The 144,179-nt window shown below is 44.0% G+C and overlaps 1 protein-coding gene and 1 long non-coding RNA gene across 5 annotated transcripts in view; both read right to left on the reverse strand.

The window, feature by feature from the left end:
- Window positions 1-38,843: 38,843 nt before the first annotated feature.
- Window positions 38,844-76,343, reverse strand: LOC146031900 (uncharacterized). Its single transcript, XR_014457357.1, has 3 exons — window positions 76,111-76,343; window positions 44,497-44,627; window positions 38,844-39,022 (listed from the first exon to the last, which is right to left on the reverse strand). It is a non-coding gene; the product is annotated as an uncharacterized LOC146031900 (long non-coding RNA).
- A 47,222-nt stretch (window positions 76,344-123,565) lies between these two features.
- Window positions 123,566-144,179, reverse strand: part of IPO11 (importin 11) — a 376,178-nt gene continuing 355,564 nt past the window's right edge. For all 4 annotated transcript variants that reach the window (XM_083153175.1, XM_083153179.1, XM_083153188.1 and 1 more), the window contains exon 30: window positions 123,566-123,801. In XM_083153175.1, coding sequence (XP_083009301.1) covers window positions 123,637-123,801 — 165 coding nt within the window. In that variant the 3' untranslated portion in view covers window positions 123,566-123,636. The remainder of the gene's footprint in view (window positions 123,802-144,179) is intronic.

The following is a 144,179-nucleotide window of genomic DNA, read 5'->3' on the forward strand; positions in this document are numbered from 1 at the left end:
GGGTCAATTGAGACATTTAACATTGTTCCCTATGGGAAATCGCGGGCATCGCGTCGGTCGCATCGCACCCGGTTTTTTAGTGCATTCAATGCCCGCGATGGGCACCGTGATAAGTAAAGAGTACCCTTATTTTATTACCAAATATTAGGCAAAATGTAATAGGGTACGATTTTTGGGACTGGTTCAAAATTGCATCAAATCACACGTCACATTTGCGGTTTCTTTTTTCCCAAAAAATCAGAAATGTAATAAGGTGCGAGACCAAGTCAAAATTCACAAGTGATTTCTGATATTTTTGGTAACAGAAATGTGCGTTTTTTTAAGACGTGCAGTTTTCAGTAATGAGAATGTGCGATTTTTTTTTGCACATATGAGTGTGTAGATTTGTGCTAATAAATTTTTTTAAATTGTAAAAAATGGCGTAGGGTCCCCCCTCCCGAGCAAAACCATTGAGCTGGTCCTAGTTCCCCAAATATGGATAAAAACAAATGTGGTTACCCCCGTATTTAAAAAACCTGCACTGGGCTCTTGGACCAGTCCTGGTTCCAACAATACGGGGGACCAAAAACATAGGAGTCCCAGAAGGCCTCCCCCGCATGCTGGGACTTGGCGATCTACAAGTCCCAGCATGTGGGTCATTCATGACTTGTAGTTCATCTGTAAATAGAATGTTACAATAAATACACAGACACATAAAACAGTACAGCTTTATTATTGCCCCTTTTACGCCACACATTCAAAAAATACACATTCTTAAATTTTTCCTGTTATTTCAGTCAGGGCCGGCGCTACCCACTCAGCAGCTCCTGCAATGCAGGGAGGCGCAATGCTGAAAAGGCGCTGTCTGCCTCCCTGCTCTGCTCAAGCTGCCTCAGCCCTCACGGTCACTGCCTCCTGCACACCGCCCACAGCGCCTGTCTGACAGCGAGCGGGCGGCAGTATAAAGAGCTGCACCCTGAACCATGAGTGCACACAGCGTGCATGCCGCCCGCAGCGCCTGTCTGACAGCTGGCGGCAGTATATGGCTGAGAAGCTCTCTGCACCGCGCACACATTATTCTCCTCATGCGACCTGCCCCCTTTTCCTCACGGACACTTGCGCTGAGGCATGTAGCGCTGTCTGTGAATGCCTGGATGAGATGTCATGTCCGGATCCGCCCCCTACCCATTGCTCCCTGCTCCTGTCAGCTGTCAATCAAATAACAAACAGGCAGCAGCGCTGCCCTTCCTTCCCTCTTCTCAGTGTGCTGTACCAGTGCCACTGCCAGTCCTCAACACTCCGCTCCCTCTATCTCCTCCCATCTTCTTCCATCTCCTCCTTCTCTCCCCTCCTTTCCCCCCCAGTCACGAGAGGGGTGTAATGTCATCCTCAGCGTCCTGCCTACGCAGATAGAAGAGGAGGGAGTGCACAAGAGTTAAACAGCAAAAGAACAGTGAGTCTTTTATTATACATGTTTATAACAAATTTTTTAATAATTCTAGATTTTTTTTATATTAATTTACACACTTTTTAACCCCTTACCGACGCAGCCTGTTTTTGCCTTCATGACAGAGCCCTTTTTTTCAAATCTGACATGTATCACTTAAGTGGGGATAACTTTTTTTTGCTTTTACTTATCCCAGTGATTTTGAGATTGTTTTCTCGTGACACATTGTACTTCAAGTTAGTGGTAAATTTTGGTCGATACAGTCTGTGTTTTTTTGTGAAAAATACCAAAATGTCGTAAAAAAATTGAAAATTTAGCAATTTGCAAAATGTTAAATTTTCTGCTTGTGAGACAAATAATCATACCACTCAAAATAGTTAATAACTAACATAGACCATATGTATACTTTATGTTTCCATCATTATTTCAACCTCCTTTTAATTTTTTTGGACACTAGGAGGCTTAAAATATGAATAGCAAATTCTCAAATTTTCAAGAAAATTTCAAACACTGATTTTTTTAGGGACCAGTTCAGTTCTGATGTGACTTTGAGGGACTTGTATGTGAGACACCCCCATAAATGATGCCATTTCAAAAACTGCACCCCTCACAGTATTCAAAACAGCATTTTGGAAGTTTGTTAACCCTTTAGGTGTTTCACAGGAATTAAAACAAAGTGTAGGTGAAATTTCAAAATTTCATTTTTTTTGCAGATTTTCAATTTTAATACATTTTTCTAAGGAACACAGTAGATTTTACTAGAGAAATGTGACTAAAAATTGATTCCCCCAATTCTTTTGTTTTCATAAATATCCTATATGTGGCCCTAGTGTGCACGTTGACCAAACCACAGGCTTCATAATAGAAGGAGCACCTACTTGATTTTGGAGCCTCCTTTTTATGAGATTATTTTTTAGGCACCATGTAGGTTTCTAGGCACCATAAGATGCTAAAAGTTAGGAACCCCCCCACAAGTGACCCCATTTTGCAAACTACACCCCTCAAGGAATTCATCTAGGGGTATAGTGTACATTTCAAACCCCCAGGGGTTTCACCAATTTTGGTACAACTGGGCTGTGAAAATGAAAAATTACATTTTTTTACACAAAAATGCAGTTCTGGCTCAAAATTTTTCATTTTCACAAGGAATGAAGGAGACAAAGCACCCCAAAATCTGTGCCGCAATTTCTCCCGAGTACGGCAATGCCTCATATGTGACCAAAAAATACCATTTGGGTGCATGGCAGGACTCAGAAGGGAAGGAGTGATATTTGGATTTTGCAGCACACATTCTGGTGGAATGAATGGTGGGTGCTATGTCGCATTAGCAAGACCCCCGAAGCACCAATACAGTGGAACCCCCCCACAAGTGACCCCATTTTGCAAACTACACCCCTCAGGGAATTCATCTAGGGGTATAGTGTACATTTCAAACCCCCAGGGGTTTCACCAATTGTGGTACAACTGGGCTGTGAAAATGAAAAATTAAATTTTTTACACAAAAATGCAGTTCTGGCTCAAAATTTTTCATTTTCACAAGGAATGAAGGAGACAAAGCACCCCAAAATCTGTGCCCCAATTTCTCCCGAGTACGGCAATGCCTCATATGTGACCAAAAAATACCATTTGGGTGCATGGCAGGACTCAGAAGGGAAGGAGTGATATTTGGATTTTGCAGCACAGATTCTGGTGGAATGAATGGTGGGTGCTATGTCGCATTAGCAAGACCCCCGAAGCACCAATACAGTGGAACTCCCCACAAGTGACCCCATTTTGCAAACTACACCCCTCAGGGAATTCATCTAGGGGTATAGTGTACATTTCAAACCCCCAGGGGTTTCACCAATTTTGGTACAACTGGGCTGTGAAAATGAAAAATTACATTTTTTTACACAAAAATGCAGTTCTGGCTCAAAATTTTTCATTTTCACAAGGAATGAAGGAGACAAAGCACCCCAAAATCTGTGCCCCAATTTCTCACGAGTACGGCAATGCCTCATATGTGACCAAAAAATACCATTTGGGTGCATGGCAGGACTCAGAAGGGAAGGAGTGATATTTGGATTTTGCAGCACAGATTCTGGTGGAATGAATGGTGGGTGCTATGTCGCATTAGCAAGACCCCCGAAGCACCATTACAGTGGAACCCCCCACAAGTGACCCCATTTTGCAAACTACACCCCTCAGGGAATTCATCTAGGGGTATAGTGTACATTTCAAACCCCCAGGGGTTTCACCAATTTTGGTACAACTGGGCTGTGAAAATGAAAAATTACATTTTTTTACACAAAAATGCAGTTCTGGCTCAAAATTTTTCATTTTCACAAGGAATGAAGGAGGCAAAGCACCCCAAAATCTGTGCCCCAATTTCTCCCGAGTATGGCAATGCCTCATATGTGACCAAAAAATGGCAGGACTCAGAAGGGAAGGAGTGATATTTGGATTTTGCAGCACAGATTCTGGTGGAATGAAAGGTGGGTGCTATGTCGCATTAGCAAGACCCCCGAAGCACCAATACAGTGGAACCCCCCACAAGTGACCCCATTTTGCAAACTACACCCCTCAGGGAATTCATCTAGGGGTATAGTGTACATTTCAAATCCCCAGGGGTTTCACCAATTTTGGTACAACTGGGCTGTGAAAATGAAAAATTAAATTTTTTTATACAAAAATGCAGTTCTGGCTCAAAATTTTTCATTTTTACAAGGAATGAAGGAGACAAAGCACCCCAAAATCTGTGCCGCAATTTCTCCCGAGTACGGCAATGCCTCATATGTGACCAAAAAATACCATTTGGGTGCATGGCAGGACTCAGAAGGGAAGGAGTGATATTTGGATTTTGCAGCACACATTCTGGTGGAATGAATGGTGGGTGCTATGTCACATTAGCAAGACCCCCGAAGCACGGTGAAATGATGAACCTAATAATCCATAGATGTGTGGTATATTTTAAAGCACTCCTTCATACATAGGCCGGGTTTGTCGGGGCAAGTTTCACAGTGGAAAATAGTTTGCTTTCGTATTCCCTTTTTATAGCAAACTTTGCACCTTTTTTGTGTCCTGCCCTTTTTTCCAGTGGAGGGGATTTCGTTAGGAAAATGCTGCCCTGATACAATACGGGGGCCAGTACTAGAAGTACTGGGGCCAGTACTAGAAGTACTGGGGCCCTCTGCCTGCTGGTTCCCAAATATTAGGCCCTTTATGACTTCCTCTTGAAAGTGCATAAATGTCCCCGTCTGGCTGGTAGAACGGAATAGTACGTAAGCGTTATACAGTGCCATCTGGATGATATACACGGCCAGCTTCTTATACCATATTTTTGTTTTCCGCAGGGCACTGTACGGCTTCAGTACCTGATCTGAAAGATCCACTCCGCCCATGTACTTATTGTAATCAAGGATACAAATAGGTTTTGAGGTGTGGGTACTGGTACCTCGTACAGGGACGGAGGTGGTACTGTCTCCGTGAATTGTTGTCAGTATAAGGACATCCCTCTTGTCCTTATATTTGACCAACAACATATTTTCGGTGCATATTCCCCTGCTTTCACCCTTTCTCAGTAATTGGGCAACGTGCGTTTTTGGGAGGCCTCTTTGGTTCTTGCGCACAGTACCGCAAGCTGCTGTACCTCTTGAACCAAGGGCCTTAAACAGGGGGATGCTGGTGTAAAAGTTATCCACATAGAGGTGATAACCCTTATCCAGGAAGGGGTGCACTAAATCCCAGACAATCTTTCCACTAACACCTACGAGGGAGGGGGGACATTCTTGTGTCCTTCCCTTCATATACCCTAAACCTGTGGGTGTACCCTGAGGTACTTTCGCACAGCTTATACATTTTTTATGCCATACCTTGCCCTCTTATTGGGAAGGTACTGGCGGAATTTAACCCTTCCTTTAAAATGTATAAGTGACTCGTCTACACAAATGAATTTTTGGGGGATGTACATCTCAGCAAATTTGGCGCTGAAATGATCAATGACCGGCCTGACTTTGAATAGCCGGTCAAAGTTGGGATCATCTCTGGGTAGGCACTGTGCATTATCGTTGTAATGCAACAATTTAAGGATCGTCTCAAAACGAGTCCGGGTCATGGCCATACGATGAAGTGGGGTGCTGTACAGAACATCTGTACTCCAATATTGCCTAATTTCTGGCTTTTTAACTATGCCCATATGTAACACCAGACCCCAAAACGTCATCATCTCTACTGCATCTACAGGGGTCCACCTAGCAATTGATGACGTGGGGTTTTGGGCAATAAACTGCTGGGCATATAAATTACTTTGGTCCACCATTAAATTTATAAAATCATCAGAGAAAAAGACTTTGAAAAAGTCAATTTCTTTGAGGCCTGTACTATCAAATTGGATTCCTGGGTTGGCCAAAAACTCAGGAACCTGGGGCTCAAAATTGTCTGGTGGTGGGGTCCATACGAGATCAATCATTGGGGGGGGGTCTCAGCTGCTCTACGGGGCGTCTTTGAGGGGGTCCCTCATCACTAGAGGAGGAAGAGGAGCTTAAGACAAATGCCAATTCATCGCTTACTTCACTGGCTGTGTCAGTGTCAGAGGCAAGAAGGGCATATGCCTCCTCCGCTGAAAACAGTCTTTGCGATGATTGGGACATTTTTATTATTTTTAAGTGTAGTGTTTCAACACGTGTATAATGTAGGGGGGGGTACAAACTTTATTTCAACACGGGGGGTATGTAGTGTGTATGTAGTGCTTTAACACGTGTAAGTTAAAAGAAAAAAAAAAAGCTCCTGCGCCAAAAATTGAGCACAGATGTTGGTCAGTAACGTCCGTCACTGATCAGCGCTCAGCGGGCACAGGACACCCACAAAAGCACCGTGGGTGTAAAAACAATTTAAAAAAAAAAAACCACAGCACTCTCCAAAAAAAAATGTAAAAAAATAACTGCTGATGAGTCAAAGGCAACAGAAATTTGATAAAAAAAAAAAAAAATAGATCAACCCTGTGCCAAAAATGCTGATCAGTGATGTACGTCACTGATCAGCGCTCAGCGGCCACAGGACACCCACAAAAGCACCGTGGGTGTAAAAACAATTTAAAAAAAAAACCCCACAGCACTCTCCAAAAAAAAAAAAATTAAAAATAACTGCTGATGAGTCAAAGGCAACAGAAATTTGATCAAAAAAAAAAAATAGATCAACCCTGTGCCAAAAATGCTGATCAGTGATGTACGTCACTGATCAGCGCTCAGCGGCCACAGGACACCCACAAAAGCACCGTGGGTGTAAAAACAATTTAAAAAAAAAAACCCACAGCACTCTCCAAAAAAAAAAAAAACTGCTGATCAGTGATGATTAGCAGTGAGGGGCAGCAGGCACACAGCTGTGGGTGCAACCTGACAGGGTATATATAAAAAAAACAAAACCCTGCACCCCAAAAAAGGTGCTGATCAGTTAGTTTATACTGATCAGCACAAAAGGGGGGCAGCAGGGGGCAGCAGATACAAAATTATATCACACAATATCTATATCTCTGACACAATGACGCTGCAGCAGCAGCAGCACAAGCAGACAGGAAGCAAGAGCAACCAGGAAGCAACCAATAGCCGGCAGCACGGATGCCACCAACGCTGATCAGGTAAGTATAGGGCACAGATGGGCACGGAGACCGCTCTGCACGCTGTTCCTGACCGGAATGGCGGCTGCAGGGCTGTCTCCGTTACCTCATTTGAGGTGTAATGGCTGTGATGGGTCCGTCGGTCCGACGGACCCATCACAGCCTTTGGGGGCAGGTGGGGTGAGGTGGGGTGACCACCAGTGACACCCTTACACCCCGTGGTGATTGGTGCTGTAATTAACAGCACCAATCACCACCGATCCCTGTGTCACCGGCGAACGTTATTCGCCGGTACACAGAAAACGCTGTAATTGGCTGTTCACATTGAACAGCCAATCACAGCGATCGCCGATGGGCGGGGGCATCGCTGCCCCCCCTGGGCAATGAGGGAAGATGTCTGCTGTCAGGGACAGCAGACATCGTCCCTCTGTCACCGCGTCTATAGACGCGGTGACAGTTAAATGGCATGACGTACATTTATGCCATGTGTCGGGAAGTACATCCCGACCATGACGTAAATGTACGTCAAATGTCGGGAAGGGGTTAAATAATGGGTTGGGTTATGGGCCCAAAGGTGGCCATACATGCTGCAATAGCAGCGTGCGATGCGATCTGCGCTCCTGCGGGCATCGCACAGTACAAAAAGTATGTGCTGCACCTACTTTTTGTACTGCTTTCGGATCACATCGCACACACATTGCATGCATGCCGTGCGATGCGATCTAGCCCATAATGTATGCGATTCTCGCAGCGTGTATGGGCACCTTTAGTGCCTGCAGCATTTTGTGGACACAGCACTGAGATGGTGTATGCATACATGTACATGCACCAGAGATCCTCTATAGGATCTCATGTTGCATACACTCCCACAATCGGGCTGCAGCTTATTGCAATGGCAATGTGAAAGGGCGCAAAATGTATGGTTTGCAGGAGGGTGCCGGACACCCTAGCACCGGCCCTGATTTCAGTACTTTTTCAAATGAACTTTTGGAAAATTTGATTCAGAATGTTTTTAAAGAATTGTCGGGGTTGTCTGGATGTGTCCACATACATTTCTCTAAGAATTTTTTGTTGTTGATTGGAACAGGATTATGGGGTGGGAGCACCAAAATATGACCTTTTGGAAAATGACCTACTGTATTACTAAGGGCAACCTTGTTGGGCACCCACTGTGCACAAACTTTACCATAACCATGCTTGTTGTGGATAATGTGATGCACAGTTCCCTTTCTTATCGACAGTGCAGCAACAATTTCATGTGTGGTATTCTGATGAATGAGATCCTCCACAGCCAAAATCATGGCAGGGTTGGTGACAATGTGCGCCTGCCCAGGCCTTGGTAAGTCCATACACAATAACCCACTGCGATTAGATACAATGCTGCTACAGCAATAGTCTCCTTTTCATTTGCTCACACCTTATATATTCGTCACACTCCAGTTGCTCCAAATAAATCAGGCGCTTTCTGGTCTAAAAGTCGCATCCAAGTTGCATATTGAGCATAAAAGTCACAAACCATTACATTGTTTTCCGCAAAAAAGACGGACATTCTAAGGTCTAAATCGGGGCGACTTTTCTGGAGCCACAAAAATCGTCTCTCACTACATTCCAGGCTAGGTTGTTTTTCCACTGTATTTTTACAATCAGCCCAAGCACAAAGAGCCCGGAGCTGGTTCTGTTCAGGAGGGGGGACTCCACGTCATTTACATTTTTAATTGTTTCTTTTACTTTGACATACTTTTACATCCATGCGTGCTTCATTTTCAGTAGTGTTTGGCTGCCGGCAAACTCGACAACTTCACCTTCGGAAAATATGAATCCTGCCAGCTTAGTAAATAAGCTGCTTTTTCACACAAAACACACCCTCAGTTTTATCCTGAGAAAAACAAGTGTGCGGTATCATATTCCCTAGGCAGGTAAGGAACATCAATGTCTGCAAACCTACTGTACAATCATCAATATGTTCTGATTTTGTAAGATTATAGTCATTATAAAAAAAAAATTCAAATCAAGCAACAAGTCATGAATAAAATGAATCAGCCTAGGCACTACACTGTAAAAGGAATTTGCAGGGTTATTTATAACTACTAACACAATGTTACAAATACAAATAATTTTATATATATATATATATATATATATTTATATATATATATATATATTGAGGTGAGGACCGGCACTCCTGTGTCCATATATTTCAGATGCCGGGTGCCTTCAAGCGGGGTTAGATATTGGGGTAGGTATTGCGGCACTATCGGTCTTGCTCCAATAAACACACTTAGAACGTGCTTAATTCAACGTTTCGGTCTTTATTTTATAAGACCTTCATCAGGAATAAAAATACCATATACCAACACCATTTATATATCTTCACAAACTAACAAAAAATCATGTCTATCAGCTGAGGCCTCCTACTTCCGGTAGTGTCATGACCTGTTCAAAGAAACGCCCTAATGCTGACGTATACAATCCGGAGTGAGACTCACACAAAAACAGAAAAAGGAAAAAAAAGGAAAAAAAACCAACAGAGGAAAGTGCGGTGACCATCACCATGGTAACCTTGTTTAACAAGCACAAGCGCGGACAACTGCAGCTGTAATATTAAGAAATAATAAAATATATTATAAAAATGATGAGCGTTCCATTATAGAGACATATAACTAGCATCTAGGATCAGTAAGATAATACCGTATCACATTTATGCTTGGCTATGCAGAAAAAACATTTAAACCATGGATATACTGAGATCTAAGGAATGTTGCTACGTGACAGATGTAATTTATGAAACAATCAGGCAGATGTATTAAGCCTGGCGAAGAGATAAACTGGAGATAAAGTGGAGAAAAAGTGGAAGGAGTTAACGCACCAGCCAATCAGCAGTGTTTGAAATATGACAGTTGGAAGTTGATTGGCTGGTGCGTTATCTCCTACCACTTTTTCTCCACTTTATCTCCAGTTTATCTCTTCGCCAGGTTTAATACATCTGCCCCATAGTTACATGCATTATCACCTGTTACATTAATAGCATATTATTCGCCATACCACTGGATTCAAAGAAAACTTGTAAAGGACATATATTCATTCAGCCCGTGCAGCTGTACCGTATTCAACTCTGATATCCATTTAGTTTCAAGCCGCAGCAGTTGTTGATCTCTATCCCCACCCCTGATATTTGGGGGTACGTGGTCAATTATTTTATACTTAAGTTGGGCCAGGCAATGACCCATACTTTTAAAATGTTTGGCAACCGGTTGATCTATTTGTTTTCCTGACAGTATTAGTCTAATTGCGCTTCTGTGCTGTCCCATCCTTTCTTTGAAGTGGCAACTTGTTTTCCCCACATAAAGTTTAGAGCATGGGCATTTTATATAGTAGACTACGTACTGGGTGCTGCAAGTGAGTAAATGTTTAATCTTAATTTTTTTACCACTGTGGGGATGAAAAAAGTGATCGCCTGTTTCCATGTGAGCGCACGTAGCACAGCCCAAACATTTGTAAACTCCTGGTTTACGGGAGAGGAATCCTGTCTCTGACTTTTTATTAAAGCCAGATATGTCTGTATGCACAATTTGGTCTTTAATATTCCTGCCTCTGCGAAAGCACGGCATTAAGGATTTATTTTTAAGAGATGTAAGGTGCTGATCCCTTTGGATTATAGGCCAGAGTTGTTTGGCTGTTTTGATTAAAGAATTGCTGGCTGTGTTGAACGTGTTGACAAAAATGACCGAACTGTCTATTTAAGAGTCTTTGTTATTGCTGATTGTAGGGGGAGGTCGCTTGGGCTGTTCATGGGCTTTTTCTATAGATGCCATTAAAGCTCTATTCTTCTAACCCCTACTGAGAAATTTTTTCCTCATTGTGTCCATCTGCTGTTCTTCATCTAAGTGTTCACTACAAATTCTACGGACCCTGAGAAATTGGGAAAAAGGTAAACCTTTTATTAGGGCCGGGGGGTGAAAACTGGATGCTGCTAACAAAGTGTTGCAGTCTTTAGGCTTCGTGTATAACGAGGTGCTGACACTGTTGCCTTTTTTGGTAATCGACACATCCAAAAAATGCACTGTTTCTGCTTGTACCTCGTATGTAAATTTTATATTGGAATCTAATTAATTCACATTAGTCATCATCTGATCAAATTCCATCTTAGTCCCCAACCAAATAATGAAAATATCATCAATAAAGCGCATGTAGAAGTGTAACTTGCTGGCATAGTCTGGATTTTCAAAAAACATGTTTTTTTCCACTTCAAACATAAAAGAGTTGGCGTAGGCCGGCGCCACGCAACTGCCTATCGCGCAGCCTTGTTGCTGCTTAAAAAAACATACTATCAAACAGAAAATAATTTCTATCCAACGCCAACTCTAATAATGCCAAGAAAAAGGGATATGTGGACCAGTTTATAAGACATCGTTAGTAATCAATTAACATACAGATTGTAAGCCTCTTGCCAGAGGAATGTTGGTATATAAGCTTACCACGTCAGCCGTACAGAGGAATGCATTCTCAGGCAGGTCACCAAGTGAATAGAGTTTGTCCAAAACAGTATTAGTGTCCTTTAAATAGGTGTCTTTACTTTGGACAACAGGTTGAAGGAAATAGTCCAAGTATTTTGCAACCTCATAGAAGATCGAATCCCTTGCTGACACAATAGGTCTACCCGGAGGGTCGACACTATTCTTGTGTAGTTTGGGGATTGTGTAAAACACTGGGATCACAGGGTTCTTTTTCAGCAAGGCGTCAGCGATCTCACTTGTAATCCATTGATGGCTCACCCCTTGTATTAATAGATTTGATAATTCTGCGAGGTAAGCTTCCGTGGGATCTTTATGGAGCCTTTGGTAGATCTCGCTGAAGAAGAACCCTGTGATCCCAGTGTTTTACACAATCCCCAAACTACACAAGAATAGTGTCGACCCTCCGGGTAGACCTATTGTGTCAGCAAGGGATTCGATCTTCTATGAGGTTGCAAAATACTTGGACTATTTCCTTCAACCTGTTGTCCAAAGTAAAGACACCTATTTAAAGGACACTAATACTTTTTTGGACAAACTCTATTCACTTGGTGACCTGCCTGAGAATGCATTCCTCTGTACGGCTGACGTGGTAAGCTTATATAACAACATTCCTCTGGCAAGAGGCTTACAATCTGAATGTAAATTGATTACTAACAATGTCTTATATACTGGTCCACATATCCCCTTTTTCTTGGCATTATTAGAGTTGGCGTTGGATAGAAATTATTTTCTGTTTGATAGTATGTTTTTTAAGCAGCAACAAGGCTGCGCGATGGGCAGTTGCGTGGCGCCGGCCTACGCCAACTCTTTTATGTTTGAAGTGGAAAAAAGGTACTTGTTTCCTAGCACGGCCACAACGATCATAATCGCGGTCATCGGGGGTTAAATCGGGGCCATCGCGGCCGTTAAAAAATCGGGTGTGATGGGCCAGACGCGAAGCCCGCGATTTCCCCATAGAGAACAATGTTAAATGCCTCAATTTACCCGCGATGACCACGATTTCCCATAGGAAACAATGTGAAATGGCTCAATTTAGCCAAATTATCATAGGAACAATAGTAAATGGGCCAAAAACACCCCATAACATTGAAATGTCCCCCCAAAAGTAGTTGACGCCACCCCGCCATCAACGTGAACCCGAAGCGTGGCGAGCGCAGCGAGCCCGCGAGGGGCCGCGGCACGCGTCCTCCGACCTTTTTATGCCCTACTATCCACTAGGGCGTGGAGTGAGAATAGAATAGTGTGGCGAGCGCAGCGAGCCACCGAGCCCGAAGCGTGGCGAGCCCCGCGTGGGGACGCGGATACCTTCACAGTTATACGCGTCCCCTCGCGGGCTTCCCAGGTGTCCATGGCGACGCGGACACCTGGGAAGCCCGCGAAGGGACGCGTTTACCTGTGAAGGTATCCGCGGCCCCTCGCGGGGCACGCTGCGCTCGCCACGCTTCGGGCTCGGTGGCTCGCTGCGCTCGCCACACTATTCTATTCTCACTCCACGCCCTAGTGGATAGTAGGGCATGAAAAGGTCGGAGGACGCGTACCGCCGCCCCTCGCGGGCTCGCTGCGCTCGCCACGCTTCGGGTTCACGTTGATGGCGGGGTGGCGTCAACTACTTTTGGGGGGACATTTCAATGTTCAGGGGTGTTTTTGGCCCATTTACTATAGTTCCTATGCTGATTTGGGTAAATTGATCCATTTAACATTGTTTCCTATGGTAAATCGTGGTCATCGCGGGTAAATTGAGGCATTTAACATTGTTCCCTATGGGGAAATCGGGGGCATCGCGTCTGGACCATTTAAGCATTTTTAGGTGCACACGACGCGACCGACCCGATTTTTCACTGTTTTCAATGCATTTCAATGGAAAAATCGGGGGCATCGCGTCGGTTGCGTCGCAGGCCACTCAAATTACCCCCGATGGCCAAGATTTGTGGCCGTGCTAGGAAACAAGTACCGGAAAAAAACATGTTTTTTGAAAATCCAGACTATGCCAGCAAGTTACACTTCTACACGCGCTTTATTGATGATATTTTCATTATTTGGTTGGGGACTAAGATGGAATTTGATCAGATGATGACTAATGTGAATTAATTAGATTCCAATATAAAATTTACATACGAGGTACAAGCAGAAACAGTGCATTTTTTGGATGTGTCGATTACCAAAAAAGGCAACAGTGTCAGCACCTCGTTATACACGAAGCCTACAGACTGCAACACTTTGTTAGCAGCATCCAGTTTTCACCCCCCGGCCCTAATAAAAGGTTTACCTTATTCCCAATTTCTCACGGTCCGTAGAATTTGTAGTGAAAAATTAGATGAAGAACAGCAGATGGACACGATGAGGAAAAATTTCTCAGTAGGGGTTACAAGAATAGAGCTTTAATGGCATCTATAGAAAAAGTCTGTGAACAGCCCAAGCGACCTCCCCCTACAATCAGCAATAACAAAGACTCTTAAATAGACAGTTCCGTAATTTTTGTCAACACGTTCAACACAGCCAGCAATTCTTTGATCAAAACAGCCAAACAACTCTGGCCTATAATCCAAAGGGATCAGCACCTTACATCTCTTAAAAATAAATCCTTAATGCCGTGCTTTCCCAGAGGCAGGAATATTAAAGACCAAATTGTGCATACAGACATATCTGGCTTTAATAAAAAGTCAGAGACAGGATTCCTCTTCCGTAAACCAGGAGTTTACAAATGTTTGGGCTGTGCTACGTGCGCTCACATGGAAACAGGCGATCACTTTTTTCATCCCCACAGTGGTAAAAAAATTAAGATTAAACATGTACTCACTTGCAGCACCCAGTACGTAGTCTACTATATAAAATGCCCCATCTCTAAACTTTATGTGGGGAAAACAAGTTGCCACTTCAAAGAAAGGATGGGACAGCACAGAAGCGCAATTAGACTAATACTGTCAGGAAAACAAATAGATCAACCGGTTGCCAAACATTTTAAAAGTATGGGTCATAGCCTGGCCCAACTTAAGTATAAAATAATTGACCACGTACCCCCAAATATCAGGGGTGGGGATAGAGATCAACAACTGCTGCGGCTTGAAACTAAATGGATATCAGAGTTGAATACGGTACAGCCGCACGGGCTGAATGAATATATATCCTTTGGGGCTTATAGCTCTCACCCCAGAGGCAGTGCCGGATCATAAAAATGAGAGTTGGGTTTTTATAGGGACCAGATTCGGGTATGATCAGAGATGTAGGTTTACCTCTTCAGGCACAATGGACACACATAGTAAACGCATCCAACTCCATTTCATTGTAACACCAATCAAAATATGGCAATAATTTCACTTCCCCAACAAACTCAGAGAAGTAACCAACAGACCTTGATCATTCCAGCAATTATAGGGAAAAGGCAACAGTGTCACACAGTCTACAATAAATGAGCTTAAAATAGGAAACACTTCTAAACTATCAGGCCGCTGTAGTATTTGTAGTTCACCCCATACTTACCTACCCTCCCAGAATGGCTGAGAGGGTCCTGAAAATCAAGCCTCCCTCCCGGCTCCTGCATCAGCCTTTGCACCCCTACCTCTGCCAGTTAAATACTAGCATTTGCAGCAATAGCAAATTGCATCATTCAGCACCATCCACTCCCAGAAGAGCTGCAAATGATGACATTTACTGGAATGGGGGAGGGGCAAGCCACCGCTCCCCCATTTACTGGAATGGGGGAGGGGCAAGCCACCGCTCTCCCCCCTAGAAAAGCTGCAGAGCTATAAATCTCGTCTACTGCATAGACTGTGCCCTTAACTAAGCTGGTGGACCATACTTGCCTCCCTCTAGATTCTCTTTTCCAGGCTAGTGTGGTTCACCAGCTTAGTTATGCGCACAGTCTATGCAACAGATAATATTTAAATAAGAATAAGTACAACAAGGAGAGACTACCCCTTAAATAGCTCCTTTCACATTGTGAGTATTGGGGGGGGGGGAAATACAGCAACACTTTTTTTTTTCCAAATGGCGCAGCATCAGGGTTCTCACCAAATGCTGCCGCTGTTCTGCTTCCTATGATCTGTAAACACAACACTGAGCTATGCACACCTCCAAGGTGCAGGGACGCTCTCATCATTGAAGGGCGGAGCCAATATCTACCACTGGGGGTATTTTAGCCAGGGACCCTTTGTCAACTGTGACTCCGCCAGGTTTATCCTTTGGAATTGAGGATTATTGCCAATTCCTTCTGCCTGTGCGGTTGCAGCTACTTCCTATCTTGTAAAATTAGTTTGGACCACATGACCAACAGAAAATACCCCATGGCGGCTGAGCGCTCACACACAACAGTGTGGCCATGGGGTGTAGGGCAGTGGGCCGGAAGATGCGCCCATGGAAATGCCCAGCGTTTCATGGGTGTTCCCATTAAAATGTTGGGTGCTCTCATGGTAATCCCTCAATGACATGGACGTGGGAGGCATGCAGCTGATGTCAGCTGCCCGCCCGCTTCCCACACAGGGCGCCCGCCGATCTGAGACACGACAGAGGTGGTCAAGAACCATCAAATGATTTCTCCCCAACACCCAAGGCTGTGAATGGATGTTTATGCTAAATATCCATTCGCAGCCGTGCGGGGGATCGCGGCGTGCGAGGGGGGGGGGCTGTGCTTGCAGCCTCTGGTGGACTCACAAGGCTGCGAAATTTGCAGCCTTGCAACTCAACCAGAATAACCACCTTAGTCAAATGAGCCACGTATTCAAAGACTGTCATCAGGCCTACAGGTTTGTAAAGTATCCCTTGATGCATCTAACATTAAAATAACAGAGCAATATAGGGCTATCATACACTTACTAGTGTTTGCCAGAAATGTATCATATATACAAAACAATCCTATTATCCAGAATTAAAGATGAGTATAAATTATACAATTTAAAATATAAAATGTAAATAGTAAAGCATATAAATAGCAAAAAAGTATCATGTAAATAATTTAAAAATGTCAGATGAAAATCACTGGCTACATGTTTCCGCAGATCAGATCCACCCTATCAGGCTCATGTGGCTGACTTACTGTACAACCTTGTATTTCACATAATAAAATGATATGGAAATCGGGAAATTATTTAAGTGACAACTTAATCAACCATGAGAAAAACAAAATCCAAATTTGAAATGGATAATGTTACGAAGATCTACATTAGTATTGTTATCTTCCACCAATTGTGTCTGATAATCAAGACTTGATCAGTTTGGAGTAACTGGGGTGTTTATACCTGCAAGCTAGGTCCTAATGTAGTTTATTATTAAAAATGCAAAAATTTGCAATGCTATATGATAATAGTTCAGTATCGATGTTGGTCTTCTACCTTCCTTAGAGACTGTCAAAATTTGGCATTATTTAAAAAAATAAAAGGTGAGCAACGGGGAACCAGAAGTAATAAGCAGTGAAAAAATGAGACCATCCCCAGTAATGTTTTAGAAAACTCCCAGGCCGTTTTTCGTTCCTTCTGACAGGAACATGACAGTCAGTATTCAATGTTCTGACTGTCGAGCGTTGGAAAGTCCTCAAATCAGCGAAAAAGGACCACGGATTGTCGAAAAATGTCCATGAATTCAACAATCCGTGCCCGTTTCCAACAAACCAGATCGGACATGATTTAAAGTTGGATCTGTTTTGTCGCCTTCAATGCTTTTGGAAACCCCCTGCAAAAATAGCGGCTGGGTTTGACTATCCCCTAAGAAGGCAATCCTAGAAAAATTTAACATTTACCTTTTAAAAAAAAAAAAAAGAACCGTTGTTAATAATTTAACACCTGACTATCATTTTATGTTGTTGTCAGAAATAAAATGATCTTAAAAGGAACAAAGGTTTTTAAACGAGTGAAGCACATCTGTGAGGAATCAGGGTGCTTTTTGAAGTCGGAATTGATAAAACTTGTGTCCAATGACCTGCTCCTTATGGATTTGCTTCAGTACTGCTTTATAGTGACTTATGTGAATCCTTACATATTTTATCCATTTCATGTAAAGTAATATCCAGTAAGTCTGTTATTCACACCTCTACCAGCAAGTCACATTCAATTGCAAATCAAAGACAGTAATCAAGCAATGATAAATCCATCAATGATCCGCTTAGAATTGACAGAGGATTACAATAATCCCTGTGGGCAATAAACACTAAGATGTAGAACTTCTTTTAAAATGACTATAAGTTAACAGGATCCACAGTTTCAAATGAATGCTTTGAATGCCAGATCCAGGCATTTGGGAATATCTATCGGGACAAAAATAGCTGGAGGGTAGCATAAAATGCAAATTCCTATATTAGAGCAGAAATTGTTGTTTTTTATGTATTTTTGGCCTTCTGAAAACTCAGACATCATGTTTGCTGGTGCATTCTACCCAGCCGCTAACTTCAAACCTTCTTTTGAATATGCGCCTCAAGACAAAAATTTAATTATTCCGATTTTTGTGCGTGTTATTTTATGTTGAGGGCAATGGGGGATTCCATATGTTTACATTGTGTTTACGCATTTAATCATAAGTTTTAAACCAAATTAATTGACTAAAGTATTTTGCTTGCAGAAGAGAAATGGCCACTGGCTATGTAATTTACATGAACCCATACAGAGAATACGTGGTTCTAGATTGACATGGTGTTATCAAACTTCATTTCCACATGATGAAAAAATCTTCACTTCATTTAAAAAAAAAAAAAAAACAGTGTTAGTTGGTGCCCTTTTGGTAGCTGTTTTTATTATGTTTATGTTTTTTGATTCAGGTTGGCTTGCAAAGCACATTAGGTTTGCTAATGGACAAAATCATGTACACTGCAGGTGGGGCAGATGTAACGTGCAGAGAGTTAAATTTGTGTGATTTATTTTGTTTCTGTGCAGGGTAAATATTGGCTGCTTTATTTTTACACTGCAATATAGATATCAGTTTCAAATGTACACCCCACCGAAGTCTGGTGGTAGTGACGTTTGTGGACCGGAAGTGGCGCAACAGATTAGGACTAGGATGGCCATAAAAGCAGTTAGCGGTAGAGGCGAGAAACTTCCGCCGGAAGTGGCGTTACTCAGAAGTGCAATGTTGCCCCTGCACTACCACACATGGTGGAGCCGCGGACCAGAGGTAAGAAAGGCGGCAATGTTGCTATGCCAATGGGGGAGACTTTCCTATGTTTTTGTGTATTTATTGGCTATTTGGGCTGTCAATTATGTGTTTACAATTTGATTGGACATTACTGGTATAAATTCAATTAGCGTTAAGCTAGAGACATTCACCAGGAGTGGTCGAAAACACGTTTGGAGCTCTAGTGCATCTGATGGTGGGATCTTGTATGGACCGATTACCAGTCTTCCCTGATTTGGATGTGCATCCCAGGTTCATCACCATTTACGTTTTGTGTACATGAGAACTGAAATTCTGGTTCTGGTTCTCCACCGACATCGGTAATTGGCCATTTTTCTATCATTGTCCCACCTTCATATTTTATGTGCCTTTTCTTATGTTTGTATAAATAAAATGGTATCACACCATATACCATTATTTCATTTTTTACGGTATCGTCCTGAGTAGCCATTAGTCTAATAACAAACAATTGGTGCGATTCTGGTTTAACTCTATTTGTCGATTTACAGAAAAGAGGATACGTGACATAGTCAGAGGAACGTAAGCTATTTGCCTTGCCACTTATTTCTTTCATCACTCCATATAATTTTGTGTGGTTGGAGAAGAGGATTGGGTACTTGTTGCCTAGCACGGCGCCAGCGATAAAAATTGTATCCATTGGGTTCTAAAAAATCGCGTAGATCGCATTGCATGCAACCAAATCGAATGCGATGCGATCGACGCGATTTTTACATTGGAAACATAGAATGGTCCCTGAGACCCGATTTTACATTGGTCCCAATGTTAAATGACCCCCAGACCCCAATTTTCATTGTATCCCCACCCTGATGGGTGAAATGCCCCCCCCCATTGCTAACGCCACCCCATGATGAATGCCAACCCGAAGCGTGGCGAGCGCAGCGAGCCCACGAGGGGCGGCGGTACGCGTCCTCCGACCTTTTCATACCCCCACTATCCAGATCGCCGTGGAGTTGATTAAATATAGTGTGGCGAGCACAGCGAGCCACCGAGCCCGAAGCGCGGCGAGTGCAGCGAGCCCCGCGAGGGGACGCGCATTACTTCACAGGTATTACACGTCTGCTCGCCACACTTCGGGCATGGTGGCATACAATGGACCCGATTTTACATAGGAATTTAACATTGACATTGACATTGAATACAATGCATTTAATGTTAAATTGCATCGGTCGCATCGCATACCTTAAGTTAAGGCATGCGATGGACGCGATTTTTGAATTGTTGGGAAAAAGGCTAAAAATAGCCCAAAAATCGCCTCGGCCGGGTCCATCGCATACCTTAACTTAAGGTATGCGATGACCCATGACGGGCGCCGTGCTAGGAAACAAGTACAGAGGATTGTCTGCCATCATACAGGGAGGTATCACTCCTGTTCTAACCTTGGGCGCCATTGGAGGGAACATCCAAATTTCTATTTTTTTCTATTGTTAGTGGTGTAGGGTCACCACTCGGGATTTACCCACCTCAGGCTGCCCTGAGCACCATCTGTTTCCTCTCTCCACCTGTGTTTTTAGTGGGTGTGTTAGGGTATAATGCCATGAATTCCGCCGCTTTCTCAGTACTCTGTAACCAGAAGGTGGGGGTATATAGACCGCCAATATCAAAAATGCCAGAGAACCCAACCTGCATTTAATAAACACATACTTTCCCCATTGATCAGTTTAAACTGTATGTCCCTCCATACCAGTAACGAAAAACCTCTTGATGCGGAAGTATGGGTCGAGTGGTATAATTGACCTGCCTTGCATGGGCGACGGACGGGGGTGATGACCGACCGGCGGGTACACACACCGTCGTTCGCACTCCCATACACACTCTACAATTTTTTGCCCAATATCATTCATAAGGGCTAAAATGAACGATATTGGTCATAAAAATCGTAGAGTGTGTATGCACCTTAAGAAGGATTTTGTCAGAAAGAGTGAACTAGAATAAGGCCCAAAATCCCAAATCTTCACTGATCAGCACAATGGGCCCAAATATAGTAGTAGAGGACAATTGGTTCCTTTTAAGCAACGTAAGCATTTCAGTAAATACAGTATGCAAGTGTCTTTGTAATCCTGGCAATGTCTTTACATCCAATTTAGCAGTAGACTTGTAATTCCAGATACAGACAAAGGTGGCACTCTGAGAATCTGATTGGTTGATATGGCCAATATATAATATATATATATATATATATATATATATATATATATATATATATATATATATAGTGAACGTGTTTTTATTTTGGAGTGTCACCGCTTGTGGATCAATATATACCCCTGAGTGTCTGACTTGGAAAATTCAGACTTGAGAAAAGTCAATATAAACATTAAACTGCCACATTAGTGCTTTAAACTATGATCAAAGAGGGTTTGACTTTTGTTTCTGCATCCAACAAACTTCCATAACAGAAATGGCTTCAGGGGCAACATGGAGGCTTTTGTGTAATCACTGCAAAGTAGATGGTGTTTAGAGCACTGTTGGAAAGATTAAAAAGATTTAAGCGTTGATTTATGCTACAGTTGTTAAACTAATGAACAGCACTGAACATGTGCCCCGTGCACCTGATGCAGCTCTGAATGACACAACTGCTTATCTGCATAATTTGCATGGCTAAATATAAAACTTAATAGAGGCACATTTCGTGAGACTCAATGATTACGGTGTGTGGATCTGTACCAAATATCTCCAAGGAAGTGCAAGTCATTTAGTTTTAAGTAGTTTTGTTTCTTTTTAGAGTTTGATAATTGTATATACAGTATAGCTGCAGATAGAGTTGAACACACTAAAGCTGGAAACATATTCGATTTTTTGAAGAGGATCCCGGAGGATCCCGGAGGACCCCTATGCTATGAACTAGAATGTATGATTAGCACTTATTAATAACACAAGTGGTAATTGCTGTACTTCTTGTTTTCCAAGGTTAGCTAACAGGACATTGCCAAACATGCTCTATGGCCCTTATTCTAGTTGACTCGGACGGATGCGTATTTCGGATGGCCAACGAGTGTTCTTAGCCCCGCCTACCGTACGGATCGCTAACACCGTCCGAATGCGATAAGACGCCGAGCGAATGGACCATGAGTGGATGTTTCATGCGAACACCTCTCCCATCTGTGAGAACCTCCCCCATTCTCCGATGGTCACCGACCATCGAATGATGGACCGAGCGGTCAGGCAGCCCCGAGTGCTCCAGATCACTCGGACATTTTTCCGTGTGAAAGCAGGGATATGGGTGGGCAGCTGGCATCCGGCTATGTCAGCTGTCCGCCCCCCACATGTGCGTCACGGCCTGATTACCATACGTACGCCCAGCATTTTCAAGGAAACGCCCATGAAACGCGGGGCGTACGCATATGTTATTGAGCCCAAACAGCCCTTCACTCCCCTCTCCACCCCCTGCTCAGACTTCACGCCATGTTCGGACGTGCGAGACGTTCGTCCATGCGCAGAAACGCCTCTGCACATGCGCAAACACAATACATCGGCCGTCCGACTCAATTAGAATAAGGGCCTATGTACAACACCCGATACATTGTTGTTTCTAGTAACAAAATCATCCTTCAAAATGGCCAGATACCAGCTTATTTTTTTTATTTTATTTAACATCTCCCATTATACCCAGAAAGAGACTCCGACTCTTTTTATAGATTCTATAATTGGAGGTTTGATAATACCCTAATAGAACACAGAGAAATCCAGAAACAGACTAATAGGTATGCAGCTCTAGAACATGTTCATGGGGATATTTTAGCCAGGAGTCCAGTCCCCTGGAGAAATGTATGCAAAAAATAATCTGAAACTAAGACAACATTGTAGAAGAGACACAAGAGGTGGTACCCAGAAAGGCGTTAGATACCCAAGTTTCCCCAGCAGTTTCTAATAAAGACCCTGAAATTGTCACTAAAATTTTTAACTTAAGAAGTTATACACTGACTCCTGATGAAGTCTCTGTCCTACAGAGAAATTCAAAATTCTTCCCTGCCAACTTTCATTAGAGAAATGTTTCACTCTGAAATCTGGGGAAGAGTTTAGCACCTCAGATAGGAATCTTTTTAAGAACCATACACTTTTAATCCTAGCTAACATCAAAGGTTGCTTATTGAAACTTTTCAAAAGGTTATAATCAAAGAAATACACCATGTGAAAGATATCCTCCGTAATCATAAAAATAATTTAAAGAAAGGGAAGCATTAAAATCAATAAGGTCAAATGACCAAATAATTGTAAAACCAGCTGACAAAGGCGGGGGTGTGGTGGTGCTAGATAAGGGGAAAATAAGAGGTCTTACGACAGCTTAAAGATGGCATCACTTAAATTTTAAAGACGGGTAAAGAAATATGTAGAATTGGGCAATATAACAAGCGATACTTCTGATTTTTGTTTTATTAAATGAAGATTAATCGATTCCAGTTATTTACCTACTAACCAAAATTCACAAGAGCATTTCAGATCCACCAGGCTGGCCCATCATAGCCGGCACAAACTCTGTTACCTCTAATCTATCTTTTTTTACTATACAAACAAAATTAGATCAAGTACTCCCACTTGGGATATGAGTGTCCATGTAAATGATGCAATATTTCACAGTGTTCACTCCAATGTTTGTGGTCAGTGTACCTCAAACAAAGCACAAAATAATCGCACTCATAGTATAGAAGATTAGATAAAGTATTCAAGATATTGACCCAAGGCACTGGATATATATTCTGTCAAAGGGTGAGTCACCCTTTCCGTTACATTACTGAACTTTTGTTTGGGAGCACCACCAACCAAACACTGCAAGTAAAAATTACCATTGCAGTTCCCATGTTGGTTTACTCAATGACGACTCTAACTTGAATCCATTGCCAATGCCAACCCCTACTCCCTTCATATCCTATATATACTCTGTGCCAGATATGAGCCTTGACTTAGGACACAAGATATTTCATGTTGAATCCCCCTATATTTCCAACGGCGTTCCGCTATTAAAAATACTTCATAAACCTTGGATAAAGATAAATAGCTCCATATAGTGTAAGTGTTTATTCATTAAAAAAAACGTGAAATTAAAAAAGTATCAAGAGGCGTAGTACTTTAGTGAATTTTTAAATACTAGCTCACTTAATATTAACCTTACTTTCAATCGTAGCAGAAATCAGGTACATTTTTTAGATCTTAATATTTTTATAGAGGATAACACTGTGGAAACCTTCTTTTCACCACCTCTGCCGCAACCCCGCCACCTCGCTGACCCCCCTCTCCCCCTCCCTCCGGCTTACCTTCCTGCAGGTCCTCCTGGACCCCGGAAGGTAAACCCCTCCTCCCCCTAGCAAGGCAGACGGACGTCCTTCCGGCTGCAGGGGGGAGGAGGAGGCACCGGGGATAGCCACGCTGAGCTGTCCTGGCTGCAGGGGAGCAGTAGGTGGCTGGGAGGTGACGGAGACCCCCCGGACACCACAGTACAGGTATCGCGGGGGGCCTCCGTCACCGCACCGCGATGCCAGCCGCATATGTTAGCACATATACGCTGGCATCACGGTGGGGGCGTGGCGAGGGGCGGCGATATCTGTTGATACATTCCACCCCTAGAGAGAGCAATTGATGAAGTAGATTTAATCCCAATAGCAGAACTACTTTGCGATAATATTATGGTTTAGGCCTCAATTTACAATACTAGTCACCACAAATATATTGAATGCATCTTTAGAGAAGATTAGAATCTCCTCATAAGAGACCCCACACTTACAGAAATTTTACCAAAAACTCCATGTTTTTTTTACCGTTGAACACCAAATATTAAGGATAGAATTGTATCTAGTGTTTTTAATGAAAAACTTATGTGAGGAATGGTCCGAAATAAAGGTTTTCATTGTTGATACCCTTTGTGCAGAGCACATACTGTACCACGACTGATAACAGGACCACAATTTTAGAATTGAATAATCAATATTTTAAAATTAATCATTTTTTAACTTGCAACTCATGATTTGCCATTTACATCATTATGTGCACTTGTGAGAAAATATACGTGGGAAAGACCACAAGAGCTTTGAAAACCAATTGGTAGGAACATATCCGAAATAGGGGGACATAGACCCCCCTTCTCACTGCACTTTAAGAATGTCCACGACTGCTTGGTAAAACACATAAAAAGGATTCTGGGGATTCGAACAAGTTAAAGATAATTGGAGGCATAATACTAGGGACATTCATTTAGCACAAAAAAGAGATGACTTAAATTCATTGTATCCAAATGGGTTGAGTACTGAATTTGAGCTCAAGTGGTTCTTATAAATGTTAGGAACCATTAGTATTGTTCAGGTCTGTTTTGTGTTCTGTTCTGTTTGTGTTTGGGCATTTGACAGTTTGGTGGCCTCCGGTGGTCAGGCTGTGCCATTGCAGCTCAAATCTTCTGGAGACTTGATTATTCACTAGGCTGATGAATAATGAGCTCATTATTCCTGCTGGCAGCTTGGCTGGAGATGTCACAGGTGTGCTAATAACCTGAGTCCTTCTTAAGGCATTCTCCCCAGCAATGCAGAGCCGGTGATAGCTTCCTGTTTCCTGGTTTGCAATTTCCTGGTCTGGATTGTCTTGTCCTGCTGCAGTCTGGGTCCAGTCATCCCGTGCCTTATGCAGGATTCTTCCTGGGACGTGCTGCTGCTACCTTTCCTGTGTGAGCCTGCTGACTCTCAAGCATCTGGGAACCACTACCTTCCATCTTATGCCCGGTGTCGTGAGTAGTCTTAGGCTACGGTTAGGTTGCACTGTGGTGCATGTCAGTTGCCCAAGAGGAGTTTGGCCATATTTCCTCCAGTTTATTTATATGGGGTTGTTCCCCTTTAAGATGTGCTAGGAACAACCTGTCTGTGTGCGACGAGGTCGCCTGGTGTTTGGTTGCGAAAGGGTCGCTTGACTGTTGTTTTGGTTGCGACGGAGTCGCTGTATTTTCATTATTATTTTCCATACTTGTGTCACTTCAGGGACTTGTACTTCTGCATTATCCTCTTTAGTCGGGGTTATTAGTTTAGTCAGATTGTCCTCTTGGACCTACTGTATCCCTGGCGATCGTCGTGGGCTTGTCACCACCTAACACCTGGCTGCACCGGAGCTTGGGCGGGCCTAACTCGCCCTTTCAGCCGTGGCGGGTACAGGCAAAGCCTAGCATCTCGTAGTCCACGAACACCTGTCAAGGAGGGCCAATAGAGGGAGGTTAGAGGCATCACCACCATACAGTCTGGGAGACGTTCAGTTACTGCCGTGATCGTAAAAATAAACAGTTCTTATGCTCTTTCTTTTAAACTATATATTCAAGTATTAATTTTGCACGTATTTTTATATATCTATATGTATTTTATTGTATGTATTTTTTAGTGTGATAGTCAATCTATTTATATATGTTTTTAGTAATATACTCATAAATGGTTCTTATTGTTATAGATATTTAATATTGTAGGGATATGTGCATTATGGTCAGGTTCATATTTGCACTGACATCCCCTTGCATGTCCCGCTGGTGGAGAAATCATTTGATTGTCGTTGACCACCAAATGATTTCTTCAGGCCATGCAAATATAAGTCAGTGGAGATTGACTTATATTTGCGGCCAGTCCGCCAAAGACAGGGCAGGCGGTATACGTCATGTGATGTCAGTCTCCCGCCCCCCGGCACTCCTCATCCTGCCAGAAAATCCATGGGAACGTCAGTGTTTTCATAGGGATGCGCATGAATTGCTGGGCTTGTCATTGACGTCTCCCAGGCACAACACCCCACGCCCCCTGACTATGTTAGTCGCTGAGTCCTTCGCCCAGGGACCCTACACATGCGCATAAAACATTATGTGCATGCGCAGAAAGAAAACATCACTCCCCCGTGCGAACACGCTGTGTGAACTAGAATGACCCCTTTAATCGCCAACCAAGGCTTAGTAAATAGATCCATATTCTGTGTGAAAATATAAATGAACACAGAATTAAATTAACAGTTGTTCGCAGATTAGTTGATATGCTCCTTAAATCAACCTTACACATCATATATTCAGTCAGTTTTTACAGCACCTTATTGTTGTCGACCCCATTTAGAAGACGATTTGTCACCATCTGCATCCTCAAATGCGTATGTGTTGTTATAATATTGTCCCAACACGTAATTCGTGAAAGTGAACTGCCACTTTGTATCATCACTTTACTGCCCATACTGGGGTACCGATCAGCGCCCCCTGGGGGGACTTGTAGGCTGTAACATCTGCCTTTTTGTTCCTGTCTTCTGACTTTCCCTGCTGTATGGGTATTTTAGTTTTTGTTTTGTCATTCTTTATTTTTCGGTGAGAAGGAACAGTAGGTCACCACTTTGTGTGCAAATTTGGTTACGTTAATTAATGTTATGATTTTGGATCACCCTCGTTGACTTGTTTGGATGATGGACCACCCTGACGGGGGGCAATATCATTACCAAGCTGGGTGTATAGTCATGTTAGAGGGTTGAGTGGGTGCCTTTTGTTGGTAGCTGTTGAGATTTATTGGTTTGTGTGCACCCTGGGTAATAACAGTTGGAATTGAAGGTTGCTAGTTCTTTGGCACATGGTTAGAAGGGGATAAGTATAGTCACCGTATTTTAATTTAATTAAGAAGATTGAAATACTCTTCATATGCCTCAGTTAAATGTATGTCTCTGAGTCTTTAATTACATTATCATTTTATTATTCATGTGTTAATTATATGGTGTTTGAGTAGAACACCCCTCAGATGATTGAAGGTTTATACGTTTCTAATGTAGTTTCCAGCACATGAGAGATGATTGGCTAATAGTCACTTCTCTCTCAGCGAATCATCAGATGAATTCTATGGCAGTGGCTCATAAGTTCAGGGCTAGTTATACTTTTGGGCGGAACCCCACACATAATTTTTCTACATTTTAACCATTTCTATGTACACATTACACATAGCTTCACTTACAGGTCTATTGGGGCAATATGACTCAACTCTCACATGACCAAACATGATTGCATAGACCTGGGGTAGCCAACTCCAGTCCTTGAGAGCCACCAACAGTTAATATTTTGCAGGTCTCCTCACAGAATCACTAATTAGCTCCACCAGTAGATCTTTTAAAATGTGTTAGTAAGTAAGAGTGCACCTTTGCAGCAGTTAGGTTGTCTGGAAAATGTGAACTGTTGGTAGCTCTCGAGGACTGGAGTTGGCTACCACTGACATAGACCATAAAATGATACGATTCAGTAAAAAATAACTCTTAATAATTCCTAGAAAAACTCCCACATTACAAAATGATGTCCAGCATGTTCCACCTCAGCCAAACACAATTCTTAGTAAGTGTATCCAAGCGTTAGACAAACTGATACACCCCAGGTTTGCCGCACTAGTCAGCAGCAGCAACAAGCCACGCCCCATTGCTAAAACAAAGGTTTTGCATATATTGTACATAAGGGCTAATTCAGTAAGCCCCGCAGAATCCTGAAAATTGCGACTGCAGTCTTAGTAATGACAGGGGCGGCCATTGTCCATTTCGGGGATAGCGACACTCGGTTTAGGGGTGCAGCATGGACAACGCAGGTGTGTCTGGACCGTTGGGATGGAGGTGGTGGCTGCATGACATCACACACAGCTGCTCTGTCCCGAAAAATGGACAGCCTATGCCTGGCTCCGCTGTATCACAGGGAGGGACCCAGTGTGTGGGGAGGTCTTTCCCTTGATCTGGGCAAAATTTTGCTAAATTACAATTCATGCAGAATCAGACCTAGTACGGGAGCAGAGCAGCTTTGGGGACATTGGACCAAGCATCATGTAACAGAAATAGTACTCTGACTGAATGCATGTCCTATTCCAGTAATAAATGGAAAGTGAATGGGTAAAGGGCATTGGAATTAAGAGAGAAAACAACACAACTAATTCAGATGGAACAGCTTTTTATTGCAGTGGACGGTTCACCATAGCACTGAAAGCATTTTGCAATTATCTTGAAATCCCAAGTTAAACACAACTAAGATTATCACAGATCCTTCACAGGATAACATGTATACTTCGTCTAAGCCTTGCTTATGGGGCACTGCAACCAACTGGGCTCCATCTGTGCACTAGCAGGTAGATCAGTCTGCCAGCTAAAAATAATATAAGTGTGATTTCTCTCGCTGTCTAGACCCCAACCTTTTCCATTATGAAAGCCAGGCAAACACATCACATTTGTCCCTGAAAGCAAACACATATATGAATATATTGATAATTCAAGCAAGGGTTTGAATGTTAGCAGGCATGCAGTGAGAGTACGTATACAATGGACCTCACATTGAAAAACCACAGATATATTTCCAAACAAATTATATTAAATTCCCCTAAGTTCTACATAACAGCTAGCCTGAATGGTAAAGGATAAATATGTTATATATAAGCAGAAAATCACTAATCCAGGGTTAGTGATACAAATCAAATAAAGTTTAGATTTACAGGGAAGAAGAGGGTTGCACCTTCTCCAGCCAAGTCTCGGTACTCTTGGAAAAGACGTATATAACCAGGAACTAATACGAAGCACACGCTCATGTCTGTAATTCATATCCAACTAGTGATCTCAATAAATATTTAAACCCAACCAAATGATAACTTTTATTTTTTACTTTCAGAAGACTTTCATGGTCGCATCTGATGCGACCTTTTAGAAGCACTGAGGGCCAGATGTATCAATCTTCAAAAAGTGATAAAGTGGAGAGTGATATATAACCAGCTAATCAGGTCCTAACTACCATGTTACAGACTGGAGTTGAAAAATGACAGGTACGAGCTGATTTGCTGGTTGTCTCGCCACACTATATAAAATCAACTCCACGCCGACGTGGATAGTGGGGGTATGAAAAGGTCGGAGGACGCGTACCGACGCCCCTCGCGGGCTCGCTGCGCTCGCCACGCTTCGGGTTGGCATCAATAGTGGGGTGGCGTTAACAATGGAGGGCCATTTCACCCATCAGGGGGGGTTTGCTATTAAAATGGGGGGGTTTGGGGCTTTTTACAATGAAATCAATGTAAACTTGGGTCTCAGGGACCATTTTACATTGATTCCAATGTAAAAATCGCGTCGATCGCATCGCATGCGATTTGGTTGGCATGCGATGCGATCAACGTGATTTTTCCGACCCGATCAATACAATCAAAATCGTGGGCGCCATGCTAGGAAACAAGTACCGCATTCCCTAATGTCAAAACTGTGGCAAGGCATGATGGGACTTGTAGTTTCACAACAGCTGGAGGGCCATAGTTTAAACATGACTGGCCTAGAGATTAGAAATCACCAGCAGTTGGTGTATGTGTCATAGTTGCCTGATGGGTACTTTTAAAGTTTCTGAACATAGGATCATTTCTGTTCAAGAAAAAAAGGGGGAACAATGATGGGTAACTGAAATTAAGCTTAGAAACCAGGATATACAAAAAAGTTGTAAAATGAAGCAATACAGAAATATTTTACTTTAACTCCAACACCCCTGAAGAAGTACCTTTTAGAGGACAAAACGTGTAGGGTTTCTAGTGCCGTATTCAGCCACCGTTGGCGAATTCACTGCTATTGCTCACACTCAGCCTATGGTGTTGGCTTTAAGCATTCACAGCTTTTCTAAAGTGTTGGTAAAAAATATGGAAGCTTTTAACAATGTGCCATTTTATATTTGTAATCCATTTTATCAATGCTAAAAAAATATACTGATTTTCAATTACAAGTGGTCCTTACAAGTGGTCATTGGGTCTTTGTTTCCGTGTTATTTTGCTTGGTGAGGGTATAATTCCAGAATCCAGTGGATTTACAGCTCATCACAAAGGACACCCTTAGAGGCTTAAGAAGAAAAGAAATAACAAATGAGAGAAATCTGATTTACAATTTGAAGCGTATTCAATTTATTTATTTTTTTAAATGATGGATATATTACAGATCCAATACCCTCACGATTCAAATGAGTGAAAATCCATTTTTATTGTTCATTATGACAAGGGTTGTGAAACATCTGTAAACTTGCTGATAGTAAAAACTATTTAGATTTTTATCTAATGTACACTTTTTATTCTCCCAACAAAACATAATTAGCAAATCGGTGAATTTGTGAATCCTTTGGGCTCAGTCACATGTATGCAGTGTCACATCTCTGCAATCCTCTTGGGCATTGCTTGACCCTATTTTCAATGCAGCACGATTGGCTTTTTCATCAATAACATTGATTGACACATCAAATATATGTCCTGTATAAACCCATAAACCCACTGCGGTATAATTATGTGCATTTTTAAATATACGTTTATAAAATGTATACATTAAAGTTTTGGGGTGCTTCTCCGGGACTGATTTTCCAGAGTCCGTATGGTACTGAATTAAACCCTCTGGAGGGCCCCTAGGTAGTCAGAATCTCAGGGCCCACCTCTCAAATGATCTTCTAATACGTTTTTAATTTTACCAACCAACAGTTTACAATCTGGAAACTGATGTGAATCTGATGTCTATGTACTTAATGTTGTGAATGGGTACATTACATTAATACAGTATTTTCTCTAGAGTATTTATGTCAAGTTGTGCTTCTTTGACTTGATTCATTTTACTGTATCTATCATTTGAAAAAAAAAATAGGAAAAAGCTTGATTGTACAAGATCAAATAAAAATTATTTTTGCAGGAAAGCTGAACAGAGAAGGTGCGTCATCTGACTTGTCCGGTAGGGACTACTCCCTAATCTAACATGTTTTAATTATACCCATGGGGCTTGGAATTTACTTGTATCCCGCAGACAATGGTTGATTCTAAAGCCCTATACACACTAGAGAATATATATAAGGACTTTCTGAGCAATATCTTTTACTATAGCCTCTTGTGTATACACCTTGATGTTCTTAACGATGCGCCTCGTTAATGACCCCTCCCATCTGCTGAACATGTGTATGTCAATTTTACTATAAAACCAAACGGGTCATGGTGACATCACTGAACGATATTATTTACTGATATCATTCAATGTGTACACTCAATATCGCCGCCCGGGCCATTATTGTTAGCTATTGGCCAGCAGGGTAGTGTGCTATTGGCGAGCAGGGTAGTGTGTATGGGGCTTAAGGTGAGCACATGCAGAGATCTTTCTGATTGCAGTGATATTTCCTGCATTAAAAAATGTAGCATTGGTTCCAGGGGCGTAGTAACACTCCTTTAAGCATACCTAGTGCCGGCAAGAGGATACCTACTCCTCCGCTGAGCCATCCTTCTGACTGATATTCTAGAAGGTGGTGCACAATGGCAAAGGATTAGGCACAGTGCAACAGTCTCACTGCGCAGCAGTATATTACCAAAGATGGCACTAGGAAGATAGTGCCAGGGAGGAGGAGGGACCCACTTGCCGACACACGGTAATTAATTACACTCTGAGATCAGAGTGGGCAGTGCAGGGCCACCTGGGTCTTCTTACTGGAAATGTCTAGGTGACTATCAGATAAGAGTTACAATATAATTAGAAGTCTGATGTAGGCACGCGTGATGATGACGATGGGGAGCAGCAATACTTTCTAGATGAATTTGTTCAGCTACTTGTTTACTGTCCCTTCCAAAATGTGGCCAACTATTAAGGATAAATATTTGTCCAGCAGTAGTTTCAAATCTGTCAATCAAACCATATGAATACGTTTTCTCACCATCAGATTTCTGGATATACTGTAGTGACTCAACTGTGTCGCACAACTGTAGCGGCAGATGCTGACCCAGCAGCCACACTGTAGGAATCCATTACTGTAGATGATCTGGGAGAGGGGACATTTGTTTCCTGCTGATGGCAAAATGTAGTGAGAGAGCTGAGCTTGTAGAAGTAATCCAATCGACCTTCTGTATCCCATCCTATTTATTACTGGTGCTGACAGCAATGGGAAACTCTGTTACCAGTCACTCAGATTGATTCTGAAACGTGACTGTCTTTAAAGCTATTTCCACAGGTATCTTTTTATTTTCTTACAATATTTGAAAAATATATATTTTTTAAATCCACTAAATTCCATGTGTACCGCAATAGTTTCATTATGTCTGTTTGTCTGCAGGACATTAAATGAATCACTGTTTAATTTAAATGAACATACTGTACATATGTGTTATATTTGAGGATATTGGATAATATACAATCTATATGAGGACCTGGGATGCAAATTTAGGAGCCAACTTTACTACTGTATTTATAAACATTATTACTGCAACCAATTGCATATTGTTGAACCTATGGAAGATAAATTACAATGTTATGGAAAAATACAAAATTGTATCTTTGTATGGGTGTTCACAGACTCAGGGGGTTATTCATATTCATTTTCATCCCCACGAGGGACCAATGGTGTGCATCTGCGCTTGTGCAGACGCATGGTGTATGCACCCACGGCTAACAGTCTGTTTGTCAGGTGCATGCACCCAGGACAGCAGGCAGGAGCAGATAGGGGTGGAGAGGGGCGCGGGGAAGCCCCATTAGCATATACACTGGGCGTTCTCCTGCTAATGAGGTGGTGACGTGGGGGCGGGGGGGGGGGTGGGCAACTGACATCACCGGATGTCAGCTGCCCCCCCATTTCCGTCCCAGCATGCACGCATATGGAAGTGACTTGAAAGTCACTTTTATATGCGTGCACCTTCCACATCTTTCGAAAGATGTGGGTGTTCCCCGCAGCATGCGAATGGATGTTTATATTAAAAATCCATTTGCAGCCCATGCATGGGAAAACATGCTGCGAGGGGCGGCCGGGCAGACCGGCATTCGCCGGCGGGGCTTGGTGGACTCTCAAAGCTGCAAATTCGCATCATCATTGATTGAAAGTTCCTGACCCTGGTGTCGTCTTCTGTGCTTCAGTGCTTTAGGTATGTCACAGCCCCAAATGTGAAAATATGGGTGTCAAAAGCTGCCATGGCTGTGAAAGGCAAGAGAATGGTTTATGTGTGCTTAATGGCCTTTTATAGGCAGCACACTTGAACACAGATGATTGTTGAACTTGTGTCAGATGTAAAATTCAGATAGAAAACGTGTTGAGGACTTCCGGTACCGCCCTGGGATGAAGCGGTAGCAGGAGAGGAGAGCTCCACTGCCAGGCTGCCCAAACCCCCCATCACACGGCATAATAGCCTCCCCACAGACCGCTCGCCACCCCCCGCCATTTCCAGAAGTCCAGCGCTGTATGAAGCGCTATTACAGCGCCATGCCCATCACCGCCAGCAGACAAAATTGAGAAAGACCTCCGGACCCCAGCATCCAAGATGGCGCAGGACGCCAACTCCCGCAATGCAGCTCCACAATCCCCGCAGCAAACAGCCCAGCACAGTGCCCCACCGGTACCTGCCGCTCACCCTACACCAGACTGGGTCCCAAACAGTGAGTACTCTCCCCCCGACCACCCGCTGCCTCCCTCCAGCGAGCCAGTCACATATGGTGACATGGTTGCCGCAATAAGAGCTGCAATAGGCTGCTCAAAGAGCAGACGGCCGATATAAACAGGCAAATTGCTAACCTGCAGCAAAGAGTACTTGTCACTGAACAAACCGTGGGTGCAACATTTGCTGATGTGGCTGATATGAAACAATCTTTACTCTCTGCCCATAAGGACATAAATTACTTGCATAACAAGGAACAAGACCTTGAGAACCGCTCAAGAAGATGTAATCTATGTACTATAGGGCTCCCTGAGACCCTGAAAGGCCAGGAGCTCTTTGACTTCATCAAGCTGACACTCCCTGAACTTTTACAGATAGCAGACAGATGCAATGACCTTATAATAGAAAGGGCTCGCCGCCTGGGATCACTCAGGCCACAGGAGGGCGCCAGACCCAGAGCCGTGATCTTTAAAACCCTAAATTTCCTGCACAAGGAATTAATCTGGTCAGCCTCACGAAAAATACGTGACATTACCAGGCAGGGGCACAAAATCCTGGTATTTCAGGACTTCTCGGCAGAGTTATCCAAATCCCGCAGGGACTTTGCCCCGCTATGCTCTCAGCTAATCCAAAAAAGGGACTTTGCCCCGCTATGCTCTCAGCTAATCCAAAAAAGCATCAAATTTGCCATGTTATATCCGGCCAAACTCTGCATCTTCCAGGGAACGACCTATAAAGACTTCACCTCCCACCAAGATGCCGAAGCATATATGAAAGAAAATGATGCCGATTTCCATCGGGATACCGAATGGGCAGAAGACTGACCTCATCTCCTTCCCCCAGCACCTCTTCCCCCCTCCCTCTACTACTGGAGCCAGCTTTTCCTTTCTACAGATGGAGCCTTACCTTCAGAAGCGAAAGCGGTGACCCAATAACACAGCACACCCCTTCCCTCCCCCCCCCCTCCCCAAGGAACCTTACCCCCCCCCCCCCCTTTGCTACAGCATACTTTGGAGGATTCTCAGAACACTCGGCTCATTGTTTCCTTGGACTCTCCCCCCCCCCACCCCACTTACCCTCCTATTTCTTCAAGATACTGTTAGCCATCTTGGAACTCTGTCTTCATTGCCATCCCTAAGGAACTACGCTGCGATTATCTAAACTTCTTATACATTGGCTATATGTTGCAAGGGGTCACCCTAACAACACGCTAAACCACTCTACCCCACCGCTGGGATATAGTATCCCTACACTAATGAAAACAAGGCTGCCACAGAACTCTCACCCCCCCCTCACCCCCTCCCCACTCCCCTCACCTCACCCTAGCGCTTGTGGCGAGCGCCCTGGTTTACATTATCTCATACTATTAAAGTTTGGGCTCCCTCCTGGCTTAGGAGCGTGCCCTCCAGTTCTAAGTTACACACGCTCAGTGAAGCATGCAAATTTTATACTATTGCACTTGGAAGTCGTATATTGTTGTTTATGTTATTCTCCCCCTTACCCTTCCTCATCCCCCACCCCACCTTTGCGATGATTGCTCATATCAATGTTGTTTTACTTTTTCCTATGCATTTAATGTTCCAGGAATTGTCCCACATTCTAATGCCAATGCTGTTTTACAATGTCTTCTCTATCGGTAGCTGGAACGTGGGGGGTATAAACTCCCCCCAGAAAAGGAAGCGCATTTTGATGTATCTGAACAAGCTTCGACTAGATATCGTGTGCCTGCAGGAAACCCACCTCACCCCGACAGAAACAGCAAAATTACAGATTCTACAATGGCAGATCTTATCCTCAGCTTCTTGCAACTCCAAGTCCCGCGGGGTCGCGATCCTGGGTAAGAGGCAGACACCAATGACCGCTGAAACACTACATGCAGACACCGAAGGCAGATACACACTCTGCCGCATCACTATAGCACAAGCCCAATATCTTATAATTAACGTATATGCGCCAAACACCTACTCTAAGGCATTTTTCCTTACTATAATAAAACTCCTTACACCCTACTTACATTTACCCATAATTTTCTGTGGGGACTTGAACTTAATATCCCACCCCGTCCTTGATAAACAGTCTCAACCCTCCAGAACCCTCCCCAAATTGGGCATGCCAGCCATGGCACAAAAATTACACCTGCTTGACATCTGGCGCCTCTTCAATCCCACAGAACGGGACTATACATGCATCTCTGCAGCCACTGGCAAAATGTCCAGAATAGACTACATCTTAGCATCCACTACTCTATTCCCCAAAATCATTGCAGCTGCAATTGAACCGATAACAATTTCAGATCATGCAGTTATAAGAATTTCCTTTACCACCACTCAGGAGAAGAGCTCCTTTATCTCATGGAGATGCCCGTCCTCCCTAGCTACCTCAGAAACCTTACGAACCATTGTCAGAAACACATGGGATGAATATGCCCTGAATAATAGTGAGACAGCCCTCACCAACCCACCCCTCTTTTGACAGGCCTCAAAGGCCACCATAAGAGGAAGGATAATCTCACATACTTCCAACCAGAGAAAATCCACAGCTAATGAATTCTCCCAAGCCCAATCTAACCTGACCTCCGCCTTTTTACTTTATAAGCGCTCCCCTATTGCGCACAATAAAATGGAATACATGACCGCCAAGGCCTCCTTTGAAGGTCTTTTTACTAAATCTGAGGCTTTCTACACCTTTGCAGCCAATGCAAAATTTTATAAATTTGGTAATAAAACCAGCAGACTGATGTCAAATCTTCTTAAAGGTCACCATGCCCCATCAACCATTCACCCCTTAAGACCCCGACGGCAAAAATAACAAACTCAAATGCCCAAATAGCTGAAACCCTAAATGGATTCTACAAACTGTTATATTCTGCACCCACATCTGATGCCTCTCAGGCTAACGCTTTCTGGGAAAAACATCACCACCCCCCACCTTTCCCCGGTATCAGCAGATACCCTTACCAAGGATTTCTCTCTAGAAGAGGTCCAAACCGCTATAGCAGGACTGAAGCCGGGGAAAGCACCTGGCCCTGACAGCCTAACCCCAGACTATTATAAACTCCTATCATCCCAAATTGCCCCTACACTTGTAGCGACTTATAATTCCATTCTACACAACGACATAGCCCCCCCGTTCTTCAATACGGCCACTATCAAAGTTATTCTGAAACCAGGCCGTGACTTAGCGGACCCAGGCTCCTACCGCCCTATATCCTTACTGGACATAGAGTATAAAATACTTACAAAGATTATAGCTGAGAGACTGAAGACCTTACTTCCATCCCTTGTACATGGAGACCAGACGGGTTTTGTCATGGGGAGAAACCCTGTTACCAATATCCGCAGAGTCCTTTCAGTTCTGCACCAGTCCCGGTTGGCCGTGTTGGGCGCCCCGCTGGTGGTTCTCTCCTTGGACGCGGAGAGGGCGTTCAACATGGTCCACAGTGTTGCACAAATTCTCCTTCCCTTCGAAATTTATTACTCTTCTAAGCACACTTTACACTGGCTCAGCATCTAGGATCCAATGCAATGGAACACTATCAGAACCCTTCCCCATACTTCGAGGAACCAGGCAGGGATGCCCTCTCTCACCCTTATTATTTGCCCTTGCCCTTGAACCCCTGGCCATAGCCTTGCGCCAATCCCCAACTTTCCAAGGCATTCAGATAGGAAAGGTCGACCTCAGAGTCTCTCTATTTGCAGACGATATGCTGCTCTTCCTCACCGCACCTGAATACTCCCTTCCCGAAGCCTTAAAAATAATCGAACAATTTAGCTCCTTCTCAGGATATAAGATAAACATGAACAAATCTGAACTGATGACCCTGAAAGCCCCCCCCCCCCCCCCTTCTTTTCCCGGGCAGGCCTGATCTCCAAAAGATCAAACTGCAACAAGTACAGATTAAATACCTGGGCGTCCAAATCCCAACAAAAATGACCAAAATATACTCCTCTAATTTTGACCCCCTGCTCTCTTCTATATTTAAATCCATGGACACATGGAAAGACCTTTCGTTGTCTTTATTGGGAAGGGCTGAGGTCATAAAATCAATGCTACTACCTAGATTACTATATGTGATGCAGATGCTCCCACTACGATTATTAAACAAGGATATACAAACGCTAAACTCCCACATTGCAAGATTCCTCTGGAATACAAAGAAATCCAAAATAGCACTGCGCAAACTCCAACTACCCAAACCTCTAGGAGGACTGGGCATCCCAGACTTAAAACAGTACTCTAAGGCTCTGCTCTGCCGCTTCGCTCTTGGGTAGCTGGCGGAGCTTAGCAACTACTCAGAATATGAAATAAACTGCGCAATGTTTGCCCCTTACTCCCCCGGAGCTCTCTTACACACCCCTCGCAAACATATTCCACCTCACATCCTACACAATCGACTGTTCACTGACACACATGCGGCGTGGTGGTCTGCCTCGAAGGACCTGGGTCGCGACTCCGAGACCTCCCCCTGGCTACCTATTTGGGGAAACCCAATGTTCACCCCAGGAGTAGACAGCTCTATTCTCCTCAGACTACGCCATAAAGGGCTGAAGATTATCTCACAGGTCTTTGACCCGGGAGGCCACTTATGCTCTATCGCAGATCTCCAATCCAGATTCAACCTACCCAACAACAGCACATTTCCACTGTTCCAGATAAGACACTATGCAAACTCCCTCCCCACACTTATTCCATACTCACCTGCTACACTAGTACTAATGGGACACATATCATCCTTACAAACAGCAACTTTCAAAACCAAACATATCTACAAGCTGTTAGCCTCTCTCCCAGCAGAAAATAATTGGAAACAAATCACATCTAAATGGGTGAATGATTTCCCTTTATTGGCAAATGGCAACTCACTTCAAACATATCATCACAACACTCTACGTATACTCAAATCCTCCATCCTCCAGGAAGTCCACATTAAGATGCTCCATAGAGCATACATATCACAACACCGTATAAGTTTCTTTGTCGAGGAGGAAACAGGTATGTGTCCAAAATGTCGGTTCCATACGGCCTCCTTCATACATAACTTCTGGACCTGCAGGCATGTAAGAAGATTCTGGTTTAAGCTTGTTTACTACATCAACTGCAACTTCAACTTAAAGGTATGTTTGGACCCTCTTCCATTATTATTTGCCAATTTTGAAGCTTGGTCACTCCAACCTGTATCAGCCCACCTGATCCCGATTCTAACACTCACTGTCACTGTTGCAAAAAAGGTGATACTGAACTCGTGGATCTCCTCCCACATCCCCACTATAAATGAGGTCGAAGCTCTGATGTTGAATTACATGTATTATGATAGATATGACACGCTAAGACATTTTGATGCTCCTATCTCCCGTTTTTACTATGTATGGGGCCCATTTATACGTAGTCGAAACCCTGTACTGAAAGATAACATCTGTAAACTCTCTAGATTCCTCTCCAGATACTAGGATAGGGAATGTAAACTCTAATTCCATACAATCATCGCAATCCCCCCCCCCCTCCCACCCCTCCTTCCCTGGTTAATCTAGTTCAGAGATTTTTGTCTGTATTATTAAAACTTGTTAACTTAATATAATATAAAATGATGGTTGCACAAACCTAATTACCCCTATATGATGCGAGGCAGACAGACTGCAAAACCACCTGATAACCTCACGCAGACGGTTAGACACGGAGTAAAGGAACTATGGAGAGAGCTGGGATATCTCCCCCCCCCCTCAGACTTACCTATAAAATACCTACTAGAATTACCCCCCCCCCCCTCTCTCGCCTCCTCCAATCCAGCTCTTCTCTGTCTCCATACCAATGTTCATATGTAAACGGCTGTACACACCACTACGGTGAACCAGATGTGATGTCCATATTGTCCATAACGATGTTTGTTTTGTATCTATATTTCCGCTATATGTTCTAACTTGTATTATAAAGTGCAAACCTGAATAAACATATTTAAAAAAAAAAGAAAACGTGTTGATTCGCAGCCTTGCAAATCAACCACAATAACCCCCTCGGTTTGTACTATTGTCTTGACTTGTTATTGTTTGTCTCATTGGAAATAACGACACCTGCGTATCTGTAAACTGTATATTTTTGTCCATCATACAGCACCTTAATAAAAACTTTTTGAAGAAAAAAAAAACATTATTACTGCATTTTCCAAAGTTTCACAAAATTAAATTCTTGACAGTCAAAGTTGAATACATACAGATGGAGCGGGCATCATCCTTGGCCGGCGCTCGCCAGATCCCTTGCACCGGCGATAGAGACTGGGACGCGCGTGCGTCTCACATGCACGTGCGTCCCAGTATCACGGTGGCTGGGCAGCGTCTTCCTGCCCGTCTCCACTTCAGGGAGCCAAAATAGCGACAGAAAATAGCAAAACTATCTTATAGCAATCCCCTTGCAATTTGACGGACAGGAAGGCGGCATTTGTGGGTGGTTACGGCCATTTTCTGAGTGTCAGGAGAAGGGCAGGCGTGCCCAGGCATTTTAGGGGGGGGGTGTAATGTTAGATCTGGCCTCGACCAGTCTAATTCTGACCTAGAGTTGTGGAAGGGTCAGAGTAAATTGCATATGGATGTGTGAAAGGACAGTAGATATATCGCTCATGGATTTACACAGGGTGGGTTTTAACTCTGTCTGGGCGTCAGCTAACTACTTGCAGTCATCTGCAAATTTGCAGCTGAGCGATCAGGTTAGCAATAGGCCCAAAGTCCGGGACCTCCTGCAGGTACCAGGCTACAGTATTACATTAACCCAATACTGTATCTCTCACCATTATAAGTCCTTTTTTAATATTGAATGTGTTGTATGTCTGTTATTATAGTAAGTTTTTATTGATGTAAATAGCGCGTCACTCAAATGAATAGTATATTATTCTATTCATTATTCTGCTGACTGTAAGTGCAGCAAGTTGTATTGTACAGCGTGTGTGTGTCCTTTATATCCTTAGCCATGATAACTGTGCTGCATTTCGTGATCACTACTCCCTGCCCCAGGGGACCTGGGACAGAGGATAGAGGTAGGCATAGAGTACAGATAAAGTGCTCTTAGCCTCTTAACTGTGTAATAATTTTAATTTTGTTCAAAAGCAGTTTAAAATTGAACATTTATTTAAAATATAAATAACATATGCAATTTAAAAAATAAATAAACATCAGTACAGATGGGCAATAAACAATATAAGACCATCGATGATCTGTCCATGGCAACTATTTTCCTTGAATCTACTTGTCTCTGCAGCTCGGCTGGCCACACGGCAAGTGGTATCCGGATAGCTGATAGACAATAGGTCGACACTATGGACAGAAATCAATGACAAATTACGCTATGTGCAGTGAATCCTGTTTAGCATTTGCTGCACATTCACAAGGTTCTGGAGGGCTGCAGCATTCTCTGCCAGCCCTCCCTGTCACCCTATTCAACTCCGCAAGGGCTCGCTGCCCCTGATGGCGAATTTTAGCCCCAGGGAGCCAGGGGACGGCGGCAAGCAGGGAGATGTAAGCCTCCTTACCTGCCCTATAATTTGTGGGGGAGAAGGTGGGCTCCTGGGGACACAGGCAGGCGGGAGAGCTGGCAGGGGACATGGGTAGGGAGCCGCTTCACTGGTCCCGCTCGTGCATATTTAATGAGCGGGACCAGTGTGAAGTGAATATTTAATGAGCGGCTCCCGGCCCCCTGCTGGCGAATGTGTAAAAATTAAAAATAAATGTTGCAAGCACATGAATAAAAATAGCATGCCCTTTCACAGAAAAAAAAAATCTGATTTTTTGACACCAAAAAAAAAAAAACCCTTTATTTTAAAAGATCACTTTCCAGTTCACCTTAAAAAGATGTCGAATGCAAAACAGTGAATCATGGCAAAAATCAGGGAGAAAAAAGTTCTCCATCCTAGCATTGAATGGCGAATCCCAGTGATAACCCCATTGAAATACACCAGCGAATTGCATTGAGCGTGAAACGGAGAACCGTCCGGCATTCACTGTTTGCTTTCGGCAAACAGTGAACATTGAAAAGGGTGAATCAGATTTTCAATGAAAAGATTTACCGCAAGGAGTGAAAACAGCCCGATTCGCCGAAGAAAAACGGTGAATCAGGAGCATTGATTCCTGCTATATGTGGTGAACATGGACAAAATGTTGCCAAAAGCAAAATGTCAACATTCCTATGCCTGACATATGAAAGGTTCGACATGAGTTATTTTATCTTTATTTTCTTCATTTTTTATTTAGCTTTTTCATACTTTACCATCCTTGTGATCCCTGAATAGGAACAGGTCGAAGCATGGTGAGCAAAGCAAGGGGGTGCGATACACTAACTGGGGGTCCACGTGCTTAGATGTTGACATTTGCATAAAAAAAGTTAACTCATGTGGACCTTTTTCCAATGTCGACCTTTTGGGTCAACCTTGACATGGTGCACCTGATATACCACACTCACAGAAGGTGTCGACATTTTCTCAACATCCCTGTTTATTAACAACTTTTTATCAAAGCTTCTCCCCTAGGGCTAATCCCCTGATAAGTGCATACTGTAGGTATTTGTGCAGGAGCATTAGCTGATACACCGCTTCAGACACTACAAAATGTACTGTAGATGCCCAGTTTCCTTGAAGAAAGTTCACACTGAGCTAAAATTACCTTTTATCTGGTCGGTAGAGCAATCTGCACATTACAGATGTTATACAGTATATCATGCAACAATTTAAACTTTAGTATAATTCCAGTTCCAGCAGGAACTTTATTAGCCGTTATGTTGTTTAGTACTGTAATAATTAGAAGTAAAGTAGAACAATTAAATAACATGTGTTTTCATGATAAAAACTTCGAGAAGCATTAACCAAGCTTCTCCTCTCAGCTGATGGGAACATCTGAATAGACAGCTACTGAGCGGTTCCATATCTTTACTGTATGCATATGTTATCCTTCTACAAGGAAGCCACATAAAGTCCAGAACAAGCGTAGAACATTCAATGAAATTGTATAAAATAACTGTGCCGATTATCCACGCATTTCTCCACCTGTGTGATATCGGCAGTTCCCTCAGTAGGCTTCATATTTTTATAGAATTTCCACTTTGCGACACCCTTAACACAGGTTGTTATTCTGTGTATATATATATATATATATATATATATAGACATTGAAGGGGCTCTGCACACACTAAATTAACTGATAATAAATAGTGGAGATTTGGTTCATGAATTGATCAATGCATTTAAGCCTGCAGCCCCTGTCAAGGGACCCCACTGTTCTGCAGGTCCTACCACTATCGCTGAAAATGGCTACAATACACATAGCTATCACATCAATGTTTGATACCAGGCATGCTATCTGGTCTGAGGCTCACAGCAGACTGTGCTTTTATAGGTGAGCAGCTACCAATACACCTGTCACTAATCATCTAGGGAAATGGCTAACATAAGCTATGATTATCAGTTAATTTAGTGTGTGCAGAGCCCCTCCAATGTCTGTTTAAACAATGTGGTCACAAGCCATAGGGCACCCCAAAACTAGGAAAGGTGAGTGCCGATGTTAAGTGTATATATATATATATGTATATATATATATATATATATATATATATATTTGCGCATGCACCAAATGCCGCTCTATGTAAGTTATGTCCAGCAGGAAGGGTAGTTACTGTAGATCTGATATACGATCGGGGTCGAATCGCACAGTGCCGTGTACACATTCAATTTAGACTATATAGTCTTGCCTGCACAGTTTATTTTTCTATTAAATTTCTATGCCGCAAAATCAAATAGAAAAATAGACCAAAGCAAACTGTGTTGATATTGGTATTTTTAATGCCATCTTATAATTGTGTTTGCTTTAAAGATATCTTTTATGCAGTATTCCTAATTTAGGCTGTGTATATTATGGACCACAGTGTTGTTGATAAGAGCCACTGGAGACTGCTGTAAAATCAGATGTAAAAGCAAAGTACAGTACAATATCATCATTAATTATAGTGCAATCTGACATAGAGGGGGTTATTTTGGTTCACTCTTTCTGACAAATTGCTTCTTAGAAGGACAAAACCATGTGCACTGCAGGGGGGCAGATATTACTTGTGCAGAGAGAGTTAGATTTGGGTGGGGTTTTACTTCAAATGGATATCTATAATGCAGTGTAAAAATAAAGCAGTCAGTATTTTCCCTGAACAGAAACAAAATAACTCACAAAAATCTAATCCTCTATGCACATTTTACATCTGCCCCCTGCAGTGCACATGGTTTTGCCCTTCTAAGAAGGAATTTGTCATAAAGAGTGAATCAAAATAACCCCCAGAGACCCCTTAGGAAAGCTACAATGCATGTCTATTTCATCTTTATAAATAAATACTGACATGCTTGACAAATTGTTAAACTACAGCCTACATCATAAAAAGAAGACATACTTATCTCCCACTACAAGTGTAAGTACATGGGAAAAGCATAATGGCCCAGGAGTTGTAGTTAGGAAGTGATGGAATGGGTGGAGCAAGGGATAGGATGGTAGGGGGCGGGGCTTTTACCTTTCTCCTCCAGGTGGGGATTCTGTCCGGCTTCTGCTCACCGTAGGGAACCTGCATTACGGTTTTACAGGTGTGAGACTGGCTCGGACTGGGCAAGGCCGGGGGAATCTGAAAGATGCTGGCTCCATTTACTGGCAAATGATAAAAAAAAACAGTTTGAAACAAATTTGCAGGAGGGCTACTACAAGCCAATACATTAAAGGCATGAGAATCCCTTCAGCGCACTTACAGGGTATGTAGTCTGGGGAGAAAAGAGCCGTTTTGAGACGATTGTTGTACAGAATTTCCCTGCTCTGAACATTTATGTTTTTGCATTGTCTACATTTTGTGTCAACAGGAAAAATTTGGTGTTTAGCAATGGCATATGGAGTGGTCAAATGTCATAAAACATAAATGTCACACAAACAGGTCCATATATATAGAATCCCTGTTTGTCAGGGTCCATTTATCTAGCGCGCAACAGAGCTTTGTATTTTGCCTTCCTGAAAACAACAGGTGTTACTAGATGACAGAGTTATTTCTGGCTTCAAGCACAGACAAAGGCATTCATCATACAATCGGCTAATTGGGGATAGTAGGACCACCGACTGCTTCTCGGCATACTGTGGTGAAAAGCAAAACCTCCATTGTCAAGGAATTCATTGAGAATGCTGAAGACATAAGAACAGCAAAAGTTCTAATAAATAAAACAAATACAACAGCATCAACAATCTAAACTTATTTTCTAAGCAAACAGAAAATATTATACAATATATTATTTAAAGAATACATTCGTATTACAAAAGTGCCAATACCTGTAGGGGAAGGCAATTTCTAAGTTTTTTTATTTGCTAGTTTAATATGATGTGCAGAATATAAATATAAATCTGTTTTATATGAGCAAAATCATAAAAAAAAAAGGTTTAAAAACATATGCTTATTATGTATGCGCAAATTATTTATCAATCGTTTTTCTACTAAAATAACAACCGTTCCCCGTTATTTCAGTTTTACATACATTCATCACAGGCTTTTAGAGGAGATTTCCTAAAATTCTCCTCCATGCCTTAAAAGTCTAATCAACTGTCCGCATTTCCCATACCACCCCTTTGGGAAAAGCAATCGGGCCAGATTTAAAAAAAAGTTAAATTATTAAATCTTCATGGACCAAGCACTAAATTATTAGGGAAGGCTTTTATCAGAGCTATGAATAATAGGCTGCAAGCTTTGATCAAAATATTCAAGGAACCTTAATGGACTAGCGCAAGTTGTAACTAGCAATGGGGCAAATGTATTAAGCCTTAACAAGAGATAAATGCAAGAGTGATAAAGAGAGATAAATGTCCAGCCAATCAGCTCCTTACTGACTTTTTTCAAACACAGCCTGTAACATGACAGTTAGCAGATGATTGGCTGGATTTATCTCTTGTTAAGGCTTAATACATCTGCCCCAATGTGCGCTGGACCATTTTTGCTGGATTTTGGATTTGGCTCTGATTCATTGTCCGACTTGGAATTTGGATTTGCTAAACTGCTGTGACGAGTTTTGGATTGATACATTCTCTCTGAGGAAGCCACTGATGCCAACATTAGGTGGGAAAACGCATTAGAGGTTACTTTTAAGCACTCGGGAAGTCATATATTGAGGCCCAGCTTTTATACAACATAGAGGTTGCATCAATATCAGTTTACAGCAGACACAAAGAACAACAAAAGTGGACTCCAGAGAGATATGCAAGAATCAGCACCAGCAGCTGGGAGGCACGGAGGAGGCTGGAGGCTCGAAGGGTCTACGTTGTCTGGCCAGACTAAACTTTTCAACTATTCCATGTATTACCATTTATCAGCAAAAGACCACATTATCATTGCATGCTGTACTAACTTTGGACAGTAAAACTTAATATACTGCACTAGTAACTACACAAGTTGGTTTCAAACTTACTAAGTGAGTTGGAAGTAGAAGTATGGCTAACACTAGGCTAACCTCTAATGACAGCATTATCGTGTTCAGGGACTGTGCCAGTTAATCTAACATCCTATCCTAAAACATGTCGACTCTGATCAGTACTAATTTTAATACATTTTTATTGCTGTGTATGTTCTTTTAATTGTTACATGTGAAATGTGTCCTATGTATTGATTGCTAATGTTAAATTACATATATGTATGACAAAAAATCTATATGTTCCCGTGCACAGTGATATTTTTCTTGTTCTGTCTAGTCTTTTTGAGGTCTGAGCACCGCACAATATCACAGCGGCAGGTCATTTCATATATGAAAACCCTGAATATCAGGTTGCAGCACTAGACCATTCCTTGGTATAGTTTTGGATTTGGTTTAAAACATTTTTTTCACAAATAGACAAAAAAAAGCTAAAATCACAGAATTTGGGAGTCTTTATTGTTTCTATATTATTAATCTCAATAACATAAATTTCCTGTCAATTTTAACCACCTCAAAGCTCACAATATTGTTTTCACGAGCATTCGCCAATGGTTGAAGCAAGCTGGCTGGTTACTGTTAGGACTCTAGGAGGCACCACCAAACCTGAACCCTAAATTCTATTGCCTCTACCCGTGGTCGATGGACATGTGCGGTGCTAGTCTTCACCTTTAACAGCCGCATTCGAAGGAGCTGGTTTTTTTTTTTTTTTTACTTGCAGCTCTATGTAAACTGTGTGGAGTCACATGGCTTATATATGGAGAACAAAGAACACCAAACATGCCAAAAAATATAATCTAGTCAGGGTCAGTAGATTAAAAACAGTTAACCTAAAGGAAGCTCTTGAATGACAAGTATTCATTGAGACCTTGTGGCGATACAGTTTTCAGGTTATAAATCCATTTGGATTCTTTCTGCAGTAGGGCAAGGTTGCGATCACTGCCCCGTGTTCTCTCAGGACTGCAGTCAAATGGTTTGTACTTCAAGGAGGCTAGGTTATGGTGGAATTTCTGAAAGTGTTTGGCTACAGGTTGGTCCATTTCTTTTCCTGCTAGAGCTGCTTTGATGGTGCTGCGATGCATCCCCATACATTCTTTGAACTGCCTAGAAGTTTTGCCTACATAAAGTAAGCCACAGCGGCAGCGTATGTAATATACCACAAATTTAGAGTTGCACGATAGGGTGTGTCTAATGGGTAATTTTTTTCCTGTATGGGGATGTAGAAAGTAATTCCCTGTCTCCATGTATGAACAGGTGGTGCACCCCCAAGCACTGGTAGACACCCATTTTTTGGGGGGTGAGAAAGTGGGTAGGGCCTACTGTGCTCCTGTCTGATATGTCAGCATGAACTACGTAGTCACTGACATTTCTGCCTCTTTTGAAGCAAGGCATAAGGCGGCTGTTCTGCAGGCGAGATAAAGCTGGATCCGTTTGTACTATTGGACAGTGGCCCTTATTCAGATCTGATCGCAGCACAAATTTGTTCTCAAAATGGGCAAAACCATGTGCACTGCAGGTGGGGCAGATGTAACATGTGCAGAGAGAGTTACATTTGGGTGGGGTGTGTTGAAACTGAAATCTAAATTGCAGTGTAAAATGAATGCAGCCAGTATTTACCCTGCGCGGAAACAAAATAACTCACCCAAATCTAACTCTTTCTATACATGTTACATCTGCCCCACCTGCAGTGCACATGGTTTTTCCCATTTTGAGAACAAATGTGTACTGCGATCAGATCTGAATAAGGGCCAGTATCTCTTTCCCTCAACTACCATTTTTTGACTGGTGTTTGTGTATTTAATTACCTAGGTTTGGGGGCTTGATCCTTTAGATTCAGCTGCTCCCCTGTTTTTGAGTAGGTCATCCCTGGGAATTGCCATAGCTTTGGTCCTAGCTTTTAACTGACTTCATCTATGGCATTACTTCAGATCCTTCTTACTCTCTGGTATTGGGAGAAGGGAAGCCCCTGCTTGAGGGATCCTGGATGAACGCTAGAGGCTAGGAGGAGTGAATTACAGTCCGTGGGTTTAGAAAACACTGAAGTACTCAGGAGGGGTCCTTTCCTGGAGACTGAGACGTCAAGGAAATGTACTGTCTCATCATCTATCTTATAGGTAAATTTGATATTGGGATCTTGGTGATATATTTCTGTCATCATGTGGATGAATTCCTCCCTGGATGCTCCCCAGAGGAGGAACATGTAAATGTAACGTGTGTAGAATAAAATGTGTTTGCTAAATTTATCCTGTGAGAAAAACAGATTATTCTTGATTTTAAACATGAAGGAATTAGCATACACTGGGGCCGAGCAAGAGCCCATCGCACACCCACATATTTGTAATAAATATTCATTGTTAAACAGAAAGTAATTCCTAGTTAAGGTAATTGCAATAAATGTAGGAAGTCAATGTTAGGTCCACAATATTTCAAATTGTCCTGCAGCAGTTGGCCCACTGCGCTTATGCCTCTATCATGAGGAATGTTCGTGTACAGACTGACTATGTCAGCTGTGCATAGCCAGTACTGTTTGGACAAATTGGTCAAGATTTGTAGTTTTGATAGAAACGTGCTGGTGTCTTTTGGTAGGTGGGTTGTTTCTGTACCACCTCCTGTAGGTAGAAGTCTATGTATTTAGAAATGTCGTAGTATAATGAGTCCCTTGCCGATATGCGTGGCCTACCCGAAGGTTTGATGGGGTCCTTGTGCAGCTTTGGTAAGGTGTATAGAAGGGGGGTCTTGGGTGATTGTTTAAACAATACAGACATTGTCACTCACCCTGGTATAACATTGTGCAATCTTCGTTCAGCTTCTTGTACACTTCTTGTAATGGATCTTTCATTTGCCGGTAGATCTCTTCCTTGTAGCTGGAGAGGTCTTGTATCATGATCGCTCTTCCTTTGTCCGCTGGGCAAATAACAATATATTTGTAATCCAATAGGTCTTTAAGGGATTTTTACTCCTGTTTGGTGAGGTTGAACTTGATATTGGCTGATTTTTTGCCACATGCCTTGTTGCAGTCTGATAGCATTCTGGTGAATTAACACTTTTCGTGATGAAAATGAAATAATTATTTTTTGTGTAATTACAATATTTTATTACACAAAAAAGGTGCTTATATGAAGGAACCTTAGAGCTCATACCAAAACTCAAAATGAGGTGGGAGTGACCATATGTGTAAAGGTATCTTTAAAACTCGATATACAGAATCACCACGGCGAGCATAAAGCATATAAAGGTAACTTTTGTGGAAACCCAAACTGAAAACACCTCGTGTGACAATATAGATGGTATTACCCAAGCAAAATCCAGGAATGGTGCATACCGTAATCAGTAGGCAAGAAGATAATTTCAAACACGTAGCAGTATCTTTAAAAGCTCAGCGATCACTCAGTCCTATCCAACATATCCACTTTTTGTTCTGGATAACTTCGAGAGGGGATTGCATAGTGGTCCTCCAACTGGATTTGTGGCTGCAGGGACTGGTTGCGCCTTGGGACATTTCTACACTTTCTTGTTTACTTAGCATTCTGGTGCATGTTCACATAGCCATATTATACGAGACTGGGTCAAATGTGGATTTAGGTTAGGTATCGGAAGTGGGTTCAGTCTTGTTATTAAAGTGCCCCTTTAGTCTGAGATGTCTGCACAATTTTCAGATATTAATTTCATTAGTGAAGCCATCATGTATGCTTGTGGGCATGAAGATCAGACCCTTGTTTTGGACTCTTAACTGAGTTTCTGTCAGCTGTCTGCTGGAAAGATTATGTACTAATTCTTTCCCTTTGGTTTGCGCCCTCTTTTCCCTTTGGCACTGTCCACCTCTTCTGGTACGGGCTTGTTTGGTTCTCTGCGGGCCCACGTGGTAACCCCTAAAGGGGGACGACCCTTGGTGGTTGTGCGGCTGGAGCTTGGAGCATCTGTGTCGCTGTTTGAGGTTGTTGCCCTGCTTGAAGTATTGGTCTCCAGCGTTGTTTGTTTATTTCTCCATTGGTATCTTTGCCTGCTGTATCTGGGCTTTCCTCCTGGGTTGCTGATCCAGCCGTAGACTCGATTCTCCTCCTAACCATTCACTTTGTCAAAATTGTCTCTTTTAAACTTTAGGAGATCTTTACAATATTTTCTATCTGGGTTGTTAGCTTGTTCACCCAGGCTCCCTCCGTATCTTCTACCAATTTCTGTAGACACACAGTTTCCAGTTGGGCAATTTTCACACGTACAGTGTTCAGTTCTTTAGTGGCTTCCTCTATGACTAGGAGGATTTAGTCAAAGGAGGCTTTGTTTAAAAGAGACAAGTTTGACAAAGTGAATCGCGATTACGAGGAGAATCGAGTCTACGGCTGGATCAGCAACCCAGGAGGAAAGCATTGCTGTATCTGGGCTTTCCTCCTGGGTTCATCATTATAAGACCGTGAGTGCTGCCCACCTACCCCTTGCTACATTTATCTGGGAAGGCATCTGGCAAATACCAATACATGATCACGAGTGCCGAGTGAAAAATCACTTCTATAAAAATATATCTATTTTACATTTTTCAGGTTTTTTTACGTGCAACTAGGTTCAAACTGCATGGATAAAAGGTTTTTTAGATGCACATGAACAAAGGGCACCGAACAGCACAATTTACAACAGAGTATAGGGCAGCATACAGCAGCGTGCCCCATATACAATTACTATACAGAGCACACCCACTTGTAAGTATGGAAACAGTATAGCCACTGCAGCAGAGTATAGTGCAGCATGCATCAGCATCAAGGAATACGGACCTCTCATCTCTAGTTCTAATATTAGTATATACTGTATGCCCAAAACACCATTATATTGCCGTCAAATGCACTCATCTCTTAGGAACAAGAGCTGGCTTGTGAGAAGTAACGTACCTATATTTTTGGGGCCCTGAAGCTTTAACCAGCAACACAAGGGCAACATCTCACAAGGTCCCCTTTCAAAAATCACCTTATACCACCCCTCTTCAGTCATCAGAATTCTCTTTCCCTTCCCTTCATCTGACAACACACACTGCTCAACACCAGAAAAATAACCTTGTTAGACACCTCCTTGTCTTCTTCTAACCTTTTATTGCTCCTAGCCTCCTTCCTAGGACATTCCTTCTCAGGTGCTGCCATCCCTAGAAATGTCACTCATAGAATCTCTGCAGACTGCTGGGAAATGTAGATTTAAACCGATACACGTTTAATACAGTATAGATTTAATAGCAGTTACACTAGTATCCTGGCTGTCATGGTGTTTTTAGTGACCAGCTATAACCATACAGTACATAAAAAAACATGTTTTTTGGTGGTAAAAAATTCTACAATATGGGTAAAACCAAGAGTTGTCATATTTATTTTCAACATAACGCCATCTTTGGACAACTTCCTGTGGCCCTTATCCAGACATCTGACAGGTAGCGTAAAGCCCGGAGATGGTGCCTGTGATCAGCCTGTGTCTGATAAGAGCAGAATGATGCTGAATGTCTCCTGTAATTAAAGGACAAGGATATTTGGAAAAAAAATAAAAAAGTAGCATATGTCTTGTCCATAAGCATTTTCTATAAACATGCTTTAGTGCAGGGCTGGGCAATTGCGGCCCTCCAGATGTTGATGAACTACACATCCCAGCATGCCTTGCATCAGTTTCAGCATGGCCACATAGCAAAACTAATGCAAAGCATCCTGGGATGTGTAGTTCATCTGGAGGGCCGCAATTGCCCAGCCCTGCTTTAGTGGAATAACAAAAACAAACAAATAAATTAGTCCCAAGGCGCAAACACTTTTCTTCTGCCGAGTCCAGAAGAAAGGGTCACCACTCAACCCTGTATCGGTGCAGCTTATTTGGAGAAATGGACCAGGGGCGATGAGAAGTTGTCAACACATTGTCAAGTTGTCTCAAGTGAATGAGGTATATAAAACAATGAATATATAATGAATATATAAAAAGCATGTATCAGTGAATGTCCCGTCAATGAGAGAATATAATTCAAAGAACTGAGGGGTGGGCATCTACAAGCGTACCCGCACACACGGTATTAGTAGATAGATTGTGCACATAAAGGTTTCTTTTAGGCCTGAGTGGGATTCACCACAGGTGCATACTCAAAAGTTGGCATAGGATGCGTAGCATACTCACAAGTTAATGCATTAATATATACGCATCTTGGTGTCTTTAAAGTAATCCACTGTCACTGTGTGTGCATATGTAGATGTAAATCATCCATTCGCATGCCATATGAACGTACGCGCCGTGCGAATGGTGGGCCGGCGTACCACCATTCGTAGGGGGGGTTCTGGTTGACTCACAAGGACGCAAATTTGCATCCGAACTAATCAACCAGAATAACCCCCTGAGAAAGGCAAGTAGATCTTTGCACTATTTTGTTATTACTCAATGACATCAGCAGTATAATGTGGCAGAAGGAAGTCATTGATGGAAAATTTAGGAGATGCTTTTAATAATTGGTTACCCAAAATGTTTCTACCATATAGTAAATCACCTAATTGCCATTGCCTTCACAGTAATACCAACAACCGGATGTTTCTTAGAATGTTTAGACCCTTATACAGTTTATTGTATTCCTAGTATTAACTATTCAAGCATATGGAAAGGTTTCCCTAAACATAAAAACATAGAATTTGACGGCAGATAACAACCACTTGGCCCATCCAGTCTGAATGATGAGAATCTTATATGATTCTGGATTCCATTGTTACCAAAATGAAGCAGCTAGACGTTCTACTCATATCTGCCTACATTCCCAGAATTGCGGGAGGCTCCTGATTTTTTCTGCAGTACCCCGCACATCCGGAAGCTCAGGCAGATCTCCTGAATCCTGCCCGCTCCCTAGTGAAGTGAGCAGGATGGCGAGGTAATCACCAGCACTTGTGTGAAAGTAGGGTGGGGCCAAAATTAAGCAAAGCACGTCATTTTAGACCAGCCGCCTTCCCACAGACCCACGAATTGCAATATTTTCCTGAGGGGGGAGGACCGGGCTTGATGTCAGAGGCTGCCCCCCCCAAGTTCTCTGGAGCATCTCCTCTCCTGGCTTCTCCCAGAGCTGAGAACTTAAAAGTAGGTGGATATGGTTCTACTTGCAAAGAGGCAGATTAGTGCTTGTAATTTATGTGGCAAATTTAGTAGGAATAACTCTTGAAAGTTCAAAAGCGAGTAAACGTTTCTAATTATTTACGTGAGAAAATTGTCTTAATTAGTTTCTGATGCATGATGATGAAAAAAACATTTATGGAAAACGAACGACAGTGTCGGAAAAAATGTTTATGATTTATGTAGGATGCACGGAAGGTGGTGAGATTGCAGCTTAATGCCATTTTATATTGTACACCAGGGCTTTGCAGAAAATAAACGATGCAACCATAGGCAGCTGGGTGCCATGTAAGGAACACGCTGAGACGAGGTCTGACAATGTCTTTAATAGACTGTATAGACAGGAAAACAGGCAGTTTCCTCTCTGCGCTTCTAGGATAAGGATCAAATGCTGTAAACACAGAATAACAAAACAAATGACATGAAAGTTTGCTTCAAAGCCTCAGGATGGAACATTTCACATTTACAGTTTAACATTAATTCCAACTGCATCTAGGATTTTGTCATCTTAAATTATGGAGATGGCTCCCGACTGACGGGAAATAAACACACAAGGAAAGCGAAAGCTATTCCGAGCTCCCTGATGATGTTATTTTCTTGCTTACTGTAATCATGTTAATAATAATTGAAAATTTTAAAACAACCTGTAATCCATATGCAAGCACCAATGCCACAGGGCACAGCGAGGATTATGTAAAGCACTTACATTTTACTAGCAGAATAAAAGGTCCAATAAAGGTTTATGCAAGTTAGCATATGGCTTATGATAATGTGTATAATAAATGGGTTCATTGCAAATTTAGGCCTACAGGTCTATCAGATGTTTGCTGAAAATGGGATAGATTTGTACATATTTTCTTGGTTATACTCAAAGATAATTTAAAAAAATGGGTATACTGTATTTAAAAATGAGGCTGAGAGTACGGCACCATCCTTATTCAGTTGGCGCCTATTGTAGATTTAGCTTGCAGGGAGCTTGAAACGGCACCATGGTGATTGGAGAATTGACCAGTTTATCCTTAGGACACGCCCCTCTGGCAGCTTTATGCCAATCAATTTACAAATGACTTGCGAATAGATTAATCGCTGATTTTTGTTGCTGTTTGACCTGATGAATGTGCGCTACAATAAAAAAAATGCATGAGCAGTCTTTTGATAATTGGTCACTGTGCAAATTTAAGGGAAATTGTAAAATTGTTAAAGATATTGTATTATTTACAAATCCCCTAGTGTGTACCCAGATTAACTTATTCCTGCCGTGAGCTGATAAGAACTGATTGAGCATAGAGATCAGTGGTGGATTTAGGGTGGGGGTACCCAGTCACATGCCATCCTTTTTTTTCTAGTTTTCTCTTTTAATTTTGGGTCGTCCGTACCAAGGCACTTGGGGGCATGAAGGAGCTGGTAACAGCGCTGCAGGGAGACCCGCATCAAAGATTAAGCAAGTTTAACTGTGCCATTGATGGAGGGAAACCATCTGGTACTCACCCAAAGTATTCGTCATCGGCAATAAACCATCAATGATTTCAAATCATCGATGGTCGATGGCCATCCCAAAGCAGCAAGTGCTGGGGTAGACTGGGTATCTCGCTGAATCCCCACACTGCAGTCTGCAGCTAAACAATGGCAAACAGGCTAAGTGTACTAGTTAAACACTGGCTGTGGAGGCTGAACTGACAGGGGAAGATGTGGCAGGCAGCTGACCATGGAGGTATGTGAGAAGTTGAGGTGCTAATGGGCCACTGCAGCCCTGCTCCCAGACACTGGCTGAGGCAGCTCCCTCTGTGGTAAGGAATATGATGAAGGGGAGGACTTGGGCTATGTTTCAGGGTAGGACAGGGCCGGATCAAGGTTTATGGGGGCCCTGGACAACACAAGTCCATCACCCACCAACAGAGGCTGGTTCGTCCCCCCCCCCCCCCCCCGAGCCCAGTCGGAGACAGCCCCCCCCCCCCCCATGGAGGCAGGTTCGTCCCCCCCCCCATGGAGGCAGCCCCCCAGACGGTACCTTGGATCGGGGCAGCGTGGTCCAACCATCCATGCTGCGCTGGGTCACTGCGGAGGATGGGAAGTCAGTGGAGGGGTCCCTGAGGTGGATGGGATCTACTACTTCACATCCACCTAAGGGACCCCCTGCGGCGGATGGGGACTACTGTCTCCACTGTGGTACTTTCACCAGTTCCACGTTGGCTCCGCACATGCTCAGTAGTGCCTCAGTGGCCATATTGGTACAGTAGTAATATGGAGTCTTCACAGTAGAGCACTCCATATTTAACATTAATTGATATCATTTGTTTTGGAAAGGCTATTTCAACTGCATTTCAGTAAAGATAACATCCAATAGTACTTTATAGTATAAAACCTATATATCCTATAGGGATCAATCCTATTAGGTACAAGGGGGGCAAGTTGGCGTTGCAATAGCATAGAAAAGCCAACAAGGGCACCAAAGCCCAATCTTGTCCTGGATTTGCAGATTTTTATATGGAGTCCTATGGGGCTCTAACTTCCAAGTAAACTCATGGCTAGCGGTATTGATCCCACACAATCTACAGATTCACCTATCCAACAGCAAAGTAATTTCAAACTGCACTAAAAATGTTATATGTTCTGGAATCAATAATAATATGAAATGTTATCTGGAAGAAAACTGTAGTTACATTTTTTTTTTTACTCATGAGTTAAAAGGCATTGCTTTCTCACAGGAGCACAATGGAAAGACACAGATGCTAACAATTCCGATCCCCCGTTTGCTTACAGTGTGCCTACTAGAGCAGCATGTCTCGGGAGAGCTGAATCAGCCGGAGTACGAGTGATATGAGTCATTTTTAGCAGGGTTGCACACAGAGCGGATTGCTAAGAATGTAAGGGGATTCTGCTGAAGCATGCAATGCTTGATGGGAACTTAGACATCTCCATTACTTAGTTGCAGTGACTGCTTGGGCAAATCTCATGGGATGAATAATCATTCTGTTTTTAGCCTGTGGCAATATGGCATGCATGCCTTGTAATAGAGGCGGGCATATGGTGGGAGCTCGTTAGGTTGCCTCGGAACCAATCAGGGCACTACTGGATACTTCAGTGTATGCACTATTAGCAGTTAAATGAACAATTGCTTATGACAATAGGATGTGATGCACCTGTTTACAAATACCAAAGACCTTGCAGCTGTTTGCTGGACAAAATCTGCATTTGTTTTAGATTGTACAATTTATTGGTGAGTTGTGCGAGTACTAATACAATGGTGAAGATTGTGAGGATTGTGTGATTGTACTGTATATCTTTTATTTATATTTGTATGCTCTATCGCATGGAACAATGATTAAAATAAGCTACATAAACATGCAATAAATACGTGTATATATATATATATACACATTATATATTAAAATATTTATTTTTTAATATAGTGTTTCAAAAAACCACAATTCAAATGCGTATAAACAAGTTAACATATTTAACAGTTGTTATCTTAAGTAATAATATACTTAAAAAAGGAATAACTAACTAAACATAAAAACTACCGAAAACAAGGCAAGCGGTAAAAAAGACGGTAGTAAAAAAGAGTGGAGCTGGAGTGTGAGCTACACCATGGTTGCGACTGCTGTACCATGGCCACAGGCCCATCTTGGAAATGGCTTACGTCTCTTGGAGTCCTCCTCTTGGCCTGCAGCCCTCATACCTCTTAATGACAGAGACTTATTTCCGCTGATGTCTTCATAAAAATGGCACAAGCATATGCAGTGCCCATCTTTAGTATCTCCTGAGCGAGCACCATCCAGGATTTTTCATTCCAATTTAGAGCCCTTCCATTCAACCTGTCCTTCACCCCTCGAGTCTTATAAAGATCATGGCCTGCATGGTATCAGAGCTATTCCTGCTTGGGATTACAATAATCGTGTACCTGGACAACCTCCTTCCAAAAGCATTGTCACAGAAGAAACTGAATCTGCTCCAGTACACTCTAAACACTTATCCCTTCCTTCTTCAGCATGGCTGGATTATACATTTCCATATCAGAGGCTGTTGCTCCTAGGTTACTTCTGGACACAATGGAACAGAAGAGTCTTCCTCCATATGGAAAAGGTTTGCTCCTTGGAGGATTTACACCTTTGTATCCATCTCTTGGGGAAAATGGTGGCATCTTCTGAAGCCCTTTCATTTGGTAATTTCCATTCCAGGTGGTTTCAGCTGGACCACTGGACAAGATCTTACCTCCATATGCACAGGTTGGTGAAGCTGGTGCTAGAATCGAATCTTGTTGGAGTATCGACGGTTTAGAATTTGGGAATGGAAAGTCTTAATGATGGTTGCGCCTCAAAGGCTGGGAACATTGTGTCTGAATCATTAATTCCAGGGTCAGTAGTCCAGTCAGGAGTCTACTCTCCCTATCAACATCCTGGGGCTTCGGGTTATGAACCAGGCCCTTGGCAAGTGGATCATCTCCTCAGAGGTCAGGGCATCCAGATTCAGTTGGACAACTTATGTCAACCAACATGGAGGTACACACAGCAATGAGAGAAGTTAGCCTGATATCTGCAGTTTTCATTCCTGGGGTGGAGAATTGGGGGGTGGATTATCTCAGCCATCAGGACCTCCACCCAAGAAAATGGGTGCTTTATCCATTCATCTTTCAACAACTGACATGTCAATGGGGGATTCCCCAGATTGATTTAACGGTGTCCAGTCTGAACCACAAGCTACCAATCTATTGATCCAGCAGCAGCCATGGATGCCCTGTCAACTCCCTGGCCTTGCAATCTTGCCTATCTATTTCCACCAATTCCACTAATCCCAAGGCTACTCAAATGCATCAAAAGAGAGTCCACTTCAGTCATCCTAGTGGCTCCAGATTGGCCTCGACAATCATGGTACATGGACCTTTGTATACTTCTGGCGGAAGAACCATTGCATCTTCCACTTCGACAAGACCTCTTACCATGTTTTTGTTTAACGGTGTGGCTATTGAAACCATGTTGTTAAGCAGGCACTGTATTCCTAAGTCTGTCATACCTACTGTGCTTAAGGCCAGGAAGGTGGTTACTTCATCACATGTGTCATGTGTGAGTCACACAGACTACCTATGGCTGTCTATCCTGTATTCTACATTTTCTTCAAGTGTATTTGTCCACAGGGCTTTGATTGGGTTCCTCAAAGGTCCAAGTTTCGGCCCTGTCAATATGCTTTTAACAACGTTTGGCCCTTATACCAAAAGTTCAAACATTTCTGAAGGGTGTCCTCAGGATCAGATTTGAGCCTCTGGAGTCAGTGGACTTATGGTTGTTGACCTGGAAAACTATTGTTTTGCTAGCATTGGTATCAGCCAGAAGAGTCTATGACCACAGTGCCCTGTCCTGTAGACCCACCCTATCTGGTGTTTCACATGGACATAAGGAAATTATGGACTAAGGGGGATTTCTTCCCGCAGATAGTATCAGCTTTCCATATCAACCAACACATCATAGTTCCGGTGTTGTCAGAATATTCCAGCTCCCTGGATGCAGTGCGCTCCCCAGACATCTATGTGGATAGGACGGCTGCTTTGCAGGAGGCTGTTTCACTCTTTGTTCTCTACTACAATGCAGCAAATAGAGGCTGGCCTGTATCTAGACAGATGCTGGTGCACTGGATTTGCCTAACATCCAACATGCTTATCGAGCATTTTCGCAAAGGGCTCCCTCAGTGATTTCTGCTCAGTCCACTCGGTCGGTGGGCCATTCTTGGTGGGCTGCCCTAGGTGTTTCTATGACTCATTTGTGTCCAGTGGCCACATGGTCCGGCTCTAACACCTTTGTGAAATTCTACTTGTTTGACACCTTTATGGCCTCCGCTTCACAGTTTGGCTGAGCGATGTTGCAAGACTCTCAGCCCTCTCCCGCCCATTGGCAGAGCTTTGTGATGTCCCCAATGTAAGAAGACTGCAGTGTCCCCTAGTGGATGAAGTAGAAAACAGTAATTTAGTACTAACTGTTAATTCCATATCTCCGATTCCACAGGGGGCACTGCACGCCCTGCCAACACTCCTTCTGTGTCTTGGGTGTTGTGAATCTATGATTCTTCTCCTGCTCCTCCTACCCTGGAGATTCCCTTGTCTCTTTCTCTCCTCGGGCATACAGATGGAGGTGGCCTCTTTCTTGCAGGGGCTGGCGATTCTATAGCCAGCCCCCACCAGCGGCCGGCTCTCACCAGGGGCGCATGTGCAGGAGATGCTCGCGCGTGTCCAGTGGCTACGGAGCTTTCTCCGCTGCCCGCCGCCTCCCCCTGTGCCCCTCGCCTCCCCGCCGTCCCCCCTATCCCTGCCCATCTCCCTGAAGAGATGGGCAGGATGCCGCCATGGCGCTGCCCTGAAACTGGGACGCACGTGCGTGTCATACGCACGCGTGTCCCAGTCAGATGGAGTGCCTCTGCGCCGTTAATCACCAGCGCAGGCATGCTGGCGATCCCCGGGCTAGGTTTAGAGGCGCTCCATCTGTAGTTCTCTAAAACTGAGGTCTGGGAGGGGGAGGAGCTTGTCACCCTGCAGGAAGATGGCAGTGTCCCTATGGAATCAGAGAAATGGAATTAACGGTGAGTACCAAACTCCTGTTATTAGGCTGGATTCATCTGCCTTAAAAGACATGTCCGATGCTGGGCATATTTCCTCAACATTTAAATTAGGAGTTGTACTTGGCCCATGTAAAATGATATACACATTAAATACTATGTTATAGTACAGACACTGTAAAGCACTTAGCACACAGAATATATGCATGCCGCATATCATTTTAATCAGCATAGTCTGCATGTGCTTCTTCTTTGCACAGCCGAGGCTCATTCCCATGTGGTTGTTTTTGCTGTTGCCATTGCTATCTTTTGCCATACGCAATTGCAATTATATGACCCAATGGGCAGAATGGGCAGACGCTAAACTGAGCATTGGTACACCCACTGCTGTTGCATTATTTCTGTCCAACAGCATATAATTGCTGATACATTGGTACCAACATTGCAAATTGGAACATGTATCCAATAGGCTACAATGGGCAAATGCCATCTTCGGTTTGCATTAGTTGCCGACGTCACATTCAAGAAGCTTGGGAAGTCTGACAGCCTAGCAGCCTCCACCCATGGGGTTTGCGGCTACTATTTTAAATGGAGGGGCCGTGGCATATACGGACTTAGGTCAACATGGACACCGTATAAGTGTACCAAGTCCACTTGCTGCGCTTACCATGCTTCAGGCACGGAGCCTCACATCGCTCATCACAATTGTATATTCTCCCTCTATGCCCACTGGGATGGCAAAGTATGAACAAGTTGGTTTAAAAAAAACAAAATTATGAAAAACTCATGTCGACATTTTTACATGTCGACTTTTGGCTTGTTGACTTTTTGACCATGTCGAATTAATGCATGTCAACCCTTTTATGTGTCAACCTTCTGCCTGTCGACCAATATTGGTTGACTTTTTAACCGTCTACCTAGACACTGTCGACCAAATGTAGTTCTGCTGGTGCTTTATTTGCACAGTTTACCATTTCCGTTTGTAGTCTAGGTGGATCGTAAAGCGTGAAAAAAAATACAAAGAATAAAAAAATCATGAAAAACTCACCCCTTGATAAAGTCAGAAGGACGAAACGCGTTGGGACTCTCTAGCCCTCCTGTCTCATCTCTACCAGTTAAGCTACCCTTTCTCTCTTATTGCACCTTATAATTGATTTTAGGAAAAATGTTTAGGTTAGAATAATTTTTTTAATTGTCTGTATTTTAAAGGGACATACTGTTTACTTTGTTTAAATAAATGCTTATATATTTTTTATACATACCTTTTGACATTTTTTATCCATAGTGAATTATATATCGTGTTTTTAGATCCACTTCTACTAGATAACCTTTTATTGGTTTCTTAACAAGTGCGGACCAGCACACATAGGGGCAGATTTATTAACCCCTTCCCGACATTTGACGTACATTTACGTCATGGTCGGGAAGCACTTCCCGACACATGGCGTAAATGTACGTCATGGATTTAAACTGTCACCGCGTCTATAGACGCGGTGACAGTTTCAACATGTCTGCTGTCCCTGACAGCAGACATGTCCGTGCATGCCCAGGGGGGGCTGCGATGCCGCCCCCCCGTCGGCGATCGCTGTGATTGGCTGTTCAGTGTGAACAGCCAATTACAGCGTTTTCCTGTGTCACCGGCGAATAACGTTCGCCGGTGACACGGGATCGGAGGTGATTGGTGCTGTAAAGTACAGCACCAATCACCGCGGGGTGTAAGGGTGACACTGGTGTCACCCCACCTCACCCCGCCCGCCCCCAAAGGCCGTGATTGGTCCGTCGGACCGACGGACCAATCACAGCCATGGAGGGGGGTTTAAACTAACGGTGACTGCACTGCAGACGCCATTCCGGTCTGGAATAGCGTGCAGTGCGGTCACCGTGCCCACCTGCCGCCATATACTGACCAGAACCTTGCTCCATACTTACCTGATCACTGCTTCATCACTGCTTGATCACTGCTTGATCTGTGCTTGTAGTGTGCTGGATGCTTCCTGGATCCTGTTGCTACTTGTGCCTTCCTGTGCTGTGAAATTGTGCTGCTGCAGTGTAATAGCTAGATAGAGAGATAGATAGAGAGAGATAGAGAGATAGAGAGAGATAGAGAGAGAGAGATAGAGAGAGATAGTGACAGATTGTGCTATATATTTTTTATATAACTGACTGCTGCCCCCTCCTTTTGTGCTGATCAGTATAAATTAACTGATCAGCAACTTTTTGGGGGCGCAGGTTTTTTTTTATATATAGATATACCTGTCAGTGCTGCTGCTGCTGTAGTGTCATAGAGTGATAGATAGTGATAGATAGTGATAGATAGTGAGAGATAGAGAGAGATAGTGACAGAGAGTGATAGAGAGTGTATATTTTGTGTCTGCTACCCCCCCTTTTTGGGGGTGCAGGTTTTTTAGTGTCCTAGAGTGATAGATAGTGATAGATAGTGAGAGATAGTGAGAGATAGTGAGAGATAGTGAGAGATAGTGACAGAGAGTGACAGAGAGTGCTAAATTTTGTGTCTGCTGCCCCCGCCTTTTGTGCTGATCACTATATCTGAGGTGATCAGCAACTTTTTTGGGGGTGCAGAGGTTTTTTTTTTTTTATATATACCTGTCAGTTGCACTGTCAGTTGCACCAAAGGTTGTGCACCTGCTGCACCTCACTGGTAATCAGTGTCGCATCACTGATCACCTTTTTTTTTTTTTGTGAGTGCTGTGGGGTCTTTTTTTAATTTTTTTTTTACACACACTGTGATTTTGTGGGTGTCCTGTGGCCACTGTGCGCTGATCAGTGACGTACATCACTGATCAGCTTTTTCGGCACAGGGTTGATCTATTTTATTTATTTTTTTTGATCAAATTCCTGTTGCCTTTGAGCGCTGTTCAGTGACAGACGTTACTGACCAACATCTGTGCTCAATTTTTGGCGCAGGACCTTTTTTTTTTTTTTTTTTTAACCCCTTCAATTTTTTATTTTTAACCCCTTCATTTTTTTTTTTTTTTATTGGTATAAAGTATTTTTTTTTTTTTTTCTGCACTACATACACACTACATACCCCCCGGGTTGAAATAAAGTTTGTACCCCCCCCTACACTATACACGTGTTGAAACATTTCACTACCAGTAACACAAAAATAAAAATGGCATCCCAAATGTCCTCCCAAATGTCCTCCCAAATGTCATCCCAGTCATCCAGAAGAATGTATTCAGCGGAGGAGGCATATGCCCTGCTTGCTTCTGACTCTGACACAGCCAGTGATGCAAGCGGGGAATTTGAAGGATTCGCCTTAAGCTCCTCTTCCTCCTCCTCTGATGAGGGACCCCCTCAAAGACGCCCCCGTAGAGCAGCTGAGACCCCCCCCCCAACAATTGATCTCGTATGGACCCCACCACCAGACAATTTTGAGCCCCAGGTTCCTGAGTTTTTGGCCATGCCAGGAATCCAATTTGATTCCACAGGTCTCAGAGAAATTGACTTTTTCAAATTATTTTTCTCTGATGATTTTATAAATTTAATGGTGGACCAAACTAATTTATATGCCCAGCAGTTTATTGCTCAAAACCCCACGTCATCATTTGCTAGGTGGACCCCTGTAGATGCAGTAGAGATGATGACGTTTTGGGGTCTGGTGTTTCATATGGGCATAGTAAAAAAGCCAGAAATTAGGCAATATTGGAGTACAGATGTTCTGTACAGTACTCCATTTTACCGTATGGCCATGACCCGGACTCGATTTGAGACAATTCTTAAATTTATACATTACACCGATAATGCACAGTGCCCACCCAGAGATGATCCCACCTTTGACCGGCTATTCAAAGTCAGGCCGGTCATTGATCATTTCAGTGCCAAATTTGAAGAGGTGTACATCCCTGAAAAATTTATTTGTATCGACGAGTCCCTTATACATTTTAAAGGAAGGGTTAAATTCCGCCAGTACCTTCCCAGTAAGAGGGCAAGGTATGGCATAAAAATGTATAAACTGTGTGAAAGCACCTCAGGGTACACCCACAGGTTTAGGGTTTATGAAGGGAAGGATTCAAGAATTGAACCGCCAGAATGCCCCCCCTCCCTCGTAGGTGTTAGTGGGAAAATTGTCTGGGATTTAGTGCATTCCTTCCTGGATAAAGGTTATCACCTCTATGTGGATAACTTTTACACTAGCATCCCCCTGTTTAAGGCCCTTGGTTCAAGAGGTACAGCAGCTTGCGGTACTGTGCGCAAGAACCAAAGAGGCCTCCCAAAAACGCACATTGCCCAAGTAATGAGAAGGGGTGAAAGCAGGGGAATATGCAACGAAAATATGTTGTTGGTCAAATATAAGGACAAGAGGGATGTCCTTATACTGACAACAATTCACGGAGACAGTACCACCTCCGTCCCTGTACGAGGTACCAGTACCCACACCTCAAAACCTAATTGTATCCTGGATTACAATAGGTACATGGGCGGAGTGGATCTTTCAGATCAGGTACTGAAGCCGTACAGTGCCCTGCGGAAAACAAAAATCTGGTACAAGAAGGTGGCCGTGTATATCATCCAGATGGCACTGTATAACGCTTACGTGCTATTCCGTTCTACCGGCCAGAGGGGGACATTTATGCACTTTCAAGAGGAAGTCATAAAGGGCCTAATATTTGGGAACCAGCAGGCAGAGGGCCCCAGTACTTCTAGTACTGGCCCCCGTATTGTACCAGGGCAGCATTTTCCTGATGAAATCCCCTCCACTGGAAAAAAGGGCCGGACACAAAAAAGGTGCAAAGTTTGCTATAAAAAGGGAATAAGAAAGCAAACTATTTTCCAGTGTGACACTTGCCCCGACAAACCCGGCCTATGTATAAAGGAGTGTTTTAAAATATACCACACATCTATGGAATATTAGGTTCATAATTTCACCGTGCTTCGGGGGTCTTGCTAATGCCACATAGCACCCACCATTCATTCCACCAGAATCTGAGCCGCAAAATCCAAAAATCACTCCTTCCCTTCTGAGTCCTGCCATGCACCCAACTGGTATTTTTTGGTCACATGTGAGGCATTGCCGTACTTGGGAGATATTGGGGCACAGATTTTGGGGTGCTTTTTCTCCTTCATTCCTTGTGAAAATGAAAAATTTTGAGCCAGAACTGCATTTTTGTGTAAAAAAATGTAATTTTTCATTTTCACTGCCCACTTGTATCAAAATTGGTGAAACCCCTGGGGGTTTGAAATGTACACTATACCCCTAGATGAATTCCCTGAGGGGTGTAGTTTGCAAAATGGGGTCACTTGTGGGGGGGTTCCACTGTATTGGTGCTTTGGGGGTCTTGCTAATGCGACATAGCACCCACCATCATTCCACCAGAATTTGTGCTGCAAACTCCAAATATCACTCCTTCCCTTCTGAGTCCTGCCACTTTTTGGTCACACATGAGGCATTGCCGTACTCGGGAGAAATTGGGGCACAGATTTTGGGGTGCTTTGTCTCCTTCATTCCTTCTGAAAATGAAAAATTTTGAGCCAGAACTGCATTTTTGTGTAAAAAAATGTAATTTTTCATTTTCACTGCCCACTTGTATCAAAATTGGTGAAACCCCTGGGGGTTTGAAATGTACACTATACCCCTAGATGAATTCCCTGAGGGGTGTACTTCGCAAAATGGGGTGACTTGTGGGGGGGTTCCACTGTATTGGTGCAACATAGCACCCACCATTCATTCCACCAAAATCTGTGCTGCAAAATCCAAAAATCACTCCTTCCCTTCTGAGTCCTGCCATGCACCCAACTGGTATTTTTTGTTCACATGTGAGGCATTGCCGTACTCGGGAGAAATTGGGGCACAGATTTTGGGGTGCTTTTTCTCCTTCATACCTTCTGAAAATGAAAAATTTTGAGCCAGAACTGCATTTTTGTGTAAAAAAATGTAATTTTTCATGTTCACTGCCCACTTGTATCAAAATTGGTGAAACCCCTGGGGGTTTGAAATGTACACTATACCCCTAGATGAATTCCCTGAGGGGTGTAGTTTGCAAAATGGGGTCACTTGTGGGGGGGTTCCACTGTATTGGTGCTTTGGGGGTCTTGCTAATGCGACATAGCACCCACCAAAATTCCACCAGAATCTGAGCTGCAAAATCCAAAAATCACTCCTTCCCTTCTGAGTCCTGCCATGCACCCAACTGGTATTTTTTGGTCACATGTGAGGCATTGCCGTACTCGGGAGAAATTGGGGCACAGATTTTGGGGTGCTTTTTCTCCTTCATACCTTCTGAAAATGAAAAATTTTGAGCCAGAACTGCATTTTTGTGTAAAAAAATGTAATTTTTCATGTTCACTGCCCACTTGTATCAAAATTGGTGAAACCCCTGGGGGTTTGAAATGTACACTATACCCCTAGATGAATTCCCTGAGGGGTGTAGTTTGCAAAATGGGGTCACTTGTGGGGGGGTTCCACTGTATTGGTGCTTTGGGGGTCTTGCTAATGCGACATAGCACCCACCAAAATTCCACCAGAATCTGAGCTGCAAAATCCAAAAATCACTCCTTCCCTTCTGAGTCCTGCCATGCACCCAACTGGTATTTTTTGGTCACATGTGAGGCATTGCCGTACTCGGGAGAAATTGGGACACATATTTTGGGGTGCTTTTTCTCCTTCATACCTTCTGAAAATGAAAAATTTTGAGCCAGAACTGCATTTTTGTGTAAAAAAATGTAATTTTTCATGTTCACTGCCCACTTGTATCAAAATTGGTGAAACCCCTGGGGGTTTGAAATGTACACTATACCCCTAGATGAATTCCCTGAGGGGTATAGTTTGCAAAATGGGGTCACTTGTGGGGGGGTTCCACTGTATTGGTGCTTGGGGGGTCTTGCTAATGCGACATAGCACCCACCAAAATTCCACCAGAATCTGAGCTGCAAAATCCAAAAATCACTCCTTCCCTTTTGAGTCCTGCCATGCACCCAACTGGTATTTTTTGGTCACATGTGAGGCATTGACGTACTCGGGAGAAATTGGGGCACAGATTTTGGGGTGCTTTTTCTCCTTCATACCTTCTGAAAATGAAAAATTTTGAGCCAGAACTGCATTTTTGTGTAAAAAATTTAATTTTTCATTTTCACTGCCCAGTTGTACCACAATTGGTGAAACCCCTGGGGGTTTGAAATGTACACTATACCCCTAGATGAATTCCCTGAGGGGTGTAGTTTGCAAAATGGGGTGACTTGTGGGGGGGTTCCACTGTATTGGTGCAACATAGCACCCACCATTCATTCCACCAAAATCTGTGCTGCAAAATCCAAAAATCACTCCTTCCCTTCTGAGTCCTGCCATGCACCCAACTGGTATTTTTTGTTCACATGTGAGGCATTGCCGTACTCGGGAGAAATTGGGGCACAGATTTTGGGGTGCTTTTTCTCCTTCATACCTTCTGAAAATGAAAAATTTTGAGCCAGAACTGCATTTTTGTGTAAAAAAATGTAATTTTTCATTTTCACTGCCCACTTGTATCAAAATTGGTGAAACCCCTGGGGGTTTGAAATGTACACTATACCCCTAGATGAATTCCCTGAGGGGTGTAGTTTGCAAAATGGGGTCACTTGTGGGGGGGTTCCACTGTATTGGTGCTTGGGGGGTCTTGCTAATGCGACATAGCACCCACCAAAATTCCACCAGAATCTGAGCTGCAAAATCCAAAAATCACTCCTTCCCTTCTGAGTCCTGCCATGCACCCAACTGGTATTTTTTGGTCACATGTGAGGCATTGCGGTACTCGGGAGAAATTGGGGCACAGATTTTGGGGTGCTTTGTCTCCTTCATTCCTTGTGAAAATGAAAAATTTTGAGCCAGAACTGCATTTTTGTGTAAAAAATGTAATTTTTCATTTTCACTGCCCAGTTGTACCACAATTGGTGAAACCCCATGGGGGTTTGAAATGTACACTATACCCCTAGATGAATTCCCTGAGGGGTGTAGTTTGCAAAATGGGGTCACTTGTGGGGGGTTCCTAACTTTTAGCATCTTATGGTGCCTAGAAACCTACATGGTGCCTAAAAAATAATCTCATAAAAAGGAGGCTCCAAAATCAAGTAGGTGCTCCTTCTATTATGAAGCCTGTGGTTTGGTCAACGTGCACACTAGGGCCACATATAGGATATTTTTGAAAACAAAAGAATTGGGGGAATCAATTTTTAGTCACATTTCTCTAGTAAAATGTACTGTGTTCCTTAGAAAAATGTATTAAAATTGCAAATCTGCAAAAAAAATGAAATTTTGAAATTTCACCTACACTTTGTTTTAATTCCTGTGAAACACCTAAAGGGTTAACAAACTTCCAAAATGCTGTTTTGAATACTGTGAGGGGTGCAGTTTTTGAAATGGCATCATTTATGGGGGTGTCTCACATACAAGTCCCTCAAAGTCACATCAGAACTGAACTGGTCCCTAAAAAAATCAGTGTTTGAAATTTTCTTGAAAATTTGAGAATTTGCTATTCATATTGTAAGCCTCCTAGTGTCCCAAAAAATTAAAAGGAAGTTGAAATAATGATGGAAACATAAAGTAGACATATGGTCTATGTTAGTTATTAACTATTTTGAGTGGTATGATTATTTGTCTCACAAGCAGAAAATTTAACATTTTGCAAATCGCTAAATTTTCCATTTTTTCACGACATTTTGGTATTTTTCACAAAAAAACACAGACTGTATCGACCCAAATTTACCACTAATTTGAAGTACAATGTGTCACGAAAAAACAATCTCAAAATCACTGGGATAAGTAAAAGCAAAAAAAAGTTATCCCCACTTAAGTGAGACATGTCAGATTTGAAAAAAATGGCTCTGTCAGGAACGCAAAAACTAGCTCTGTCAGGAAGGGGTTAAGCTTGGAGAAGAGATAAACTGGAGATAAAGCGGAGAAAAGGTAAAAGGAGATAAAGCAGCAGCCAATCAGCTGTGTTTGAAAAAGACAGTTGGGAGTTGATTGGCTGGTGCTTTATCTCCTTTTACCTTTTCTCCTCTTTATCTCCAGTTTATCTCTTCTCCAAGCTTAATAAATCTGCCCCATAGTATTTATTATTTTAGAGCAATCAGTCGCCGCATCTTCATTTATTGAATATACACATTTTACCCCTAGTAACTTACCATTACTTTTACCCTTGAAGATTGGCTGACACCCCATAATTAGAAGGGGGATATTGCCTATCGATATCTGGTGCCTGGACTAAGGATACACAGGTGGCGCCACTCATTCCTTGTTTACATGAAAAACTCATGTTGACATTTTTATGTGTAGACCATTGATATGTTGAGCTTTTCCTTGTGTTGAACTTATGTCGATGTCGACCAAGTGCATGTCAACCTTTTGTCAATGTTGATTGTGTGCCTGTTGACCAATTGACTGTCAACCAAGACACTGTCGATCAGTATTGTTCCCTACTAAGCATGTTCACTCAGCAGAAACCCTAGTAAATAACAAAATCCCATTAACAGTGGTGTCTGCAGTACTGACCATGTGGTGCAAGGTGGGATCGCTAAGCACAAATAAACATACATGTTAAGAAGCATCTCCCCTGTCGGAGTAACTGTTATCATGTGCTGGATGGATCCCCCCGGGATTGGCATTGCAATACGCATCAGCATAGGCAATAACACACTCTTAAGCCCTCCCCCGGACTTCTGCCAAACTAGCCAATGGGAGCTCGGGGGCAGTCCTAGAAAGAAATCCCTGGTGGATCCAATCAGCACATATATTACTATACATGACAATATGTACAGTATGTATACAGGTGCTGAGAGATCCCCCCTTCTCTACACCACATGGTGGCCAGTGCCAATAAATATTATTTCATATAGGCCCAAAAGCCTTGAATCTTTAGAGTTTGTGTAATGACTTCAGCTCGTTTAGCTATGCCCCATTTCTATCTGCGGTCACCTAACCTTGTTCCCGATGTGATTCACAGACATGCTGTATCGGGTGTACACACCCGCCAATGCATCCCCCTCTATGTAACCAGTTTAAGTAACCAAAGTAAGACTTTGTGAACCCAAGAAAAGACCTTGCAGCAGTAACCTACTGTACCGTATGCAGACATTTATCTTTTAACATTTCACTTAAACAAAATAAACTACAGAATTCAAAAATACAGAGTTGCTTATTTTATAATAAACAATATCCACTTGTCTACCATGCACACGTACTTTATGTTATTAATAATATTTCTACATAACAATAGAATTTTAGCTTTCACCTCCTCCATGTAATATAGAACAGAAAGGCAGATTGTTATGTAAAACCCAATGATACAGATTTCTTGCAAACTTTACATTTAATTCATGTCAATTAAGTAAGACGTTTCCTGTAATTCCTATATCAATATTGACAGAATTTGAAGTCGAATGCAAACACGACTCGAGGTTACAGAGCAGAAAGTAAAATGTTTTGCCTGTGTCTGGAAAGTAGAGATTTTCAGATTCTTTAAGTAAATGCAGGAATTACATTTTTCTTCAAGGCAATTACTCATGATTGACAATGTATCACTCAGATGCTGAACATTTTCCACTGCTTATTAAGTCTAAAGATAGCAAGCTGCATCTGTAATGCCCACTCCTTCATTCTGAGATTCCACAACTGACATAACCTTAATTGTGGCATGGGATTATATTCTGACAGTTCTCAGTCCCCCATCTTCCCCAATCATTGGTTTTTGTCTTTGCACAATCATGACATTTGGCCAGGGGAGGCTCCAGAGGTGAAATTGAAATAGGGAAGCCACAGTAACTGCCACCAACTGCCGTTCCAAACTGACTCACTGGCAGTTGTTGCTGCTCCCTTATTTGAATTCTGGAATGTGCTGCAGCTCCACCTCTTTAGCCACCACTGATTTTGGCTCAAATGCTTTATATAGTTCAGGGACAAGGGGCCTGATTTTGAATTGTGAAAAAAGTAAGAAAGAGAAAGTAACTGTGCACCTTGGTAAAATCATGTTTCCCTGCAGGGGTGTGGTGTGACTGTGGATGGACGGGTCCTGGCGGTCAGTATAACAGCATCGGAATCCTGGCCGTTGGTACTCCTACAGGGGGGTGAGCACAAAAAAGTCCTTGCAGGCTTGGTGGCTTGCTACACTCGCCACAGGCTCTATTCTCTGTGCAATGCACTGTCTATCTCTGTTGGCAATGGTGAAGCGCGGGACCGCGCATCTCCATCGCAGTGAGAAATTAATGATTGGAGCAAAAAATTGTGGGCGATTGTACGTGATGACAGAGATTTGAAGTGTTTCAAACATTCCAAAATTATGCCATGTTACAAAAAAGGCAAAAGTATTAGAGATTGGCTAGTCCATACAGATGTTAGCGAATTTGTAAATATTTATAACAGGATATGTAAACGAGACCCAGGCTGCCATAAGTGCACTGGGTGTACGACATACCAATATATGGTAGCCTCCAAATATTTCTATCACCCCCATTCAGGGAAGAAATATACTATTTGCTATGCACTAACTTGTTCAAGTACCTATGTAGTGTATATGGTTAAATGCCCTTGCGGGCTGTGCTACATCGGTAAGACCATTCGCACCTTAAAGGAGCAAATGGCGATGCATCGGACTAGTATCAGAGCATCCCTGGCAGGAAAGCCCTCTGACCAGCCTCTTGCGAGGCATTTCGCTGAGCAAAAACATAATGGGGGAAATTTACTAAAGGAAATTTGTAAAAAAACAGGTGTATTTGTATCCAGAAATACACTCATTTTTGACATTTACTATCCCGAAATTACGGCAATTCGTATTGATGTGCTATCAATACGATTATGAATTGCCGTATTGTCTAATTTTAAGCACATAATTATCGATCACATTCCTGAAAACAAGAGAAGGGGTGATAGACATAAAGCCCTATTGCAATGTGAATCTAAATAGATTTTTGTTGTAGATACTGTCAAGCCGAAAGGGCTTAACGATCATCTGAATTTGAATGTGTTTTTTAATTAGGCTGTCTTCTGTCGCCACAGAATTGCCACATATTGCTCACAATCTATGATACCATGTATATGTGTGTTTTGATCTCATTACTGTGTTATGTATTAATATATTCTAATCCTTTTTTGATATATATACTGCTGGTTTTATATATGTATTTTCTTGTTTGTAAACAGGTGGTGCTGCATCGCCCGGGTAACGGAGGCGTGACGCTCTAACGGGGATGCCTGGGATAGCCGGACCCGGAAGTACCTGCGTGGAACGCACGCCAGGACCCGTGGTGGGGCGGGACTGCCTTCACTCTCTTTTCTTGTATATAAGGTAAGCTTATGTGTATATTTTTTATGCTGCTACCTGATGAAGGGCTCATTAAAGCCTTGCTCACAACCTCAGTGTCCTGAGTGTGTTTATCGTTCGCTGAAACGAAACAAAAGAGGGGATACTACAGGTACAGCCAAGAGCTCACTGGTGGTGGACTACAGAGTTCCTCCCCGTGGCCACTGTCCTGAAGACTACAGTTCCTAGCCGAAGTTCCAGATGTCGCTGTAGAGTCCCTCCCCGTGGCCACTGTCCTGAAGACTACAGTTCCTAGCCGAAGTTCCAGATGTCGCTCTAGATAGTTATCCCTGAGGAAGTCGTTTTAACGACGAAACGCTTTGGATTTCCTTATACTTGACCGAAATTGAATTAATGACTCCGCACAGATGAAAAAAGTGTTTTATTGTAATTTTAAAATAATTGTTTTGCATTAAAACTGTTGAACAGTGATTTGATTGTCACTATTTGTGCTTTTGGTGGTGGATAATTCCGATTAGGGGCGCACTTTGTTTCTTGCTATCTATCTATCTATCTATCTATCTATATATATATATATATATATATATATATATATATATATATATATCCCCTGCAGTTACCCATTGATCAAGTTTATACTGCATTCACTCTGTGTTTTGACAGTGTAATATTCTCCCATGCAGTTTGCGGCCAGTAATGACAAGTGCAAGGGAGCCCCCCTGTCTAAAGTGCCCCGGGCCCCCCTCCCCCCCCCCCCCCCCCCCCATTCAGATAAATGTGCCAATTGCGATGCCATATAAAATAGTTGCAGATTAGAAAGACCCAAACCTCCCTCCCAATGACTTAAACCTATACAGAATGTTAATACAAACTCTGTCTGGAGCATTGTTTCAAATAAATGACAGCAATACAGTCTCATGGCCTTATTCAGTTCAATTCGCCTGCGTTCGCACGGGGATCGATGTTTCGAAGATGTGGGAGGTTCCCCCTGGCCTGCGAATGGATGATGTTACACAATAACATCTATTCGCATGCCCTGCATGCAAATCGCGCTTGTGAATGGTTGGCACCATGGGTGTCGCTCAAGCCAGTCCTCAGCATCTTTAGGAGAAGTGAAGAAATTAGTAGTATTATTGAATACCACCCACAATCTGGCCGGAAAGAGCATAGAATACTGCATATTGCGATCACAAAGCTTCTTCTTAATTTGTATAAACTGTGAAAGGCTCTTTTGCACCTCCAGAGCAAAGTTTGGAATGGCAGAGATATTATGCCCATCAAACTGCAGAGGGCCTTTCATGCGTGCCAACTGGGGAATAACATCACAATCCTTGTAGTGCAAAAAACGTGCAATAAAAGTTCTAGCGGGAGTACCCGGTGGTGATAGACGGGATGGGAGACTGTGGGCCCGCTCTATAGCAAAATGAGGGATAAACACTGATTTTCCAAAAAGCTGAATGAGCCAATTCTCTATTAAAGTATCTGGAAGACATTTAGGAAGTCAAACAAATGTAATGTTGTTGCATCTCAGCCGCCCTTCAATATCAGACACTTTGGCTTGCCTATTAGCCGTTAGTCGACAGGTCTGCCACTTTAATTTGCAGCGGGGATGTAATGTCCTCAATTGACGAGATGCCATATTCAGTCTCCCTCACCTTCACAGATTTTCTGCAAAACATCTTCCTGCACCTGCCCAATCTTACCAGTAACTCTTTGTTCTGATGCAGAGATAGCCTGTAGTATTTGTTGAGTAGACTGTACGGGGTCGGCAGATTTAGAGGTATCTCCCACCATTACACAAGGTGACAGACTGGTATCTCCTTGCCTAGCCAATGTAGTAGTTTGTGCAGAGTGTGCATACTGTACTTCCCCAATTTTGCTGCAGCTGCGGCTGTTTGGTCTCCTTTCACCATGATCAAACTCAGGTGATATAGCTGAATTTAATTTTTCCCCCCCTTTAACTTATGATTGTATGATGCACCAAGTAATACATAATGAGTCTGGATATAATGATATTAAAACAGGCAGGCCATCCAACAGATAGGCAGCAGGACAGAATGTATTAATATTAAATAAACCAATCGCTGTTTATTTATAATACAACGCCAGTCCAATTCAAGAGTTTAAATAAGAGATTACTGTATCTCAATGCCCCCTCATGTATTTTTCCAAGAAGCTCTTATACAAGAGTAACATCTCCACAGCTGGAACACGCACAGTAAACAGCTCCCAACGTCAATTAGAGTATAAATAAATAGTGCCTGGTTGGTTAATAACAGAGGTGGCAAACCCACATGCAGAGGCTCCCAAAAAATGGTCTCATCACCTTCAATTCCAAGTCCGCAACCACAGCCGGATCCAGCAGGTCAGGAGACCCGCCAACAGAGTCGGCAGATTCACAGCTGGCAAACGCGACCACTGCGATCTGGGGTGGCATCCCGGCGCTGTACATTAATACAGAGCCACACAATAAGTTCATGTTAAATCAGAATTGGAATTATCTCTATGAACATATCACCAGGAAATCAAAAAAAGTCACAGTACATAGGGGGTTATTCTGGTTCACTCCTTCTGGCAAATTCCTTCTTAGATGGACAAAACCATGTGCACTGCAGGTGGGGTAGATGTTACTTGTGCAGGGAGAGTTAGATTTGGGTGGGGTTTTACTTCAAAATTAGATCTATATTGCAGTGTAAAAATAAAGCAGCCAGTATTTTCACTGCACAGAAACAAAATAACTCACCCAAATCTAATTCTCTCTGCACATGTTACATCTGCCCCCCTGCAGTGCACATGGTTTTGCCCATCTAAGAAGGAATTTGCCAGATGGAGTGAACCAGAATAACCCCATAGAGTGAAATGTCGTTGTCATTGTTGATGTTATAAATTATTACTAATAGTTTTAGAAGATTTCTCATTTTATAATATGATAATTGACCAAAGACAAATCATGTAAGTCAGAAATCAATACCAGAAATGACTGAATACAAGATACAATATCACTGGTTCAAATTCACTTGTTAACTACTACTGTTGTGTACTGTGCAATAAAAAATGCACAAACATCACTACATAAATTATTGCATTATATATCGTACAGTACAAGGAAGGCAATGCATACATTCATAAGGTACCGTACTGTACTTATGATATCACTGCATTGTATAATAACATTTTTACAATATTTCCCTGACATTACATTTAACATCATTTTTAAATACACTACTGCTTTTATTGTGCGCCTGGAATAATATACAGTATGTAATTATTTCAAGTTCACCTGGCTGCATATTACTCAAAACTTACCGATCATATAACAAATATTTATAACAGAATTATAGATCCAATGAAAAAAGACTATTGTAATTACTAGTGCTTTCTGTAATTAAATCCAAGAGGTCCCAAAAAATATGTACATACATAGAAATCGTGCTGTTTTCATGTAGGAATTTTGAGAAACATTGAAAATATGCAAGAAATATGAAAAGCGTTGTATAATATTTAAAAAGGTAAAAAGTAGGTACTAGAAAGACCGTAGATCAATTCTATGGGGGAATTCAATTGTTTACTGTATGTACTAAGTCGACTAAAGTTCTGGGTCACTTTTAGCACATTTTTAGCACGCAAGCACCTGGTGCAGCACAAAAAAATGATATCTCTGGCAGCATGGGTACCCATCATGCAGCACAAATGAATTGCTGCTGGCAGGCGCCCTCTAGTGGCAAGTGTTGGTTAAAATTTTCATCCCCACCTAATGCAGCATTTACACTTAGCTACTGGATTGGTTCAGAGAGGTACGCAAACCTGATGGCTTGGTGGACTGTGTATGCACAGGATCCGGACTGCGCAAGGGCAGAAAAGGTCCAGCATGATCATCCTGATGCGGGGGCTGCTGGTCTTCGGGGGTGGACAGGTCTGGCCCCCCCAACATTCCCGAAAATGAAGATGTGTCACCCCAATCTTCAGTGAGTGCTGAGGCCAGGGTCTGTATCTTGTGAAGCAGATTTACTGGCCCTAGCTGGGCAGTTCTGCTGGACTTCCACTTACTCAGTTGGCCAATGCAGATGGTTGTCATGGTGATCCGATGTTGCGTCTTTGAACACAGCCCTTGGACCGCACATACTGTAAGGATGCGTCTATCGCATAGACACCTTCTGCTGCAACAGCATTTTACTCATCATGTTAAATCTGTTATAATGTCTGCAATAACACTATATAAAGAACAGAGCATATGAATACAAGCCATAACTACATCACTTCCTCAATGTAGTGGCCACAATACTGAGTGCTCCTTATAGGAGATTGATCATGAATTCATAACTACAGCGCTCACTTAAACTCCATACACACTGAGCAAATAGTCGCTCAGTGAAATGTCGCGCATCATATTATCGCTCAGCAACCAAATTGCTGAATGTCCGGTTTCATCAGCGACCATCTCTGCCGGGGGAAGCCGCTTGTCACAGGACCATGCTCCTCCAGGACCCCTGCCCAGGCTGACTGGTCGGTAGGGTTAATGCTTTGGCCGGGGGGACTTGTATAAAAAGTCTCCCCCCAGTTGTGGCATTACCCTGCTGGCTGGTTGGGCCTGGGGCTGGTTCTTAAAATACTGGGGACCTCTATTCATTTTGTCCCCCATATTTTGGGAACCTGCCCCAGCCCTGGAGCCTGGGTCTGGTTTTAAAAATTTAGTGGAGCCCTATTTTGGTGGTTTCCCGATTTTTTAAAACCAGCCCCGGCTCTTTCAGCCTGGTGCTGGTTACGGCCGGGGGGGGGGGGGGGGGGGGGGGGATGGGGGGCCACGCCATTTTTTTTTTTTACACACTGCAGCCTGCACGGATCTGACTGATCTGCCTATACGAATTCGTATTAGAGGCCGTATATACAAATTTATACGAGTGAATATGCCATCGGGGATTACAAAGCAGTCGTATTTGGCTGCTTTGTAAATTACCCTCCAGAACACGAATTTGCATACGGCTAAAACAGCCGCATGCAGTCGTATTGTTTCGTATTCATTTTCATTCTTATTAAGAAGATGAATACGAAAAATCGTATTTGTATCTTAGTAAATTTCCCCATAAAGTATATAATGTAAAAGTCCTCCAATGCAATAGGCAGGGGGTGGGTCTTACCCACACCACTAATGGTCGACAGGGTTTAAAAGTGGACACACAATAGGTTGACAGGGTCTAAAGGTCTACATGGAAAAGGTCGACAGGGTTTAAAGGTCGACAGGCAATAGGTCGACAGGGCCAAAAGGTCAACATGAAAATGAACGACATGCATTTTTTTACTACATTTTTAGCCGACATGTGCTGACAGGTGGTATTTCATGCCCCACCATCCACTAGGGCATGGAGGGAGATTAAATAGTGTGCCAAGCGCAGCGAGGCACCGTGCCCGAAGCATGGCGAGCGCAGCGAGCCATGCGAGGTGACGCGTTACACTTAGACAGTGTCCATGTCGACCTATGTCGACATAGACAACATAAAAACATTAAAAACTCATGTCAACCCTTTTCCATGTCGATTTTTTGGATGTCAACTTTTACCTGTCGAACTTTTGACCATGTCAACCTTTTTTCATAGCGACCATTTAACCATGTCGACCTTTAGACCCTGTAGACCTTGTGACTGTCTATCATGAGTCAGTCTATGATTTATACCATAACCAAATCCATAATGGTGAGTCACTTAATGCCTGACATGTCTTATGTCTGCTTGGGTTCTTCCTCCCAGGCAATGCGGCTGTTATAATTGGAGGACAGCTTGAATAAAATGTACAATCTAAGGCCCCCGTACACTAGGGCGACTTGTCCTAAGGACAAGTCGGCCTCGACTTCCTCTGAGCTTCCCTGGCAGCTCCCGGGAGAGCTGGATAAGATTTGGCATTGATGTGACAGTTTTTACATGTGATAAATCGGATGCGGTTTATAACATGTAAAAATCCGGTGAGCAGAGCAGGGTCCGGGCGAGCTGCAGGAGAGCTAGCGGTCCGTGGGGAGCAGCAGGAGCAGGCTGGGATCGGGGACCAGTCCCGGGGAGCGGCAGGAGCAGGGTGGGAGCGGGGATGAGATGTAGCGGCAGGCGGGGACCGCAGATGCAGAGCAGAGACCGAGATTCTCCCGCTGCTACCATGGACTCTGCTCTGCGGTCCCACGGCGAGCGAGAGAATAGAAACCATCCTATTGATAAGACTGGGCGGCCGCTGATTGGCTGAGCTCTCAGCCAATCAGTGGCCGCCCAGTCTTTTGAATAGGATTTCTTTCTATTCTCCCGCTGCTCCTATTCTCTTTCTATTCTCCCGCTGCTCCTATTCTCTTTCTATTCTCCCGATGCTTTGCATCTGCGATCCCCGCTCCCTGCCTGCCGCTACATCTTGTGCCGCTCTCCCGGATCGGTCCCCACTCCAGCTGCTCCTGCAGCTCCCCCGGACCGGTCCCCCCTCCCAGCCTGCTCCTGACGCTCCCCAGACCGTTCCCCCGCTCCCGCAGATGGCTACACATGATTTATCTTATGAGCAGACCATCCGACATCCGGATCTGATCCGATGCGCACGGGACCGCGCATCGGATCAGATCGGATGTCATACCCTACACAATTTGGCCAATTTCACCCGATTTCTCAGCCCGATCCTCCAGAATCGGGTGAAATCGGGCCCAAATTGCATAGTGTATGGGGTCCTTAACTCTTAATTAGCTGAGTGCAGCATAACTATAGGTGTGGGATATATAATGCAGGGATTCTGATTGATCAGAGTATACCCGCTGGGTAAATACTTCTCAGTTTCAGGATTTATTGCCCTTTGTATGACCAGCTGTATGTGGGCAGTGGCGTAACTAAAGGGCCACAGCCCCCGCGGTGGCGGGGAGGCGCCGGGGTCTGCGGGCGCTGTTGTTTCTTCGCCAGCTCCCCACTGCTTGTGGGTGCAGCGGGAGCTGGCAGGGGGGTCCGTGCGGCGGGGGTACCTGTGGTCAGGGACTCGGGAGAGCCTGGAGATCCCTGCGGCGCTGATTATGAGTTGCCGGGGGGCCCTGCAGCGAAGTGGAAATACTGCGCTACCGCCGTGCGGCGGTGCGGGAAGCACTTCTAACTTTGAAAACACTGGCCGCGGCCGCACACTGATTGGCTGAGATTCAGCCAATCAGCATGCGCCCAGTGTTTTCAGAGTCAGAAGTGCTTCCCGCACAGCCGCACGGCGGTAGCGCAGTATTTCCACTTCACTGCAGGGACCACGGCAACTCATAATCAGCGCCGCAGGGACCTCCAGGCTCTCCCGAGTCCCTGACCACGGGTACCCCCCGCGCCGCACGGACCCCCCTGCCAGCTCCCCGGGGGGGGGGGGGGGGTTCTTGTCTTTTAACGGGGGGGGGGGGGGGGGCGACGATATTGTCCCGGCGGGGAGGAGCAAAATTTTATGTTACGCCACTGTATGTGGGATAACTGGATGATGAATATTAATATATGACAATCATTGTTTCAAGTTTTCCTATGAAACAGAAACCAGATTGGATTCTGTTCCTTCTGATAAAATAAGTTTGTTGTTCGCTCAGATCCATCAAGCGCTGATTAAAATGGAAAGTGTGTTATGTACCCCTAAGGTGCCAGCTGACATTCTGATTGCTGAAGAATAGGTTATGTGTTGGAGACAGGTGTACACAGGTGGTTATTTCCTGCTCCTTTTAAAAACCCCTCAGAGTAAGGCAAGCATTAGCGTACAGCAAGTGACAGGGATATAAAGTGAGTTCTAATGTTCCATTTTTCCAACTTCTTAGTAAAAGAGGAAAGAGGGTATTAAATAATCATTCAAACTGCCTAAAAGTTCATTAAGGTTTTCTTCTGCAATATCCTGGCCTATTTAAATCTGCCACAATAATGTTGATGTCATACAGATAAAACTACACAGTGGCTTTCAAATACATTTTTGTGATGTACTATTGTATGATGCAATGTAGCAGTATAAAATATATTTTTTATATTTAATTGAAGCATCATGTGAATTATACAGTAGACAGTGCAATAAAGAAAAGCCAGTACAAATAAATAGCATACAGTACATTATCCCATACTTTCCTACATTTGAAAACTAGTTTCAGGGAGATTATAGTTGGTAGTAGAATTTTACACAGCGCCCCATTGAGGGGACGTGTCATGCTCCACCCAAAGGGTGTGTCTAGTTCCATATATCGAGAGATTGTGAAAAGAGATTGTGAATGTGGCACCTAGAAGCGCGGGTGTGTACTGCTATATCTGAGAGGAATCTTTTAAAATTACTTATATACAAATGTAGATGAGCCCGAAAGCAGTTAGTAAGAGATAATATACTTGGTAAAGTGCTGGGAAATGGTGCTGATGATTCAATGTAAATAAATCTGTCTCTCATTCCTTTTTCCCCAAAAACTGTAACAGTGTAATGTGGGCTAGGTGATATGAGGGAGATTGCTTAACTAATGAGGGAGAGAGGGAGATTACTGTTATGTCAGGGAGTCTCCTGCAGAATGCATTGGGGGCAGGGAACTATGATGTAACAGTGTAATGTGGGCTAGGTGACATGAGGGAGATTGCTATACTAATGAGGGAGACTGCCGCTATTTCAGGGAGTCTCCTGCAGAATGCAGGAGGGTGGGCAACTATGCATTATCCATCCATATGAAATACAGAGATCATAAATCATACCATATCAGTTACAGAGATTATAAGACACTAACACATCCACATACTGTAACGGCCAAAATCATACTACCTATACGCAAAGTTGTTAGCAGATTATAGAGTAATCGTGTAAGAACATCAAAAGAAATAGTTAGATAGCCTGGACCATAAAACACACATCAGCTAAGTAAAATAAATACATTTATAAAGAAATAAAATAAAAGCAAAATCTTTCACCCAATCAGCGAATTTCAGAAGGCTCACCTTCAATATCTGAGTGAAAATCAGTAGGCAGATTATTATCAATTATTCGTAATAGATACCAGGATGTTTTGTGGAGACAGTGGGGAATTTGGTGTCTCATCTCAATACACAGTGTGGAGATATAACTCTCCAACATACTAAAAAATTGTTCACCTTTAGATTACATTTCCAGAATTACCTCTACCCAGTCCATGCAGGACAAATATAAAATGTTGGACCTAATCAAAGGACAATGATGGGGGAAGTTGAGGCCGCCGAATTCATGTTGTTGTAAGGCGGGGAAACGTGTCAATCATTTAGACCCCTACTCACTGGCGCTAGATCCTCATCTCTGCTTTGATACTCCAGACATGGCTCTACTCACTGGATAAATGCCAAAAGAACTGTGACATACTTACAAAGTCTAATCACATACCTCCCAACTTTGAGGAGGATGAGGCGCATCCAAAAATTTAGGGGCATGGCCTAGCAGGAAGAGGACATGGCCTGTACTCTGATGCTCCATGAAGCCACACTCCCGGTTTTCACCGCTATGGGGGCATGAATAGACTCTGTGTGCATGAGCACAGCGTCTATTCACGGGTGACGGGTTACTCCCAACTGCTGAACTGCCGCGGGACACTGCCGGCACCAGGGAACGTCACCCCAAAAAAGGGGAAAGCGTGACAGTTAGGAGGTATGTAATAATTGGATGGCAGTTGTTAGAGAACTGGGTCTGAATCACTGACTACTAAACTAGTAACTGCTTTACAAATAATGAGAGGACCTATCTTTAGCTTATAATCCATATGAGTCACTCTAGGTCAGGTATGTCCAAACTGTGGACCTGCCTGCTCTAGGTATTCATATATATTGCCTGACCTATATAGTGCTGTCCATGATAACATAGAGCCAATGTTTTTTGCTCTGTCCATTGGATAGATAGGTCTGGTTTCAGATCATGCTTTATGTTGAAGACCATTTGATTAATCATCTCACATTCGCTGTGGAATGGGCAGTTCTTGGCCTTTTACTGGCTACTGCTTGGGTAAATAAATGCCAAAGGGAGAGACTGGGACCAGCCTTGGAGCACCGCCAATATGTTCAGTGGACCAGGGCATTCATGGATAGTGTTGTTAGACAAAGGCCACAGAGGGTGTTTCCTCACTGTAGGACTTTGTCACCCCCTGATGAAGTCCTACAGTGATGAAACGCGTTGGGTGTGGCCTTTGACTAACAACGCTATCCATGAATGTCCTAGTCCACTGAAATATTGGCGGTGCTGCAAGGCTGGTCCCTGTCTCTCCCATCGGCATTTATTTACCCAGGCAGTAGCCAGTAAAAGGCCAAGAACTGCCCATTCCACAGAGAATGGGAGATGATTAATCAAATGGTCTTCAACATAATGCATGATCTGAAACCAGACCTATCTATCCAATGGACAGAGCAAAAAAAAAGTGTGAGTGTGAGGCAAATTGCCCACAAGGAAGATCCTGCGTAGATAAAAATGCTTGGTGAAAAAGCTTAAAAACATTTTAGCATGCATGGCCAACGAGAATGTTCTACAGGAAAACTTTAGTGCTGCTATCAAATATTTGATGAAAGCCATTGTGCCATCCCTGTAGTAAAGATGACATGACCCATATCATCATGAATGTCCATGTAAAAATAAGAAATAGCTTTTTTTAAGGATAGAAGGCCAAAACAGAAGTTTATCCACAGGGGAAATGTAGTGCAGGGATTCTAATTGATCAGAGTTCTTCACCTCAACTTCTGTAAATTATAGTATTTGCTTTGTGCACCTGTTAACCAAGTAACCTATACTAGCAATCCCACCAACCGCCATAACGCAAATGGGTGTGCGGCCTGACCATCTTGATATCCGGGTTTAGCCAAGAATGGAAGAAATAAAGATATATGAGACTGGTTTTATGCCGGATAATTGGCTATAGACTCCTAATATTCCACAATAGGGGATTATCTTTTAGACTATCAGGTACAGATGGAGCCACACTTTATCTTTGATCCCTTCGCACCACAGCAACCCACCTCGGCTGCAGATCGCCAATAATGGGATGCACGTGTGCCATTCACAGCAAAGTACCTTCCTCTATTCAAAGAACTCTATTATTGAAGTAATTGCATAGGTATCATTATCATGAATCCAATCAGATATCTAAACATGGCTGCCCAATTATGCAGTTGTATGCTTGGGAAATCTATACTACCATGGTACACAGCAGGGTAGACACATAGGGCCTTATTCTGATCGGAGCGGCCAAACGTGCGTACGTTCACAATTACCGCACGCTAGCCGTACGCGGCCGTTAGGGTTAAGTCCACCCACAAATCAGCCGCTTGCGTACGGGCAGAAATACCGTAGAAGGGGCGTGGTGTACAAATGAGCGTACGGCAACGTACGCGGCCGGCCCAGCCCTTACACTCCGACAACTGGCGTACGACTGAGCGTACGGCGCCGTCTACGGCCGTCTCTCCTCCGTCTCCCCACCGACTTCTTGCGGAGATCTGAGCGTACGCCAGTTTGCACGGACGGGTCCCTATTGTTTTCAATGGAAAACTCAGCTTATGTCACCGCTCGTGAGAGTGAGCGTACGTCCGTGCACGCTGGCATACCCTTCACATATATGGACCTGCAAATCTTGCCTCTCAACTACTAATCTGACAATTGATTAATTAATCTATTTGTTATTCACTTATTGTTTTCTATTAACTCAATTGTCTACCTTAATAAAGACCTAATAAAACTACATTTTAACCCACATTACATGTATATTTGTTATGTTCTAATGTGGCATTTTAATCACTATCTATGTGTCCCCATATTGCTGTTACTTTTAAATCAAGTTATGTTGGTGTTTCTGTATATGTACTAAATTATGTCCATAATTAGTTTGTCCAAAATGTGTAACATGTATACCTACCCTGATGTTATGTGTGATGTTTTAATCGAACAACATTAAACATTCATGCATTTTCACTATGTGTTATTTTACTCAAAAACACACACATTCACACATCAATCATTACCCCTCACCTCAAATTACAAGTATAACTTACAGTACACATCTGTATGTACCTACCCTTACAAGCCCTCTAACATATTTATTAGTAAAAACACAGGCAAGTTCGAACTGTACATAAACTTTTATTTTGGACAACAATAATAAGGGGGGGGGGGGATAAAAAAAAATTAAATCCGGGCCTCCAGAAGTCCAAACAGGATCTGGAGGTACAGGAGGGTCAATACAATCTCCCTCATTAGGGCTGCCACCTCCTCCTGCTGCTGTTCAGTGTCTGTAGTGAAGGGATAAAAAAAAAAAAAAAAATATATAACATACACAAATGTTTGTTGTATTTGTACATAATAAAAAGTTCAGAGTTATGTGTGAAGGCCACATACATTTAGAAACTACATTGAAGATGGGTCTGCTGTAAACACAGTACTAAAAAATAATATGTTAACACGCACATACTGTACATAGTAAATAACATTAATTCAATTACTCCTTCATCAATGAATGTATGCTGTATCCCAATTGGTACTTTGGTTTTGGGGGACTCTCCTCTAACCTCACAATTAGCCTGTGCTATTTAAGGGTTATGACATTGTTGTGGCTTAAGCACTCCTTACTATTTTAAATTTAGGACATTGCTGTACAAATTATAGGCCTACAGCTATGTTTGTAAAGCATGCATCCGCATGGCCTCACACACTATTACCAAAACAATCTCTACATTTAAGTTGCACCAGTGGCAGATTAAGCCTTTGGGGGGCCCGGGGTACTTTAGAGCGGGGGGCCCCCTTGCACTTGTCATTACTGGCCGCACACTGCATGGGCGAATATTATACTGTCAAAACATAGAGTAAAGGCAGAATAAACTTGGTCAATGGTTACCTGCAGGGGATATATATATATATATATATATATATATATATATATATTCCAAGACTGCCGGCACTCTATGTAAAAATCAATGGTCCCCGGTGCCCAAACGGTAAATCATACACAACTCCAAGAAATGATGGCACTCGAGAGGCAAATCACGATAAACAGAAAGCAGATATATTGTCAAGCTTTCGGGGACTTAAACCCCTTCTTCAGGAGGTTTGTCCTGAAGAAGGGGTTTAAGTCCCCGAAAGCTTGACAATATATCTGCTTTCTGTTTATCGTGATTTGCCTCTCGAGTGCCATCATTTCTTGGAGTTGTATATATATATATATATATATATATAGACAGGGGGTTGGCGGCACTCGGAATAATAATAGACACCATATATATATATATACACACACCACATGAAAAGCCTGTGTTTGTCCCTCTGCCCCTTACTCTGGAGGAGACCTCACAGTCCTAGTGCTGCCTCTGATTAAAAACCCTCCTATGACTAAGCTGCTGCTGCTGTTCTCCATGGACCTGAGAAGTATGTAATGAGCTCCACCAATCAGAGCTCAGCACAAACTTCTCAGCCTCTGTCCTCTGGTGCAAAGTGTCATGGGACTTAGTCAACTCCCAGAAATGCACTGCACACTTGTGCAATCAGTGTGCCTTGCCTCCCGATGCTCAGCACCATAAATCATTGTCACATTGGCAGATAGGTGAAGCTGCAGCACTACCCCACCCATGCACAAAACATTTAGCTAAAAAAAAAAAACATAACTTAAACATTTTCTTTTAAAAAAAAAAAATGACAACCACAGGGGGCCCCTAGCTAGAGGGGGTCCCAGGGGCACTGACCCCTTGCGCCTCCATTATAATCTGGCCCTGTGTTGCACATCATGCTGGGAACTGGAGTTACCCAACACCTGGAGCCACATAACTACCACACCACTAATGTCGGATATCTCATTGGATGTACTGTTATGTCAAGTATTCAAGGGGTGAGGCATGGCCACACTCAAAAAAACCACCAAGGGGATCCTTGTTCCTGGAGAAGGACAGGACACACCTCATGGTCGGCCTGCAGTGATATGTTGCAACTAATGTTGATGTTGGATACACATATGTGGTTGTTGTGATTGTTTATGTGTAGAAATGTGTAGGTCAACATTAGACACATTATTTACTTACGGCTACTTGAGCCATCCTGGGCGCCGCTGGTTGGCTGTGGAGTGGTTGGGGGGGGCAGGAGCAAGGAGGATGGTCCTGGTGTTTGGACCGAGGTAGTGGGTGTGACTGGGGAGTGGAGAGGTTTGGGGGTGGGTGGTGGAGAGGTGTAGGGGGGTTGGAAATGGGGTGGGGAGGGGGGGGTGGGGGTTGTGGAGGGGGTGGGGGTTGTGGAGGGGGGGGGGGTTGTGGAGGGGGTGGGGGTTGGGGAGGGGGGGGGTTGTGGAGGGGGTGGGGGTTGTGGAGGGGGGTGGGGGTTGTGGAGGGGGTGGGGGTTGTGGAGGGGGTGGGGGTTGTGGAGGGGGAAGGGGATGGGGAAATGGTGTGGGTCCAAACTGCACCCTGGGTCTCCTCTTGTTCCTCCTCCTCTTCTTCCTCCTCCTCCTCTTCCTCCTCCTCCTCCTCCTCCTCTTCCTCCTCCTCCTCTTCCTCTTCTTCCTCCTCCTCTTCCTCCTCCTCCTCCTCCTCGGCTGCCTGGTCCCGGGCTGCCTGGTCCCGGGCTGCCTGCTCCCGGGCTTCAATGCGTGCCCTTGCCCGTGCTGAAATGTTCATGTTGATGGCATAGAAATCGAAGATTGGGTTTCATAAAAAAGGGGGAAAGAAAAATTCACATTAGTCATGCTCATAACCTTCAAAATTATCATTGCTGTGAAATTTCAGACATTTATCATGCAAACTATTTGATATCCTACACCCAAAAACTGATCAACTCCTTAAACCCCCCCCTATACACCCCCTATACACCCATATACACCCCCATATACACCCCCATATACACCCCCTATACACCCCCATATACACCCCCTATACACCCATATACACCCCCATATACACCCATATACACCCCCTATACACCCATATACACCCCATATACACCCCCCTATACACCCATATACACCCCCTATACACCCATATACACCCCCATATACACCCATATACACCCCCTATACACCCATATACACCCCCTATACACCCATATACACCCCCTATACACCCATATACACCCCCATATACACCCATATACACCCCCTATACACCCATATACACCCCCGTATACACCCACATACTCAGGGACACATTTATAAAAAGTACAGAAAACATTTGCAAAATAACGCAGGCATACTAGTAAATAAAAACTTACATCGGGCAATATGGCGGCGAAGTGTGCTGAGCAACACTGGCTGCCGCCGGCGCAGGTCCGACCAGCGCCGCTCCAGTTGAGCCAGGCTCCTCTCCACGCCGGTCCTGGCGAAAATTAGCCGCCGGGCAGCATTGTATGCCCGCCGCTTCTCCCTATTAGATACATAAGGGCCCCTGGGTCCCAGGCGGCGGTCCATGACCTCAACCAAGGCCAATAGCTCCTGGGTAGAAAACGCCCTAGCCCTGGTTGAAGTCATGGTGGCAATGGCGCAGTTATTAATTGCAGGTACATATATCACTTTTGGTGCTTGCTGATTGGTGTAAAAAATTGTTTGTTTGGTATTAACTTTATTAATCCTTCTTACATTAACAAACTGGATGCGAATAGAAACTTACGCGGACCGTTCCGATATACACACACCACAACCAACAGCATGCATTCAATGAAGAGAGAAGTACTGTATTTACAGTGTGCGGAAAATAATACACGCAACCCTCTACTTATAACTACGCTGCCTAAAGGGGGCACGATACACTGATATGCATGGAGAGGAGTACTGTATATACAGTAGGCGGAAAATAATACACGCAACCCTCTACTTATAACTACGCTGCCTAAAGGGCCACAATGCAACATGTTGCTGTATGACAATTTCATACACATTACATATGTAAGGAAAGCATTATAACGTGATGTTTTGAAATGTGACTCACAAAGCATACACAAACTCCAACAGATACCAGCTGACAACACTCATCATTGGAATGACAGGTGCACACATTTCACGATGTAGCCCACAATGCTCCACAACCTGTGTATATACATATACGGGTGATTAATCAGGTGCATTGAGACCTGCGTAATTTAAGCGGCAATTATCGGCGGGAAATATCGGCGTAAATTTGCATCTACCTTGCGGGGAAAAATATACGCCCCCTTGTTCGTGGCGGGAGATTAACATATAAATATTCAGTCAGATGCAGCCCACAATTGCTGCAAACATGTCTGACTCTGACGATTCAGCAGCAGAGGACGCTCTGCAGATAGCACAAGCCGAATCCCTGCTTCAAGCATTACAGAAGAGGGAACAGGAGCGGAGAAGGAGGGCCCAAGAGAGGAGTCGCCTGCAAGATCAAGCGGGCCCCTCAGTAACAGGCCCTGGTGAACCTCCACCAGCTCCACAAGGGCCAAGCAACCAGCCAGAACAAGAGGTTGCATCTCTCCAAACAGGTGTGACCCAGCAGGTGCATGGTGAGAGAGCTGGGGCCACCAGAAAACGTGCTGCAACATCTAGGGTGATGACTGAGCAGGATACCACCACCAGAAGGAGAAACCCTGCATTTGTAGAGGCCGAAATGCGAATTCTCGTGCCCAGGGCACGCGAATGGATTGAATTGGCAACCAGGAAGCCGGGTGCCAGTGCAAGGAGAAACCTTTGGGACAAGATCACAGAGGAAGTGAACCAGGTGTCACCAGTGGTCAGAACTTGGGACGCGGTGAAGAAAAGGTTAGTGTGTTTGTCAGGTCAATTTTTCCGCAGTCTCCAGCAGGAACTGAGGCCCTTATTCTAGTTCACTCTTTCTGGCCAAATATTTCTTAGATGGACAAAACCATGTGCACTGCAGGTGAGGCAGGTGTTACTTGTGCAGATATAATCAGATTTGGGTGGGGTTTTACACCTGCCTCACCTGCAGTGCACATGGTTTTGTCCATCAAAGAAATATTTAGCCACACATGGCACAAAAGATCACCCACACTAGGAAATGTCACGTAGCTAGGGGTACCACCTAGTCCCTTTAATTCCGGACACATATTAATTACACAGGTTCTGTGGCTGGCTGACTTCAAGACTCCACTTCACCTAATTTTAAACTGCCACAGAACCTGTGTAAGTAACATGTGTCCGGAATTAAAGGGACTAGGTGGTAACCCTACACGTAGCACAGTGGTGCACATATCTCCTGGTGATATTTGTATTTTTAAACTTGTAGGTGGACTGACTTCAAAAGTGCCCTGAAGAGGAAGATGACTGACCGGTACAACCACAGCATGTCCACCGGGAGCGGTCCTATGCCTGACCATTTGGAGTATACCCCCCTGGAGCTGGACTCCTGTGACGTCATCGATGTGGGGGAGATCAGGGGGATCTCCAATATGGACAGTGAGCTCCCGGCGGAGGTCTTTGCTGCTGCTTTTGATGGTAAGTCACAGTAATGCATTGTATTTAGAAAGATATTTTTTATTGCGTATGTGATGGTGACATTGTTTTCAATTCTTATCCTAGCAGAAGCAGAAAGTCAGGATGTACCGGCAGCATCTTCCTCTGCAGAGCCACAGGTGGAGCAGGTGGCCCAGCCTCCAGCAAGACGTCGCCCCCAGCCCCAGCCACAGGAGACATTGAGTGAGAGCCTGTTGGTGACGCTGGACAGGATCGAGCAGCAAGGGGTGGATGCTGCGATCCGTCAGCAGCAGGTGGCGGATTTTCTGGCGGAGTGGAAGGCCACAAACCAGCTGCAGGTTGAGGCGTTGAACCGCATTAATGAAACTCTGGCGGCTGGCATGCTAAGCATTGGCCAACACCTCAGCCGCCAGAATGAACTTATTGCGGAGCAGCTGTCCACCGCCAGGTCCCTAAGGGACAATCCCCCACCTGCTGCCCCACCCCAAGCTGCTCCCCAACCTTCCACCTCGGCTGACCCTCCTGTGTCGACTAGGGGAAGACGCCGAAAGCCAGCTGACCCAAAGGCCCCTGTCCCCAAGGCCCCATCTAAAAGGGGCAAAAAAGGGCCCAAATGAGACCTGGTTCACTTCCTCTGTGGTTGGAGGCCAAAGGTTTAAATTGCACTGGACATCCGCTTCCTGAGTTGCCCATCGATCCATTTGCGTGCCATGGGCATGAAAGTTCGTATTTTGACCTCTACAAATGCAGGATATTTTTTTTTGGTGGTGTGTATCTTGCTTAGTATTCACCCTGGTTGTTGCAGTACGTATTCTGGTGTCCCCATTTCTTTCACCATTGCATTTGCAGGGTAACACATGTTTGGAGATATGCAACCTCTTGTTCTGGCTGTTTTATTATTTGTGTGTCTATTTTATTTGTTTTTTTGATTTCTCACATTAAAGTGTCAAGCTGTGATGCTGAACAGCAAATAAATTTATTTTACAAATTAAATCAAAATTGTGGTATGTGTAATTTCTTGTGTGAAACAAATACTAGATTTATGTGTACTTACTGACCAGGGTATTTTTGAACATTTGTTGAAGTGTGGTGGAAGTTTCCCATGTGTAACCCTCTCCATGGCCATTCCCATGTTCCTATCCAACTTTTCCCTGCTAATTAGTTTGTGTCAGCACATGTGCAGAGCAACTTAATAGGTGAGAAAGCAGTTTGTGTGCAGGTGAGGTAGCTCCTACAGTAGTAGGTAAAAGCAGGTCCAGAACAATGCTTTCCTCATGGAGTGGGTGAGGCAGACAAACAAGGGTGAAAAGGTACATTTGTGTAGGAATGCATATGTGTCCTCCCTAAAAAAAGATGTGTGAATGGGCCAAACATGATAAATTAGCTTGTGAACAAACATGCATAACTTTTAAAATATATATGATTTGACAGTGTCATAATCAGATGTAGGAATCCTTTGTTAGAGAGATGAGAGTGCAATAATGTGATTGGTGGCATCTTACATCCAGAGTGTAGTGAAATCCAAATCATAGCAGATGAGATAGTGGTACAGGTCATAATTTTGGGTACTATACAAAGATTGTGTGGAAAATAGTGGTCATGGGCTTCAAACATTGCTGAAACATCCTTTGTAGGTGTTAGATGTGGTTTATGTTATTGTATCCTAAATACAAAACCTATGTTAGTATTAGAGTGAAGACGTTGACACATGTCGACTTGTGTAGATTGAGTGTGCTACTGCGTAAAGTCTATGAAAGCAGGTAGTGAATGTGTCTGTTTAGCAAATACCTACCTTAGCGTATAAAAAGATTCTTACCTTAAATTAAACAAACCTTTAAATGTGGAGAAGTATAGAAACATAAGCTTCCAATGTGTTTGCGTGCTGCATGTGTGGCTTGCAGGCAGTGAAATCATGGTTAGTAGTTAATAGACTGCAGCATTGCTTATTACATTCAGGTGTATGTGTTTGAGAAGTAATCAGCGTTAATTAGCCAACTCAGGCGCACGCTGGCATGCGGTATCTGTAGGGGTGGTTTTAGCTGGCGGTTGGCGGCCGCCTGTTTTGTGTCCGAAACGAACGGTGCCTTAGTCGATCGTGCGGTAGTAGCACCGCTCATTTTTGGTGCACACCCCCGTGTACGCCCATATTTACGCCCATTTTCCCTCATTATTTCGGCCGCTCCCATCAACACGCCCCTATGCCGCCCCATTACCCGTACGCTCGCGTACAGGTTTTTTCGCACGTTGAGACCCCGGCCGTAAGCGTTGTGGAGTGTTCGCGCCGGCGCATTAGCGTATCTGCACATGCGCAGATCGTAAAAAACCCCGGGACGTACGCGTACGGCCCGGACGCTCCAAGCAGAATAAGGCCCATAATGAGGGTTAAAACAAATAACCTATGATCTAGGTAGACTAGAGGAATGGTCAAGAGCATAGCAATTACAGTTAAATGCCAAATTATGCACTTTGGTTTCAAAAATACAAAGGCTAAATATAGTATTAATGGCGCTATGTTGCAAACTACTGAGGACAGGGATCAAGGAGTCAGATGACTTAAAGGTTGATAAGTAACGTAACAAAGCAATGAGGAAGGCAAATCTGATGCTTGGTTGCATAGGGAGAGGAATCAGCAGCAGAAAGAAAGAAGTAATAATGTCACTGTATAGGTCATTGGTAAGGCCATACGTCATTCTGGAGGCCATATCTCCAGAAGGATATAAATACATTAGAGATTTTACATAGAAGGGCAATGTAAATGGTACAGGCCCACAGCTCAAATCTTACCTGAAAGACTTAAATATCTTAACATGTATCGTCTTGAGCAGAGAGGGGAAAGGGGGGACATGATAGAAACTTTCAAACATATCAAGGGTTTTACAATGTACAGCACAAACACAAAGCACTAGGGATGCCAATCCCATGGCATTTTTTCAATCCCGGGAATCAGGATTGAAAAATACACAATCCCAGGATTCCTGGGATCCCGGGATTGGCATCCCTAAAAGAAAACCGCCCATCCCCCTTACTTTAGTGGAGCCAATACGGTGGAGTGGGGCAGGCGGCTGCGATGTTGGATGGAGGGGATTGCTGTGTGCATCCGGGAGAGGTCGGGTGCCATGAGCGTGTTCTGGCGCTGGAGGTGCAGCACAGTGGCATGCGCAGCGTGACCCATAGGTCACGCTGTGCAGGCCGCAGCGCTGCACCTCCGGCTATGAAATCCGCTGGCCGCCCGAACTTCCCAAGTTACAGGAACCTGCTCGCTGCCCAGTGAGGCCGGAACCCGCTTGCCATCTGACAGAGTGAGTGAGAGATGTGAATACATCCCGCCCAAAGACCAGAATCCACTCGCCGACTGACCTCTCGCGGCCATACCCCGGGTCGGGTTGAAATCAGTGGGAGCTCAAGCTTGCTGTTCTTATTTTTTCAAATTTTTTTTTTTTTACTTTTGACACTCTTTAGCACTATTAGTTGCTTCCAAATACCCTACATTCTATTACACCTTGCACTCTATTGCACTTCACAGCTATATTTTATTTGTGATGCCCCGGGGAGGTTTTGCTGGAACACATGGCCAGAAACATTGCACAGACACTTTACAGTAAACAGTGAAGATAACAATAATGCAGCAATCCAAGGACTTTGCATAAAGACTGATTCAAAGACTTTGGTGACCCAGCATAAGATCAGGCAGACTAAATAGCCAGGTATCAGGCGTAATCCTTTCTAATGAATCATCTCACACCTGGAGTCAGAAGAGCAGCACCTCTGGCAGGATCTAGAACTGCAGCTCACAATCTCGATGCCTGGTGACCCCTGGTGGTGGAGAAACATACTGCCAGGAAGATCAGCATACCAGAGTCCTAACACAAACTATCTACCAAACATTCATTTCTTTGGGATCTGGAGATATCACTATGTGGTGCAGTTATTTTGCATAGCTATCATCTAAAATGTACTGAGCTTTAGTACTGCGCCCACTTCTGTTTTAATTAGTATCCTGTATACACTTTGTTTTTTTGCAGAGGTTCAATAAACTAGATGATAGGAAATCCAATATAGTCTCACAGCCAATGTCTATCTTACAGAATATTTAGTTGATAAAATAAATCTGCTTATAAGATGTAACCCGAGTCTACACGCGATACAATCTAGTTGAGTGTATTCCATTTATTTCAGTGTTGCAGAACATTTTCCTCCAGAACTGTCTTCCTCTAAGGGCTTGTGACATGTGCTTCTATCCTCTGTGTTGCTATAAGTGTAATTGCATGCATAACAGGAATTCAGAATGACATATATGTTGCACAATCAATATTACTCAATGCTTTTCTGGGAAAATCTGTCTAAGATATTTACTTGAACGTTGACCGAATTCAGAAAATGAGCTTATACTGTATATCGGATAGGTGTTGTGTGATAAGTGTTACTTGTGTTTCATAGCTACTTACTTGGCACATAGGCTGAACCATACAAAGGCATGACGCACAGTATAACATTCAAATAATAAGGGAAGAGATGTTTTTATATATATTTTCATAAATGACAGCTTGCCTAACATAGAACATAGGAGACATACATAGGGATATTTGAGCAACTGTGTATACCTCCCAACTTTTCAAATTCCATAATTGGGACTCCCAAAAAAAAGGGAATGTGGGCTATGAAAAAGGGGTGTGGCCTCTCTACAATGTCACCATCATGAGCTACGCCCCTGTTTGTGGGGCATGGCCACTGTGTGGGCATTCCCAGTTTGGTGTCAACTGCTGTCCATGCCCCAGTGCCTCTGTCTACTGGGAATAAATGTTGTGTGCTTGAACACAGCATCTATTTGATTGACAGGGGGACTGGCAACTGCCCTCTATCACGGGACACTACTGCCCGCGGGAAGGACAAAAAGTGGGAAAAGAGAAACGGCAAGCAACGGCGAGTCAAGTCACCGCCAATTGTCCACCCAGCACTTGCACGGGCTGTGGGGTTTCTGCTTTCCTCTGCAGCAATCCTGCTCTCATGGGGTTGGGTTAATTTGGTCTACAGCATGATGGTCGACAGTCATTAGGTTGACACCATTAGGTCGACATGGGTCTAGGTCAACATGGGAAAAGGTTGACATGGTTATAGGTCAAAATGTCATTAGTTTGACAGGTCATTAGTTCGACGGGTCCTTCGTTCGACAATGTCTAGGTAGACAGTGAAAAGGTTGACATGGGGTATTTCACAGTTTTTTTTACCTAAATGTCAACCTAATGGTGTTAACCTAATGACTGTCGACCATCATGCTGTAGAACAAATGACCGCATCCCCTCTCAGGTGGTTCAGCTCCTGCCAGATGCTCAACTCCCCGTTGCACAGCAGATGCGCCCAAACCTGGATGGCCTTTGTCAGTAGCGCTTGAATAATGCTGTGCTGGAACACTGACAGGGAAGCACTGGCGGGCTCCGTACTTCCCTGTTAGTGTAACAGCACCACTCCACACAAGCACTGCTAAAACTACCCTGGATGCTGCACACATTATATAGTGACATTAATGCCAGTAACCAGTAAAAAGATGGTGGTGGAGCGCTCAATTTGACTGTATTAGCAGTATATGAATATTAGGATTAATTGGGTATTTAATAAAATAATTTATTTTAAACTAGCAATTGTACATAAAATATACGATTAAAATTACATGTAAAATAAAACATACAATATAAAGTGCACTCGGCTGTATATTAATAAAGGACGATGGATGGTTATACTTACATTATGTCCTGCTTGTTCCTAGTTATACTCTCCTCTGGTTGTTAAACGTGGTCTCCCATAATGATATCCACAATTGCTAGTTTAAAATAAATTATTTTATGTGATACCCATTTGATCATATTATTCACGTACTGCTAATGCAGTAAAATTGAGCGCTCCACCACCATCTTTTTTCTCATTCTGGTTCACTCTCAGAGGCAAATTCCTTCTCAAATGGACAAAACCATGGGGGTTATTTTGGTTCACTCTTTCTGACAAATTCCTTCTTAGATGGACAAAACCATGTGTATTGCAGGGGGGCAGATGTAAAATGTGTAGAGATAATTAGATTTGGGAAGTTATTTTGTTTCTGTGCAGGGAAAATACAGACTGCTTTTTTTTTACAATGCAATATAGATCTCACTTTGAAGTAAAACCCCACCCAAATCTAATTCTCTCTGCACATGTTACATCTGCCCCCCTGCAGTGCACATGGTTTTGTCCATTTGAGAAGAAATTTGTCTCTGAGAGTGAACCAGATTAAGGCCCTTAGTAACAACTAGAGGTGGAGACATATAAACTAGCAACATATAAGTATACCCAACATATGGGTAAACTTTTCTTTCTAAATGAAAGCAATGATGTTACATAGTGCAGTACCTCGGCTATACCTGAGTAAGTAACTGATATGTACAGTACTCTAGTTAATCAGCAGCAAAGAGCTCATCAAAGCTTTGAAAGACAAATCTCATTCATCACATTTGTGAATCTCCCTGAGGCGGAAATACATTTAGTCCCGCAAGTCGGAAAATATTTATGAAAACTTTTCTGCAGATAACTTAGATAAAAAAGGTGTTGACCAGAACGACCAATCAGGTAGTTTAAAATTCTTCTAGTACATTTCAGAAAATAATTGGTTTCTATGGGAACAACTAGCTATAATACAGTTCTTATAAATGACTGTGAATATGTTTAGCCCTTTTCACAAAGTTGACTTGACGGCATTTTATGCTTTAAGAAGGTACAGGGAAAACTTTATATATTCCTTTATATTTTCTACACTGGGCCCTCTAATGTCTAGATACTGTAAGTATTGCCAAAAAGGATGAAAAATATTACAAGAAAAATATAGTAAATCTGTATTATATTGTCAATGAGAGCACCAGTAGTTTTAGACCAGGTACACACTGGGAGGATATTAGTATTGGGATGACAAGCTGTCTACATCATATCTTGTGTACTATCAATTGTGCGTTCCTGCGAATGACATACGAGATTGATTGATTGACCGTCAAATCCAACAGCATTGTGTGTGCAGCTGTGCATATTAATGAAGGACGGAACTAGAGATTGTTCAGTCTTTCAAAAAAATTGTATAATGTGTACCAGCAATCTGTGATGATCCAGGATGAAGGAAAATTGCCCCAACCATCAGCACAATGTAACTGGCCTAAGCAGTGACGTAACTACTGTAAGGCAGCCCCAGCTGCCGCTTGGGGGAGCAAGCGGCAGCAGGGACTGTGTGGGCGCCAGTACCCGCTCGACACACTGACATGCTGCTGCCTGCCACTGCCCTCTGGCCGAGCACTGGAGGAGTCGGCCGGGTGCAACCATGGCAGAGACGACAAAACCCCCCACTGATTCACTGACCCACAAACTTTTTGGCAGGGTCTGGAGCAAAATGTATGGTTACGCCACTGGGCCTATGCATCTTCTTGACTTATTTTTCGTGGTCTAGTGGGGTTGAGATCACATCCAGCCTAAATCACATAACATGTTTTTTAATCATTATACAAAATGATCCATTAAGGGTTTGCCATTAAGTGTTCAGACACCTGGGTCATTTGTGCAGTAGATACAGAAGACCCTCAAACTCAGAGAAGCCTTGATGATGGCTTAGGGGGCTTATTCTTACATTCATGAAAATACAGTAATTATATGTAACCAAGATCCGTATTTTAAATACGGCTGCTTTGTAAATTAGGAATCACCATTCTTTTGAATGGTAAGTCCTATTCGGATTTTCCGATGGCGTATACATTCGTATTTGCGAATACAAATACGAATGTGCCATAAATACGAATACGAATATGTGTATTTTTGGCATAGTAAATGCCAAAAATACGAATACGCCTAAAAAAATTTGTATTTTACTATACAAATACAATTTTTTTTAGGTGTATTTGCCTTTGTAAATTTCCCCTTTAATGTTTCATTCTCGTTACTGATACCAAGCAGCGCCTTTAAGAAAAGCGCCAGGCTGCCACATGATTCCCTGACCTTTTATAGAGAAAGCAAACACTTTAAAAATTAGTGCCTGTGTCACCATTTTACAAGACTCAGGGCCAGATGTATCAAGCTACAAAAAGTGATAAAACGGAGAGTGAGAAACGGCCAGCCAATCAGCTCCTATCTGCCATGTTACAGGCTGGGTTTGACAAATGACATGTAGGAGCTGATTGGCTGGCTGTTTATCACTCTGCATTTTATCACTTTTTGAAGCTTGATACATCTGGCTCTTAGACTCTTGCCAGATTACAGGAGTTTAACTCAAGCCAACCTGGATCCCGTTCTGCCATTGCTGGTATCCAATAGCCAGATTTCTCCTAAATAAGTATAAAAATTAGCTATTTAAAAGTGTCAATAAGAAGCTTTCTGCCATGTGGTGTTAATGAGAATACGCTCTGCTCCCTGGAGATATTGTTATATTTGATAGACAAGTCAGATGAAAAGGCTTCTTATATGGTTGTTTTTTTGAGTTTGGATGATAATGATGGATTCCTGCATTGTATACAGTATCTCACATTCTTCTTTTCTAGTCAGCTTTGAATATTGATCTTTGTATACTGTATGGTGAGGTTTTGTGCCTGTGTGTGGTGCGTATGTGCTATGCATTATGGATTCATGGAATGATTTATTCCCTGAGACTGTGTATGTGCAGACAAAACTTATAAGACCAACATCTTGGTGAGAGGAATGGCAACAACTAGAACTAAGCCTGGAGCGGGATTTACTTGCGCGCCCCCGTTGCTCAGAAAGCTCCTGCTCATCTCCCGCATGTGTGGCCACAGGCAGATGAGCAGGGCTGTTCTGAGGGACTGAATACGCCGACATCAAGCCCACAGACGGCACCTTGCCGATGCCTACCTGCAGATGCCGCCCCGCCGATGCCTACCTGCAGTCCCGCAGATCCTGCCTCGCTGATGCCTACCTGCAGTCCCGCAGACGCCGCCTCGCCGATGCCTTCCTGCAGTCCTGCAGACGCCGCCTCGCTGATGCCTACCTGCAGTCTCGCTGATGCTGCCTCCTGGTCCACTGTGACGCGCCCACTCTCTTCACTGACGCTGGGGGAGTGAGAGGATGTGACGCTGGACTCCGGACTGGGAAAGTATTTTTTTCTTGCTCCCACTGCACCACCAACGATTGTTTGCGGGATGGGGGGCAAGGAGGATTCCACTAGCTACCAATAATTTAAAAGGTTTTTTTGGGGGGCCACTGGCCACTAATGATTAAATTGTTTTATTTGCAGTCTCAGGTTTTATTTTGTAATTAAACAGCAACTGGAGGGGGCTATTTATCACCCAGCCCTGTGTTGTGCGCTGCAGGAGTGCTCCGGGAAGGACAGAACGGCGCGTCCGTCCAGCCGCCTGTCCTTCCGGGTCTGACGTCCGGTTGCTAGGCAACCAGGGACGCCGGAGGACGCGGCGTCAGGACACAACGCCTGCCCTCCAACCCAGCGTCTCCCAGCAACCTGGGACACTGCAGGACGCCGGGGGGACTTCCTGCCCGCGGCGGCGCCATTGCTTAGCAACGGCAGACGCCGCCGGGCAGAGAGACAGGACAGCCTCTAATAGGCTGAATAGGAGACGGACCGCAGGTGTCCGAGGGGGCAATTAGTGTAGGCGGGACTGGGCTCCATTTCCATTGGCTCCTGCTTACCATATAAAGGGAGTCAGCCCAGCAGTCCTTGCCGGTGATAGCTTCCTTTGGGTTCTATCTGCCAGCTCCTGTCCGGTCTGTTCCTAGCTGTTCCCAGTGTTACCCTCGTGGACACCGTTTCTTTGGGCTCTCCGGGTACCGTGAGTTGCCCCACTTGGGGTAGTTTCCCCTGGTCTTTTTGAGTTGTTATTTATTGCTTTGTTCCCCATTTTTTGTCTGCCGGTTAGGCAGGTCTTTTAGGTTGGAGTACCTGTTGTGCTCCTACTTGGTTCTTCCTCTCCGTTTCCCAGCCCATCTGGGATTCCCTGTTCTTATTATTTTGGTTCCCTGGGCGACTGGTGTCGCGGGTTGTGGCGACCAGGTCGCTGGCGCATAGCTGCGTTAGCCAGGGTTCGGCAAGCTGCCGTTTGTTAATTTTAGTTAGGACCCTTAGCCAGCTTTCCTCTTGGCCGTACCCTAGGGTGTCCCTGGCTCCTTGTCCTTCCTTAACTCCTGGCTGCACCGGAGCTTGGGCGGGCTTAACTCGCCCATTCAAACGTGGCGGCTACAGGCGAAGCCTAGAATATCTGCAGGAGTCGGTCACCCAGCCTGGGGGGTACAACAGAGGCAGTGTAGGGTTCTGCCGTGGCTGTTCTAAACAGCAGTCCCGGCTGCGGGGTCACACCCGATATCTAACACCCTGTTTCTAATCAGTGCTTTTCTCTAATGGTAATCGACAGTACAAGCACCTTTTTGTTTGCTAGAACTTTTAATTCTTAAGGGCCCCACACACAGAGAGATTTGTGCAGGAGATTCATAATGGGAGATTCAGCATGAGAGATTTCAAATCTCTTAAAAGGTCCCCCCAAAAACATATAAACTCTGGAAGAGAGGGGATGCCGCGTGCCATTCCGTTGCACCCTTGTCCAATGGTTGACCATGGTCCACTTCCTGCCAGCCACCTACATTTACAGTGGCGGGTCGTCCACTGTCGCAGCCCGCCGCACTCCACACACCATCCTCCTGTCCTGTCACGCCACCTGCAGCCTGCAGAGAAGCCGCTGTCTTAAACAGCAGGCAACTGAGCAGCCAGTCTCCGAAAGGTAAATTTCAGACTGCACAGGAGGGGGCCCAGGGCCCTGTCTATTTTGACAGTCTGGGTCCCCTGTCTATTTTGACAGTCCCAGGCCCCTCAATTTCTGATGGCATCGCTTACACTTAATGTCAGGAACCAGTCTGTTTTGTTTTCTGTCAGTTTCTGTTTGGCATTTTGACTCACTGGTGACCTCCAGTGGTAGGTCTATTGCCATTACAGCCCTGTGTTCTTTGAGCTATTATTCACAGGCTGTGAGGTATTAGCTCGTTAATCAGGAGCAGCCTGGAGATTCACCAGCTGTTTCAATCACCTGAGGCCTTTATAAGCCATGCTCTCCTGAGGATCTGTGCCAGTGATAGCTTGCTGTTAGCTGCAGATATACTGCTCTCTGGTCCTAGGTCCTGCTCCTGTTCCATTCAGTCTGGATTCTGTCGGAGTCCTTCTAACTTCAGTCTGGGTCCTGTTTTCAGTCTTGTCCTGTGTCGTCTGGGTCCAGTCAAGTGTCCTATCCTGCTGCAGTCTGGATCAATTATCATTGTCCCCTTGCTGTCCTAGTCCAGGGACCTCCAGCCGTGGTGCAGCCATTGTCCAGCTGCCGTCTCACTGCGGTCACTGTGCAGCCGTAGTCCAGCCGTTATCCAGCCGCCCGATTGCTGCGGTCAGTGTCCAGTCTTGGGCCGGTCACGTAAGTGCTCCAGTGGAGCCTGGTTCCTTATTCTTTATTCCTACGGGCAAGCGGCCCTTCCTCCTTAGTTATAATCATTATTATCCTGGTTCTGCTCTCCGTGGTTCGGAGAGGCCCACAACGGTGGGTTTACGTCTGTTTTGGGGTACCGTCACTTTAAGAGTACTATTTTTATGTTGGCGTGTGTTTGGTTTGGTGGCACCCTATTGTTGCTTTGTTCTGGTGTTTGCGACTCGGTCGCGCTGTCCCGTCCTTGGCCTGGTGCCGGTTAGTCAGGGGTTTTTTCAGGTAGGCCCGTTAGTTAGATCTGCCTTTTGAGATACCCCCTGGCGATCGCTCACCCCTTGTCACCACATAACACCTGGCTGCATCGGGGTCGGAGCAGGCTTAACCAGCTCCTTCGAACGCGGCGGCTACAGGCGAAGCCTAGCACTACCGCAGGGGTATTCCATCTGCCCGGGGGACTCAACAGAGTCAGTGTAGGGTTTCGCTGTGGCCGTTCTAAACAGCGGTCCCAGCTGCGGGCTCACGCCTGACCTTTTTCCTCCTGCCAGCTGTCGTATCACCCAGAGCCCAGGCGAAAACCATAACATTATCACTGGCCATACCGATATATGCATGTGTTCACAGTAGTCATAGGTATACATGCATATATAAAATTTTGTTTCAAGGTGATTTGGGTGTTTTTGATTGGTTGCGGGACTTATAGATTTGTCCATATTAAGATTTTTTTTCCTTCCCGCATTTTGCCCGTTACAGGGTTTTGCTTTATTTAGCTTGCCCAGTTGGTCTTGTCTGTTTGTTTCATTGCTGTACTTAATCATGCAGGCCTTGCAAGCTTCCTTGATGGCCTTAAATACGGCCTTTACAGAATTAAAACCTGAGCGGGTTAAGGGTCTACAGCAGTCATTTCTGCAATTGCAAGATCTGTTAACCCAAATTTTCCTGGATCTGTCTGAGGTTTTTGGGGCTCAACCAGCTCCTAGGGAGACCCTGGCTAAGGGGGTAGTCAGTCAAACTTCAGATCAGGAGATTCAGAAGGGACATAGAAGTTTTTTAAGGCCAAGGCTCACACCAGAAGAGCGGCGACGGCGTAAAAACTTTAACCTATGTCTGTATTGTGGGGAATCAGGCCACTTTCTCCAGTATTGCGAATTGCGCAGACCTGGTGGTGGTACCGGGAAGGATTTTCCTCAATCCAAGTGGTATCAGGAGGTTACATCTATACCTGTCTCCTCTAAGCAGGAGGAACCTGACCACACCCCCCACATACGTAGCGCTCCGAATTACAACTGGGGTCCTAGGACTAGAGCGCCCCATGTTGTGGTACGGAATCAGACGGGAATGTGGAATTCATCCACAAAGATTCCAGACAGAAAGACGTTGGATGCTAGTCTTCCAGTCAGGGAGCTCAACGTTCTTTCAATGTTGGAGTTGCTAAGTCCTGTAGAGGAGTCTCAGGTTTTTCCCTCAAAAGGGGCTTCAAGTGGCATAATCCCAGAGGGGGTCCTTGAAACAGTCGCCCCTAAGAGGGTCTTGGGGAACTTAACCCCACATGGAGTTATGGAGGTCATTGCTCCTGATGAGGCCTTGGGAGGCATAACTCCGAAAAAAGAATCCCTGACATCAGTCTCAGCCGGGATTTCTAGTGACATCTTCCCCGATCTTGGGGTTCTCGGTGTTGCATCTGAGGCTGTGGATCCAGGAGTCCCGGTCTCCTTAGGCGAGTCCGATGCCGGGGGCTCATCTAGCGGCAAGGGCGCTTGGGGCTCATTGAACGTTTGTGGTGCTCGAGGTCAGTCGAGCCAATTTGATGCCCAAGGCCCGCCGGGCGTGTCTGATGATACTCCTAACACTCCATACTTCGATGGAGATATGGCCCAGCTCCGACCAATTGCTCAGCAATTCCTCGCTAAAATGGACTTCTCACATAATATGAAGATAACTCCTTCTTCTGCTGTCCGTTATCTCTTATCATGCTTTAGAGGAAGAGCTTTGGAGTGGGTTAAACCTCTCATAGAGGCTGACGATCCCATCCTAAGGGATCTTCCGGGTTTCCTAAAAACCCTGCGGAAAGTGTTCAGCCCAAAGGCCGTAGCCCCGAGTGGGGGCCCAAAGGCCGTAGCCCCGAGTGGGGGCCCAAAGGCCGTAGCCCCGAGTAGGGGCCCAAAGGCCGTAGCCCCGAGTGGGGGCCCAAAGGCCGTAGCCCCGAGTGGGGGCCCAAAGGCCGTAGCCCCGAGTGGGGGCCCAAAGGCCGTAGCCCCGAGTGGGGGCCCAAAGGCCGTAGCCCCGAGTGGGGGCCCAAAGGCCGTAGCCCCGAGTGGGGGCCCAAAGGCCGTAGCCCCGAGTGGGGGCCCAAAGGCCGTAGCCCCGAGTGGGGGCCCAAAGGCCTGTTTCGCCCCAGAAGGTGGGCAAGTCTGTTTCGCCCCAGAAGGTGGGCAAGTCTGTTTCGCCCCAGAAGGTGGGCAAGTCTGTTTCGCCCCAGAAGGTGGGCAAGTCTGTTTCGCCCCAGAAGGTGGGCAAGTCTGTTTCGCCCCAGAAGGGGGGCAAGTCTGTTTCGCCCCAGAAGGGGGGCAAGTCTGTTTCGCCCCAGAAGGGGGGCAAGTCTGTTTCGCCCCAGAAGGGGGGCAAGTCAGTCCGGGCCCTGAGGGGGACTCTGCCAGTCCGGTCCCTGAGGGGGACTCTGCCAGTCCGGTCCCTGAGGGGGACTCTGCCAGTCCGGTCCCTGAGGGGGACTCTGCCAGTCCGGTCCCTGAGGGGGACTCTGCCAGTCCGGTCCCTGAGGGGGACTCAGTCCATCTAGTCTCAAGTGGTATCATAGAAGCTGTGTCCCCGGAAGGGGTGGCCATATCCTTGTCTGAGGTCCCAAAGACCACAGCCTCAGCAAGGGTCTTGATGGCTGCAAACCCGGTGAGTGTTTCGGTTTTGCCAGCCTCTCGGGAGGCTTCAGAAATCTTAGCCCCCAAGGTTGTTGTTCCCATAGAGAATTCCAGTTCTGAGGTCCCAGAGGTGGATGTCCCTACGTCCATCGTGTTTGATGGAGATCTTGCCCATTTTATTGCCCTGGTTGGACACTATGTCTCCCTGTTTGAATCTGGACCATCTTCAGGGGTCACTTGGGCTTACATTGTAGACCTCATCATTTCTGCCTTTAGGGGTAGACCTCAGACATGGGCCTACGAGCGGATCAATGCTGGTGACCCTTGTATCCGAGATCTATCTTCTTTCTGTGATGCAGTTATTAAGAAGTTCAGTCCCAAAAAGAAGGATGGGGTTCCACCAGCTCCTGGAAATGTGGTGCCCAGCATAAGCCAGGGGCTTAAGGACCTGGCTTCTGGAGACTCACAGTCTCTGTTTGTTCGTTCTTCTGCCTCATCGCTTGGTCCGGAATCCAGGAGTTTAGCTATTGGTTTTGTCTCACTGACTCCTGACAAAAAATTTTTGGACACATCTGGTACCTGTAATTCTGGGTCATCCAATAAGAGTTCTGCCTATGGCCAATTAAGACATTCTTCCCTTTCTGAGATTCCGTCTGTTAAAAAGACTCTCATGATCTCCTCAGATCGAGACTTCAACTCTGTTTCTGATTTGGTAACCCATAGCTGTGATTTGATAGAAGGTACCATCAGATCTGATAATGTGTGGGGCCTTAAACTGCTGATTCCATCAAAATCTAGGAAAAAGAAAAAGAAGAAGCATTAATCTTTTTCCGCTTTCCTGGATCTTGTTTGTCTTTTTGGTTGTGCCCTGTGGTCACCCTCAAGGGGGGGCACTGAGACAAGCCGTGGTTTTAGCTTGTGTTCACCTTTCTGTTGCCTTTGCCCCGTTATCCAGAATCCAGATACATTTAATTTTTGGAGGTCTGGATTTTGGGGTCTGTTGACCCCTCCTCAAGGGGGGGGTACTGTCAGGAACCAGTCTGTTTTGTTTTCTGTCAGTTTCTGTTTGGCATTTTGACTCACTGGTGACCTCCAGTGGTAGGTCTATTGCCATTACAGCCCTGTGTTCTTTGAGCTATTATTCACAGGCTGTGAGGTATTAGCTCGTTAATCAGGAGCAGCCTGGAGATTCACCAGCTGTTTCAATCACCTGAGGCCTTTATAAGCCATGCTCTCCTGAGGATCTGTGCCAGTGATAGCTTGCTGTTAGCTGCAGATATACTGCTCTCTGGTCCTAGGTCCTGCTCCTGTTCCATTCAGTCTGGATTCTGTCGGAGTCCTTCTCACTTCAGTCTGGGTCCTGTTTTCAGTCTTGTCCTGTGTCGTCTGGGTCCAGTCAAGTGTCCTATCCTGCTGCAGTCTGGATCAATTATCATTGTCCCCTTGCTGTCCTAGTCCAGGGACCTCCAGCCGTGGTGCAGCCATTGTCCAGCTGCCGTCTCACTGCGGTCACTGTGCAGCCGTAGTCCAGCCGTTATCCAGCCGCCCGATTGCTGCGGTCAGTGTCCAGTCTTGGGCCGGTCACGTAAGTGCTCCAGTGGAGCCTGGTTCCTTATTCTTTATTCCTACGGGCAAGCGGCCCTTCCTCCTTAGTTATAATCATTATTATCCTGGTTCTGCTCTCCGTGGTTCGGAGAGGCCCACAACGGTGGGTTTACGTCTGTTTTGGGGTACCGTCACTTTAAGAGTACTATTTTTATGTTGGCGTGTGTTTGGTTTGGTGGCACCCTATTGTTGCTTTGTTCTGGTGTTTGCGACTCGGTCGCGCTGTCCCGTCCTTGGCCTGGTGCCGGTTAGTCAGGGGTTTTTTCAGGTAGGCCCGTTAGTTAGATCTGCCTTTTGAGATACCCCCTGGCGATCGCTCACCCCTTGTCACCACATAACACCTGGCTGCATCGGGGTCGGAGCAGGCTTAACCAGCTCCTTCGAACGCGGCGGCTACAGGCGAAGCCTAGCACTACCGCAGGGGTATTCCATCTGCCCGGGGGACTCAACAGAGTCAGTGTAGGGTTTCGCTGTGGCCGTTCTAAACAGCGGTCCCAGCTGCGGGCTCACGCCTGACCTTTTTCCTCCTGCCAGCTGTCGTATCACCCAGAGCCCAGGCGAAAACCATAACACTTAATGCCCACAATGCAACTTACACATAAAGCTCACAGTAGCGAAGCTTAAGCTTAATGCCCACAGCAGTGCAGCTTATGCATGATGCCCACAGTAGCGACACTGACGCAAAACAGTAGCGACGATTATGCTTAATGGCAAGGCTAGCAGCACTTACACTTAATGCCCAGACTAGCTCTCCTTTGCGCATAATGCCCACAGTAGCTGCGCTTATTCATAATGGCCAGAGTAGAGCCACTAAAGTATAATGCTAACCATAGTGTCACTAACATATAGAATACCCAAAGTAGTGCCCACATAATGACCCCTTCCTTCTCTATAATATGCACCCCGACCCCTAGTAGTGAGTTACCCTCCTCCCACATGCTCCACTGTGTGTGTTGCAGCTGCTTCCTGTTCCAGTCTGACAGCATGGGTCCCAACATGGAGCTGATCAGCAGGCATACTGTGGGCAGCATGACAGCAGCTTTGTGATGCTGCCTGTTGGGAGCTTCCAACCGGCTGCCTGTGTGGTGCGCTGTCCCCAGTGCACGCAGCTGCAGTGTCAGAGGAGGGGGGGAGGTGAAGCACCTCTCAGCCCTGATCCCAGCACTGCACAAATAAGAGCAGCCACAGTGTAGACTCCCGCGCTGCCCAGCAGGAAGCATGCCCTGGTCTCCCAGTCATAGTGGAGCACGCAGGAGGAGAGTGGGGCAGCGTTGTGCAGGTGGGTATTCCAGCCAGCAGACAGCGCAGAATACATAGTGGTTGTTCAGAAGGCCACCACTCACACATACAGATGTGCAGGGCCTTCTGAGCGACCATTATGAATTTATCCATCAGGTCTGTTCTACATCTGGGACTCGCAGGGCCGCGCATTTGAAATGCTGTGTGGGTTACACACACAGCGATTGTTAACCATTTTCTGAACGATTTAGTAAAATTATGTAAAATTGCTCAGAAAGTGGCTGAATATCGCTCTGTGTGTAGGGTCCATTACAACTAATTCTACAAAAAAAAAGAAGAAATCTGAGAAATAATTTCAGAACTGAATAAACTAGGCATCTACACGCTAAATAAGTATCAACTTGTACCTTAGGTGTGTAGCACATTGGGACTTTTTCTTGTAAATCCCGCCAGCCATGATCATGGCTCATTTGTGTTTTGCTCCCCTGTATATCTGCAGGCAGGATCCCTCCTGCCGATCGGCAAAAAGGGGGTGTGTCCGCCTAAACGGCCGTGAATTGTCAAGAACCATCCATTATCGTGACAATCCACAGCCGTTCTCGGCAAAACTGGCCTGACAGCTTTTAAAGTCGGGCCCATTCTGTCGATCTGCCTCTTCAATGCTGTCAGGAAAGAAAGCATTGAATAGGCGCCTGCTGCTATTTTCCCCATCGGAAATAGCGGCAGAGATTGAATATCCCTCTAAATCAGAACTCAGAAGAGACTGTAAGCTCCTGACGATGTTTATTCATTTAAGCAGGTCACTAACAAAACTGTATGATGAGTAGAATAATATTTATCCTATGCTGATCTGAATGTTTAAATACAAAGTATATGAACATCTGTAAGGATTTTACAGAATATCCGTCCTTTCTTTTAGTTACTGGAGGCTATAGTAATTAAGCAGTAATAGAGCTTTCTGTCTGTCCATGTGTCCAACAACAGACAAAACACGACAAGCAATTGTTAAAAAGATCTGATTTTATTTTGTGTATACGAATGGGCACCTGGCATAGCCAAAGCAGGAAATTAAAGTTAGAAAAAAGACAGACAATGTCTGACATACTAACTACTCCCAAGTAGCGGATGATAAAATATCGGAGAAATGTACTTTCTGCTCTATCTCCCCTTTTTTAACCTACTGTTGTTGAACCCTTTGAGTGCCGGCATCTCTGTGAGAGATGTGCAAAATATCGGCTAAAAATGCCAGCGTCGCTCACATTTGTTATATGAATTCAAATAACAAATGTTGTGTACAAAACAAAAGATTATATTTCCTTTATAAGGTAAACATCACACACCAATTTTGACAAATTCACTTAGCACTCAAAGAGTTAATCACGGTTGGAAAACTAAAAAAAACTAGATAGATAGAACTCGGTTCTATACTGGGATAGTGGGGAGATAATATATGCTGGTAATGGAGTTGTCAAATCACCTGATATCTGACAACTAGTAAGAGAAAACCCCATGGTACAGTATATAAGGATTGTTGGCCTTGGTGTTCACCTCCTATGCCATGCATGTGCATGTTTTGCAGGTCTCCTCACAGAATCGCAAGTGAAATAATTAGCTCCACCTGTGGATCTTTTAAAATGTGTCATTGAGTAATGATTGCATCTGTGCAACTACAGGGTGTCCTGGAAATCGTGAACTGTGTGGGGTCCTGAGGGCCGAGTTTGAGAACCCCCTGCAATATAGAGATGTGTATGTAGTAATGTATTCAGATGATTCCATTGGCTGGGCCATAGAGTGACTATGGCCCAGCCAATGGAATCATCTGAATACAGTTGTATTGTAAACCGCTCAATATCAAAAATTAAAACAACAATATAATACACAATTGTAGTGGAATAAACGACTTCACATATTTGTGTTGTATAAATGGTAAATAAAATAAAGAAATAATGTAAAACATCTAAAAGTTTTGTTCCTATTTTGTGCACATCATAAAGCAGACATAAAATTACAAAGCATTAAACAAAACCTAATAGTAGATCGACATATCGGTTGTCGACATTCTGAGTGCAAATAAGTCATACCACACCCCTTTTTATATAAACATTCTATCATCAAAAGGCTCCCATATTTGAAGAAGACAATTCCACTATACACAATGCAAACTGAATGTTCGAAAGAAACAGGATTAGCTCATGTATTTTCTGGGACCACAACACTGAAAGCTCTAGAACACTAAAGTGTTTTGTAGACTTCCAACTTCTTAATCGTTCAATGTAATATCAATAAAAATTATAACATATTTATAGGTCATTAACATGAATTGATCCAAAAATAGCACTGTAATTAAAGTTCATTAAGTGTCAGATAATAACAATAATAATAACAACACTATTTGAAAAATCTTTCAAGACACGTACAGCCAATACTATACAGAAAAATAAAACACTTTGCGCAACTTCAAAATATACTGGACTCAGCATGGAATAAGAAGGCAGCACCATGAAATCGCTTCATCTATACCGACATAGACAACATAGGCCAACATCCCGGGACGATGAAAGATTGGCATCTGAAAACAATGCATTTCCATATCTTTCATGCCCATGTCAAATCCCTTTTGTTAACTGATTTACTATTAAAACTTACACATGCAAGAAATGTTAGAACATTCCACAGAAGAAGAACAAAAGATTCTCAATGCTTTAAAGAGACGACCTTTGCCATGGGATTGATCTATAGAGGGTGCATAGATCCAATGCAAACCTACTCAAACACTTTTATAGAACAAAAAAGTTTTCAGAAAGTAATAAGTAAAAGTGTTATATACGTGTTTACTGTCATGCCTGAGGATTTAGTCTGTCCTGGAATGGTGACTTGCTCTGGGGCTGAAATGAAATGGAGCTTGGACCTTAATAGGGTTCCCCCACATAAATGGGTAGCCCACAGAGTGGGATGTGAAGTGCCAGACCTGAAGCAATGACTAGGAAGCAGTACGACTGTGGTCGTACTGGAACCGGAGAATACTGGAATCAACTGGAACCGAAGAAGACTGTGACCAGACTGGAACTGGAGTAACTGGAATCGGCTGGAACCGAAGGAGACTGTGACGAGACTGTAACTGGAATCGGCTGGAACCAAAGGAGCTGTGACCGGACTAGAACCACAGAGTGGGATCTGGAGTGCCAGACTTTAAGCCGTGACTAGAAAGCACAAGTACAGTGCTAATAATATTGGTGCTGAGTCTGTGAATTGGCAGGAACCGAAGGTGATATTTCCGGACAGGAACCGGAGGATAATCAAGAATTGGCTGTGTCACATCCACCATGGCGCTCACCTCTGCTATGTCTCTGGCTCCACTGGGGTACATGTGGCCATGTTGTCATCGCGTGGTGACACTGGTGTATTGTGCTCCAGCTCCATGCAGGACATGAGTAGCATATCGCCATGTGTGTTTGTGCCTGGTCTGTGTCTGTGTAAAGGCCGGTGCTTGTGCAGCTGCATACAATCAGGGCTTCCCAGCCTCTCCTGCACGGCTCCGCCTCCCTCTCTGATTGCCTGACCAATCCCAGCACAGCTCACCTGGTAAGTACTGGCTGCTCAGGCTAGTCCAGCAGTCAGTACAATGATGTCGATCCCGTAGCATCATTGCTCCTACCTGGCTCTGTAGTACTCACTACAATCCTGAGCTTCCGCTCTCACATGGCTCTGTAGTTCCCACTACAATCCTGAGCTTCCCCTGGAGAAGATCCTGCTGGCAGTTTACTGCATCAAGTACCACCGGACTCTGCTTACCGCCTATGTGGACAGCGAGGTCAGATCCTCAAAGGGGTCTCACCTTGCTATACTCCCGACGGTCACTTCCAAAGGTTACCTCTGGCAGCAGCCACGACCATAAACTGCAAGGATTCCTCTTCTCCAGTTATCTTCATTTATTATCTTCAAATCCTCATCCAATCATCCAATCTTCAAATCCTCATCCAATCATCCAATCCGCAACCAATCATCCAATCTTCAAATCATCATCCACATCACCCAATCATCCAATCTTCTAACCTTCATCCAATCTTCCAACCTTCATCCAATCATCCAACCTTTATCCAATCATCCAACCTTCATCCAATCATCCACATCATCCAATCTTCCAACCTTCATCCAATCGTACAATCTTCCAATCTGCAATACAATCTTCATTCGTTCTTCAAGTCATCCAATCCTCCATTCCTTCTGCAACCCTTAATTACTACTCCGGTTTATATTCTATTCCACTCTTCAATTATATTGCAATATTCTTCAAGGACCAAGCTTCGTCATCTATTATGATAACTTACTGGACAATTGACTTTATATTTGCATACTTGCCATATACCGTTTTTATCATCATTATCACTGTCTGCAATATCTTCATTAAATTCATTATATTTTTATCCTCCTTGTTTCACTCCCTTCTGTCGTGGATGCAACCACCATACGTTAAAGCACCCAGCCTCCGTTACTCTCCAGCTGGTGCTTCTAAGAGCGTGACAGGCTGGAACTAAAGTAGACTGTGGTCGTACTGTAACCGGAGAATACTGGAATCAGCTGGAACTGAAGAAGACTGTGACCAGACTGGAACTGGAGAATACTGGAATCAGCTGGAACCGAAGGAGACTGTGACGAGACTGGAACTGGAGTAACTGGAATTGGCTGGAACTGAAGGAGATTGTGGCCAGACTGGAACCGGAGTAGACAGTGGTTGGACTGGAGAATAACTGGAATCACTGGAACCAAAGGAGCTGTGACCGGACTTGAACTGGAGTAGTGTGATTACAAGGTCTGACCAATAATGACCATCGATGGTATCGATGGAGTAAGCGATACTGTACACAGCAGGAGAATATACAGACCACTGGAGAAGTACCACTAACTCAGGCACAGGAAGAAGTTTACTTATGATAATAGTTGCTGATGTTTAACATTGATGGTAAATGGTAGTGACTCTCTGATGGTGACTGGTAATAGGAGATGGTACTCAGCGGTTGAGCTGGAATGCTGGAAGTGGTTAGCAGTGATCAATTGTGACAAACGGTAGTAGGTAGTACTAAGAATTGTCTGGAACCAAATTAATGAGATCCAGTAATGACTGGAGGAATCCAGGCTGTGCAGAATGATGGTAATATGCAGTGAAACAATCGCAACAATTGTGACCGGATGTAACAGATGAATTGTGCACAATATACCCTGTGCAACATTCCACGTTCTGCAGAACATTCATCTAGCATGGACATCTCATCTGTGGCTGGGTCCTTTTTTATTAGCTACTCCAGATAAGGCTGCCATTATAGAAAAGCACCAGGAGCCTTTGCTTTGTGACCGCATAGCGTGCTGAGAGTTGTAGTCCTCCTGTGTAAACTGGTCCAGATAATATAAATGGCTGGTTGTGAAGTCTGGTGATGTAGAATGGCTCAATGCGTTTCAACATGTACCCACGTCTTCTTCAGGAGCTTGTTTGTATGTGTCAGGGGCTCCTAATAAACTCCTGTTCCATTAATTGACAGCAGGTGTAGGTAATTGACAGAACACACAAACTAGTAGAAAAACAAATAAATATTGCATGCATAGGAGGATATGCAATTCATACATATATTATATCTTAAAGTCTTTACATGAACATAAGAAAAAGTATATGAAAAAGTACGTCGACGGACACAAGAAAAACAAACACGTCGACATGTCCGCATTTTGAATGTCAGCATTTCGACTGTCGGTCAATTGAGCGTGTCGGCATAATGAATGTCAGAATATTGACCATGTCTGTATTTTGACAATCGGTCAATGGGTGTCCGCAGGGCTATTTTTCAACAGGCTCCAGCAGGAACTGAGGCCCTTATTCTAGTTCACACTTTCTGACAAAAATATTTCTTAGATGGACAAAACCATGTGCACTGCAGGTAAAGCAGGTGTAAATGTGGCAGTCCACCACTGGTGTACTCTTGTGCCCCCAAAGAGATTTTAATTGTCAAAGCTGTTCAGAAGAAAACCTCCTTTGCTTGTGGAAGCTGCAGGGCTATGAGGGGTTAACAGACTCAGCTAGTGTCCCAGCTCCCCGCTACGTGTGACAGGAAGCTGGGAGGTCAGAGGTGATCCCAGCAGCAGTGTGAGAGAGACAAGTGTGCAGAGAGGAGAGAAGAGAAAGCCCTGTGAAATACAGCATCAGTGTGGAGCTGCAGAACCCAGTGTCAGAGAGTAAAGGAGTGTAAGAGGAAGGTGAAGAAGGCTGCTGTCCCAAGTGTGAGAAGAAACAGGAAGACAGAGAGAGAGAGAGCACACTGGAGCACCCAGCCAGCAGAGGAACCAGCAACACCCAAGGTACTGATTCAGTCTCCCTGTGGCAGCATCTGCAGTGCACCCTTGTAATACCCAGGAGGGTCATCCCATATCACCTGTTTACAACCCACATACAGAGAGGGGTTGTTGCTTCAAGCCACAGCATTAGCTGCTTGTCAAGAATAGGGGAACCCCTAGAGCCAGAGCGGGGACAGCACCTGTGAGACTCTCACTGTAAAAGCCAGCCATGTACTGAGGCTATGTCTGCAGCCTGTTTTGCAGCTACCAACAGGAGGTTGCCCCAAGGTAATCTGCCTGCCCATGTGTTCAGAGGACTGTTTTACATTAGTGTGCACACTATTATAGGGACTGTATACATGTGAGGACCTGTCGACGAGGGACCATTGTTTTGAGCAGTGACTGGTTATCCGTGACAGAGTATATTGTTTATTGCTAATAATTTGCATTAAGTTCTGTGAAGTGTTGAAATTGATTGCCGATTAGAGAGTGAAGATAGATAGAAATAAGAAGCATCACCTGGCGGATGTCAGTTAGAACCGCCATAGACTATTTGAGGTTAGCATACTGAGTGATTGTTGTTTTATTTGATGCTTTATGGTGAATGTTATTATGCTGAGTATTTCTTATTGTTATTTGCTATTGAAACTTTACAGCGACCAATGAGTGTGTTTTTAGTAAAATAAATTACTGTCGCTGCTAACTGTTAGTGGTATTGCTTTTGTGGGTCTCCTTGGGTTGTGCCATTCCCTGCCACAAATTCTTCCAGAGAAGAGGTCCGAAGCTGCCGAAGCCGTCAAGTCCAGAATCAGGTACGCCATCTTGCACCACACTGTTACAGGGGCACTGTCACACTTGGCGTCACGAACAGGATTGCAAAAGACCCCTGTGAACAACGAGATGTGGCGATCGCAATATGCAGCACCTGAGAAGATGCGGAGAACCGCCAATCCACCACCCCAAGTAGGTGCGGACGCTATCGAAACCATCATAGAACAACTCAAAGAGGCGACTAAGATAATCCGTGAAATGCGTCGAGAACGGGAGGAAGATGAATATAGAAGATGGCGACGTGAACTTGATAGAAGGTACAGACACCAGCTGAATCCCCGATGGAGGTCGGAGCGACGACCCACCGACCAGGTCACTGTGTGCCCACAGACCACGAGAAGACACGGGAGAGGCGGTCCACCGGCAGTGTTTCAGAACACGGCAAGAGCATCCGGTGTGATATGGTCGAGGGGTAGACCACGAGCCAGCCCAAGAAGAATTGCAGGTCGTGTCCTGTGGTTTGATGTACCACGAGGGTATGGCTTCATTAAACGCGCAGATACCGGCCGTAGCGTGTATGTGCACTATACCGCCATTCAGCATGCTGATCCCCAAAATAGCTTCCGGAGCCTGAGCAACGGTGAGGCCGTAGAATTCGAATTGACAAGCGGGAAGAAAGGCACCAAGGCCGCCAACGTGACTGGACCGAATGGAACACCGGTGCTACGTAACAGACGCACCCCAGCACACTATCCAAGTCATAGAGAGCCCCAACCGTACTACCAGCAAGAGTACAGCCACAGCGGAAGTAGAGCTGAACTGAGGGAAGTAAATGGCGAGAGTGACCGATTTAATGCCAACCCTCCTCGACCAGGACAGATGCCCCGCCCACCAGAACCTGACATCACGAGGTCAAGCAAGAAACCGGTCGTGCGGAGTGAGGCAGTCCATCAGAACTGGCAAGAAGCGACCAGGCCTCAATTTCCAGAGCCGACGCGGGAGTATGTGCCCAGGATGGATGATGCCGGTTACCGAGCGGCGAACCTAGGGCCAAGAAATGTCAGAATGGCTGAACCGGAGAGAAACCCCAAAATTGTGGTCCATATGGCCGTGACAGAGACCGTGGAGCCATCAGAAGTGGAACCAGCTATACCGTTGCCTGAACCCAAGGCCAAGATAGAAACAGCAGAGAGAGATGAGAAGGCCGAGACCTGTTTCATCAATGGGAAGCCTGTAAAGGACGGCGAGTACACGACCATCTCCGGGGAAGAATTTGCCTTCCAGATACAGCAGGCGATTATGCGATCCAAGAGGCAAGATCGAGAGGCGAGACGTGCTTAAGTGCCGGTCGTATGCCGTGAGAGTGGGCGCCATCCATGGACGTCGATGAAGCACCTGGACCGCAGAGGGATGGGAGACCTGTGGCGGAGGGATGGTTGACCCGGGGAGCCCACATTAGATATCAGGTGATAGGGAGTAATTTGTCATGTGTATTTGTGTGAAAGGTAAGGAAGAACAGTTTGCAATTGTTTTGTTTGCCATTGACATGTTTATTGACAGGACTTTGTCCGGGACTTATTGCCTCTGGCTAAGTTGCCTGCGGACAGGCAAATTTCCAGCAGGGAGGTGTGTGGCAGTCCACCACTGGTGTACTCTTGTGCCCCCAAAGAGATTTTAATTGTCAAAGCTGTTCAGAAGAAAACCTCCTTTGCTTGTGGAAGCTGCAGGGCTATGAGGGGTTAACAGACTCAGCTAGTGTCCCAGCTCCCCGCTACGTGTGACAGGAAGCTGGGAGGTCAGAGGTGATCCCAGCAGCAGTGTGAGAGAGACAAGTGTGCAGAGAGGAGAGAAGAGAAAGCCCTGTGAAATACAGCATCAGTGTGGAGCTGCAGAACCCAGTGTCAGAGAGTAAAGGAGTGTAAGAGGAAGGTGAAGAAGGCTGCTGTCCCAAGTGTGAGAAGAAACAGGAAGACAGAGAGAGAGAGAGCACACTGGAGCACCCAGCCAGCAGAGGAACCAGCAACACCCAAGGTACTGATTCAGTCTCCCTGTGGCAGCATCTGCAGTGCACCCTTGTAATACCCAGGAGGGTCATCCCATATCACCTGTTTACAACCCACATACAGAGAGGGGTTGTTGCTTCAAGCCACAGCATTAGCTGCTTGTCAAGAATAGGGGAATCCCTAGAGCCAGAGCGGGGACAGCACCTGTGAGACTCTCACTGTAAAAGCCAGCCATGTACTGAGGCTATGTCTGCAGCCTGTTTTGCAGCTACCAACAGGAGGTTGCCCCAAGGTAATCTGCCTGCCCATGTGTTCAGAGGACTGTTTTACATTAGTGTGCACACTATTATAGGGACTGTATACAAGTGAGGACCTGTCGACGAGGGACCATTGTTTTGAGCAGTGACTGGTTATCCGTGACAGAGTATATTGTTTATTGCTAATAATTTGCATTAAGTTCTGTGAAGTGTTGAAATTGATTGCCGATTAGAGAGTGAAGATAGATAGAAATAAGAAGCATCACCTGGCGGATGTCAGTTAGAACCGCCATAGACTATTTGAGGTTAGCATACTGAGTGATTGTTGTTTTATTTGATGCTTTATGGTGAATGTTATTATGCTGAGTATTTCTTATTGTTATTTGCTATTGAAACTTTACAGCGACCAATGAGTGTGTTTTTAGTAAAATAAATTACTGTCACTGCTAACTGTTAGTGGTATTGCTTTTGTGGGTCTCCTTGGGTTGTGCCATTCCCTGCCACAAATTCTTCCAGAGAAGAGGTCCGAAGCTGCCGAAGCCGTCAAGTCCAGAATCAGGTACGCCATCTTGCACCACACTGTTACAGGGGCACTGTCACATAAAACCCCACCCAAATCTAATTATCTCTGCACAAGTAACACCTGCCTTACCTGCAGTGCACATGGTTTTGTCCATCTAAGAAATATTTTGTCAGAAAGAGTGAACTAGAATAAGGGCCTCAGTTCCTGCTGGAGCCTACTGAAAAATAGCCCTGGGTGTCTGTATAGTGACCATCGGGAAACCATACAGAACCCATCAATTGGCCACAAAACACTTGAATTCCCTCCACAGAGGTGAGGAGCATTGTGTGACGTATTATAGAGGATTTTGCTTTATAAATAATTATGTGGACTGATCTCCTTGGAATATCATCTAAAAACTCATTAGCGTATTCATTAAATGGTAATTGTTTTATCAATCAAATATGCAGAATATAAACAAATGATACAGACGGAAATGATCTTAAATATTAATTTGAGAAATGCGAGGTGCAAATGTTCAGATTACTCATATTAATTGAAGAAACGCTATTACTAGCCAATCCTTATAAATGATGACATCATTAGTCACACATTATAATGAAACAATACAATATAACGAGCAGATTTAATGCTTGGCATGCGTTAGATAGAAATCATTTAATGAAGAAACATATAACAAAGAAGATATTGATTCCTTAATATATGGCTCATGCGTCTGTTCTAAAATCACACGCGCAGCTTTATGTAATCAATAGATAAACAGGCTGCTAAGAGGCTTCTGACAACTTACACAAGACAAATCAATAGTATGTAATTTCATTGCATTAAACCGCATGACGTGCAAATGGGATTTGTAAGCTACGTACTAGCACATTATTAGTGCAAGAGCATAATGTCATGATGTTTAATCTTTTGAAAAGCATTCAAATACCATTTACATGAGAGGAAGTGACTGTTATTTGGTATGCGCTATGAAATGGGACATCAGTAATAATTTGAGTTTAATGTCACCGTTAGTGTCGCACTCGCAGCCATTAGAACAGATGATGAATCAACTTTGGCGTTGAAAACAATAACACTGAATATAACTTAGCTAAGTACTTCTACAATACTGTAAGCTTCTGGGAAACAAAATGAAAACATGAATTAAAGCCTTTATGGCTTGGCACCCAACACATATCATATTAGCTGAGGTACCCGGCGTTGCTCGGGTTCAGAACATGCTCCTCGGGTCAACGGTCTGCCTAGTGACATCGGACAGAGGTCCTGACCTCTCCAATATGCAATCCAGACCATTTGCCACGCCTCTCTGCAGATCTCATCCAAACCAGTCTAGCGGAAGGCCCTGAACATGCACCCCATGCCCATAGTGTGCCCGGCATACTCTTCTCTTGTCGGCTCTCAGATCTGACTACATTTTTTTCTTAAACCCCATGTTCTCTATACCCTCTATGTTATGCAACTTTGCCATATCTTACTTCCCTGGCACACTTTTTTGGGGCTCCCAGGACCCCACGGGGTCAGGATTGAGGGTCTTCATGACCGTGAACCTAATCTGGACCCAATCAAGCCAACTCGCATTGGTTTTGTCCAAATGATTCCAACAGTGGCCCTTATTCTGGTTCGTGCGGTACGGCCCGCGTGCGGCCGTACCGCCGATGTTTTCCGTCTGCACATGCGCAGAGGTCAATCTGCGCATGTGCAGGCGAATTCGCCGCACATAACGTTTGTACGCCGCAAAGGGGGCGTATAGGGGCGTGAGGGGCTTCATGCCCTCATTTCCCTATGTATACGCCCCGCGTTTCATGGGCGTTCCCATGCAAACGCGGGGCGTACGCATGGTAATGAGGCCATGACGCAACTCATGGGGGCGGAAAGCTGACGTCGCCGGATGTCAGCTTTCAGCCCCCATACAAGCTACCACACGGACGATTGTCCGTGTGGTCTCAGCTTGCGGGAGCTGCCGCGGCGTGCGGACCTGCCTTCGATGGTCGACGACCATCGAATGCAGGGGGCAGCTCCCACCATGGTGGAGGCGTACGCCTCCACCATTTTCATGCGGATCGGCAGCCGTCCGTGTACGGACGGCCGTGCCGATCCGTCTTGTAGGCGGGGATTCGTCTGGTGCGGTCGGAGCCGCATATGCGGCTCGACCGCACCAACCAGAATAAGGGCCAGTGTCCGAATGCATACCAGATACAGACAAATAACAGACGACAAATATGCAAGAGATCATGACTCTGGGGGACCCCGCTCCTCCCACTATATAGCTTTGTCTGTGGCTTCCTGCATTCCCCTCCCCACATCATGTCACTGCCACATGCAGCCCTGCCCGCACTGACACATCCCTCATCTTCTGATATAATCTATGCTGCTGTGGACCCTGCTCCTCCCACTATATAACTGTCTTTGGCTTCCTGCTTCCTCCATTCCCCTCCCCACATCATGTCACTACCACATGCAGCCCTGCCTGCACTGACACATACCTTATCTTCTGATATAATCTATGCTGCTAGGGACCCTGTTCCTCCCACTTTATAACGCTCAGTCTGTGGCTTCCTGCTGCTTCCATTAACCTCCTCACATCATGTCACTGCCCCCTCACATTAATTATTTTTCTCATATAGCGCAACATATTCGGTTGAGCTTTACAATTAAGCAGCCCTGCCCTCTCAGACACATCACACATCTCCTGATATACTCTGTGCTGTTTTATTGATTTTAACATATTGTGCATATACACAACAGGGAGCGCATTGAAAAAGAAATGTCAAAGATACAGATATTTACTCGTATTGCACTTCCTGACTATAAAATCAAAATAAAACAATTTCACAATATGATGGAAGGGGAGGTGGGAAAGAGGGGGGAGGAAAGGACAAAGGCAGGAAAAAGTATGGAAACAGACTTATGGTCTGGTTAATTATCGGAAAAACTCCTGTCACTACATAATGCTCAGTCTGTGGCTTCCTGCTACCTCCATGCCCCTCCTCACATTATGTCATTGGCCCTGTCACATGCAGCCCTGTCCTCACTGACACATCAGGCATCTCCTGATATACTCTGTACTGCTGGGGACCCTGCTCCTCCCACTATATAACTCTCAGTCTGTGGCTTCCTACTGCCTCCATTCCCTTCCTCTGTGTTGCTCTGGTTTGTATCTTGCTTCTCTAACCCACATTGTGTATTGACCGGCACACCTTTTTGGGCCCAGGGGGTCGGGATTGGGAGCCTTAGTGGCCATGAACCTAACCTGGACTCAACAAGCCCCCTCGCGTTGGTTTCCCCAAATAAGTCCAATGGTGTCCATATGCACACCGAACTAAAAAAAAAATAATAGACTACAAATGTGTAAGAGATAGTGCCTAGAAACAAGCTGCTTATAAAAGAACATAGCTGCATTGCATGCACAGAAATCAACGTTTGAAAACATCCATCTGCTTTGAAAGTAGTAGTAATCATTATCAACACATTTACTCTATCCCTGGTGCAAGAAGAAATTGTGGCTCATCTCTGAATAGATTGCAGTTCTCTCAACATACCCAGAGAAGGCTTTTGCCATGTACAAACCCACTGTTGCCACCCAGTTACGCCCATTTAACTACACAAGACACGAGACTGAGATGTGCACACATGTATATAACTTGTGTGCACATCTGAATGACATAGAACTACCTTAGTCAAACATGTATATTGAAGGTGTATCACAGCACTGGAATGTTTGAAATCCACCTGGGCCTTGAAAAGACTCCACATACAAGTCCAATGAATTTAATTTACAATATCCATGATTCTATGATATTTCAATACACAACATTCTTCTTTAAAAGTTTATAAAGTTATTTTATAATATCCACACAAAACCAATGATAAAAACTATTTTTAAAAAGTCACAGGTGCAGGAAAACAGAATGGGTAATTGGAGCCCACCGTACGTTTGGGGTAAATGTCTATGCCGCTACCTAAGAACCACAAGGGGTAGATGCTATTCCCAGGTATCCCCTTGGTATCTTGTTGCTGCAACACACGACAAACCTTTTCTGTCCTCAAAATATTCAGCAGGAAAAACAGGGGACAATCTCACCCGCTCCCGGTCTCTCTTGGCAGGGCCACTTCCGCTGTACAGAGAATATTTCACGCTTCAGGGATGCCGCACCGCCACTGCGGTTATATGGATACTTCTGCCACTATATATGTCGGACCTCCTGGAGCTAATTAACGGGCAGGTGCACGGATTGAAGCTGGAAAACGATGTGCACTCCTCCCAGCAGCGCTGTTCAAATAGTAAATGCACTGATCCAATATCCGGCTGTATCCTCCACTCCCCAGTTTACTGCATCTCTGCTCCCTCCAATCTAGCACTGAAATCTAGCTGCTACCTTTTCAAAAAAGCTGCTAACCAGCAGCAAAACGATTCAGGTGTTTTGAGAACCTACCACTTGGACTCACCTATACCGTTTGCAAAGTCCCCGAATGCCTTTCTATTATCTGTCACGAAGATCACCATTCACTGGATCTATCAACCACGTTTCTAGAAAAGATAACATCTACTTTGGATCAATTGGGACAACTGTCCAGATTTCTGCCTCCAGCAATGCCATTTCCTACCTCAAATCTTCTTCCACCATGTTTATAGTGTGGATATTGCTTCTTTGGATAATTTGGGACCTCCAACGGTGACATTCATTAACATAGTAATTAAGGGTGAAAAAAAGACATCAGTCCATCGAGTTAAACCTATCACGTATCACCTTTTATCTTTCTTGTGGGAACTGACAATTCCCACCTTGTTTCAGCAGCAGCTTTTCTTTGAGAACCACCTCTGACCAGCAACCTATGAGGTTTTTGTCAGTGCCACCGCCCATTACATCAAAGAGAATGTACTCACCAGTCACAAGCATAGGCATGCGCACATTGAGTGTTAGGGGTGCACAGGTACCCTCTTTTGCTGTCCCCACCATTATGAACACCTCCCTGCTGCTAGCAATACCTTTTTACTTTTGCTTTTTAGAATTGTATTCCATTAAAAGAAGCGTCCATCAATCAGTTATGTGTATTTTGCATTGTTATTGTACTAGACCATTGTGATATCAGTCAGGGGCGTAACTAGATATTCGTAGGCCACATAGCTAAGGTTTGCAAGGGCCACCTATTTAGAAACTGATGGTGACAAATGTATGTAAAACATATTACTTAGACAGTAAAGATAGGCCCCCTTAGCAGCTGCACCCCTTGCACTTATGGTAGCTACGCCCTTGAAATCAGTACACACCTGCATCATATGTATATTTTATTTACTTTATTTGCATGTACTGTTACACAGAGTAATTAGAAGATTAAAACTGAAATAGGCAGGAGATTATGGTGTGGCTGATAGGGGTGTGGTAAAGGGGTCCGACAGTCGGGATCCCGACAGTCATTAGCCCGACATCGGGTTTCCGACTGGCCAGACCCAGACAGCATGGTGAGCGCAACTAAGCCCCTTTGCGGCTCACTGCGCTCGCCATGCTGTGGGCACGGTGGCTTGCTATGCGAGCCACCTATTCTATTCTCCCTCTATGGGGGTCCTGGACCCCCACAAGGGAAAATAGCAGGTGGCCGTCGGGAACCCGGCTGACTGTGTTTTGACAGTCGGGATCCCTACGTCGGGTGTATGCCTGTTGAGACCCCGTCCGGCACCCGCTGATAGACTTTTATATTATAGTGAGTGCCAATAGATGAAGGTAGACATGCCTGATTGGTGGTGTTAGACATGCCCAATAGGTGGTGCTAGGCCTACCCCTTTGACGGTGCACCCCCTAATAAAATGTGCTACGCACACCTATGGTCACAAGCATACCCATCCTGGTATTCATGTGTAGTAACCTTGGAATGATAATTGGTGGAGGGATCTTAATTGGTGCAGGATTAAGGGTCACAATGGTCTGATGCAGAAATGGAGCAAGGCCCTCCTGTGCCAATGCCAGGTAAATGGATATATCCCCCATATATCAGGGGTCGTCAGACTTTTGCGACCTGGGATCTTCTTTTTGTTCACTTACTTAGTGGTGATCTATTGGCATCAATCTGCTGAAACCTAATGCAAAATGTACTGATGATCTTGCTTTGCACTGCCTGGTGTCCGCAAGCTTGGAATAATCAGGGAGGTAGGTACCCATTCCTAACCATAAGCAGGTGTCAAAATGATCAAAAATAGCCTTAATAATAATAATGAACACATTAAAAAGCATCAATAATACTGTCCACATCAAACAATACATTTTTCCTGGGCAGTGATGTTCTGTGAGCCTTCATGTGGACATTGGTGAAACTCTGCTGCGTGTTACTACTCCTGATCTCCATATTTTGAGGAGACTGTACATCTGGTAAAACCTGTGAAACTTTAGCAATTTAAAAGCTATTCTTGACCTTTTCCGATTATTGGAAACATACCGGAGTGATTTATGAAATACCTGCCTCCAGATTCTATCTGTATAGGACACATATAGTTTCTGCTGGTTGCAATATCTGCCCCTGATGAAGTCATGAATTGACGAAACGCGTTGGGCTATCTTCTTCTGAATTGAGCAGCATTCACCTGTATTTGTTCACCATATGTATATTTGTGATACCCTGTTATGGGTTTTTTATTTCTATTTTTATATTAAATGGTAAATTCATATTGGAATTTGTTGATTACTGAATAGCGCCCTCTGAAACTCCCTTCTTCCTATATATATATATATATATATATATATATATATATATATATATATATATATATATACACACACATACAAATGCACAAGACTCCATAGTGATGCAGCTAAATGCAACAACTTGCCCAGCACAAGAATGTATTTCCAATCTATTTCGCAAATTAAAAAACAGCAAGACTTCTCTTTTCATCAAACACAATCGTTTGCATAATATTATTTTTATTTAAGGAAATATGATTTTTTATAACTTTGTAACAAATTTGGTGCATGTGTCTAGAAGCCCTGTAAAAATTCTTGTAGCTGTTTTACTATTTCCGTATCTACAGTCTCCATTAGCGATCGGAACCCTTCATCCCCCAGTAATTCCTGCTGTGCTTTCAGCTTTTCATAGACGAAATGCTGCAGTGACACCGCATGGACTGGGTCTCTCAGAGCAATCTGGGAACGAAAGAGAGAGAATGAATGCATTATTATACATTGACAGAAACACATTAATACATTTAATTTCCTCCACAGCCATAAATGCCGGCAAGCTGTGCCTCACTGCCTCCAAGATTAATCTGCGCAATAAGAAAATGATATACTAGGATCAAGAAACTGATTATGCTTAATTAAAGTCAACTCTGAATTAACAATATTAAGGCTTTTGCTGGTTGTTCTACTACTTCTTGATGTACAGATGCTATGGACTCTTCCCACCACAAACGACAGGCGAATCACCTAACAACTCTATGCTGTTGGAGATGTAGTTCTGCCGATCGGCAAAGTTTCTCCTACTTCAAACTTGCTTAATCAAGAACACACAGGAGTTTATTGAGCTGTACATGATACTGCTAATAATCTGATGCATGGGGGGAAATTAAACTGCGGGCAACGGATGCAATGTGCCGTTCTGGAACCCTATATGGCACCTGTCGGCATTGCAAGTTTTCCAATGCACCTTTGTTGTCAGCACATGGGTGATAAGTGCTAGTGGCACTTCGCATTGAATTGTCGCCAGTATGTTCTAATCATATCACTTTCTTCTCCTTCTTGTCTATCTACATAGTGTTGGCCAATGACAAGTGCTCTTGAGAGGCATCATCCATCATCCGTCTCTGCTATTGGCTAAGCAGTTGTGAAGGATGACGCAGAGAGAAGTTCTGTTATTTGGCGCCACCTGGTGCGGCCGGCACCCACCTGGAGATGCCAATGCAAATGAGCCTGGGACTAAAGTGCCAGCCGGCCTGTTTGGAATGTGATGAAAACACACAAAACTGGCAAACTTGGTTTGGACTATAAATAGTAGCAAAACAAACAGGCAATATTCTAAAATAATAAACATAATAAAGTGAAAAACGAAGAAAGCAAGGAAAGAGAACTTCATAAGATACTGTATTTATTTATATAATAACCAACTGTAACTTATTATGTACAGTATTGATCATTTTCCTTCCCTTCCCCCCAAAATTGATGACCAACTGCAGGATGCAACACAGTCAGAGTTTGCCAGAGGTGGAGTATGCCTGCAAAATGTCATGTATAAAAAAATTGTCCTTTAAAAAAAAAAAACATCCACGTTGGACTGGCATCACTCACCTCCGGTGAACTTTAGGTGTATAACATCCTGCCAAAAACTTTATCTCAATAACACTGCACCTTATTTTACATCAACCACTCCAAAATCAAACCATGTGGATCCATAAAAACTACCCCCCCGACCCATACCTCTAACTTAGATGTAAATGTAAACACAAGATCTAATAAAGAAATACAGTATCAGAAAAAGTAGCCGGGTGTGATATAGTGTTGCTTATAAACACACAGTAAAGTGCTGCTGTAATAACATGAGAATAGTATGCATACTGTAGTATAACACATGGAAGAACTGTAGAACACATGGTCCGATGTGCGTACAATAGCCACTGGGCACCCACACCTGAAGGAGCCTCATACAGTATGTAATACCCCTTTTACATCGCACATATAACCCGGGTCCTACCCGTGTCGACGGGCAGTGTGAAACGGCCTTCTGAAAATACCCGAGTCCAGCAACCAGGCATTCCGAACCGGGTTAAAAGAAGGTTTAATCCACGGTCGGAACAGGTTGCTGGGTAACGTGAACGGGTAATCAGGGTCTAGCTCCTCGAGCCAACCCATCTATTACTGTGTGATAGAAATTGAACTTCCCAGAAACAAAAGTAGATGTTTAACCAAATACTGAATGTGAGATTCACGCCTTAGCAAATGTTAGCAGATTTACAATGTGCTATCTGCCTGGCAGTAATGTCGTTCCCTCATTAGCTTAAGTCACTGTCTCATGACAATTAGTCCAATCAATTTTATCGATGAGTAGGAGTTTAGTGAATGTTCAGTGTCTCAACCTTACAATTTAATATTTATGCAGGGCCAAGCCAAATCTCTCGAGCAATAGTGAATGTGTTGTGTATTCAGGGCACGGATTTTATTTTAAATGTATAAATAAATACTGAACAAAAAAAATATCATTTTATATGGCTATTACATTGTTCATACATACAGTTAGCATATATTGGGGTATATTCAATAGATGTCTGATCCATTCCGACATTCTTTTGCCGGAATGGATACGGCATCCATTATTCAATCAGCGCCCAAATCCTGCTGCTGCTGCTCACCAGGCGCCATCCTCCCTGTCTCAATCCGGCATGTTTTGGATTGAGATTGCTGGAATCATGGCCAAAATCTTTCGGTTTTGGCTGTGTTTCCGTCAAACTTATTCGACTGTATAAGTGCAGCCTTCTTACATTATATCTTGCGCTTTCACATTGACTTTCATATTCATAAGGGGCACCATAGTGTGTGGCATATGTATAATGGGCATCACAGTGTGTGGCATATGTATAATGGGTATCATGGTTTGTGGCATATGTATAATGGGCACCACGGTGTGTGGAATATGTATAATGGGCATCATGGTGTGTGGCATATGTATAATGGAGCATCACGGTGTGTGGCATATGTATAATGGAGCATCACGGTGTGTGGCATATGTATAATGGAGCATCACGGTGTGTGGCACATGTATAATGGAGCATCAAGGTGTGTGGCATATGTATAATGGAGCATCACGGTGTGTGGCATATGTATAATGGAGCATCATGGTCTGTGGCACATGTATAATGGAGCATCAAGGTGTGTGGCACATGTGTAATGGGCATCACGGTGTGTGGCGTCAAATTATTGATATTTCTTGAAGTGACACGCAATTCGAGGAAGGCTACACGTTTTTACGATTTTCGACACACAAAGCTGAAAAGGTTAGCCATCACTACACTACACCAACTTTCATCCAACCATCAACACAAAAAGTTGGTTGGTTGGACTAAAAATCTGGTACTAGATGGGAGCAAATGACAATCAGCTACTGTATTTGCTTACAAACCCAGGAAAATGGCCAAAAACATTCAAATGGTTTATATCCAACAGAACCTTTGTCCATTTCCAGATTTTTTAAGAAAATTACTGAACTACAAATTACATTTGCTCCCATCCAGTACCAGATTTTTATTTGATCAAACCAACTAGTTGGATGGTTGGTTAAAAGTTGGTCCAGTGGGGTGTTATTCCAATGGTTAGTATGCCGACATCAGAATCCCGAGGAGTGCTCCGACAGGGGGGCAAGCACAACTAAGCCCCTTGCAGAGCAGGTGGCTCGCCAAAAGTTATATTCTCCCACTATGGGGATCATTGACGACGAGGGAGAACATCCCCATCATTTGCGATACCGACTGCCGGGCATTTTACAGTAGTAATTCCAATGTCGGTGTACTGATCATCGGAAACCCAACTGTCACTCCATCATCCAGAACCCGGACTAGTGTATGACCAGCATAGTACTCAATGTCATAAAGTCCGTAACACAAAGCTACTTGAATGATCTAAAACTCACAAAAGCAGAAGAATTAAATTAAACTACAGTTCTGTTGGCTGCCAAAGGGATACAGGCTTCTGGAAGTTGTAAAAATCAATGAGGAATTCTAATTTCTCCGGAACATTTCCCGTCTTGCTTTATTCATAAACTAGAGCCATTTATAAGCTTCTCCTAATTGGAATTATTAAAACACTCCACTCACATTATTGTCAGAGGATTGCATTTAATTAAAATAATTAAGCATTGTTTAATCAATTGTATTTTTTTGTCAGCTTAATAATTCTTCAAAAGCGTATCAGGGTCAGAGAGACATTGCATGTGACATGCAGCTTATCCCCTGGAAAGGACTGCGAGGCAATGCATGCCACGCGGACTTTAAATGCAGAGACCGCTATCAACACATTCATTAGATACAGTAACCTCAGGCCAAGTATGACCTTCAGCATTTTTGACGATAATGAAATAAAAAAACTCCCATATGTTTAATAATATACCTTACAGTAGAAGAAACCACACAACTATAATAGTACACTGAGCAGACTGATACAGGAGTCACAAATACTTAGATTTTTTTTTGTTTTTGTTCCGGCAAACGTTATTGTATTACATAATGTAACAACGTATTAGGAGACATAAGGTCACATGCTAATTAGTTATAGCAAAGATTACCTGAAAAGTTAACTAATTACTAATGGGTGGCATGGGTCTAAAGCAGTGATGGGGAACCTTTGGCCATCCAGCTGTTGTTGAACCACGCATCCCAGCATGCCTTGCAAAAGTTTTAGCATGGCCAAATAGCAAACACGGAGCAAAGCATGCTGGGATGTGTAGTTCAACAACAGCTTGAGGGCCAAAGGTTTCCGATCACTGGTCCAAAGTGTAATTTTTCTGGCAGTTTTGAAAATCCTGCGTACACTGTGGGGGTTATTCTGGCTGATTGACAAGGCTGCAAATTTGCAGCCTTGCGAGTCCACCAAACCACGCCTTGCAAATGGTGGCCTGGCCACCACCCATTCGCAGCGTGTGTTCGCATGCACTGGTTGCAAATGGATGTTTTAGATAAACATCCCTTCGCAGCCTGCGGGGGAACACCCACATCATTCAATGGTCGCCGACCATCGAATGCTGTGGAAGGCACACGCACGTCTAAGGTTACTCAGAGCAACCTTAGATGTGCGTGGGCATTCTGAAGGAAGTGGGTGGGAACACCCATCACTGGGCGATTTCCATGGGAACACCCATGAAACCCTGGGTGTTCCCATGGTTGAGTCCCCCGACCTGCCACTCCCCCCAACGCATGGAGGGAACAGTCTGTTCGCCGTGTCCACATGCACCCGGCGCATGCACACGCGCAGAAATGCGCATTGCAAAAACACTGCGCTCGCATGCGAGCGAACGCACCAGAATAAGGTCCCGTATGTGGTACATTATGGGGCCATTTGTAAATGCATCCAATCAGGAATGTTGAAGGCAGAATTACCATTGGTGCAGCAGGTGCTTGCTGTTCTATCTACCACATGATGTGGGCAACGACTTATATTTACATAGAAAGAAAAAATAAACTTAATTTTTCATATAAAGACATCTAGTGTAATAATGAATTTAATACTACACTTTTTGCCTTCATTACCATGTCCTCGAACCAAATAACGTGGAGTGATTTTTCCATTACTCAGTGTTTTCTGAATTCACTTAATAACATTTAATGCACTGGGAGAGATACAAATATAGTTCATACGCAGACGTTCTACAGAGATTCTACCAAGTGCTGTGACGCATTCTTGTGTTTGTCCAACCTGAAATAAATACTCGAGCAGAAATATCAATGACACCGCTCATCTGTACCACAGCAAATGAGTAACTCACAGGTGTACTTATGCACTGCATACACAATCTATGAGATCGCATGGGTGCGTACACTCCCATGAACAGGTGGAGTGTGGGCACAACAAGTCCCAAATGCCATTGTGGCCCATAACACAGCATAGATGAGGGCGGCCCCACCTGTACCTCAGAAACATTTCCACACTTTAAGTATTGGGGATATAGAGGCAATGTAGCGCTCTACCGTGTATAAAAATAAGGTCTGTCAATTTTTCTGTTCAATGAGAACAGAACCCATCCTAAACACTTAAAAATATAATTTTCAGGAAAACTGGGAATGGAGGGCTGTATGCATCTTTGTTGTACACATTTCTTAGCCGCTGCTGATATCCCCAATAACAATTAAAGTACTCCCTGTGCAGGGGTGTAACTAGAACTTTGTGAGACCCACAGCAAAATCTTGAATCAGCCCTTCCTTTTTCAATACAATGCCTCTTATGGGGGAGCCAGAGAAAGTGAGGGAATGAGAAACAAAGAGGGGGTTAAGGGGATACAGAGAGAAGTAGAGAGAGCAGTGAGAAAGAGAGAGGCAAGGGTGGTTCAGGGAAGGGGATAGAGGGTTTCATGGAAAAAGAGGGAATGAGAGAAAGGAGAGAGGGTGTGTCAGAGAGAAAGGAATGAGAGGGGACAGAGGGGCTTCAGAGAGAGGGGAGGAGCAAGAGAGAAAGGGAGGGCTGTGAGTGGGAGTGAGGGATTGTTTGGGAAGAGGGAGGGAGAAAAAGACTGGAACGAGAGAGCAAGAGAGGGTGTCAGGCAGAGAGAGAGAGAGAGAGACAGCATCAGAGGAAGAGAGAGGGAAATAGCGAGAGAGATAGTGAGAGGGAGATAGGCAGGGGAGCAAGAACTACCTCACTACAGCACTGGCCAAAATTTGCATTCCTCTAGGCAAGATGATAAAAAGAAATGGGGAGCTGAAAAGAAAGTTCTCCTGACATCCATCCCTTGTGAACACCATTACTTTACACATTGTAACAGGGAATATCTGCATGGTCCCATCATTAGAGAGTCACTAGTTTTCATTAGGCTAATCTTCCCAAGGTACTGATAAATGATAACTATAACAAAGCACATTTGTTTCAGGTCAGCATTTGATAGGATGTATTATATATGGGGCTTATATTAGGAAATCACTGCAAAAATTGTTTTCAATTGAATGGCACATCCTATTTCAGGAATGCACAGAAGATGCTGACATTAACAGTATACCATTCCAATCTGTTATTATAGGCATTATATTGTATATATATATATATATATATATATATATATATATATATATATATATATATATATATATATATATATATATATATATATATATATAGACATTGGATGGGCTCTGCACACACTAAATTAACTGATAATAAATAGTGGGGATTTGGTTCATGAATTGATCAATCCATTTAAGCCTGCAGCCCCCGTCAAGGGACCCCACTGTTCTGCAGGTCCTACCACTATCTCTGAAAATGGCTGCAATACACATAGCTATCACATCAATGTTTGATACCAGGCATGCTATCAGGTCTGAAGCTCACAGCAGACTTTGCTTTTATAGGTGAGCAGCTACCAACACACCTGTCACTAATCATCTAGGGAAATGGCTAACACAAGCTATGGAATCTTAGTTAAAAACAGGGTGCTCACCTATAAAAGCAAAGTCTGCTGTGAGCTTCAGACCTGATAGCATGCCTGGTATCAAACGGTGATGTGATAGCTATGTGTATTGCAGCCATTTTCAGCGATAGTGGTAGGACCTGCAGAACAGTGGGTCCCTTGACGGGGGCTGCAGGCTTAAATGCATTGATCAATTCATGAACCAAATCTCCACTATTTATTATCAGTTAATTTAGTGTGTGCAGAGCCCATCCAATGTCTGTTTAAACAATGTGGTCACTAGCCATAGGGCACCCCAAAACTAGGAAAGGTGAGTGCCGATGTTAAGTGTATATATATATATATATATATATATATATATATATATATATATATATATATATATATATATATATAGAATAGAAGGAAGTGGCACTCGGGTCTGGGATAAATGATGACACGTAGCCGATTTAACGGTTGACGTTTCAGCCCTTTATTCGGGCTTTTCTCAAAACAGCTTACAAGAAAAGCCCGAATAAAGGGCTGAAACGTCAACCGTTAAATCGGCTACGTGTCATCATTTATCCCAGACCCGAGTGCCACTTCCTTCTATTCTATATTTTGGACCTGCTGCGGCGGCTTCAGCTTTGGAGGCACCGGGCACGTTATAACTTGACTAGGAGTCGAGTGCCGGCACAAAACCCCACTATATATATATATATATATATATATATATAGTATGTATATATATATATATATATATATCTATATATCTATATATAGATATAGATATCTAGTAGACGGTATGGATGGTACTCGAAATCAAAAGGCTCAAAACCGGTGTGTAATGGTCAACGTTTCAAAGCAATATATTCTGCTTCGTCTTCGTCCTGAAGACGAAGCAGAATTAATTGCTTTGAAACGTTGACCATTACCCACCGGTTTTGAGCCTTTTTATTTAGAATGCCATCCATACTGTCTACTACTATTGGACTGTGTGTGACATCGTATGACAGGCCCAGGTACTACTTGTTATTGTAATTCTTTATATTGGTGTTAAAGGTTTAAGTGTGGAGCGACTACATGCTTATATTCTATCAAAGGTATACAATTAGCTCCAATGCTCCCCCCCACCCCCACCCCCACCCCAAACGGGCATACAGAATAATATATGACGGATTATAGTTATCGGGCTACTCAATTAAGACCTGTCTATCGCCCTATGTCTGTTGGGAATGGCAAGGCTCTGCTGTGTTGGGTTGACTGAGGGGATTCAGTACTGAATCCCGGCGGTCGGGATCCCGGCGTTCAGAATCCCGATGCCGGAATCCCGACAGCCGAAATGCCGACAAGGGGGGGACGTGGATCGCCCCCCCTTGCGGGCCCGGTGCCTCGCTACACTCGACACACTAATTTATTCTCCCTCCAGGGGTGTCGTGGACACCCACGGAGGGAGAATGTGTCGGGATTTTGGCGGTCGGGATTCTGAACGCCGGGATCCCGACCGCCGGGATTTTAACTGCATCCCGACTGAGGATACAACTATAACCATACCACAACTTTGTGTCCCAATCTAAGTACACAACTTAAAAACGCCAAAGAAAGTTCTAAGAGAAAGCAATGCAGCTAATAACAGATGTAGAGCATGTGCAGACAAATACATTTCCATTTTCCGAAGGCTGAAAACCCTTTTTAGGTATGCTGCTTTGGGTATTGTAATTGTACAAAATACTACAAGTCTGCGCTTCTGTTCTCAAATTAGGATTCACAGACTCTGCAGGAAAACTAAAACTAACAGAAGCGCACAACGCACTTGAAATGTTCACCTGATAAGAACACTGCATCCCAAGCTTTGATATTTTACCTTGACTGTAACAAGCTATAATTGGCGTTCCCCTTCACAGGCTGCTTCTTCTCCAATTCATCATGAACACAGACACACTCGCTTTTTCATTCTACAAATCACGCTCTATTTTTCCCCCGGAATGAAGTGTTGTTACGATTCCAATCTCCTAAGCAGCCTATCCTAAACTTTATCTCAGTATACAAAGAATCATCCAGTCCAATAGCTACTTCTAATGGAACTTTCCTTTGCCAAATAGTATTTCCGGAACACAGATGTGTAAAGTCTCCAGAATTTTCTCACCTACTATATGTCAATACTCATACATTTATCAAAATGTGGGTACTTGTGTATTATCAGGGCGCCCAGCTACGCTACGTTTTCAACGTAGGCTAAGCTACGTTGTCAGCATAGCTGGCACCGTGATAATACAGGAGGCAGCAGGGCGGTGTGGTTTATACTTACCCTCCTCCAGCCCGGGCACCGCGTCAATCCCCTCCATCCATTCAGTCCCCCTGCTCCGGCACCCGCAGCGGACGCTGTACGTACTTCAGCCTAGTGCCGCTGGCGGCGCATCACATGGTTTCCCTGCTCCCCCAGCGGCACTACGCTAATTGCGTACAACGTCCATGGCGAGTGCCGGAGCAGGGGGACTGAATGCAACAGCCGGGGAGTCACCGTGGATCGCGGGGATCAACACGGTGCCCGGGCCGGAGGAGCGTAAGTATAGACCCGCCATTTTACCCCCACTATCCACGTGATACCCCAGAATCTACATCAGCGTGGAGTTGATTTTATAAAGTGTGGCGAGCGCAGCGAGCCCGAAGCATGGCGAGTGCAGCGTGCCCCGCAAGGGGACGAGTATAGGCGTCCCCTCGCCACCCTTCAGGCTCAGTGGCTCGCTGCGCTCTCCACACTTTATAAAATCAACTCCACGCCGCCGTGGATACTGGGGGTATGATGTGGATTGTGGGGATATTAATCATTGTGTATTTTTAGGGCTCCAGTGCCACTTACGTAGTTTACGTAGCAAGCATAGTGCTGTATTGGTATTCTCAATACACCACTACGTAATGGGAGCCCTGATAATACACAAGTACAAAAATTTGCTGTAGATTGTATTTTCAAATCATTTGAGCTACTTGCGCTTTGTCCCTTGTTCATCACAGATAGTCCAGTGCCCAGTGTAACAATACTCATTTCAGCCCTGTGCCCAATACAGCAGCCTCGTGGTCATCACAAAGACATACTTGCTATAAACAGTCCTGTACACAGCATAACATCATACACAGACTGCTCCCCCCACTAAGCTGGTTACAGAGGTGTAACTCCGGGAGGCAATGGTGTCATCTGCCACCGGGCTCCTGCTCCCAAGGGGGCACATTTCCTTCCCTGTGAGTTTGAATCAGTTGGTTAAAAGTCATCTATATCTCTTCTGTGGCTGACTCCCCCTCCTAACATAATTTTTGTAAGTGTTACACCCTTTATTAGATGACCTGTTTTACTGCAGTCAGACACCTTACTGATTGAGCTATTTGGGAGGCATGGATATTTATCTTGCCACCGGGCAACTGGGATGAACTTACGGCACTGGCTGGTTACTCTCCATAAATAGGGCGTCACTTATACTGTATATGACTATACCAAATATATTACTTGTGGTGTGGAACCGTAGTTCAAAACCCCTCCTGGAAATGCTACTAGGGCTGCTGAATTTGCACTTGCAAACCTATTCCTTCTATGAGCTTTGCCATGCCCAAAATATCAGCTGCATAGTCAAGGTTGCTGAGAGGGGGTTGGGGACTGGATGTCTAGGATAAATGCAAAGGGAAGGGTGATTGTTCTAGCTCAACTCTATCTTGCAGTGTTAAAATAAAGGTGCCCAGTTTTTGTTGGACACATGCAACAATACTGTACATAGTTGCTTACCCTCCTGCATTTGCAGGAGACTCCCTGAAATAGCATCAATCTCCCTCTCTCCCTCATTAGTCTAGCAATCTCCCTCATGTCACCTAGCCCACATTACACTGTAATATTTTTTGGGGAAAAAAGGAATGAGAAATACATACATTTACATTGAATCATCAGCGCCATTTCCCAGCACTTTAGCAAGTATAGTATCTCTTACTAACTGCTTTGGGGCTCATCTACATTTGGATATAAGTCATTTTAAAAGATTCCTCTCAGATGTAGCAGCACACACCCACGCTTCTAGGTGCCACGTTCACAATCTCTTTCCACAATCTCTCCATATATGGAACTAGACATGCCTTTTGGGTGGATCATGACACGCCCCCTCAATGGGGCGCTGTGCAAAATGTTATTACCAACTACAATCTCCCTGAAACTAGTTTTCAAAAGTAGGCAAGTATGCAACAATATCATCCCTGCATGCTATGTGGCTTGTCCACAAGCAAATACCGTATATACTCGAGTATAAGTCGACCCGAATATAAGCCGAGGCACCTAATTTTACAACAAAAAACTGGGAAAACGTATTGATTTAAGTGGGACCCTCACTCGAGTATAAGCCGAGGGGGGATTTTTTCAGTATAAAAAATGTTCTGAAAAAGTAGGCTTATACTCGAGTATATATGGTATACACAATGAGGCCGTTTCGCTTCTCATGCATAGTTCCTAGTGCATTGATACACTAAATGCTCCTAAATATGCTGCAGAAGTGACGGTGCACCTGCTGTTGCTCTACTTTGTGCTGGAACCCAATGCACCTGTGTAATCCCCTTTCCCAAGGGTCTCCATTACAGAGAGCATACCCTACAGAAGACCCACTGGTGACTGCGGATTCTTTATCATGCAAATGGCGATGCACCTGCATCTGGTGGTGAATCTGTCTGACCGACTGCTGTTATACTGTAGCTGGAGTATGGGAAATCCACTGTATGTTCTGGTCCCTGTAGACTGGCTGAGAGTGCTGCACATCTAGAAGGGTCCCCTGGGCTACTGCACAGCTTTATGGTGAGTGTCATATCACAATCAGGATTCAACATCCTCTAGAGCACCTTCACATGGTACATACTGTACACCTTCTAAAGACACCCATCCTCCAGGTAACAGTACTGCTGCCAGGAGCTCCCATTGATTCCAGGTGAAAGCACAGTGAGTGGACAATCTTTTCCTTGGACATTTGGGTGATTGGATTATGACAACTATGCAGATTATCCATTACCTTAATGTAATGTGTATGTATTTTTTACACATTGATACAGTTTAACATTATATCCGTGCCCTAGGTCGACTGCCAATGGTTGACAGTGAGTAGGTTGACACTTATGAATGGTTGATGTACCCATGGTTGACAGGATCTAAAGGTCAATACAAGCTTTAGGTCGACCACGGGTAGGTCGACAGTCAAAAGGATGACATAGGTTTTAGCTGACAGGCGGTATTTCATGCCCTACCATATAGTAAGGTTGGAGAATAAAATAGTGTGCCCGAAGCCTGGCGAGCGCAGTGAGCCATGCGAGGGGATGCGGTGCACTTAGAAGGTGTTGACATTCGGGACAAAATACTTGAAAAAGTAGTGTCAACCTTCCCAAGGTCAACCTAAAGCCTGTGTCAACCTTTACACCCTGTCGACCAAAATGTATTGCATTATGAGTCTTTTATTTGGTGCTGGGATGTTTTACAGATTTGGAGATTGCAAAGGAAAGAATCTGTCTGGATACACTGAAGTGGACAGGGCCGGCGCCACCACTAGGCAGCTCTAGGCATTTGCCTAGGGCGCCGGCACCTGGAGGGCGGCAGTTCGCCCCTCACCCCCAGCACTGTGGTACCTGTGTAAAAAACTTCCGTCCCCGGCGTCCCTGCTGAGTGCTGGTGCGTGCAGGGGTGTCCGTGCCGCCGGGGGAGCCTGCGGCGCTGTTATTGTGTATAAGCTTGTCGCGGCCGGCGGGGTCCCTACAGTGAATAGAAAATAACTAGCGCTATGCGCGCGGCGCTAGTTATTTTCTATTCACTGTAGGGACCCCGCCGGCCGCGACAAGCTTATACACAATAACAGCGCCGCAGGCTCCCCCGGCGGCATGGACACCCCTGCACGCACCAGCACTCAGCAGGGACGCCGGGGACGGAAGTTTTTTTACACAGGTACCAACCTTCCCTCCACCGGCGCGCCCCCATCCCGACTCGCCTGGGGTGCTCCGATGCCTTGCACCGGCCCTGGAAGTGGTCTTATACATTCCGAAGCAAACATATAATATTATTCAAAGCAACTGGGATGAACTTCTGCCACTGCAGCTGAGTATACTAAATGATTGAAAAAAGTGAATATAAAAATAAAAAATGTACACGTACACATTCACACACTGATCCTTTTTTTCTTTTAGTCTGTTTATTTCATGGCCCATTAGTTTCTAAAGACCTTTGGTCACCTTTCATATCCTTTGTATTTCAGCACCTACTCGATAAAAAACGGGTTTTGTTTTTTTCCTTTTTCATGAGAGTTGTTACTTTATTCCATCTTCATTACTAAAGGTTGACAAGGTAACAGACTAAGCACATCCAATACATCAGTTATCAGTCTTCCTAAACAGAACACATTATTGCAGTAATAAGCCGCCAAATTACCTGATCGCGTCTGGAACTGGAAATACTACAGAAAATAGGCTAGGGATTGCAACATTTAAATGAAACAAAAAACAACCATAGAAAGATTAAATAATTATTTGTCATTTTATTTTGTAAAAAATAATGTACAATACAATACAATACAACAGGGGGAATTCAATTTGCTCCAATACTTATTTTCAGGTGCAAAAAAATGGAACTTTTTAGAATTGTTCGGGATGCTACCACTCTATGGAATGCCCTGTCACACACAGTAAGACTCTCTACTAGCTTCCAAACTTTCAAGCGTTCCCTGAAAACTCACCTCTTCAGGCAAGCCTATAATATTTAAGTTCCACACGCATAACCCTCTGAAGGTGCCCATACATGGTGTGAAGGGTGCTGTGCAATTCGAGCTTCCATGGGCATCCCATCACACAGCAGCTAAAGTCTGTGCAGCCCTTGCTTTATGAACTAGGTCCCGATCACAATGCATGCAATGCAATCTAGTTCAAAACGCACTGGAATATTGTACCGTGTGTATATGCACCTTAATGTATTATATAGCTTCCCTTCTGGACTTGTAACTCGGTGGGACTGCTATGCTATTACTGGTGCCTATCCTTGTGTTTCCCTCCTATATCCCTATATTATTGTAAGCTTGCAGCAGGGCCCTCTTACCTCCAAGTATGTCTGTTGTTGCCCAGTTTGTTCTATCACTGTCTAACAATTGTAAAGTGCAAGGGAATCTGTTGCGCTATATAAGACACTGTAAATAAATAAATAAATACATTGTTTAACTTTGGGCATTTCAAATTGAGCCATTTTTGTGTGCCAGAAAACATATCTGTTTTAAGGCAAAAACATATTTTACTATCTCATCTAGTGAACACACTCAATATCGTTAACTAAACGCTCTTCTGCGCATTGTTAACGTCCCCCTCTCTCGTCTGTTCAGTGCAGATGACTGAGGACCTCATTAATGATGCAGCATGGCCCTCGTTCTCCATCCCCGTCATTATGCTTTATATACAGAACTAAACTATAATGTAGGTACTAGGTAGTGGTGCAGGAACACGGGCCTCATTGCGAATCACATGTATTCTCCAGTCTATCTAGAACTAAGTGGAAGACGTGCCTTCCACTGTGATTCTCTACCACAGTCTCAAGATGGCCACTGCTCATGCTCCATAGAGATCTATGCAGCCATCTTGGGATAGGGCATGAACCCCTTCTGGGAAGCAGGAAGACTGGATCTGTGCAGTAGAGCACACAGCTAACAAACCATTTTCTGCCATCTAGTTGTGATGTAACCACCTCAGTAACATCACAAACAAAATTTCATGTTGCCCAATAACTAGTAAATATAGGACAGTGAGAAAGCCACTAAATAAATGCAAAATGTGGATCTCTAAATTATGTTTTTTTTTTAGAACTTCTATAGGTAAAATGCTGGAGAAAATTAGTCACAAATTGCAAATAATGATATTAAATCCTAGCAAACTCGGAAAAATATGCTATCCTGTTTCTTTTACTAGAATGCTTCTCCACTGGATACAAAATTAAGCCACTTATGTCTATAAATTCAATATTGTCTATAGAATAAGTACATTTTTAAGAACATGCTTTGAACTCCAAAAACATGTAACAGAATCCACATCAATGCAAGACTATCTACAGTACTGATTCTGACAGTGATTACAATTCCTGTGGACAGGCAACACTGCTTAAAATCCACAGCTACACCAGGCATGAGTGGACTGAAATGTAAAGCAGTAACGTGAACTGACACAGAATTGATTAGAAAGAGTGTCATAAAGATGTGTCCTCATACGTCATTGCTGCAACTGGTCCAAACAGCCCCTCTCGAAGCACAAGGTCCGTGAGACTTTGCTAGCATCTTGCATCTTTTTGTGACTAGGAAGAACCAGGACACTCTCAGCATGAACCACTCTCAGCATGGACCATCTGAAGGATGCTTCTAGCACATTTATGAATCCATGCCTTGAAGAATCGGACTATTGCGGGGGCAAAGGGCTACCCAGTGCTAGAGAGGGTACACAATAAGATGTCATAGAGGCCCTTATTTTGGTTGACTTGAAATGCTCCCCACGCCGCGATCCCTGCATGGTTGCGACAGCATGGGAATGCGAAACATCAGTCCCCCATCGAACGTGTGGGAGACAGATTACATTAAAATTAAGGTCCAGATTGTATAAGAGACTATAATATGATTGAAGCGGAACAGTTACCACAAAATAAATATTTAATTTAAGCCCCTAATGGCAACATCGATCACACATAAGTTTTGTCAATCACAGGCCTGAATGCAGAATGCCTATTCTGTACACTGACACGGGCAGGTCATATCAATATTAATGAGAATTAGCTGACCCACTGGAAATGACAAGATAAGAACAATATATAATTCAGAACATGCAGTGCAACATTACAACAAGAGAAGGAATGCAGGGTTACACTATGGGACAATAGAACACCGCTATTGGCAGCTTATTTTAATTGCAGGTAGAATGTGAAGGACTGCCCGCTGAAGGAGCATGCATTTATATATTGATTCCACTTATATAAATACCACTTATTTCCAAGAAAGTTGGTACTTTGCTGCTGACACCTTGCAGTCCCAGTACCCTGGAAATTACTTTAATATGATTTAAGTAACCCCTTTAGACCTGGAAGCCAATTGATTAATGACTGTGCACGTGTTTGGGTGGCAGCGTGCGCGAGCCCAGGACGGCCGTTTGATTGACAGGAAGTTGCCGTTTGTGGGTGGTAACTGTACGTTTTCGTGGAAAACCATAGGCATGCCCAGTGATGTCCCCTCCGGCCTCGATCAGCCTGTCTCTGTTGCCCAGACGTGGAAGTGTCAGAGTTACGCACACATGCACGGACTAAAAATCATGCGTGAATTGCCAATGGATTTGCAGCTGGAAGACGATCGGCGAAATTTTGGCAAATTGCAGACTTGACCGGCGCAGGATTTCATTCCGGCAGGCGGTGGCTAACTGATCACAGGCCACTGCAATTTTGCACAACAAAGATCAGGTCTGAATAACCCCCTAAGTCTGGGCAGGACACCAGCAGATGTACTGAAGATGTTTCATGTGATCCAGGGAAAGGCCAGTAGTCATGTCAGACAACAGCGGTACACCGGTCAGGTCACAAACCAGATTCAGGGGAGGAAACAGAAAGACTACTGTGTGAGCGTGGGGAAATGAAATGTGTATTTTTTACTAAATGTATTGTGAAAAATATATATATTTATTAAAATCAATGTAGCAACACAGTATTACCATCTAATCATCAGGGTTTGTGATCACTAAAGCCTAGAACACCCAGCAAAGTAGCCACACTTACTACACATGTATGTAATAGGTGAGCATCAATTTCTGTATGAAACAATGGGGTCGATACAATTCAATATGCTACAAATAGTGCTATGAGGGAGCCCCCCCCCCCCAGAGCTATTCATATCAGCGCAATGTTAAGTCTAACCAGTGGACTCCTGGGGCGAAAGCAGAAATCCGGCAAAACTAGGTCCGCGATGCTGTCACAAACCACATTGCAGCGGAGAATGCAGGCTCTCACGACTAAACACAAGTACCGGCATTCTCCGACGTAGCGCACTGCATTAAATAGCTTCAAGAGCTCCCTCCCGGCACTATTCACAGCTCGCTGAATTGAATTGACCCCAATATTCAACTTTTAGCAAAAGTTCAAAATTCCATTGGACCTCTACAATAAAAATACGGACACATTATTTATTAGCTTATCGGGTTGCCCTACTGAGGTATAAAACGAAAAGCAGCACATAGAAACAAAAAAGAATATGAAAAAAATATTTACATTCATCATTTTGGAGGACAGGTGCTCATTGGAGAACATCTGTGAAATTAACAAACCATGAAATTGGTCTAATTAACACGTGAAAACAAAAGTATAACACAACATATTATGTTTTAAATACCCAAAAGTATTAAAATATTTGTTTCCTCTCAGATGACTTCATTTATTAGCTTTTCCAAAGTATTTAGAACAAGGCTTGGTGTTTCTCTAGAAGCTCTATAGGCAGACCTATAGGAGGGTAAGGCAAATGGGCAACCGGTTGGGGCATGGGAAGTGTGTCATACTGCCAAGGCTGCCCCAATCATAAGAGGATAAAAGCCTCATGTACACTGTCAGCATAGAGCAGGGGTCAGGGAACTTTTTAACTTTTACCCTAAAATATATTCAGATACGCCAACGTTACCCACTTGATTTGAAAGGTAGGAAATCATATCATTGTAATTCACACTGTACCCCCAGAAATTGATCATATATCCTGCTAGTACGGTACCCAGCCTGGCAGCCATTGATGATGATTACCATGTATGGTACAAAATTTGTTCTACACACAGCCATACGTGGTAATCATCATCATCATCATCATCATCATCAATGGCCTCCAGGCTGTGGGTGGTATAGCCATTGATAATGTGAAATCCAAGCAACTATTAGTGTCAGTATTTCAAGATGATATAGGGCATTATTCTGGTCGATGCGCAAATTTCCGAATTCTTTCAGATGGCATTTTTTAGCCGTCTGCGCATGCGTAGGCAACGCTATGCGCATGTGCCACGGACGGTCTCCGTACTCGTTCTCACTAATACCGTACAGAAATGTGCACCGCATTCACTCGGGAAATATGGGTGTAATATGGGCGTCATTCGGAAGTACACAGAGGCGTACTTTCAAAGGCTAAACTGGGCGTAAACATGGGCGTACACGAGGGAGTGCACTAATTCTGGTAGGCGTGCATTCGGACAGAACACCGCCTGCAAATGAACCAACAGGCAGGAAATAGGCGGTCTTCATAAGCAAGTTTCACTTTGCGGACACCACTCGGTCATGCGCTAGGCATTCAGATCGCCCAATTAGTACGCCCGCACCTGAACCACTGTCAGCTGAACACAATACAATCCACTCCTCTACTCATTACTCATTAATTACACTCTTTTCATTGCTTCAATTGGAACCATTGCAGCCAAAAAGGACCATTACTAAACACACAAATATATGCTGAAAGCACGGCTGTATTTTTTATACACATTTACACTGCAAGCACACTACAATTACAAACAAACCCTTTTTTATGAGGTTGCCTAATTGCATAAATGTGTCATGTGACAGATTTATGAGTTCAGAGAATAGTCGTGAGTTTTGCGGAAATACACTGCATCGGTGCGTACGTGCAGCTTCACGTCCGTTCTGACGCTGTAAGACCGTGCAGAATATGTGTGTGGCCACCGCACATGCACGGTTTGGATGCTGTCCGTAAACACACACTTAAATAGTGAGTCCGTCCGAATGCGGAGGACCTGTGGGCGTTTCTTCTTAGAATGTCCGCACAGCGTGGCGTGCGGTCCGCTCTGAAAGAATTCGGAAAGTTACGCGTCAAACCAGAATAACCTCCATAGTGACAGTCTGTGCAATTTCTTTACCTAGACTAGAGATGGGTATACCCTGACAGGAGCCTATAACCAGGCAAAGAAACTCAGAGCCGCAGCAGCAGTACAGACTAACATTAACATCCATTCGCAGGCTGCGGGGGGACACCCATATCTGAAAGGCACACACACATCTAAGGTCGCTCAGAGCAACCTCAGATGTGCGTGTGCATTCTGAAGGAAGTGGGCGGGCAGCTGACATCCGGTGATGTCAGCAGCCCGCCTCTGGAGCCCATGTCACCGGGGATTTCCATGGCAGAGTCCCCTGCACCGCCGCCCCCACAATTTTGGGCGCATGTATCAAGCAAACAGTTTGTTCACCGGGGCTGCACGCACCCTGCATCTGCACATGCGCAAAAGTGTGTCTGGGCCGACGAAAAACATCGGCCCCGTGTCAACGAAGGAGCCAATTCGAACGGACCAGAATAAGTTCCTTAGAGTCCTGTTATTCCATCTTGGCCATCCAGTGATGCTGCAATGGCTACAGGGCATGTTATACCCCTGGTGGAGCCCATGTCGGGCAACTTTTACTACATTTTCTAGTCTACCCCTTAATCTGCCTCTGACTACAGGTGTATGCCACAACAACACATATTTTGTGTTATCCTCATATTCAGTAAGATTGATTTACATCAAACAGAACAGCAATATGCATTTAAAAAAGAAGGACACATTTATAAAAATACTTTAGATTGCTACATTTGTTTTGTGCTGTACCTTTGGGAAATGAATGATAATATGGAGCCATGCTTGGCAATCCTATAATAAGATACCAAGCAGCGCTGTAAATCCTGGGGCTGATCAGCTCATTGTGTTGTGAGAGAATGAATAAGCAGAGGTGTCAACCTGGAACAACTATAACTCATGACACATTTAAATAACGGCTTTGTTAAGTATAAATGCCAAAACTGTATTAAAAATAAAGGTATACAGAACACTGACATAGTACAGACACTTTTTTTCATTGTTAAAGCTTGTGTTAATCAATTTTACATTTATTACAGCGTGTGTAGGAAGCTAACTTACTGTAGGGCGAAACAATGAACATTAATGACACCAGTTTCGAGCATGTTCACACCCCTCCTACATTGGCACATGCTGCCTGTTAAACTCTTTACACTGGTCTGGTCAACCCATCGAGGTTCCATATTGACACCCCCCCCCCACACACACACTCCCCGTTACAGACAATAGCCCTAGGTTGTTGCGGGGAGAGAGGTTAGCTGCAGAAGCAGTCACTACTCTCTCTACCTGCGGGATAATGTGCGTGTTTGATACTACTTTCAGACCGCAAATGCCATGTCGCACACGGGATTAGGACACGGGTCCCATCCCCAGAGCAACACGGCAATGTGGTCTGAAAGTTCAGACACCGACACGGCATATTGCCGAGTCGGTGACGTCACATGGGGCGGAGGCGCGTCATCGGGGGCTCGGGAGGAGGCAGTACATGGAGCTGACAGTGCTGCCTCCTCCATACTGTGAACGGGACACGGGTTGCTCAACCCAGGCACCCGTTCACACTGTACTTGAC

Source organism: Crinia signifera, chromosome 1, assembly GCF_055691185.1.
Source record: "Crinia signifera chromosome 1, ASM5569118v1, whole genome shotgun sequence".
Classification (NCBI taxonomy): domain Eukaryota; kingdom Metazoa; phylum Chordata; class Amphibia; order Anura; family Myobatrachidae; genus Crinia; species Crinia signifera.